This window comes from Calypte anna, chromosome 2 (assembly GCF_003957555.1).
Source record: "Calypte anna isolate BGI_N300 chromosome 2, bCalAnn1_v1.p, whole genome shotgun sequence".
NCBI lineage: Eukaryota > Metazoa > Chordata > Aves > Apodiformes > Trochilidae > Calypte > Calypte anna.
The window spans coordinates 99,677,426-99,821,604 of record NC_044245.1 but is presented as its reverse complement, the minus strand read 5'-3'; the positions used below and the strand labels follow the sequence as shown (position 1 = coordinate 99,821,604).

Below are 144,179 nucleotides of genomic sequence, written 5' to 3'. Positions count from 1 at the left end.
AACAACATCTCTCTCCTTTGACGAGCTAAAGGAGAGGCTTCCAATATCCCCATGAACTTTATTACTTTTACATCCCACTACAACTTCTTGCACTGATCACTTATCACACATTGGCTCCTCTCTAGCTGAGGCCTGGAAAGGGTGTCATTTGGTTTTGTTTAGTTCCACAAACCATCCATATGGATTAAGTCCAACAAAAGCTTACATTTGCCAGCTGGCAAAAAGCCATAAAACTTATTGTTTTACCACACTCCCAGTCTTTGGTGAACACTGTGTCAACACCAAGGGCATTGTGGCCTTGTCAGTTTTGCCAGCAGAGCTGATGATCTGCAGGGTGCCTGGCAGACAGTTGTCACCAAAGTGATGTGCTGGGTCTGACTGAGGATGTTAAAGGGAGGAGAAGCAGCAGACAGACAACAGTGCAGAGTCCTGCTCACTGTAAGTAAAGAGTTGAACTTTGGAAGAGGTGTAAAACTTATTCATAATGTACTTGACAGCTCCTGCTCTTTCTCTGTGTGTGTGTATGTGTGTGTGCAGCTGCTTTTCACACAGACAGTTTCCTACAGAGCTGTGTGTGGATGGTTTTCATTCAGGTCACTAACACAAAAAGTTTCACCAAAGTAACGTAACCTGTGTGATAATCCAGTTCAAGGAAATCAGGAGGAAAATCAGAAGGTTGTCTGAAACCTGCACATGCTTAACAAAACACTGAGCGCCAGCTAAATGCCCTGTGGTTGCTAACAGCTCATAAATTGAAGGCTCAGAGCCATGAAATTATCAAGATTCACAGTTATGTTTTACATAGCTGCTAAACCTCAAACTAATTTGTATTGAGTATCTCTCCTGATCAATCTAAAGCAGATGTTGGAAAGTAGAGGCTAAATCATGTAATTCTGGATGCCAAAAGTCTTATTTATGGCACACCATTGTTGTGTTTTGTTTTTTAATTCAGTGATAATTAAAGATGTGGTTTAGAACTGGCAAAAACACATTTGAATACCTAGTCTGTGTTTATCCCAATGTACAAAGGAGCATGCCTATTTGGAGGATTTCTGTCCCAATTTTGGAAAAAAAAACAAAAAATACCCAAAAACCCCACACTTAAAAGCAAATATAAAGTTTAACTGCAAATGTCTCATAATTTGGCATGTTGTAACTTATACTGTGACCTACTATGAGAGCATGCTTGTTTGTAGGGTTATGGGATGCAAACACAGACCTAGCCTTAAAAGGGATTTAATTAGGGGAGAAGAAGCCCAGCTCTGGGAAAGCATTTGTTCACTTGCTGCAGTCTGTCACTAGTCACAATGTTCCTTACATATATTCTGAGAGAATAACTTCCAAAATTTGGGTTGAATGAGTTAAAGAAAGTATTTCACTGGCCTTGCTGGCATTTGAAACTTAACATGCTTTTTCAAAGCAGCTACAGCCCAATTAAAAGAATAATTTCTTTGAGGTCCTAAGTACACTGTAATTTAAACAAAACTTGTAAATAGTACCTGCAAAAACACCATCAGACAACTCTCACATATTAATGTGATTAAGCCTTCACAGAACTTGGAAGAAAAAGATGGAAGCTAATTTCTATTATAAAGAGTATAAGAATACACAGAAAAATAAATTACTTTGTAAAGTTTCACGAAGCAATAAAGAGACTTCATTGTAACAGAAGGGCAAATGACTTCTGTTGCCAGAAACCTAATAAATTCCTTTTTAAAGTAATTCAAATTTTAAAAGTATTCATTAGCAATAATGAGTAAATTCCAGCCCCTTCTGTCAGGCTGTTTCACAAATCAGAAGTGTATTTGACAGGGAAAGGATTGTAATACTGACTCAAATAATTTGTTTGTGCTGAAATTTTTTGAGCCTGAAATAGAGGTCCTAAATTGTTGTCAAAGCTGATCTCCATGATTTGTTCTATTTCAGCATAAATGAAAATACACAAAGAAGGGAAAATCCAGTTGCCTTCAGTTTCTTTGCTGTGTGATACCCTTTAACAGTCTGATTAAAAACCTATGATGAGTTTCTTAAAGTTTTATAGAAAACTCACACAGAGAAGACATAACCCTCTCTTCTTACACCTCAGGCTTCCTCATGCCACAAGCTGCATTTAAATAAAAACAAAACTAAAACCAGCTTTCATGTCAATTGGAGTCTTGTCCTTTCACCTCATTTTTTTGGTCTTCTCATCTCAGCAGACTCAGTTTAACTCCTGTGCATCCCAGTTCTACTCCAGCATTCTGCTGTCAGGCAAAAAGTTTGTGTACAGGGAGCCCAAAGCTGCTTCCCAGGAAGACAGCAGTGTCTGAACCTTGTCACCACTGTCTTCATTCCTGTGCCCATTGCCCTCCAGGGTGCTCTCCTACTGTGCTCCAGGCAGCTATCCAGAGACCCTGGGATTTTACTGGGATTTTTCTGAGGGTGCCCATTCACCAGCATGTCATGTCAACAAATGTATTCAGCTTTCATCTTCAGCTCTGAAGCTGAACCACCATATTAACCTACATATTGTTATATTTGCATGACAAGGAAGAACTCTGCTAAAAAAAACAAATCGACGATGAAGCCAACAAAAAATGTGTGCAGAAAGCTGAGAAAGGATGAGAAAAACTGGAGGTGTGAAGACTACAGTGTGAACAATATGGCTCTGCTCCTGAATGGCTGCATCACAGGAATTGCTGAGAAACACAGGAGGAAGGGGGAAATTGCAAAGATTTTTAAAGCTCTGAGAAACAATTAAATGATCCCAGCACAGATACAGCAGGTTATACACACTATGAAATTTAAAAGACTTTTTTTTCCTGGATACTTGATTTTTTCAGCACATTCACATATCTTGATACTAAACTGCTACTTCAGACCCTTGCAAGTTGTATGCTCTATATAAATCAGCTCCCCAGTAGCTGTTCCCTTAAAAATACTTCTTACAGTGTTAATTACTTCATAAGGGTTTGGGGTTTTTTAAGCTTTGATGAAACTATTTATAAATTAAAGTTTCAGGACTGCACATTCACATAAGTCATTTGACTTTGTATGCTAAATCAGCACAGCAGGAAAAGAGGCTGTGATGTTAAGTATTAACAAGAGGGCTGCAGGTTGTTGGTTCTTCCTTCTATTCAGATAAGCTCATCTGTTGTTCAGAAATCACTCAGAGCCCACGCACTGACAAAAAAGCTTCCAAAATCCGTGTTCAAAACAAGTCCATCAGAATTCTGTAACAGTCCTCTGCATAACACAGCAAGTAGATGAAATCCTTTTAAAAACAGAGTTTCCCACAAACATATTGCTTCTAGTTTAACTGGAAATTATTCCAGCCCCATCTACTGAGTCATTCTAAATCTGCAACAGATCATCTGTTTAGAGAAAATACACAGGAAAATATACAACACTTGTCTTCTTCACCTGTGTAAACTAAGTTGTTCAGAGACATGTTTTCTCTCTATAGGCTTTTGCAATGTGAAAGGTCCCACTAGCAGTTGGGGTCCCAAAGCAATATAAGGGCTTTACTAAGTAGAAATAATTAATGAAAAAATGTGCAAAAGTTCTGAGCTTACTGAGCTAGAACTTTTTTCTGTTTCTCCATACCTACTGGGATGTCCACAGTAGGGTGACAGAAATTTTATAGGACGTGTATTACAGTATTGCAGTATTTTTTTCCTGTCATTTTCTAATCTTTCTAAGAACAGAATTTCCTTAAGTTTTCATTACTTTAGACTTTTTAACAGAGACCTGCCAGTGTGCAACACTGGACAAAATAAGCCTGCCTTTTCTAGAACTCACTGCAGACATTTCAGCCGGGACAAATTCTGGATTTATATTACAAATTTCACACATCCTGCCAGTGTACATTCATGGTCTCTTTATCTTTGAAGAATGCTTCAGAACACCAAAAGGGGCTGGAGCTACAGGTTAAGGGCAGACTAAAAATGCTGTGCATTCACTGGGGGAGCACTGTATGTTACATCTGGTCAACTCAACTGAAAGGGGCAGATCCTGTCCCCCAGTTAGGCTTTATGCTGATATCTCCAACACCACAAAGCTGCCATAAGGGCTTCACTGGTCACCTTAAGGCACCACTACAGAGCTCACCTTACAACCTTGGATGGGAGATAGTTCCTGCTCTCTTCCCTACTGTCTGAAGGTAGGGAGCATGATACCAGATACCCACCACCAAAGCCATTCCTGAAAGTCAGAATAGCTTTTGTGAGTGTCAAACCAGCTGCCAGAAACTGCACCTGTGTTGATGCAGTGGTGGTGACCCAGAACTGGAGAGTGACACAAAACAAAGGCAAAGGAGCAACTCTAATGAGACACCTTGCTGGACTGAGTCATAGGCACTGCAGAAGTTAATCAGATCGACTAACTTGGTTCTTTTGCTCTGAGTAGTTGGGCTGGTAAGACCCATCTGGCTGAATTAGAAGGGCCTAGATACCCCCATAGCACTAGGCCTAGATCTGGGTCATTCTTGTGTACTTGGTCAGTCCTGCATGCAACTACACCTGATCATGTGTGTTCAGGTGATAGAAGTCTGTAATCATCCCTTTCTCTACCAGGTTGTGTTTCCCCTACTTGGAATCTGCTATGAAAGCTTCAGCTCTTTATAGTGCAGAAAGTGTTTTGGGGACTCTCAACACAAGCTGTGGTTCTTGGCTCTTCTTAGTGCCCTTCCCATCCCTGAGAGATGTGAGTCTCTCCAGCAACAGAAATAAAACTTTCAGGAAGCACCACCTACAACTTTAAGCTGAAATAGGGTATCACAACCACAGGTTGCCCAGAAAGTAGATGGGAGTTTCAACATGTGACTGTCCAACAGATCTTCAGGGAAGGAAGCATAGCATGCCAGGCTGGAGAAATCCTTCTCTCATACCCAAATAATAACAAGTACCTGAAAACACTTTATAAAATTTCTAAGTGTAGAACTTTTCCCAAATACCAATCTGAATTTCCCCTGATTATTCCTGTCACCAGACAGTGAAGAGAAGCGAGCAGCACTTCCCTTCTTGGCTCCCCCTGATGAAACAGCTGTAAACAACAACTAGGTCATCACTTGGGCTCCTCTTTCCTATCAACAAACAGGATCCTCAGCCACTCATGCCCTCCACTCCTTTCACATTCTTTGCTGCTCTCCTTTGGACACACTCTAATATTTTTATATCCTTCCTATATCGTGGGCCCCAAAACTACACACAGTATTTGAGGTGTGGCTGCACCAGTGCTGAGGATAGAGGGGCAATCACTTCTTTTTTCCAGTTAGCCATAGGGGTGCCTAATGCACCCCAGCATACGTCTGGCCCTCTTGCCTGACAGGGCACATTGCTGACTCACAGGAGCCAAAAACCCCAGATCCCTTCCTGCAGAGAGCATTCCAGCCTCTTGTCTCCCAGTCTATATGCACAGCCAAGATTACACCATCCCAGGTGCAGAATTACGAGTTACAAATACTCCAGTTACAAGTAGTAACAAAAACACATGTCACTACTGAGCAAATAAGCAACCTACCTCCTTGATGCTGAGCATTCCTGCAAAGAAAATGCCAGGGAGCAAATTCTCCTTTGCTATTCAAGTTCTCCAGGATCGCAGTGCCATAGGGAAAGGAACCTTTAACTTTTTCTCCCACTCCCACACCTTTAATGACTTCCAGGTCTCTTCCATTTAATCCTCTCCAGCTGCTGGAGAGTTTTGCCTGCCTTACTGATTCAATCAAATCTGCCTGAAAATGGACAAAAGGTGGTGAATACCTGATTCACCTGGCACAGTTTTAGTGTTGTTCTCTGCTGTGTAGAGAGAGCATCCTCACATGGAGTCCTCCAAGTGTCATTAATTCTGCATCTGCTCAGTTTGCTCATAGTATCATCTGATTTTTTATTTTTGTACAATTTCTAACGTGTCTCATTATTACCTTGGCACCTGGGGACTGTGATTTGCAAGAAGGGTTCTGTTCCAGGCCAGGCCAAATTACATTATAGTTCCAAGGCATGTTTGGAAACTGCTAATAGTGGCTGGATATTTTTAGATGGGTTTTTTCTGTTCATCTCTTGGTTCAGAGCTTTTGTAATTAAGCTCTATTTTCAGAAAAATTTTTTTAAAAAAGTATTTTAAAACAGCAATAGTTTTCATTCACATTTTGCAGTATATTCTTACTGCTTATAAAAAGAAATTTCAATTAGGTTGCTTCCACTTACATTGTTCTAAAACTCTGGTTTAATTATTTTGGGCCTAAATTTGTACTTCTTTTCCATGGGGTGACAGTGTCTCTCAGAATGAGGACTGAATTCCCATCAAAACTCTTGATTCACAGGGGAATTATTTCACATATCCAGTAATACCTATTTCTGACACCTGAATATGAGCAATTCAGCAGTATCAGTCTTTTTGAGGGCTCTGCTCCTCCGTCTGTGCTATTTATTTGTGTGCTTTCCGATTTGCACTGCTTTAATCCACAAAGCCAAATTCAGTGACCCCCTCAACATCTGAAAATGTTTGGGGCCACTTGCTGAGCTCAGAGCAGCAGAGTGAGTAGAGTTGGGCCCCTTTAGTACCAGCAGCAGCAAGCAGAAAAAAACTATTTTCTTGGTATTATCCTACCCGAACCCAAACAGGTTATTGCCCTACGTGGAGCTAATTTTGTTTGAAACCCATGGTTTTAAAAAATGATAGGGGGAAAAAAGATAATCCGGGAAAAAAATGCACAGTAGATTTTCCAAGGCACCTGCCAAAAGTGTCACACATGAATACACACAGAGGAAAAAATAGTGCAGAAGGGATGATGCTCGATCCTCTCTCAAGCCATTTTTAGCAGCCTGCAAAGTGATGACATTCCCAAAGGAAGGGGGTGGACAGTATAGCATATATTAAGTGCACCAGCAAAATAGGGAATATATTAACACACGATGCAAAGCTGACTTGGCAAAGCCAAAAAAACAGGTCTCGTTTACTTTCCATTTCCCAAGTATCTCTGGTGCAAGCAGGGTTGTTCTGGTTTCAATTACTGCTTCAAGCTGACTGTAACACCAGAGCCACGTAGACAGGCACTTCACAAAGTGATACATAACAGAGGAGCCATCTGTGACCTGCAGTGCTATCATACATACCAGAGCAATCTCTTCACAAAATATTACCCCTAGAACATTTTTAAATCAACTTGATTTTCTGGCTGTCATAAATACCTGTTTTTGGCTGCTATATTTCTTTGGAGAATTGATGTGCAATGAAGCATGGCAGCTGATGAGAAATCTGACTTGCTTAATTGAGGGGTCAGGAGTGGCACATCAGAAAAGAGGACAAGTTTGGGGGTTTTTTTGGCTGCTCACTAATAGAAGCTTCTTCAGTGCTATGCAAACATTTATAAAGAGTAATATTGAAGCTGAAGTTGGTAAATTTACAGATAGGGAGTGAGAAACCTAGAATGGCAACTTTAATACAAAGTCCTCCACGTGGAAATGTGGGGCTTGGTTCTTGTCTCACTTGTTTTGCATAAATCAGGATTAATTTAAATTTTACAAGAATGAACTTGCCCTGTTATAAATTTGTGAGTTCAGACTGTGGTTCCCAATCTGAATAGGTGTAAAAGATCGAGGCACAAAAGAAACAACTATTATTATTATGTGTTTATAAACCTGTGAGTGCATTAGCTTGAGTACATTTGTATTGCAATAAAATATGAAATTCCATACAAGAGGAAGGATTTTTCTCTCAATTCTGTTCCATATCCCTGGTAACTCCAGTAGTCCCCTTTCTTTCCTCTTATGTATGAGAATGGTCCATATAGGACAAAAGCTTGTGTAGGTAACACTGAACCCAGATGCTGTCAAATCATTCTTATTTTAGGGATTTAGATTTTAGAGAAAATCCCCATCCCAGTTCTGGCTTCACCACCTAATTTGGCTTTCTAGCCGTGTGCCACACTGTTTCTTGTAAGATACATCTCTGGCAAGATAGGTGTTCTCTTTCTGCCTGTTTTCAGTTTTCAAAGAAGTGGGAGCAAGTGAGCCAGCAGCTTGCAGCCAGGTATACAACAAGCCTTGCTTCTTCATATTTCAAATATGAGACTCTACTGGTGCAGAAACTTTGCAGATGCTGCAGCTCCACATCTGTGGCTTTTACAGGCTGATTTCCTACTTGGTTCAGGAGAGGTTCTGTGAAATTTCAACTCTCTAGCAGGGCTTGGAAATTTTGCAATGAAATAGGATGAGTTTTTGTCCTGATGCTAGTTTTGCTAGTAAAAGGAAAGAAAAATGGAAAGTTTATTTATATGGCTGACATATCACAGATGGTTGTAAGCATTTCCCAGCTATATGCTCAACTTACTTTTTTCCAAAATTAGCAGTAATAATAACTCAGTAATCATAACTCAGTCTAGTGAGAATTACCTCGAGTACTGTAAGAATTGCCATCAAATAGCCTGGAGGGAAAAAGCTCAAGTGCTGGAAACTCAACACAAAGTGCCAGTCACAGCTATAACAGCCAGCTTCAAAGGGATTAAAACTGCTAAAAAGCTTATCTGGGCCACTAAAAAAAAAAAAAAAAGTCAAAAAAAGTAAAAAAAAAAATCTTGTTTTCTACCATGCCAATGCTAGCACAAGAAAAAAGGTCATTCTTTTTCCAGTTTTCTTTTTTCAGTCATACTCTATCATCTTAGAGATCAGAGAACCAAAAACTACAGAAACTGTTACTGGATTTACGCCAGAGCTTAATGTTGCTTCCTGGTTTTCAGTTCTTCCTTAATAATTTTTGTCATTTGATTTGTCTTTTGATTTCCACTGATGTTTTCAAAGAACTGAATGCAGAGAATGCAGGATATTTTACCACAGTGGTAATAAGCGATTAAAACCCCATCAGTGGGTAAGTATAGGCAGGGTTGCAAACTAATGCTCTGGTAAAAAAAGAATAGGTAGGTTTCTTTTCCTCATGAGCATTAGTTTGCATTCCTTAATTTAATCTAGTTCAAACTCATAATGGAGCTTCTTTCTCAGCTTGTGGCTCCTGTTTCTTTTGTGCACATCTGTCTTTCTCTCATTCTCCAGACACAGCTGTACATAATAATCTTGGCTTTGACTCAGCTTCCTAGCATGGATGTTTAAAATATAGGTTTATTTCCAGCGAATGCAAGGCTTCATCTGCTACAAATTTCAGTGCCAGAGTTCCACTCTGTGATACTGACAACAGATTCAAGGCCTGGAGTGGGGTCTCTGTAAAGACTTTTGTAGCCAGCAGGGTCTTGTTCAGTTCCTGCTTGTACCAGATGATGCTGTTCTCCTGCCTTGCCCATCCTCAGTTATTGAAAGGTCCCTTAGTGCAGCACTGGTACTCAGAACGATGGTGTGAGGGTAACACTGCTGTGTTAGAGCCCTCTGCGTCAGGCAGCACCGAGAGGAGGGAAGCTGGGGCACAAGATTGAGAGCAAGGAAAGCAGGAGCAGGGACTTTGCCACCAAGAGCGCAGCCCCAAGGCACTCAAGCAGAAAGAGCAGAGCAAGTTCAGTGACATTAACCCCAGTCAGGTGGGAGTGCCAGCTGGGAGGGAAGTCTGCAGTGACAGGGCAGGTTTACGGTAAAGCTGGGTAGCCAAGTGGGCAAGGAGAGGTGACAATCAGCAGGCCAGGCACAGATGTACCTACAGAACAGCTCAGTGTTGGGTCTGGGTGGCAGGGATTTTGGTAGTGAGAGAGAGGCACAGGGCTGGCTCCTGTGAGAAGCTGCTGGAAGCTCTCCCAGCTCCAAAATTGGACCTGCCTCTGGACAAGGCTGAGCCCATCAGTGACCCTGATAACACCTTCACATTCAACATCTTTAAGAGGGCAAGGAAACTGCAAAAAGACGTGTAGTGCAGAGGAGAGGAGGAAGGTGAGAGCAACACCTGAGCAGAAATACCAACATCAGTGTGGAAGGAGGAGATGGAGGTATTGGGGCAGAGGCTCCCCTGCAGCCCGTGGTGAGATGAGAGCAGTCCCCCTGCAGCCCATGGAGGATCAGATGTGAAGCTGCAGCCATGGATGACCCCACACCATGGGGAGCAGACTGGAGTGGTCTGTTCTGAAGGGACTGCATCTTGAGGGAAGGCCTCCTGTCAGAGGAGTTCCTGGAGGACTGTCTTCTGTGGGAGAGACCCTGTGTGCCAGCTGTAGGAGGCTGTAAGGAAGCCTCCTTCCGGAGGAGGAAGGAGAAGCAGAGACCGTGGGTGATAAACTGGCTGCAGCCTCTGTCCCTGTGACACTGGGAGGGAGGAGGTAGAGAAATCAAGAGTAAAGTAATTTGGGTCCAGGAAGAAGGAAAGGGAAAGGGGGGAGGGGAAAGTATTTTTAAGATCTGGTTTTGTTTCTTGTTGTCTTTCTCTGATTTGGTATGTAGCAAATTAAACTGACTTTTTCCACAAGTAGAGTCTGTTTTGCCTGTGACCACAGTTGGTGAGTGAACTCTTTCTGTCCTTGTCTCAGCTCATGAGATTTTCATTGTATTTTGTCCTCCCCATCCCACTGGAGAAAATGAGTGAATGAGCAGCTGCCTGGTGCTTTGTTGCTCCCAAGTCAAGGAAGGGAAGGCCCTTGACAAGGATCTTGACAAGACTTCCCACAGCTCTTTTCACAGCAGCCTGATCCCAGGATATATGGCTACACAACAGCAGGGCTGGTCTTCAACATACAGGCCACTAAATCCCTGGGGTGGCAAGATAAGAGGATGCAGAATGTCTCAGTGCAGTCAGGACCTTGACATTTATATCTTAATCCTTTTCTTTCAAAAGAGGCTCAAGATCACCTGGAATCCAAAAGTGGTACATGAATATCAAATTGGTAATGAAAGATGGGAGTGCTTAGGAGAGTCATCAAGTCAGTGATGAAATGAGTACCACCAAGTTCCTGGGAGAGAACAGTCCTTTAAATCCTCTGAGACTCCTCTGAGGAACTGATGCAGATTTTTAGCCAGTGTACATTATTTACAGTTCTCCCTTGAAAACTTAGTATAAAAAGGGATTCTTGGTCTCTGGACAATATCTCAGTCATTAGCAGAAATAATGAAAAAAATTGAATTCCTCTTTGAATTATTATAAACTAGTCAGTTTAGGAGTAATATAAGGTAGACAACCACTGTAAGAGTCATAGTAATAAAATTCTATATTTTTTTCATTTGGCAATGACTTAAATATAAGAAGCAAAGAATTTTCATCATCTGTTACCAAGAATCCACTCAATCAGTATGATTTTCTAAACAGAAGGCTCTCAGGCTGCACACAGAGAAAGGTGCAGACTATTATTCATACAAGTAAACTATTGATTGAATCAAGCAGTTCATTGTAAATAAGGTTAAATCTGTGCTTTTTGTCCATGAGACCAGGTCCTTGGATTACATATTTTGTATTAAGTTGCTACATTCTCCCCATTTTAGACTCAATTCTTTTTTAATGTGGTCAGCATGGCTTTTGAAGCCAGTGTGAAAAAGCACTTTAAAGCAAACTGTCCCTTTCTCAGAGGGAAGTTTCCTTGGAAGTCTAAATCATTATTTTTGTGATACTAACTTAATTCTCAACAGCTTAACTCTAAGGTAGAGTTCAGAGATGTCTGAGTCCAGAATGTATAAAGATAATCTGACTACTTGTGTGGAAGCAAATCTAATTAGAGCTCAGTACCTCTAAAAGGTTGAATTATGCATGGTGTTAGGATAGGTTGTGCTGACTGAAAATCAACACTGTCATTCCTGGTGGAAAGTAGTTATTACTCTATTTATGTTATATATTTGCCTCACTCTCACAGTGGGAAAGATTGCATTTGCTGCTTGTGAAACTGGATGGAAGGAATGCAGATGCAGGGTGTTCTATTTTTTCCAGCCAAGCTTGTGTCATTCTGCTTTAAATTCCAAAATAATGTCACAGCAAATTTTCTGCAACCAAGGGAGGGCTTCTTTATTGCTGCTGCAGCTGCCAGAAGTGCAAGCAATTGTAAATTTCCACACAAAGTTGGATCCAAAAAGGACAGTGCAAATTTTCCATAGCACCTGTGGGGTAAGTAGTCATATCCACTGACTGCAACAGATGAAAAGCTGCAACAACAAATGCTTTAACTATTGGCTCTGGTAAGAACAGCAATAAGCCAAGTTTGAGTGGTTTTGACAGTCTTATCTAGAAAGGATAAAAACACCAAGGAAAGAAGAGCTGTTTGGAAAGCACTTAAAAACACGCTGGGGAAGAAAGACTTAAACAATATAGAAGGAAAAAACACACATTTTTATCACACAAGAATTATAAACCAACAATACATTCAATCCAAGTATTCAGTTTCCTGGTGAAAGCCCATTTCCTGAGGTGCTTGAGGTAAAATTAGTGTGCTTAAGGTACACCACAGGCAATATCCCATGCTAGAAGATGAAAGGTCACCATAACTTTCCTGTCAAGCTTATTCATTGATTTTAAGGTGTTCCCTCCAATGAAGCTGGGTTTTAACATGGGAAAACTAGCTCAGTATTTTGTTGGTGGTGGTTGCTTTTTTGTTGTTGGTTTTGGTTTTGTTTTTTCTTTTGTTGGCTTAGATTATAGCCATAACCCTTTGATGAAATAAAGGAAGAAGAAACACACAACAGATCACATTTTGTGCTCTCTCTCAAGTGACCTAACCTGCTTTTAATTCTCTTTGTATTTCACCCTCCTGATAAATGACAAGACTAATCAGTCTCTAGATCATTTTTTAAAGGCATGGTATATTTTGATGGACATATTTCCATAGAAAGCATCTGGCTTTATTCCCAGATGGTCAAGCTAACAAATTAAAATTTCTTCAGTATTCCTTCATTTGATGCTTGATTTTCAACAGCTTTCATGTGGAGATCTTTTTTTAAATCCACAGGAGTAGGACACCACTTCTTTAGACTTTATTATCTTCTTTTCTCTCATTTGAAACAGTATAATGCAGTTACCAGATATGAGAAGTAGAAGGAGCTACCTTCACAGTTTCCAACCAACTATACATTTTCATAGAATATATGATTTAAATGTACTCAGACAATAGTAAAATAAACTCAGAAAACCACTATTTTCTGAGTAATAAAATATTGTACTATTGGTTTGATGCTCCTGCTGTCTGAGATTTTTTATTATTCACTAAAAACTGTGTCTGAGTCAGGAATAAATATCAAATTTAAAAGTTACCTTTAGTTAATTAAAGGTTATGCAAGACCACCTGTGGAACCTGAGCATATGTAATGCATGGAAATAAACTGTTCTCTGATTTCTGAAAGGGGTCCATCTAGCTCCAAGGAAAAAAGTATTTGACAGAGGAATTGTGTACATTTGACTTGTACTGCCTTTGTCCCAGTAGACAGAGGATTTCAAACTGCAGGAACGTGACTGACTATAAATAAATGTGACTGTTAGTAGAGACCAAGTTCTTCACACAGAATTGCTTTTAAAATGAAAAATTGATCTGAAGGCTGAGATGTAATGGTAAGCTAGCGTGTGATCACTTCTACACATGGAACAGACAAAACTGTATGTAGTGAAATATACCACGTTTTTGTGACACAAAAATTTTGTATCACAAAAGCACAACATAGCACCCAGAACAAGGAAGGTTATTTTCAGCTACCTAATTTTTTATGGATGCCTCCATGAAATTTGGTAGGAAGCATCCATTAAAAACTTATAAAATTATGAGGAGATTAGGTTCAATTCAAAACAAAAACTGAAACCAAAGATGTTCCCTTGTATAAATTCCTTCAAGGTCTCAGTGTGTATGGCATCAGAGTATGAGTAGCACACCTATCACATATCCTCCTTTTGAAGGGGGAGGTGTAGACTGGTATAAAAACTGATCATAGCCTGGTATCAGCATAGCAACCTCTAGAGTGAATCCCCATCCATCACCCTTCTCTCCAGGACTCAATAACTACCAATGACCTTTAACATTCCTGCTTCTCTTCTTTCATAGAATTGGCTGGGTTGGAAGGGACCTCAGAGATCATCGGGTCCAACCCTTGAACCGCTGTTGTGGTTGCTAGACTATGGCACTGAGTGCCACATCCAGTCTCTTTTTAAATATCTCCAGGGACAGAGACTCCACTACTTCCCTGGGCAGCCCATTCCAATGCCGGATCACTCTCTCGGTAAAGAAATTCTTTCTAATATCCAACCTAAACTTCCCCTGGCACAACTTAAGACCGTGCCCTCTTGTCTTGTTGAAGGTCGTCTGGGAAAAGAGACCAACCCCCCCCTGGCTCCCACCTCCTTTCAGGGAGTTGTAGGGAGCGATGAGGTCTCCCCTGAGCCGCCTCTTCTCCAGGCTGAACAGCCCCAGCTCCCTCAGCCTCTCCTCATAGGATCTGTGCTCGAGTCCCTTCACCAGCCTGGTTGCCCTCCTTTGGACCTGCTCCAGGACCTCGATATCCTTCCTAAACTGAGGGACCCAGAACTGGACAAGTTCTCACAAACTTGTCTCACAGTGAGACAAGTTTGACTATGAGGTACATTTAGGCTTTTTTTCAATGAAGCAAATTAAGATGTATGGATGAAACTGAGAGCAAGATTTCATCCATTATGCTCATCTTTTCACCTTTAGAGTGCCACAAGTATGTTTGTTTCTTGATGATAGCAGGTTCAAGTCAAGTCTAGGATGTTAATATTCTACTTCAGCTTCAAGGGGCTCAGAAAGCATTCAAGGTAACTCTGAGTCCAAGATTCCTGCTCAGATAGCTTCTAAACCAATTTTTTAATACAGCAGTGAAGGAAGCAAAAGGAGACAGAGAGGATCAGAAGGCAGCATCATTGAGTTCTGTGGCAGTCCTGTAAGATTTGTGCACCACAAGTCAAGGAGAATTATTTTGAAATTAATTAGGAAAATCAGTTGTGAGAGCCATTTGTTCAGCCCCTTGTCACAATTTTGTACCTACTTCTAAAAAAATCTCTTCTTGTTTTGTGAGCTTACATCCTAACTTTTCCTCTCAGATACATGCATTTTACCCCTGTGCTATTTGGTCATCTGTTACTGCATAGCAGAAGAAATAGGTGACAACTGTGTCTGAGATGACAACACCCAAGGGATTAGCTGGGTTAATCCATTACCTTGTGGGTTGATAGCTCAAGGGGAGGGAGCTCCTAGCCTTGCTTTAGACTGGCACTTCAGCTCTTGCCTCGCACATCAGTCTCAATCGTCCAGGCAAAGAGAAAAATCAGCTCTTATGTTCCCTGCATGCTGGCAGCCTGAGTTGTAATCTGCAGCCCAAGTGTAAAGATCCCATCTGATCACTTTTATTCAAGATGAAAACCTAAGGAATTTTTGCTTTAGAATCTTCTAGGCAAACTAAGCTAATACATAAGAGGACAGAATGCTTGTTCAACCAGTTTTGCTAATTCCTTAGCATTAGCAACAACATAAAATACATTTTCCACAGTAAAACCCTATGAGAAGAAAAGCAGTGAAGGGGTTGAAGCCAGGTGGGAGGCTGGATTCCTTTTTTTACCCCTAAACAAGGACAACACCTGCTCTTCTCCTCCTCTGTCAGGTTTCTCCTTCCCAATCCAGTCTCATCTTGTCATGATGGTTATTAAGCCTGCAGAACTCTGCACTGCAGCAGCGTGTTGCAGCTTCATTTGCTGGTCACTCAGGGCCCAGTTCTGTCCCTGCTTCAGTTTGAAGCAGCAGGCAGGCTGCTTTCTCTCTGGGCTGCAGGTGATAAATGAGTACGGCCACCTATTCTTCAGGGAACTCAGCCTTGTGTCCACATGTGTTCCCACTCTGCAGGAAGAATAAAACATCTGTGGAGTGATAAGATCTTGAATGTGTTTTAAAAAACACTGATGACTTTCTGGAAAAAAAAAAACACACAACAAAACACAAAACAAACAAAAAACACCAAAACCCCAAAACCAAATAAATATACATAAACATATTTTATTAATAGTTGTTGTAATCAACAGTGCTATGTAGGGGCTTCAAAATGTCAGACAGTCTAAGTAGTGACTGTAAACAACAGATTGATGTTCTACACTATCTACTCTTCAATAAATTCTGCGTTTACTCTGATTTACAAAGCAAATTAGGATTACTCTCCCTCTCTTTATTCAAGTGTCAGTTATTCATCCAAATATTCTGCAGATGGTTTAGCAGCCTTTACAAAGGATTCCTTGTTTACTGATACTACTCACAGTAATATGAAAACAAAAATTAAAAGGTTTAGTGGTCCTCTTCTCCAGGCCATCATGGTGAACTTCCTACATTTTCTAAGACATGCAATTGTGGAGTGTGACAGTGAGATAAAACTGTCCCAGTAGTTAAAACATTTCCCTGACCAGCCTGCAGTTCTTTACCATAACTCCCTCTCTGACCTTAGCAAAGCACACCAGGCCAGGACCCTGAGGTGTTCAGGCATCCCTCTGCAGGATGCTGGTGCTTCAGGAAGTTGCATGGTACTTAGCTCTGGAAGTCTGCAGTCTGAATGTGGGTATTTTCCTGCCTCTCCCTCCCCTGTACATATGTACATTTCAACTATTAAGAAATTTAGTCTGCCTACTTAGATCAGGCTGAGGGAAATGAAAGAGGGATGGTCCTCTGAGGTGTGTCTTGGAAGAAGAAAGGCAAAAACAAAGCCTCCACGAGCCAGGAGTTGCAAATGAGATTGAAAATAATAAATAAGATACAGAATGCAGAATCACTTTTAGTGAAGTTAAAGAAGATGGGGAAAGGTTTGGAGAAAAAACATGTCAATAATAGACATGAGAGAGATGAGATGAGATGAGATGAGATGAGATGAGATGAGATGAGATGAGATGAGATGAGATGAGATGAGATGAGTATACCAAGATTCTGCTGCAAAGAAGGAAAGACTAAACCCAAAAAACAGATAGATAAGTAAGAAAGCCCAAGTTCAGGTGAAAAACAAGGGTCAAAAACAGTGAGCTGCCTGTTTTTCACACATATATAAGAAAACTACTCTGTGAAAAGACCATACTAGTGTCCTAATGTATATACTGTCCATTATAAATTAATCCTACTATAAGCATTGTTCTTTTTTGCTTTCATTTGTCAAAGCTGATTTGGTCATTAAGTTGTTAATGAATCTGTGGACTTCCCTCAGTTTTACCCCCCCCCCAAAAAAATACTTGCTATTTTTAAAATTCCTGCTCTTCAAAGAAAACCAATACCTGCTGCTAACTCAAATGCCAGATGGTGCATTTGAATTTATTTAGGCATGACCCACTTCAAAGGAGGGAGTGTTGCCCATATAAGATGATACCTGTACCCTGTAGGTTTGCATGAGGGACCAAAGTTCAGCAGGATGATGCAGCTGAATGCAAAGTGATGCTAAGCTCAGCACTGGGCACTGCAGGTGAGATGGATTCGTCGCATTAGCAGCTCGCTTGGATGCATCAGGAATCTAAATGCCTTCAAACTGGCAGCTTTTTTCCACATTAAGAACTAATAGTTCTTGAGAATTAATAAACTGCAAAAGTACCTTTCTGGGCCACGTTGGAGAAGAGCACACAGCGAGAGCGGAAGAAAGAAGCTTGTGTTTCTTTTCACCCATATTTCCAGCTTCAGCCTTTCAGAGTGACATTTTGTGCTCCATTCTGCTCTCTGGCAGTATAAATCCATCTGCTGTGAGTGTCTAATAGGAAACTGTTGCTAATCTGCCTAAAAAAGACATGGCAGAGACTGCCTAAAGCTTCCAGGTGTCATTTCTTAGTTAGCCAAAAGACTGGTGAGTGAGGCAGTCTTCTCTTCCTAAGAAAATTAGGATCATAGAATCATAGAATTGGCTGGGTTGGAAGGGATCTCAGAGATCATCAAGTCCAACCCTTGAACCACTGCTGTTGCAGTTACTAGATAATGGCACTGAGTGCCACATCCAGTCTCTTTTTAAATATCTCCAGGGACGGAGAATCCACTACTTCCTGGGGCAGCCCATTCCAGTGAAGTATGGCATGAAGGATGAAGGATGGCATGTAGTGTTTTATCCACACACAGTGAATCAAAAACAGGAATCCATTCTGTGTCTCATAGGTAGTATGTGTGGAAAAATTACATTGCTGAACTGAGCTGAGGGAGAAGCTTGTGTTTATTTATTCACAGCAACAAAACACAAAGGATGAGTTATGATGTCCATAAGAGCATTCACATTTTTCAAGCAATGTCATTCTCTGGAGTCTGCTCAGTTCTAGTTCACTAAGATGACAGTGTCTTATTGCAGTTGTTTTTTACCTACAACACTTAAAAGATCTCCTGGGGAAACAGAGGATTAATATGTCACATTCAGATGAAAATAACTGATTACCAGGACATAAGCATCAGAGCTAAAATTCTCAACTTACAGAGTCTTCAAAGTCATTAATTACTTTGTTGTAATGACCTCATTTAGGATATCATGATATACAGGGTCTCCAGTCAGTATTTCCAAATCCTTTTTTGAGACCCTTAAACTTTGACTCAATGGCATTGAGTTTAATGTTTAATCATTCACCCCATGGAAAGAGAACTTGCTTTTGTTTGCTCTTACAACCTGACACCACATAATTTCACCATGTACTCTGTAGCTTTCATTTTGTGAGAAATAACGAACAGCCACTCTTTAATCATGTTCTTGTATCGCTCATGGTATTACAAAATTTGTCACATCCCCCTCTTCCCTCCTACAGTTTGTTTTCAAAGTTGAAGGGCTCTAGATTACTTACTTTTTTTTCTGTGGAAGTTGTTCCACTTTGCAGATCAATGTTGCCGTTTTTCTCAGCATCCTTCCCAGCTCAAGTACAATTCCTTCAAGGTAAATGGCAAGAATTTAATAAAATGTGAAATACATTTGTGAAAACAGAACATTAAACCTTACCTTTTTTTTTCCCATTTTTGACACAATATTAACCCTGAGAGATTTTCTGCCTTAGCTCATGACAGCTTTGCATCCTAATACCTTGGTAATCTTTTCATCCAAACACCAATACCTTGCTATTCTTTTAAATAAATGTATAGATTTAAAGATATAAATAATTAATTAACTCATTTCTAGAAAAAAGTTCCAAAGACATTTCCAAACAATTATTTTCACGCATTCATCAGTTCTTCCACTCTCACTCACTTCCCTTTCTCTTAAATCTCAGACCTTGTCCTTGATAGAAAAATACTATCTCCAGAGCAATAATTCAATGAAGTCTGCATACAGAAACTTCTTCTCTCATTAGCTTGAGTAATTCTTAGTTTTAAAGAAAGGATTGCAAGACATCCTTTCCACCAGAACCTAAAGGTGAATACCACTATTCTCTTATGGAAATGTACTGGAATAAAGTGTGGTGCCATCTTAACATGAATGTACTGAAATGCCCATTTGCTGCATTGACAAAAACCTGCCAAGTCCTAGCAATTAAATCCATCATAAAAAGAAAAAACCCCAAACATATACTAAAATCTCATTTGAAAATAAATTATCTGGTGACTTATTGATTGAGGAAGTAACAGATGCTTCCAGGCTACTTGTAAATATGTACAAATTATTTATTGCTACCCTCTAGTCCTTGTTCAGAGGAAAACATACACAGGAGTCTCTAAGTTTGAGAGCTCTCACAGAATTTCCTATACATTATTTTAAAATTCTCTTTACCCACATTGTGCAATGCTTTGCCTCCAACCAAAGCTCTTGCATCTCAGGCAATATCTTGAGAAACCTGTGTCAGAAGTGAGATATTTTCATGCGGAAGCCCTCTCATTTTTGTCCTCCAGGTGGGCAGATGAAAGCCTAGAGTTTGCACTTGTTATCTCATTCACTACACCAAGCAAAATAAATCAACTGGCTGCAAAGGGCTTGCTGAAGTTGAGGGAATTCAACACGACAAGTGAAGTAGGTCCATTAGTTTCCTTGAAAAGGGGAAGGACAATGCAGCAAGAGTCAGTTGTACTCTTTGAACAGAGCAGCCTTGTATTATGGCACTAAATGGAAAACTCAGAAACCAGGGAACAATTTTCCTGCTTGCAGGACTCTGTGACCATGCAAAAATCTCTTTCAAGCTCCACCTGTGAACACCTTGTTGCAGGAAACAGGTTAATGGAGTGGCAAGCTGAAAAAAGAGAAGGGCTCTTTTTCTTGGCTAAACCAACTTATATCCATCTGTGTCACTGTATCACTGCCATGCTTCATAGAAATATTCAAATGTTGGCAAGCAAGATCCACAGATTTAGAAGATCATTAACATCCTCCTGCCTTACTAGGACAATAAGAAGGTGAATGCACTGAAGACACAAGCTGCCCTGCTTGTAGTAGGACTTGCATAGGTATAAATAAGACCCAGGTCAATTTTTATAGAATAATATTCTACCATCTGACTGACTGAAATAAAAATATCATGTAGTCCCCAAGATCATCAGCTGCAGACTTATGTAACAGTAGAAAATGTTTTTCAAGGCAAACGTTAATTGCAGGCTATTATTAGCCATGAAAACATTCCTGAGTGTTATGAGTCATGGTTCTTGTCATCAAGCTAAATGCTGTGAAATGTATTTCCTGAAAGCAATAGGCTTAACTTTACTCAACAATGAGTAAAGCCAAAATTGAAGTGGTTGTATTAGTATGGTTAAATGCTGGCTCTCCAAGGCTTTGTTATGAAATTAAATGGGCAAATGTGGTAGGACCTAAGTGGTATTGCATGTATTTGGACTTCTGTAGTGGAGGGCTGATGCTGCCATAGCAACAAAATCTCTGGATTGTTTAATTTTGAAACCACTGCAGTTAAACTCCCTGTTGTGATAGAAAACAGCTGTATGGCTTGCCTACAGACAGTAATTTTTGTATCTACAGTTGTCTGCAGTGTGATCCATATTTATGTTATTAGGGGCTGTATTTCCGGAGGGTTTTACATGCCAACTGATGCTTCTGCAGTCCTTCCTCCCACCTCACCAAGAATTTTGTCAACAACTATCAGAAGCTAGAGCTCTGAGTACATTTCTGTATTTATATACATCAATACAAAAACTGTGACCAAAAGACCAAAATCAGATATTTCAAGAGTAATATTGTCTCGATGTTGCTACTATTTGATTGTAATCACTGGACTTACAAATAAACATATACACTTTTTTGCATCTTATCTTACATCCTTATATGTATACATTGCACTCTGAATCCCCAGCCAAGAGCAGTAACAGACCAAGGACAGTTTTGTCAGACACATACTTCTGATACTTCTTTGCTTCCTGGGCTTAGCAGAGGTCTGGTTTAGGAGGTTGCCTCTATGCTCAGAAATTGCAACACTTGAAATCTTCTAGATGAGATATGTTAAATTTCTGCCTTTTCCAGCATGAAATAGATTTTTGCAATATGATGCTTCAGATGCTCAATTTTTTAATTTTTTTTTTTTCACCCCTTAAAGCACTTGATTTTTTTTTTTCAAACACTGATCTTTTTCATATGCTCAATCTTTACAGCAATTGAAGTTATCAGTTTCAGGAACAAATACCATTATACCTACATGAAGAACAGATAGCAGTTTTGAATCAGTTTAATGTACTGGTTACAGCTCCTGTTCTACTTTTAATTTCTCAGCTGTCAAGTAACATCATCTTTTTCACTATCTACAGTCATTGCTACTCTAAACTTGACCCTTCCTGCTCTTGGGCCACTGTGTCACTCTGGTGGAGTAAAGACTATCTATCTAAAAATAGTTTATATTTTCATGTATTTTTAGGTCTTTTAGTGGGCAGTTATTGTGGTTGTTCTTCAGGTTAAAGAAAATCAGGTGTTCCAGTGTATTTTGCAGCCTCTCTGTAATTTGCTGTTGTTCACAGTCAGAAGTGGTGTATTAGGAAAGAGCTGCTGCCTATTAGCATATTTCTGATGAGAACCCATTAGTGAAAATGTATGGTCCATTAGCAAAATTTCCATTAGTGAAATTTCCATTAGTGAAATTAGTTGTGTAGCCAACATATCTATCTACTAAGTGCTGGATCAACATTCCTCTCTCTCCCTGTCTTGTAAATTGGCTCACAAGACATAGCAGAGCTTCCGACCACTGTTACCCAGGGAAATAAAATACAATTATTTGTAGGTATGGAGTCTCTGCTACAAAGCAGAAACTTGCCTTTGAAGGGAAATTATCCATGCAGCTTGTAGGAATAGAGTTCTACTGCTCTTAATGAGACAGACTTCTGTAGGCAGTTTATCTCAGGATTTGGAATGTGTCTTTTCAGTTTGGTGTATGTCTCTTCAAAAGCACTGGAAGTGAAAATGAAAACAAACTTAAAATCACATAGAGGTTCACAAGGGGACTAAAATTAACACACTCTCAGTGATACCACTAAACCAATAGAGATAATAAGCTTTCTCAGAGAAAACATCCTTGAATAAGCTCTCCAGCTCTGCTTTAGAGGTCCTTTCTCCTCCATTCTTAAAAAAAGAACATAAAAGAGAAAATCACTCTCATGTAAGCTGTTACATTTCATGATGCCCCACAGGAGATGGCTGGAGAGCGGGTGTTGCATCTACATGTGTTATCACAAGAATGCTGATTACAGGCATCTCAGAGGAAGAGTTACCCCCTAGTTCACCTTGCTGCTGATCTGTACTTCAGTTCTGAGACCTGGTTGCTGTTTGGGGAGCTCAGGGCATCCAGGCTGCTGCCTTTTCCCTGTCCAGAACCACAGGTTTCTTGACCTCAGAGCAACAGTGTGGAAAATAGATTGTGAAGCTCAACCCTCATTCAGGTTTTTAAAAATAAACACCTCTATATCTTGTGACTGGAAGGTAGCACAGGCTGTTCTATTGCTCTTAATAAACTTTCCATTGCCTCTAAAGATTAGTCAGCTTGGGAGCTTTTCATATATCATCATAATTACATTTTCCTTTGGTAAATTTACCTAAAATGTCTTTCCAGAGGAATAACTTGCAGCATAGCAAGGGAGATGAGAAATTGCTATTCACAAGCTACTGCCTTCCGAAGGTTAACTTATAAAAATGTCTGCTGACTTAAACAGTATTCTTCATTGCCATTTGGGGGATGAAGATTTGGTTAAATTAAGATTTCTTGCACACTCATGAGTATCCTCACATATATAGAAATAAGAGGAGCTGCTGGATTCTGAAAATAAATCACTTAGCTTTGCCTGAAGATTTTTAGGAAGCTCTACAGACTGTGAAGACAGAAAAGGAGATTAAAATACTTCTTTTTGTCTTAAGAAAAGTCAGTTTTCAGTGAGTAGCGGCATACAAAGCCAGTATTTTCATCAGAGGCATATACTGTAGTCAGGAAACAGTACTGAAGAAGTGTGTTGAATGCCAAATCTTGGTTGATAAACTCAGAGTATTTTGAAAAAATCAGGTATCCAATATCTACATAGAAAATTTGCCTGTCCATAACTCTTCTTCCTTGGAGTAAGCATGGCAAAGGATTGTGGTAGCAGAGAAAGAGAGTTTCATGAGCCTACCAAGCAAACGCAGTTGCTGGTGCTAAATATTCAGCCTCTGACATTATGCATCCATTTGCTTACCTACAGAACAGGAGGAGGAAAAACCAAGCTGAGAAAACCTGGCTCTGAGATTCTCACTCAGACATGTTTTATAATTTCTGACATTTTCATTTTCAAGACATAAAAACTACACAGAGAAGAACATTTATAAATAAGTGGTCTGAAGCCTTATTGATGCATTCAGATGTTTATGGGAGTCATTAACATGTCACAACAATAAAAAAAATGTCTGGGAGTTCTTTAGGTGATACAGGACTTTAAAATTATGGCAGTGTGTTCCTATTATTTAGTTGCCTTCAAAATTTTATTACGTGTAGCTTCATATCTGTAGGATTTTACATGCAAATTAATTCTTCCTCCAGTATGAACCAAAGCACTAACTGGTCCCCATTCTCAGGAAGTGGAGCTGCATATGCATACATCTGTGCTTACATGTGCAAATCCCAAACCTGTCCTTGTAGCTGAATGTTTTAATATCTGATATATGCATGAAACATGTCGTTACTAAGGGTAAAAATATAAGCATGTTTTGTATCAAATTATAGGCCTCAGTTTTCTGGAAAGATTTGAGCATATGAATTCATATAGATATGAATATGAATTCATATAGATATGAATAATGTATCAGCTGGCATGTTATCTCCTTTTGGGCTCATTCAAGTGGGAGAAGTTGGCTCCATATTTGGGAAACCACTTGTTATTTGAATGGTAAGACACTCAAATATCACAGGCTGGCCCAGAACTTTGTGGTGCCAATGCACTTCCTGACTCATCAAAGATATCCTGGATTGTTTCAGACAGCGTTTGTTGCAGTGATCTCCAGTTAGAGTGGAATTGTCCCATAAAATCCCAGACAGCCATTTTGTTGGCAAAGGAGCATAAAGAAGGTAATGCTCTTCTTGAAGAACTGCTGTAAATCACCTTTCTTGTCACAAGGTGGCAATAGGAAAAGAACATGCTTTGCAAATCAGCGTGTATTTGACATACATCACTCCCTTAAGCAGAAAAGTTTATGTACCAGCTTACACTTTGCCCAGAGTTCTTCGTGAGCATAAAATCTCTTGCAAGAGCTCTGCAGGGTCAGAGCAATGTGCATACATTTTTCTTTAAAGTTATGAAGTTTAGTCTAAACAGTCAGTGATATTCTTAGCTCTTTCCTAAGGCACTATTTTCCCAGAGCTTATTTTATAGTCACAATACTCACACAATATTCAGCTGTTCTGGATTGTAGAAGAAGTTATCTTATCCCATTGGCTATAGAATAAGCAAAAGGAGTTTAATGTCTCTGGCTAAATTTATCTGTGTGAATAGCCATTAATTTTCAGGTTTTTTCTAACATTTTTCATGAAATAAACCATTCAAGACAGTGCAAATTATTGTGACAAAGAAGGGAGCCATATGATAGGGTGAAGACCATCTGGTCTGTGCTCCATTTTATCTTGCATATTGTCATCACAGGGTGATTTTGTAAACACATTATCTTCCTACTCTCTAGCCTCTTTTTGTATTAAGTTCTGTAGCTTGGAAATACTCACACTGTCTACTGCAGTATGTGTTCCCACCTTTTATCTGGGTGTCCGAGATGCAGAGGAACTGTCCTGGTTTGGGCCAGGATAAAGGTGATTTTCTGTCTTGTACTTTTACTTTTAGCTAAGTCTCTTGTAAGTAGTTGCACTTGCTGAAATTAACAGCAAGTTTCTCAGACAGTGTCTGCTTCTAGGACTGATAACACTCGATGTTTATAGTTACAGACAGAGACTGGTGTGCAGAGCCAAGGACACTGTTCAGCTCTGAGGAAAACCTTTACCCTCCAGAAGGAAGGAAAAGGTCCCACCTGCAGCCCTCCTTTGGGGAGGAACGGACAAGATAGATGCCAGAATTGACCAAACAGAGTATTCCATCCCATATACGTCATACTCAGTATAAATTTGAGGGATCATGAGGGCCAAGCCAGATTTCCTGCTTCCAGCTCCCGGCTGCCTGCCCTTCCTGCCTTTCCTGCTTCCCTTCCTTTACCCGGCATCCTGGGAGGATTCCGTCCGTTCATCTGCCTGTGGTCCTGATCCGTGCCAGCCCATATCTGTGTGTTCCTGCCTCCAGCTCCCGACTGCTGCCGACTCCAGGAGTCCAGCCTGGACTTTCCCAGGGCTGCCCTGCAGCCTTGGTGGTGATGTGAGAGTTATTAGGGGGAGAGAGGGGAGAAACGTGGTTTCCATTTTCCTGTATATTTGTATATATTTAGTAATTTTTCCTATTTATCATTACTGTTCATTAAAGTTGTGTAGTTTAGTTTCCAACCCATAAGTCTCTCTCCCTTATTCTCTCTCCTTTCTTTATCAAGGAGGAGAGAGAGATTAATAGAGAACGTCTGTTATTCGGTTTAATTGCCGGGCCAGTGTTAAACTGTGACAGGAACAAACACTCCCACCCAGCTGAAAGGAGGCTCTGCTCAGAGCTCCCACCTGAGTAGCAAAGAGAAGGGTCATGGATGGATTGGGTGGAACAACAATGTCTCCCTCCAGACAGTGACAGTGCTTAGGAAGTTTAAGTGCCTTCTTCAGAACACCAGCATTATTCACAAGTTTTTGTTTTCACAAGGCTCATGTTTCAGTGATACATTCTTGAGAAAGGAAAGACCTAACCAGCACACCTCAGAAGTGTGATTCTTTTTGCCCTTAAGCATTGTGATCTAGAACATGGCACAGTTAAGTGCTTTCTTCCTAATATCTGACTTAGGTTCTCTCCAGTCTTTATCTTAGTAGCTATCTAATAAAAATTTAGATTTGTAAAAAAAACACCACATACTGCACCACAAAATTATCTATCGCATTTTCTTTGTTAAGAATATACAAACAGTAGCTCTGTCTGAGGACTTTATGCTACTGTGGTTAAAGTTGAAATACTTTATTAGCAGTAGTCTAAAATGAATGGATAGAAGGCTACAATGGTCCCAAAAGCAGAACACGCTGAAGAAAATCATAGATGAATGCAAACAGAATTTTTACATGGCATCAGCTGCCAGACACTCTATGTAAAGTGTTCTGCCTTAAAATAAATAGTCCTCTGCTGTTTCAGTAGGACATGTGAAAATTTATAGAAACTGGATTTTCTTCCCATAGTATATACAGCACACACTTATGAAAAATGCAACCATCCAATAATCACTTAAGTCAGCTTTACATACCCACTATATTTTTACTCTTTAGGAATTTACATAGGGCCTGCTCTTCCTCTACGGTTCTGAAATGCAAACGCTCACGTCTGGAGAACTTGTTACCCCTTCAGCACACGGTGCAATAGCTCCGATTGAAGTAACTCTTTCAGCTAAGGCGCCCGCTAAGATGCTGCCTGGTCTGCTCGGATGTGACACCAGAAGCCTGAGCAATGGGCACAAAATTCCACTGGGTGGCACCAAATAACAAGCCTGTGGAGGGCATTGCCATGAAACCTCTATCGGCAATGCAAGTAGCTGCGATCCACTAAAAGGTTACAGGATGCTGCCGGCACAGCTGCGCGTATTGCTGAGAATATTCTGAATTTTAGCTATCTGTTTTTTATCAAGTTGGCCTTTAAAATTCACAAGTGAAGCACTGTACTTCTTGTGTTGCAATGCAGAAGAATCACTGGATGGAGAGAGAAGCTGGGGCAAAACAAGGCATTGCCTGTAACAGAGATGAGCAGTTTGCACAGTGGCTATCCATCTCTTACATTAAATCCTGCCCTTTACTTCATCCTTTTGTTTCATGGTATCAAGTCAGACTAAATCGATCTTCCAAACCTTTCAAAAGAAGCTTTAATGTAGTTGTTGATTAAACCTTGTTTTAAACACAGTGTTCACTGTAAAGAAACAAAGAAAGGCAAGACTTGTAAGAAGAGGAAACATCCATTAGCAGGTAATAGTGAGGTTTTGTAAATACCAACCTTCCAAGCATATGCACACACTTCAGGATTTAAACCTAGCCTTTCAACAAACACTAACCTTAGGACTTTTGAACTTTCTCTCTTGTGTTGTTTGAAGTAAACTAAACATCTGAAAAAAATCCCCGCTGGACTCTTGCCTGCTAAAACATTGTATCAGCATAGGCCTCTGTTTTGCACTTGTATGATTAAAAAAAAATAATAATGTATGAACATGGAAATGGCCACAAGAGGTTACACTGAAGATCCACTCAGTCCAGTAGTGGCCAACAGCAGAGCACAGGGCATGTTGTGATAAGGCAAATACTGATGGCAAATTCTTACAGTTCCTAACAGTGTGAAGCAGTTGCCATCCCAGAGGTGATATTGTGCTCAACAGCCCTTGGTGGAGTTTTGTTGTTGTTTGGGTTTTGTGAGTGTGTGTTTTCTTGGTTTTGGTTTTTCTTAGTGGTATGGTTTGTTTACATTTTCTCAGCATTTGTATGGCTTGGTATTGATGGCTCTGGAAGGCAGCAAATTCCACATTTAGGTGGCATTGCTTGAAAAGGTATCTCATTTTGTTTGTTTTGAACCAAGTATGGTTGCAAGTATGTTGCTGCAGTATTACACACATGTGGACAGGTTTTACACTTTTAAATCATATAGGGGTTTTCCCTAAACAGACAGACTTGTGTATAGTATTTGCACTATATATAAAAAAGGAGGGGAAATTATTTTTTATCTCTTCTCTGAAGCTGAGTGATTACAGTAGCTTTAAGGCTCACCTATAAAAGCTAAGACCTTAGAACCAAACTGGCATGATTTTCTAGGCATAAAGAGGCTATGGAGATAAAGCTCGTTTATCTCAGGTCTTTCCAGACTGAGCGAGAAGTGTTATATTTTCAGTGACAGGTGGGAAGTACAGTGACACGAAACCCCAAGGTGACATTCTGTGCTGTGCTTGAATTATCTTATAAGATCTTCAGATGTTAAGATAGCTTTACACCTCCCCACTTCTGAGGGTGTCTGTGACTGAGGAGCTCTGCCTATAACTTAAGATGTTGAAATCTCTTTGGGGCACTCAGAGGGTCACAACACTGCTTTGTATCATCCCCTTCTGATAAAATCTTTTCTCTGACATGAACTACGTGTTGTGTATTTAAAAACAGCAAGAAATTCAGTCTCTTTAAACCAACTGTAGGTTAAGTCTATCAAGAAGGTCAGTGGTTCCTCCTTTCAACAATTTAGATCTTAGAGTATTACTTCCTCTAGGAGTCAAGCCAGGGAAATTATGGGGAAATCTCCTCTCTTACGAGGGCAGGAAAAATAATTCTTTCCTGGAAAACAGTATAAAATTTGCTGGTTAAAAAATTTCATACAGAAAATACAGTAAAAATCTCAAGAAGCTGGAAGCTTCCTACATTTATTCATAAGAGGCATTTCTCACAAACAAAAAATGGGCCTTGACATTTTCCATTCCTAAGGTCAGCCAGAAAGGTGGGTGCAAACATAGAGCTTAAAAGCTCTTCCTAATTTTGAATAAATATGTAAACAAAACTAACTGGACCAAATTCTTTCTAGCCAAATCTAAGTGAAGCCTGTTGAATTATGTCAACAGGAAAAAATTTGACCTATCTTGTTTGTAAAATGTTGCGCAAATATAACAAATAAATTGAGTAAACAGTTCCAGAAAGAGTGCATCATCATAAGTCAAGATATGTTCTAGGAGACACAAGGGTAGATAGTGAGCTGAAGACTTGCATCATGGAAAAAAGCTAAATAAGGATTCAAATCTGCTTTCACACATTTAGCCTTGCTGCTCTTATTTCTTTCTCTAGTTTATTTAAGAGACAAGAAAAATCTATTTACCAGTTGGACATGACCAAATTCACCTCTAGTGTAGTTTAGCACTAAGTGTGCTAAATTTAACTGTAAGTGTGTTCAGTGTTCAAGTGCTCACCTCCCACTAGGCCAGCTTTCTCAAAACCCCATCCAACCTGGCCTTGAACACTCCCAGGGAGGGGAAACCAAACCAAATTAAAACACAATGAAAACACCTAGTGTCCAATGCATGCATTAAAAACACTCCAGTATCTAGGATAGAGGAGACTTGGTTCATTGGATTCATAGACATCCTGTTCCTGTGATCAGCTTCCATGTAGTATTATTCCTCCCTGCAGGAGCTTCTTTTCATAAATCATAGAATGGCAGGGACTGGAACGGACTTCTGGACATCACTGAGGATGTCCCCATGCCAAAGCAGGATCACATTGGGCAGGTCACACAAAAATGCATCCAGGTGGGTTCTGAGAGTCTCTTGAGAAGCAGAATTCACAACCTCTCTGGGCAGCCTGTTCCAGCACTCTACCACCCTTACACTAAATAAGCTTTTCCTCATGTTGAGGTGGAACTTTCTGTGTGCCAGTTTGTGTCCACTGCCCCTTGTATCACAGGGCATCACTGAAAAGAGACTGGCCCCTTCTTCTTGACACCCACCTTGACAGATATTGGTAAACATAGATAAGATCCCCTCTCAGTCTTCTCCAGACTAAACAGGCCCTGCAAAGCTTGATAAAATGGTGTTTGTAGGAGAAATTGCTTTTTACCAACTGTTACAGCTAGGACCTGGGGATCAATGTAGTAGGAGGAGAGCTCTGAAAGGATGAACCCATCCATAATTCAAGCAGGCATCTATTTATGCTCAACTTTTTAGCAATCCACCTGTTAACAGTGGAAAATCAAGCATTAATTAAACATAAAGACCTAAATATGAAGTATTAAGCCTAACATACTGTGAGACTGCACTGTGGTTTCTGATGGCTACATCATTTGACAGTCCTTACCCTCCAAGGCTGTGGTTGCTGTTTGAGAGCTCTCTGGCAGGGGAAGACAGAACCAAAAGGGGCATATTCTTCCTTCCCCAAGTTCCAGTGTGTATCACCTGTGTTTACACACAGCTTACCCATGAATCAAGACCAGTCTGGTTCAAAGATTTACATCCTCTTTCCCCAGGCCAAAGACAGTCTCTTCTGGCTTGACAGATGGATTTTACACTCTTGTGTGTTCAAGTGCAGTCAGCGTAGCCTCTTCAGGTGGCTTCTGCCTCTTGGCAGACTGCATGCTGGCCATCTGATTCCTCCAACTTTTTGCAGACTGGATACAATATAAATATCTGCAATAATTATCTTACTCAACTATTTTTCTGCAGCTGTGCCAAGCAAAGAAGATATCACACAATACTTCACTTCCTACCATAAATCAGTCTTGTGGTATGTCTGGGCCCAGGGCAAACAGGATGCTTTATGTTTCTGCTTTAACTCAAAGCAGGCTTGTAGTATATCTGGGTACAATGCAAACAAAATATATTTCTCAGATAGGTCTTCTTGCTGCAAAGCTATCCCTGCTAATTCTTGCTTCCTGTCATTCTGGAGGCAAACCAGCTGATCCCACAGCTGAGCACAGTTCTTTTTTTGTCAAATCACCTTTTACTCAGCATGGATTTAGTCACTGACTCTCCTGAGAACAGCTTCCATTCCTCTAAATAAGCCACTAAAAGCCATCTTCTCACCATCAGGTAGAAGCAAAAAATAAATGTGTTTTTAAATTTTGGTGGATTTTAAGATGTGAATAGGTCACTCATGTGCTTAAATGTTAAGATTATGATTCTACACTTCTCTGACTTAAAATTTGGTAGCAGCAACAATTACTTGTTTAACGAGGGCTGGGTATAAATTTGAGATGGAATTTATAATCTCTTGTTCTTCAACTGTGAACCACAGCAGATGGTTTCAGTCTATGCAGATTAAAAGCAAAGTGACACATTTTGTATTTCCAGAAGAAATAGGAATAACTTAACATCAATTACAGTTAGATAGTGCAAAAGAGGAAAGACAGAAATCTAAGCATGGAACATCAACTGATTTGAGCAGATTTTGAGATTATAAATACTACATTTGGCAATTTACAATCATCCTCACTACAAACAGATGACAAACTGTGAGAGAGAAGAATGAATCTGCAGTAGGACTGGGATTTGGTTTTCCTTTCCTTTACACCACTCTTCCACTCAAACCTTTACAGTAATTTCCAATATAGCTCTTTTTCTGCAAGGGTTCATGTCAGAATTAGTTTTATCACTGGAACAGTTCCTCTGAGTAAAGCCCTCTTACATCCTATCCTTGCCTTCAGGAAGTTAAATCAAAGCATTAAACAGGAGAGGACAGGAATACTTATGGGACAGATGGAGAAGTTCAAGGAACTGACACAACATTACCCATCAATGTGACTGGTATCCGTGCCAGCAGTCTTAACTGTTGTCATGGGGTTTTCTAATATCAGAGCAAAGGAGAACTTTAACAAGGAACAAAAATGTTATTTTAGATACTTTGAATATACAGGAAATTTCCCCTCAGCGGGCAGCACAAAAAAAAAAGTGGGCAATGCAGACTGAAAAAAATGTAAGAGCTTTTCCACAGAGCTACTGTCTTGAAGGCACAAGACCTGCACATGGGCCTGTCCAAAAGCTTCCATGTGTTTGGTTTTGGTGCTTAGCTCACCATCCTGCAGTCCAGATGGCTGAACTGATGCCAAACATGATCTGGCAATTCCAAGCCAGTCAATCTCTTGTCACTCTGTATGAGGACAACATCCAGGATGGAGAGAGGGTTGCTCTGTACAGCAGAACCCACAGTGGAAACAGGTATTTCTGTTCATGAGGTAGTGTCAATGGAGATCTTTGCTTTCCTTCAGGGAGTGGCAGCAGTGCAGTGCAGATTGGACCACGGATTTTGTCAGGCAGGGCCCATGCTGCAAGATAGTACCTGTAGTGTTTGCTGTTCCCATAGTTCACATTGTCAGCAATTTCTGACACAGAAATAGCTGTTGTTCAACATGGGGATTGGACAGAAGAAATAAAAAGTGTTAGGAATGCATCTTTTTAAGGCTGAGAGGTCTTGAAAATGAAAATAAACCTATGGAGAATAAAGGAAAGTCAGAACTTTCCCTTACTTTCAAATTTTGAGAAACAGCACTTCCACCAACATTATGAATGGTTGTGAATGGGTAAAGATTGAAATCATGAGGACATTTACTCAGGAGAGAGCAAAAAAGGTGACAGTTCCTGAAATAAATAATAGATCTTGGTGCCAGCAAAGTACACGGGCAGAATCTGCAGTAAAGTGGTTTTTTTTTTTATAAAACCCAGAGAGCAATTGTAAACTGTTAAGCTGAAAGACGAAAATAGAAAGGATGATGAGGCAAGAAACAGGAAAGACAAGCAAGTTCACAAGCACCGTTTTAAGATGGTAGAAGTTCTGGATGCCTGGTTCTAATCATGCTGGGATATGTGAAGAGGATAGACAAAAGAAGGGTGAGGAGAACACTGAAGAGATTAAAGTGTGTGATGGGTGGGCAACGGGAACTGAAAGAGAGGATGATATTAAGTCTCCTTAGGAACATGGTAAGAAGAGGAAAACAAATGAGAAATCTGAAATATCAGTATCTACAGTGTCAGGAATAGTAAATTGTAGATGGGTAAGGGCATATATGTTTTGGGGTCTGGTACATGGCTTCTCTGTCGTCTGTTTCAGCATGGCACTCACAAATCTTTATGTCACCTTTGATGGTAAAACACTGGCCCAGACTATGGCACAGTCATGCTGTTGGTCCCCAGGCTTGGTTCTGGGTCCTGGAAAGGTGTGAGTGTGCAACAGACACAGCCACCAGAGGCTCTTAGGTTGTAAGCAAGACCTGTGCATTGGGACACCCCTGTCAACTTGGCCCTGATTTGTTTTACCACAGGTACCAAAGTGTGAAAACAGCTGGATCTTAACAATCCACAGAGGTATCAACTCAGGCTGTCTTTTCCCAACAGACTTAATTACTCTCAAACGTTTGGATGTAAGACAAATGTATTTCCTGTGATTGTAATTATTATCCACAGAGCTCTGAAGGTAGCTCTGACTAGGTCTGCATGTTTAGATTTACCTTAGGTAAAATGGATTCCTTCCCTCACTTTGCTGCAATGGAAAGGCTGACATGAGCTAATGATAGAGAGCTATGGTAACAGAAGCATTAAGTCCTGGGAAGACCATCCCAGGTGAACAGATCAAAGATTAAGAGAAAAATAGAAAACAGCCTCTGGTCATCGAGGATCATGTCTATGTAACAGGTAGGGTGAGGGTGGTAGAAGAAGAAAGAAAACAGAACATGCTGGCATATATATAACTGCTATAATAAACAGGAAAACAGACAAGAATTGCAGAAATTTTTTTGTGCCCCAAGATACCCGACAGAGTGATAAGCACTTGTTTTTAGACAAGATACTAACATACTGGAAAGTCAACACTTTAAAAGTCTTACTAGGAAAAGTAAAAATATCCCTATCAATTGCAACTGCATAATAATAACAACAGAATAACAGTAATTTGACCAGGAGTCAAAGTCATTCCTGGTAGAATTTTGCTGCCTCTAGCAAGGAATGAACATGTTGTCTCCTTTCATGTATATATTCATTATGTTGTGCTTTTTTTTTACTTTTTTTTTTAAACCTTAACCCCAAGAGGTTTAATGCATTTTAATTTCTTTTTTAAGTAGGTCACTGTTTTTCCTTTTCTTCACTGCCCTTCTTCTAAAGCAACCTCTAGGCTAAATCTTTATTTATTCTCTTTAGAACAGAACAAAAAAAAGCTCTGCAGAAATTTCAAATCTACTTTAGCATTTCTACTGTATTACAGTTCAACCTCTCCCACTCAATACCCACCAGGCTGTTCTCAAGTTCTTGCCTTTCCATCTGCTAGTCCTTCACAGGTTAAGGATTCGGGGAGGAAGGCGTTCCAGAAAGATGAAAGCTGCATATTGCAGAAAAGAGAAAATTTCTTCTTAAAGAGTATGACAAGACAACACAACTTGTTACTAAAGCTGTCACCATTCTGGTCATGCATGGTATTTATAAAAATACAGTAACATGCTGACTGTCAGGACCCTAAAACAAGCTAAAACTCCATTATGTCTTCCCTGCACTTATCTCCATCGAAAAGTACAGTTGCTTCTCCTTCCATCCCCACAGAATACCTTTGTAATGTAATAAGCCACGAAACATAACAAAAATAATTTACTCAGCATGACGTGCAGAGATACTGCAGCCAGGGAGTGACAAGAATTATGGTACATTCAGGTGATAAGTGTACAGGGGAGGTTCATCTCTGATTGTTTTCCTGAAAGGTGGAGGGAGTGCTTTGGTAAAGTTTTTGATTGATATGCTAGAGGCTGCAACACCACTGGGTGTGTTGGGTCAGCACCCTGAAATCCAACCTATGGATCAAGGGCCATGCCACAGGGACTGCTGTGTTACTTTGGAGTCTGTGAAAGCAAGAACAAGAACGTTCAGACTCCCACCTCTGCCAGCACAAGATATCTGTGAGGTTCACAGGCACTGTGGGAGGAAGACATAAATAATAAATGAGCTAAATAATGAAGACTACCTGTACCTAATTATAGTTCTAGCCACCCTTTTGAATAAAAGAAGTTCAAAGCTGCTTCTAAAAAACGCTGATCCCTTTTTTGAATGATGTTGGAACTTCATTTGTACAACGCAGACGATTAGCATGGGAAAGTCAGGCAGTGCCAATGGATGTCACACCAGCCTTTCATAGCCTTGCTGGGGAGAGAAATAGTGTCTGCTACAACAGTTTGTTTACACATCAAAACATTCTTAAGCTTCAATTAAAATTTACCCTGAATACAGAAGCAATTTAAGAAGTACAGTTAAACTGTGTAGACTATTTGAAAGCTGTTCTTTGTTATAGATTTGGTACTTAACCTGGTAGACTGACTTAGGAAAATAGCTCTTCAGGCTCTGTAGGGGTACTCAGGTGAGAGTCAGTTCCTGACTTTTAAGTGTCTAATGCTAAGTGTGTGAATGCCCTTATCTCCTCATCCCTTTCTATTAATAGTTTCATTGAGAAGAAGAATTTTTTCCTAGTGCCCTTCAATTCTGCACAACTGGGATTATGAACACCTAATGAAATTAATTTCTCTCAGGATGGGGGAAAAATATGGGCCATGAAACAGGATGCCAGGTTATAGGTTGGTGCACTTGTGTTCTTTTCCCTCTTGGTGATTTCTTGTCAGTACACACTTGCCTCACATTTTCCTATCTGCAAAATAAATATAATAATTCCTAATCACATTCCAAAAGATGCCTTCATGTTTGGTTAACAGTCTTAACTATATACCAACTATAATTATTTCATTCCCAGCACAAATACCTATTTGTCAGGGCACTTTTAGGTTATTGTTATATATATATATATATATATATATATATACATAATGAGAGTAGTAGAAATTAATGACAAGTTAAATTAAGATTATTTTTAAACTTTAAGTGCATTTCCACTTTCATACATAACACAAAATGTACTTTCAAAAAAAGATTAAACTGCTACAACTTATTGAAACAACTTCATTTGCAGAGAGTACAAATCTAATCAAGGGACTCATAAAATTGTACAATGCCTTTGTACAAATTTTAAACACCATTAAGGTGTTTTTCATTATCCCTTATTCAGCTAGTGGAAGAATGTTTCTTATTACTGTACAGGTTTCCTTGTTAGACCTCAGTAATGCTCAAACAACATGTAAGAACAAGTAAGTAATGTGTAGGCATGTTGAATGCAGTGCAGTGTGCCATGAAAAAGTACACTGTAAAGAAAAAATGTCAAGTTTAGCTAATCTATAATGCCATCTGTATACAGAACAGACTATATCATGAAGGGATGCCAACAAGTCATCTTTGAATTGAAGCACAGATTATTTTATATTTAAATATTTATCAGACTTCATGTTATAAGAGAAAATAACTGGCTAAACAATCCACTGATACTTTGTGGAGTTTATATTTCCACAGCTAATGCAAAGCTTGGTCTTATTCATGTAGTGGGTGTTGCCAAGATTACAAGCATTAGGTACACAAAAGTGCCTGAGCTGATTTTCCTTGTCTTTCTCCATCATTTACTGCTAGTGCTACCATTTACTTCATGCAAACTAGAGCAGAGATGCAAATTTATTGTGTTTAGTGACCAAGTCATGAAGGAAAAGTGAACATCAACAAAAGAGCTGAAAGCCCCTGTCTCACAAACCATTAGGCCATTCCTCAGTTGAGGAAAATGAGTTCAGTTCTCCCTCCTTTGGTGGAGCTCTCCCCCAGCACTGAAGATACGGGCAGCTGCCTGTGCCAGTGTCATGCTCCTTCTTTAGAAGCATCTTTCCAGATGCTGTAACACCAACTACACCTTCCAGGTTTCTCTGGAAAACTAAGGATTATTATCATCACAGCCAGCCTCCCCTTACAGCCATATTCCCTGGCGTTCACTTCCTTTTTTTTTTTTTTTTTTCCCCCAATTGTTATTCAGCACTGTGGCTAAGCATTTGGGGCAGGTTTTTCTTCCATGGTCCAAATTCCTTCTCATTTTCTTTCCAGTCTGTCCTTCAGCTATTTCTTTAATCAAAAATGTTCTTCAGAGGTGGTTCCATGTACAACCTCAAAATACATTTAATATCATCTTTTGTTGGAAGACTTCTTTTTATGATACTAATAACTATCCATGCTAACATTTACATATCTCAGGTCTGTTAAATGAACAGGCAGTTGATTGTCTGCTTTGTCTCTACTTTGCTTACAGAAATTACTCTTAAATCATACATCAGCTAATTGTGTTCTGTAGCACATATGAATTATTAATGAATTAAATCTAGTTTATCACAATGATAGTGATGTCTTTTCATCTGAGACTCTCCTAGGTATAAAAGTCAGAGTTTTTTGTGTGGTGTAGCCATGTGAAGATTGCAACTGTGAATGTTCTGCTTTCCAATGTTTTAGGTCTTAATTATTTAATATGATCTCCTCTTATCCCCTCTGTGTTTTCACACTTCCTAAAATAGATTATCATACTGCCTAAATATGAACATAATAATGTATAATGCTGAGATTTCTGAAAGATATTACTAGCCTTTTCTGTTTGGTTGGGTTTTTGTTCATTTTTTTGGGCAGAGGGGTTTTGTTTGTTTGTTTGTTTTTAATAGTGGACTGTAGAGCTGACTGAAGGTGGTCTAATACAAGCAGCCTTTGATACCATTTGGTAGTATTTAAGTTCTCTCCAGATGACCTGCTTTCAGAAGCATCTCTTCAAATGGCTTGCCAATATTCACAGTTCCTGCACTGCAAATTACAATTTATATTACTTAATATTAGAGCATGTATCAGAAGACAATTAAAAGTGAATATTTTCAAGTATGATTGGTTAATATTACTCGTAGTGCTATGTCTGGAAGTACTACTTCTGAATGTCAGGAAATATGCTGTGAATGCCTGTACATGAATAATGGATTGAAGATTAATGAAAGCTGATTTGTTTATTTTTGTACATAGACATAGAGAGCAATGTAACAGTGATTAAATATCCCCAGCATGCTTCCATTTAAAACAAAACCCTGAGAGCAATTTTTTGGCATAATGCATACTAATAAATCCAGTGACACAGTAAACAATTATTTAATTGCAAGAACAATTCTCTACCCTACATTTGCAGAAAACAATAGTATTCTCCATCTCTCCCTTACTAACTCATGCCATTCAGTTGTGAGGCTTCTCCCCAGCAGGTGTGAGGAGGTAGAAAGAGGTGGTCTGGTCATTCTGTCCTTGCACACCTGCCCTATTGGAGACAGAGACACAAATAAACCACCTGCTTTACTCAAAAGAGTAAACATGGGGAATCTTATTCTCCTTAATGCAGTTTTGCTCATTGATTTGCTCCTTTTCAACTGGAAAAGGATTTGTCTGAAATCACTGTGGTCCATAGGAGACCCACTTAGGTATCACTGGCTGTTGGAGCAGTTGTGTGCTCACACTTTGCAGTGCTGCCCCAGGCCCTGTGTGGGCAGGATTTCAGCACTCCAGTGTGTGCAGAAAACAGAAAGCACAACATAAGGGACAGATCTGCAGATCTCTGAAAGTCTTGTACTCCTGTTCAGGGCCACACTGTTTCAAATTTATTTCTTTAATATTGTCACCTGATATGTAGACTGAGTTTAAAATACAAATGCTTTCAAAAGCTTTTTTTTTCCCCCTTGGCCGGTAACATATTTATGAATTCAAATTAAAAAATGTGTATTCGATTTATTTATATAATTAATACATTACCATGAGTGTATCTTTTATATTCAGTATTCAAATGAATGTTTATGAATTTATCTGCACAGGAATACTCCCTGAATCTAATCGTACATGGCCTTAGCTATTCTTAGACTGTGTGCCTAGGGCAGACTCTCAACAGGATATAAAATTTGGCTTAGCAATGGAATCTGTAATCTGTGCTTGCATATCACTGCAACATTATACTTTCTTTACTTGAGGCACTCCTTTAAGTGTGAGAATTCATCTCAGGGTGTGGTATTGGAGTACAGCAATAAGACTTATAAGTGAATAAATAATTAGTGAAAGCAAATCAATGAAAGTATCAAATACTAGTAGCAGTATTAAAATTAAAAAATGCTGATATTAGCTCTCAGCATTGAGGAAATGAAGAATGAGGAGCAGGAAGACAACCACTACAGTAATCTCCAATAAACTCAAATGTAAAAGGCAATAATCTAATCAGAGAGCTAGTGCCACATTCTAGCTGACCTGTGCAAATGAAAAATATTCTATTAAAAGGACATTAATTACAGTAACGATTGCCAAATATATACATGCACACACAGACATATACTTGTAAGTATATATGCAGTTATTTGAAAGAGTAGTATCTCAAACTCTCCTAAATGTGCATTGCGTGGTGTTTTGGGTTTTGTCTAGAGCTACCTGTTGAGCTGTGCCACGGCTGTTGTCTCACCATACATACAGGTTTCCTTACAGGAGTACACAGGCACACCCAGGGTGGTTTTGTCTAACCTGGCTGTGTGTCCTGACAGAGTGCCCTGCTGGATCATTTTATCAGTACAAATCCATAACTTGGTCATTAATTATTTTTTTTTTTTTAAATCAATTTGCTCAAGGTTATCCTGCCTTTTTGAATGTCAATTTGCTCTAGGTTATCCTGCCTTTTTGCATGTTTGTATGAAGTTTAAAAAAGTTGTCCAGAGTATGTAAGCAGATGGTACATATGTTAACATTTTGGATTAAGTAAAACACTGTAAGAAAGGCTCAATTTTTGTTTTATCATGTATTTAACTCGGAGTACTTGATACTAGTGGTGTCAAATAGCAGATCACCACAATTTTTGCAGAAGTAAATACATGTGATAGATTTTCACCATGCATGAGTTAATAAAGCTGCATCACTGAGAGCCAAGGTAAATAGGCAGGGGGGGAGTGCAGGGGAGAGTCTTCCTCAGAGGGGAGGAAATGAAAGTTATCAGAAGTAGTTAACACTGATTCACCGAGGGGAAGTCATGGGTTGTGATTAGTAGCAGAGTCTACTCTGTAGAGGTCAGTAACAAGCGGGTCAGTGCTGGGTACAGTCTTAGCAATATATTCATCAGTGACCTGGATGAAGGGAAAGAGTATACCCTTAGCAAGCTTGCTGATGATAGAAAACTGGGAAGAGTGGCTGACTCACCAGAGGCCTGTGCTGCCATCCAGCGCGACTCGGACAGGCTGGAGAATTGGACAGAGAGAATCTGCGTGAGGTTCAACGAGGGCAAGCGTAGGGTACTACATCTAGGGAGGAACAACCCCATGCACCAGTACAGACTAGGGGCTGACCTGCTAGAAAGCAGCTCCAAGGAAAGAGACCTGGGAGTCCTGATGGACAACAGGATGACGATGAGCTCTCAATGTGCCCTTGTGGCACAAGCATGGCAAGTAAGTTGAGGAAGATCATCCTCCTCCCACTACTCTGCCCTGGTGAACCCCCATCTGGAGTACTTAGCACAGTTCTGGGCTCCCCAGTTCATGAAGGACAAGGAACTACTGAAGAGGGTCCAGCACAGAGCCACCAAGACATCTAAGGGACTGCAGCATCTGCCATGAGGAAAGGCTGACAGAGCTGCATCTTTTTTAGTCTGAAGAAGACTGAGGAGGAACCTCCATCAGCGCTTACAAATATCTACAGGGGGGGTGTAAGGAGGATGTGACCAGACTCTTTTCAGTGGTGTCCAGTGACAGAAGAGAGGGCAGTAGTCACAAACTTGAACTCAGGAGGTCCAACAAAAGTAACAGAGCACTGAAACACACTGCAGAGGTGGTGGAGTCTCCAGCTGGGGAAACCTTCCAAACCTACCAGGACACCATCCTGTGCAACCTGCTGTGGGTGAACCTGCTCACGGGGGTTGGACTCCAGAAGTTTCTTCCAACCTGTTACATTCTGTGATTCCATGACACTGTAAGAGATTTTAGAACATCAGCTGATGCTTTGCAAATCTGCTATGCTGAGCACTCATCAGTATAAAAGGCTCATCAGTTGTTATTTGACAAACAATAATTTCTTTTAGTGAAAAGATACACCTGCATTCCTCACCACAAAACCTGACCATGGTCTGCACAAGGAGGACCTGTGACATTTTTAACAACTGTTGCATCCAAGGAAGAGCCCATTACTTAGTATTTCCTTCAGCTTCGATATTTGTTGTATGGAATGCTTATCAAAGGCCAGGAAAACAAGCCTTGCATTTTCTGACCAAGGGAGGTCAAAACATAAGACAATCAGTTCAGACATTAAATACCCCAGTGAACAAAACTGGGTAGAAAGGAGGAAAACAGGAGCAAAACCACCTCAGCAGTTTCTCCAGTTTCCTGCTTCTTATTACACGTCCTTGCTTCCAAAGAGATTTGCTCTTTCACTTCGATGTGCGTCCCTGAATGTTCTCACACAGATCTCGCAGTTTTCTTACCTCGTTTCACACAAACATTCCACGACTGACAGGACCGGGAATTCCCCACCCGCAAGAAGGACAGCCTGGGTGGGTGACTTCACCTTCCGGAGCAGGCAGTCACCATACACCTGATAGCTGAGTCAAGTGAGCGGCCACCCACTCCTTCTGGGTCAGCGGACATCACAACGGAAAGCACCAACGACCACCCCACCAACGGCCACTAACGGTCACCAACAACCCCCACACCAACAACCCCCACACGCCCCAGTTCATCGGGCGCGCTCCCGCCGCGCGGGCACGGGTGGCGCATGCGCGGGGCGGGTCTCCTTGGCGCCGCGCGGAGGGCGAGCGCAGGCCTCAAGGAGAAGGTAGAGGGAGGGGAGGGAAGGGGGCTCGGGGGCCGCTGATTCTCTCGCCGTCGCCATGTTCCTGTGTGCTCCCCTGCGGGCTGCGGCCGCACACTCGGTAAGGGGGAGGCTGCTGCTGTGGCGGCGGCGACAACGACACGTCTGTCCCCGCCGGCCGGGGTAGGGTGCCTGCTCGGCTGGAGGAGGCCGCGGCAGAGAAAGGCCGGGATGAGGCGAGAGGCCGCGGTGGGGACAGGGGGTGGGAGGTGGATGCGGCCCCCGCAGTGGGCTGGCGGCGGGGGCCCCCGGCGGGGCAGGGCCTCAGGGAGGACAGGCCTGGTACAGCCGGTGGAAGGACGTCTCTGCCGGGTGTCACCATGGCCCTCGAGGCCTGCTGGAGTTACCTGAACGGCTCTAGAGCCTGCGTCGAGTGTAAAAGCCTCCAGCAGTAACTGCTTGGTGCTTCTCGTAGGTTATTGGTTATTTCCATTTCCCAAATGGAAAATTTCTAAAGTTGCCAGTGTGTGTAAGACTAACCATTGGAAGGAAGCCCCTTGGTTTGTTTTTCAATCCTGAGTCGACAAGTTGAAATCTTTTAGAGCAGTGCAAAAATAGGGTCTTACTTTGTTTCTTCTTAAAATCTGAAATTTACAGGTTTTATTTCTTGGAAACTAATGTTACAGTATCTTTGAAAAGAATAAAGGATTTTCTCTTGAAATTGTTATTTGTGTAGGAGACTGCATCTTGCCATTAGAAATCTGAAGCTTACAGTGTAGTGGTGGTCCCCTTAGCGTATGTTTTATATTTGCTTAGAACTCAGTAGGATTTATACCAAAGTATCCAGTCATCATGCATTTCTTTCAGTGCTGTCTGCAGACTTTCAGTTGTATTTGCATAGTCCACCTACACTTTTTTAGTATTTTTTCTGAATTTTACATGTTGACTGGTTTCAAGAGGGCACTCAAATTGGCGTGCCAGTGCAATTTATTGAGTGTACTTCATATTAGTTGGTAAGTACTGACATTGAAAGGGTGGCACTCTGGAACAATCAGCAGTCCACAGTTGTCCCAGAGTTCATTTTGGCCTCTGACACAGAAGGGCAGGAGATTAATTGCTCTCCTGGCTGCTGCTTTCAGATGAGCCAGAAGCAGAGAGCAAAACGAGGAGATGAGTGCATAGTACATAATATATACAATTTCATAGTAAATCCAGTACTTCCGGGAAAGACTGACCACATGACAGGGAAAGACTGCAGCCATCCAGGGAAACCACATGACTGAGCTGATCAGGTTCCTCTTAGAGCACAGCAGGGACTGTAGTTCTCTGATACTTAAGGTTGGATTTCACATGTGACCTCATGCCTCTGTTTTTACTATTTTGACACTGATCCACTTGAAAGCTCACAAATTTTATACATATACAGAAGTTAAATAGTTAAGAGGGGATTTGTTTTTAATATACTACTCTTCAAGAAGCCTCAAAAGTGGTATAGAGTGGTCTATACAAAAATAATACAAAATTGATAGAGAATTATTTTTAATTGCATGTTTGCATATGGCAGTATGATTTTTGTAATGTATAGTGATCTTGATCAGTTTTGGCATGATGGATCCTAACAGGGACTACAGAGAGTAGATGAACAAAACTTACAGGTCTCGTGTCCTGTTGATATTTCAGGCTCTTAAATTTGTTCTCTCAAGCCTAATCTCACTATTCAGTTAGTTAAAAACCGAAGCAGCATTTAAGTGCTTACCCAAGAAGAATTTTAATAATTATAGTTTCTGCAAACTTTTCAAAGGACGAGCTGTGAAATAACAAATTGGAAAATTCTTCGTTAGATATTTGATGAGAATTTGTATTCAAGGGAGTTAGAGCTGGGGCAGAGTGTTACGTGTTTGATGTTAAATCCTGTAACTTCGATATTGTCTAAAATGGTCAAGATGAATTGAGAGATGTGCCCTCCTAATAGTACAGAAGAGCACTTAATATTCATCTTTACGCTTAATTCTGATTATTAGTGATGACATAAGAATTAATGGCTTACAATTAGAGTGGAAATCAAGCTGGTTCTGAAAGCAGTCACTAGCAGTTAATGTAGATTATTAACTGTTAATATTATCTACTTCATTTTGTTTGTAGATAAGACAGATTCAGAACTTACATAGGGCAGCAGTCCGCAATGCCAGTGGAGGAGCCTTATTTGTGGTAAGTAGTTTTCTACCTTACTGTAAGGGGAATGTGTAAGAAGAGTTTGGCATAGACTTTTTAAAATCTGACAAAAAGATTTTGGTGGGCAATACTTGCTGTAGAAGCCTATTAGAATTTACAAAGTGGGGTTTTTTTTCAGTTTCTATTGAAGTGGCAATGGAGTTTCAAAAGGTTTCATTTTTGGTTTTGGCTTTGTATTTCTTACATAATGAAAGCTCTTTTTTATTACTAGTCATGGTGATTGTAGCATTTGTCTGACTGCAGATGAGACTTTTAACTTTACAGTTCTTGTTACTCATTTGGAGTTAGTTGAGTTTGTAATTGCAGCTCATGAAATGCTTTGCAGGCACACTTTCTGGATTTCTAAATTTAGCCACAGAATTACCCTTGGGTCCAGGTATAGCCCTGTCCACTAGCAGCTGAAAAGTGCAGGTCTTGTTTGTATTATGTCATATAGCATGTTGCATTCATAATTAAGGCAATTAGAATAACAGAATTGTTCAGGTTGGAAAAGACATTTCAGATCATCAATTGCAACCAATTAGGTATCATCATAGTGTTTTTAATTATTAATATCAATTCCAAAAAAAAGCCCTCATATTTACATGTGTAAAGCAGGCATGTCTGTCTACCACTAAAGAGAACCTGAAGCTTCTGAGAGAGGTATATTCTGTCCCATTTTGCTCCATTCAGAGCTTTATCTAGTCTGCAATTCAGCAGCTGAGCAGTGTGGTATTATTGTTCCAACATTTAGTAGAAATCAGCACTTCACTAGGGAATTGACTGCTTTGTTGAAAAGAAGTGCTCAGCAGTTCTGGACAGATTTTTTTGTTGTTGCCTTTCTGCCACTGAGTCTGCTGCTTTTCTCATAAGATGAAGTCAGTGGGATTACAGTACGTGCTTCATGTGCTGTTCCAGAAACCTGAGCAGTCATTGATGATTTATGGAGTGAGAGCTGGTATTCAAGGCATAAAGGAAACAGTATAGGCTGACAGCTTAGGAAACTTCAAGTGTAGCTTGAGATTGGTGAAGACAGGCAAAAGGTGTCTTTGGCACTCTTCATAGAAGTTGGTGTCTGGTGTAGAAGTTATATAGCTTTGTAAATTCTTCAGGCATTTTTCAAGACTTACGTAACTGCTTAAATTATTTGCTGGAAGGAGGAGCCTGAAAATAGAGACAGGGAAGTAGAAAAGAATTAGTGTGTATTAGTTAGCTACTTGTGAAATCTAGCTATTTTATTTAATAGCATCATTTATTCTTTTTATTTTCATTCCAAAGCACAATTTTTGCTATCAGAGCATAGGAAACTTGTTTGCATGAGAGTTTATTTTATGGGATTGGGCGTTTTCTGGGGTGGGGTTTTTTTTGTTGTTGTTTGTTTTTTTGTTAGGATTTTTAATGTTCTTATTAGAAACAACAGAAAGTTGGAAGAGACCTTGAAAGATCATCTAGTCCAACTCCCCTGCCAAAGCAGGATCACCTACAGCAGGTCACAGAGGAAGTCATCCGAGTGGGTTTTGAATGTCTTCAGGGATGGAGATTCCACAACCTCCCTGGGCAGCCTGTTCAAGTGCTCTGTCACCCTCACAGTGAAAAAATTCTTCCTAATATTTATACAGAACCACCTATGCTCCAGTTTATAACTGTTGCTCCTTGTTATATTATTAGTCACCCCTGAGAAAAGCTTGACTCCATCCTCCTGGCACTCGCCCCTGACATATTCATAAACATTGATGAGGTCACCCCTCATTCTCCTCTTCTCCAAGCTGAACAGACCCAGCTCCCTCAGCCTTTCCTCAGAAGGCAGATGTTCCACCCACTTAATCATCTTGGTCACTCTGCACCAGACTCTTTCAAGCAGTTCCCTGTCCTTCTTGAACTGAGGGCCCCAGAACTGGACACAATATTCCGGATGTGGCCTCACCAGGACAGAGCAGAGAGGGAGGAGAACCTCTCGACCTACTGGCCAAGCCCTTTCTAATGCACCCCAGGATGCCCTTGGCCTTCTTGACCAAAAGGGCACATTGTTGGATAGTGGTCATCCTTCCATCTACCAGCACCCCCAGGTCTTCCCAGTGCTGCTCTCCAAAAGAAGTAAAGTAAATAAGTAAAAGTAAATAGGAAATAAAAGGCTATGGGAAGTAAATAGTTGGATGTCTTTCTGTGTGCATGTAAATTTGCCCTGACTACAACTAAAGACCTTCAGAGCAAATCTCAGATGTTAAATACAGCAGATTTCTATGGGAACTTTTTTGCTGAGGTGAAGACATTTAAGTAATGCTAGCTGTTCATATACAATAAGAAAATAACTGCTTGTGGAGGAATAGTAGGCTTACCTGGGATTAACTTTAACCTGTTGTGGTCATCCTCTTGTTTAGTAGTATGTCGTTTTACACTCCAGTGTCTTGGTGTTGTTTTGCAAAATATGTTGGTGGTGCTTGTTGCAGTACCCATATAGGAAATATATATGTGAGGAAGGAAAATGCACACAGTATATTTGTTTTGAAAGAGCAGTGCACATGCTGGCAGGGAACCTAGTTGTCTTAAATATAGTATTAAAATGCAGTGCTGATTGCATGCCCTTGTATCCCAAACTTTTTTCATGCAGATTTTTTCTTCCATGTTATCAAAAGCATATAGAAGTAAGAAAAGTTCTACTGCAACTCCTTTTTTTCCTTAAACAGCCAAGAGGAGACTTTGTTTACCATTAAACTCAGCCTGGTGCCATCACAGGCAGCTAGATCACACTTCCAGAAAGAGTGAAAAGAGTATGGAGCAAGGTGCTTTTTAGTGATGCCCAGTGCCAGGAGCAGAGGGAATGGTCACAGGGAACATCAGGAAAGATGTCTACTGTGAGGGAGCCAAGCACTGGCACAGGTTGCCTAGAGAGCTTGTGGAGTCTCCTCACCCTGCAGATATTCCAAAGCAGCCATCTGGATGTGGTCCTGGGCAACCAGCTCTATGTGTCCCTGCTTGAAAAAGGGGGTTCAGCCCAGATGACCTCCAGAGGTCCCTGCCAACCTCAACCACACTGTGATTTAACATAGTATTCTTACTGTGACCTTAATTCTAATCTTGCTCTCCAGAATCTTAACAAAAAAACAACCAAACAACCAAAAACCTACAAAACAAAAATCCACCACGCACAAAAAAAAAGGCAGAATTGCATCCATATCATTCAGGAGCAAAGAAGCACATGTAAATATCAGATAAATGGTGCATCCTCATCAGCCAAATGGAAGACTAGGGAGCATGTGATTGATAAATTCCTAACAGCTCAGTAGAATTCTGTAAGCTCTCAGTGAAAACTATCCCAGCACAGAATTAGATGAAGCCTATACAGAAAAATGGAAAACAAAAAAAGGTGATGTGTTCTTATTTACTATTTCCCTGTGCTGTAGCTTTTACAACATACCTTGGAGCCTCACTGCACATAACCAACTGTGTGGCAAGCTGTAGCTACAGATAAAAAGTCTTATTTTCCTCTTCATATTAAGGGTATTCAAGGATATCGGTTTAGAGATGGTACACTGAAAAACAACAGCTGATCTAGACAAAGAGGGAGATTTTACTAAATCAAATAACTTATTTGCTAAAGAAATTGAGATCAAGTACAGTTGTACCTGTGTCAAATAGCTGTGGAAGCCAAAATAGCAGCTTGAAATAAAACTGGCATACACATTTGAGAAGGAAAAGTTGAGTTACGGAAATACTTATAATGACTCATGGATTTGATCTGTGCAGCTAAGACCTAGAACAGGTCTGTGAGGGAACAGGTCTGTTCCACAGTATTTCCAATCAGTTTTTCCTCCATCAGCCTCTTTTTGAGGACCTCCATTAAAATAGGTAGAAAGCTCTCACCAACACTAATTATGAATAGTCAAATCCTTTTATCTGGAAGGGCCAGTCTAAAACAGTGGCAATTGTATTCCTAAAAGCTTTTTTATGTTATCTTCTAGACCACACTATATGCCATAAATTAATCCTTATTAAAATATTAGTGTGTTCAAAGGGAAATAGTTATCTTTCTGTAATTCCTGTTCTGAGGGGAAAGTAATCCTTGGTGACAAAGTATATATTGACTGTAGTTTCATATTCGACTTGGAACTGTGACAAGGGTACATGCTCTCAAATTGTTGGTACTAGCACTGTCTACTCCAGGCTATGGATGGGACAAGCAACAGAAATCTCTCAGTAGACCAACAGATGTATCTGAAGATAAGTATTTGACCTGATATTTCTTTAAAAGAACTTAGACTCCTAGAGTAGCTATGGACCAAATACATTTTAAGTGCTGCACTGATGACAGTCTTGTGGTATATAAGTATTCTACAGTATTGAGATTTTTCATTAAATCCTTTGTTGCTTAATAAGAATGCAGTATAGAAAATATAAAATAATCTTTGATTACTTTAAAAAATGATGAAAGCATAAGTCAGCGAAGTGGGATTTTTTCTCCTAAATATACTTTTAAAACTTTTATTATTAGCTGGTTGTGGATTATGTTTAGCATCAAGCCTCAAGTATAACTTATGTTTTCCCTCAAACTCTCCTCCATTTAATTTGAAACTTTCTCAATTCGATAACTATAAAGTTTGAAATAAAATTTAGCAGTAAATACTTCAAGGATATGATACCATAATAACCTGCTTAGAGAACTGAAAATTCTGTGCCAAATGTTTTTCTGGTGGATAGGGATCTTTATTAGAACTAAGATTTTATTACAGGAAAGTGTCACTTCTTAAAAAGACTTCCAGACTTTCTAAAAATAGAATTAATTTCAATTTGAGGTTCTGTAGAGGACCACCTGAAAAATTATATAGAATATCTTATATTTGAAATAATAATTCAAAATTCTGCTTTCTCCATTCTGACAATTGAATACTCTTCTCAGAATTGTATCTGCAATTAAAGAGTTAAAGTATAAAAAAAAAAAGTTAAGAAGTATATGTTAAGTCTGTGTTTGAATTTGCAAACACTGTAGTTACATAGCAAGAGTAAGTTTTCATAGTTAATATCTCATAGGAAAAACTGAAAATGGGCATCTCTTTTAGTCCTTTGTTGGTTATTAATGTATTAATTCTGTATCACAGGATTCTTAATCTATCTGTGATTAATTTGAACATAATTGCCAAACTGTACTTAATGTACTGTGTTAATAAAATGTATTATTTTGATAACGCCATATTCCTCAAGAAATATTTTTTCTAATAGGAAATAACAGTAATAAACTATTAATTTGTGTTGCAATAATTATAGATACTTTTCATAACTTTCTCAGATATTTAATAATTTTTAATGAGTACTATGAAACTGAGTATTACGGAATTTGAAACTATGAATATATCAGTCTTATTCAAGCAACTGAACTGTAACTGTCTAATGAAAAGATACTTTACAACAGTAAATCTGTCCTGTATTATTTCCTGACAACCCCATTTTTATTTTCTTTTTCTTTTCCTGAAGCACAGAGATAGTCCTGAAAATAATCCAGATACTCCATTTGAGTTCACACCTGAAAACCTGAAGGTATGCAGACAAAAAAAAAATACGTAAATACAATTCAAGGCTTTGGTTTTGGATCAGTACTGATGCATTTTTTCATCTTTCCCTTTAAAAAGCGAATAGAAGCAATCATAAACAACTATCCAGGGGGACACAAGTCTGCAGCTGTCATGGCAGTACTAGATTTGGCCCAAAGACAGCACGGATGGTTGCCCATATCAGCTATGAACAAGGTATTTGGCTCTTAATTATCTTTCAAGAATGATTTTAATGTCTTCTTTAAATATATCACTAGAATATTAGCATTTATTTATCAAAGGCAGGGCACAGAATTGTAAGAATTCCTTATGATACTACATTTTAAAAAATAAAAGGGAAAATTAATGCAGATAACTTAAGGCTATGTTGTTTACATGATGTGACACCATTGCTAGAAACTAGAGAATTATCGTGAGTTTCCTAGAATTAACCCAAAAGTAGGAACAGAAACTTGGGGGGGTTTTTCTGCTAAATTTGAGAAAAATAAAAAGGGCAGTGGTGGCATTTTTCTCATCTCAAATTAGTGGCATTACACATTTCCAGGATTGTACTTAATCTCTATACTCCTAAAGACTTCTGCAAAGGAGCATTAGTGGTAGTGTGTGTTATTAGTGTTTTAGAATGCTTCACAGCACGTGCCTGGAAAACTCACCAAAGTAATTAAAGAGACTGTTTCAAAATAAGGAAGCAAGCAACTGCACTGTTCCAAAGTGATAGGCTGCATAATAATAATCAAATGCCAAGAAATAAAAAAATTAGTTTATATTCATATGAATAAACCTGTCATATTTTGTGTTACAATCTGACATGTTTTACAGTGAGAAGTTTTAAATTCCGTCAAGATGTGCTAAGCATTACAGAAAATACTGAAGGAGTTAAGTGCTCATTTAGGAAACTGCAAATTTTATCTGTGACTGTGTCTGCAGTATAGCAGAAAGCCTGAAGCTTCAAGGAAGAGTGAATGGGAAAAGTATTTTCATTTATTTAAGTTTCAGATTGATATTTTGTTTAAAATGATCTTAAGATTTTTAAGTGAACAAGTATTTTCTGTGGTTTGTTACTTGCCTGTTACAGAGACTGGAATATAAACTGGTTACATTTTGAAAACGGAGCCAGTACTTAACCTGAGCAGTTTGCCAGGGTTCCAAGTTAATGAGGTCAGGGATACTTCCCCCAGAGCCGGCTCCATGGAGACTGCACTTTACTCCCTGTTCCTTAGCTGTGATACCAATCTGCAGATGCAGCCGTGGGCTTTCTAAGGCCAGCCCTGGTGTGTCACAGAACCTGGGACAGCCCTGCTGCATCTGACTGAGGCGAGCATAGCACCAACCTGTGAGAATTCCTTACCTAAAGGCTTACGTGGATCAGTGTGGGCAGGCGTGTACAAGTTTGTGCATTTACACAGCAAGAGAGCAGAAGTGCAGCATGAGCTGGAGCTGACTATGAAAGCAGCTGGAGCCCAGCTCACTCTCTGCATCTGTGTGTGTGTGATGCTGGAGGGAATGGACTCGAACTCCTCACTGCGCTGACCTCCCATGGCTTAGTGCCCTTGTGACACAGAGCAGGGTGATACCAATCAGAGTAACCTGAGTGTCTTTTCTCAGCACTTGAATGCAGTTGTGCTCTGCTATCCATCCCCTCCTTCTTATTTATCCCTTACTGCAGATAGAGGACAGGTGACTTTACTTAAATGATTTGTTAAATGCCTTTACTGATGCCCTGTGAGGATTCACTGTAGTGTCTGTTTTGCCCTTGTTACAGGTTGCTGAAATTTTAGAAATGCCTCCCATGAGAGTGTATGAAGTAGCAACCTTCTATACAATGTATAACCGCAAACCTGTTGGGAAATACCACATTCAGGTCTGCACTACCACACCTTGCATGCTGCGGGACTCTGATAGCATTTTAGAAGCCATTAAGAAGAAACTTGGTATGACACAAATTTGTAATTACAATGAATACAGATAAGAATTCTTGTAATTTGTTTTAACCTTTTGTTTAATGATACTTAAGTATATTTTTTCATCTGGTGGGGACAGAGAAATAGTATTGGAAATCAAATCATTGGAGAATAGCCATTATAAACTTCAGAGTTCAGATTTGGCATTTATTCTTTGTTTTCAAAGATATCAGTACAATAAAGCAGAAAAGGCCATTGTCCACAGTACATGGACACAGTGGCTTTGAAGAGATTTTCCAAGGCAATTTGTCAGGAAATGCAGCATTCTAATATGACCCTTGGACTGAGAAAGTAAGCCATATTCCATATACAGGAGTGGACTCTGAATGCTGTGGCCCTTTTTCATATGCAAAATAAGATTTTTAAGGTGTATGAAAGTTGTGAGGGTTTGATTTTTTTTTTTTTTTCCTTAAGTTAGGTGATGGAATCATTGAATGGTTTGGGCTGGAGTGGGCCTTAAAAACCATCTGTTTCCAACCCCCTTGCCATGGGCAGGGTCACCTCCCACTAGACGAGGTTGCTCAAAGCCCCAAACTGGCCATAAACACTTCCAGGGAGGGGGCATCCGTAACTTCCGTGGACAAGCTGTGCCAGTGTCTCACCACCCTCACAGGAAATAGATTTTTCATAATATTTAACCTGTATCTACTCTTGTTTTAAGACCATTAACCCTCATCATATTGCTTTATGACCATGTGAAAAGTCCCTCCTTGGCTTAGGCCCCATTCAGGTACTGGAAGACTCCTATAAGGTCTCCCTGGAGCCTTCTCCAGGCTGAACCACCCCAACTCTCTGAGCTTGTTCTCAAAGGAGATGTGTTCCAACCCTCTGATGATCTTCATGGCCCATTTAGTCAGGTCCATATCTTTCTTATGCTGGGGCCTGCAGGGCTGGATTCAGTACCAATGGGGTTTCATAAGCATAGGGTAGAGGGTCATGCTCTGGTCATGCTTCTTTTAAAGCAGCCCAGGATACTTGGCTTTCTGGGCTGCAGGTGCACATTGCTGGCTCATATTGTTATTCATCAACCAACATCCTTCTTGTCAGGGCCGCTCTCAGTCCACTCATTGCCCCAGCCCAGGGGCAGGACCTTGCACTAGGCTGTGTTGAACTTCATGAGGTTTGCATAGGACTGTATTTGTAGCATGTCAGGGTCCCTCGGGATGGCAGATCTGATGTTAATATAAATTAGGAATTTTCTATGGAAAAAGTCAATCAAGAGTGTTGCATTATGAGAACTCATGGTGTTGTTTTTTCTTCCTTGTTGGGTGGTAATAGGGGGGGAAATCAGGGACTACCAGCTCTTCCTAAGAACCACTATGATAAGAGCTGCAGAACAGCTGCTTATTGTCTTGAATGCCAAAGGCATATTTAGATGACATTTGTCTTAGTTTTTTTTATTGCAAAATAGCTTAATTTTAAATGAAACACTTAGCTTGAGAAATCAAGGCATAAAGGATGATTCTGTAGCTCTTGTGGAGACACAGGCCTTACTTAGAATTTTATTAGTTCTCCACCACTTCTTATAACTTTAGAGGAAAACTGCTTTTCAGCATTCATTTTCCATGGAGTATTCTGTAAAGATCAGATGCTGAGATGCTAACCTGCCCTCTGGGGAAGGTCTGTATATCACTAGAAAAATAAGGTGCCATGGGAGCTAAGTATATATTGTTCAGGAAATAAGACTTTTTGTATAAGCCTGGAAGTTGTTTGAGTTTGTGGCTAAGTGTTAATGCTTGGATCTTGGTTAATTTGGGAATGTAAGACTCAATACTGTACATGTGTGTATGTGTATATATTTCATATCAGCACATGAAAGCTGTTTTCCCTATTTTTCCATTCCGTTGTCTTGTTTACTAAAAATGTTCCTGAGTAGAACTGTTCTGATTCTTCAAATTGTCTATTTTATAGTTATTTTTCAACAAATCATACCTGTAAGCTTGTAAATGAGGCATGAAAAATGAATATGAAAACTGACTTCATAGGTTATTGGACTTTTGTTTAATGGAAACATTTTGGACTCATAAGAGAATTTAACTGTACAGATGTTTTTAAGGCCAAAAATTCAAGTAATGATAAGATTATGGAGTACTCAGATTCATGCTTTATCTTGTTTAATATCCATTGATGAATGTAATATTCTTTATTGATTTAGGCATAAAAGTTGGGGAAACAACACCAGATAAACTCTTTACGCTGATAGAAGTGGAATGTTTAGGTGCTTGTGTAAATGCACCAATGGTACAAATAAATGACAATTACTATGTAAGTATGACATTCCCTTTTAAAATCTTCAACTTTGCTGGCTTACCTGTATTTTCACTTGTTTCAGATTCAGAAGGTTTGGTTAGTTACTTTACATTCCTATTGGCAGGGACAAGTTATAACCTACAGCATCTTGGCCTCGTCCCAGAACACTTCATCTGTATCAGAATATCCATTTATTTTTTCTTTCAGTTAACAGTCTAGATTCACACAAGTGGGGTCATACATTTTTGTGTAGACATGTGATGAGCTTTTAAAAGCACTTTAAAGCAGCCTGTTGGAAAGTCCATTGGACTGGTATAAGGCTATTTTTGAACTTTTAGTCTTCTGAATTACAGCTCACTTGGATGCCATCAGACCAAAGGAATTAACGTATTGACTGAGTCCAGCTTTAAAAGAAACCTTATTTTTAAAATAGTTTCTTTTGTTATCGCAGCCTGATTAGTGTTTGAACTGTTGTTCTCTTGAACCATACCCATAAGGTGTTTTTGCCACAGCAGACACCATTTGCAGTATGTGCAGTGGCATGAATATAGTGGGTAGGCAGCAATCCAGCTCACTGATATACCAAGGAAGCTGAAAACAACCCCATGTTATGGATGAGCTGAATCAGCATTGCTAAACATAATTTCTGCAACTGTATGCAAAACAAAAATTTCAGCATTAAAATGACTGTATGCTCTTTAGTTTTTCTAATTCTTTGAACCACTATGTGTGATAATGGACAGGATCAAAACTATGTATGCTAGAATCATACCTAAAAGAACTGTCTGGTGAATTTTAAATGGTACAGTTAACATAATTGCTGACTTTTTCTGTGTTGTCAATGATTTATTTTTTTTTTAACAGGAAGATTTGACACCCAAAGATATTGAAGAAATAATTGATGAGCTAAAGGCTGGCAAAGTTCCCAAACCTGGCCCAAGGTATGCTATATACGAATAATAATGGCCAACTATTCGAAGGCTGATCCTTTTAAGAAACTAAATTCCTCTTTCAGTGATTTGTGTTCACAACCTACAGCTAAAAAGCTGCAATTCATTTAGTGAACTTTTTACATACTGAAAGACAAAGGAGTTGGGAAAAACTGAGCAAAGAATTTTTCTGTTCTTGATGACTGACTAGAGAAGCATGAAATGTGAGAACAATCTATTCTGAATTGGTTTAGTAACCTAATAGGGGAATGATATCACCTGTTGGATTTGTTTGCCTAGATCATGTAAATAAAAAAATGGCTGTAGGCTGTTTGGTTTGTGTTTTGGGTTTTTTTGTTGGTTTGTGGGTTTTTTTGGTTTTGTTTTTTCCCTTAAAAAAAAACTCAGAAATCACAAACCTTTCAGAAGCTTGCAGTCTTCAAGTTTTTCACATCTATGGTTTTGCAGTGTTCTTTGTTAGCCTGCCTACAGCTATGTTTATATGAATGAATTAATTTAACTTGGGTGTATTACCTGTTCCTGCTGTTTCTATTATTTTTTTTCAATACAAGAACAATGAACTGAACACAGTTACAGTTTCTAAACATGGGAAAAATAGGACTGATGCTACCAGATACTGCCTTTGGTTTGGTATTTCTGGGATCACCATCAGTTTTGTCCTGCCAGCCTCTGAATAAATAAGAAAATCAGTGGTCTTACTTTGCATTTTAGTCACAAAACTCTTTGTCACTACTTAAATTTGGAACCTTTTACGAGTAGCATCACATTTCTGGAAGAGGAATAGGAAGAATGAAACAAAAAAATGGCTTCAGCTTTAAGTCAGATTTGCAACTGTCTTCTGTTGACTAATTAAACAGTATCTGAGGTTGCAGCAATACCAGAAATTAATAATTTATTTTTTTTTTTCCAGGAGTGGACGCTTTTCTTGTGAGCCAGCTGGTGGCCTTACTTCTCTCACTGAACCACCCAAAGGACCAGGTTTTGGAGTTCGAGCTGACCTGTAATGATTTTTGTTATAGGAGGAACTGTCTGAAAATAATAAAGTAACTTTAATCTCAGTAAAATTGTGCATTCTAATACTTTTTTTTAAAAGAAAGCATACGCAATTAGAGTATCTAACTTACTACAGTTTAAACTAATGTAAACCATAATTGTAATTCTGTGAATCACTGAAGGAGTCCACTTAAGACCACTGTGTTGAAAGTTGCACCTTTTGATCTGCCATTGAAAGGTTCTTTGAAGTGACAGAACTAAATTACAAGTCTGGCAAATGCACACAGAAGCAAACTACAAGGAGATGAGCTGACAAAACAGCACTGGCTGCTACTTTTCATTGCAGTTTAAAACCAGAAGAACAAACAGGAAGGCTGACCTTAACAGTTGTGTTTAAAAAAAAAAAAAGTTTTTTAAAATCTGGTAGATTCAGTAAGAAGTGGTTCTTTTTGAGCCTAATTCTACCAGAGAGTGATCAGAAAGAATGTAAAAATTATCAAGTTACAACCCAACACCCCTTTCCACCTCTCCAAGTAGCAGCAGTACTCTAATAAAAGAATGAACAGCAACAAGAAACCACTTCCTGTAAAAATTTATTCAGTACAGACAAGGTATGCAGTTTGGGGAAGACACAATACACCAGAACTCTTTAATACATGGCTATAATAGTAGTAATATATGAAACTAGTTATTTTGCTAACAGATCCTTTGACTTTACTGCTGTGCATCAGCTTTACAGAACTAATCTGTAAACAGGTGTTTCTCCCAGTATAAAAAAGTTTGGATATAATTTTTTTAATTGACTGCAAGTGGACACAATACAGACGCTTGCAAACTCTGAGAAATTCTTTAAATATGTACATATATATATTTAAACATAAATTAGGAAATAAGAACATTTGACATTTGTTATACAATTAATGTAATACATGGAGCTTAATAGTACCTTTTTTTTAATGCTGTATTATATTTAATTTTTTATATTCTGTTTAACAGTGCTTCCCTAAACTATTTTGCCCCTCCTGAGTCAAATTTTTTATCTACAGATCTCCCCGCAACATTATGATCTCACATAGTCTGTTCATGCCCCACCTTTATTTCAGTAGGCTCTCTGAAGTTCCTTGAAGTTCCAAATAGTTTTAACTGTTGGTATTTCTGAGAGCAGAATATACATTTATTATTTGTATGTAAAGCTTACTATCCCTTCTAAATTAAATCAGTGAATTGCATACAAATGGAAAAGTTTGATAAAGACAAGTAATGAGTGAAGCAGTCACCCAATTAGCATGAAAAGACCCAGTGTGTATGAGAAAACAGTACGTAGATTAAAACACTATCTGCAATTTAAAGTTGCTGAATGCTCTTCTGAAAAGTCACTCCAGTGTTTGTCATAACCACACACCTCATAGAAGGCCAGGCATCTGGCACCATGCAGCACTTCTCCAGAGACACAAAATGAGATAGACAGCGTATTATATTTTGATGCAAAGACTCATTTTAATAGACCAGTCTGTAACTGACCTGTTTGCTCTACTATAACACAGCTCTATGGGAGTCCCTACAGGATCACCTCATTCTAACCTAAAATTAAAGGCAACTATTTTTAAATAGTTGATTATAATTGCATTGAATGTAACTGAGGATTTTGCATGCATTATGGAACTATTATATTTCAATTGTTTATGGTTTTGTATTTTACTGTGAAACTGCACAACTGTGTTGAAGGGTAGCAGTTTTAGACGTGCAAAGTTTGAAGCTTTCAGATGCACAAAAAGAAAAGTTCTAAGATACCAGACTTATCCCATTCCTGCAGCTGGACAGTATCATTTGTTGCCCTGTAACTACTGTTGTATTGTCAGTACTTTTGTTGCCTATTCCATCTGTACATGAAAATCTTGATGTCTGCCTTGTGAGCAGAAAATGGAGCTCAGATGTTTCCTCTTAGTTTGGATATCAGTTAGTGATGTTCCACAGACAACTCTCAGTCACTCTGATGCAGCAGTCTGTCAATCACTTGGCTAGAAATGGATGATTTACATTATCCATATTAAGATACACCACTGTTTAAAATGAAATTGAACATGGTAGAGCAGCTACAGAACTGTGAAATATTTGAAGAGAAATAAGCAAATAAGCATCTCTCATCTTCCCTGTTTCATTCATCAATTATATAAGGCTTTATGATCCCACTTTCTACATCAAAAGAGTTTGGCAATCACTGTATAAAGAAATGATTCATGAAAAAAATAAAACTTATCTTGTGTTACTTCAGATGTTGTTGCAGTGTGACCATTTCAAACCCAGAAACTAGAAATACAGATTCTGCAATATTTAGTTTTAGTTGTTTACTGTATAGAAAATTAATTTCACAATGCTAATTTATGCAGGACTGTGAGGATTAACAAGGTGATTATTATAAAGGAATTCTAAAATGTTAAGAATTACTACATCCAAGTCCTCTTTTCTATTCTTGAATAGCTGCAGGTAACGAATATTAACAGGATATAATTCCCATTAATTTTAATCTTAGTAGCAAAGGTTTACTCATAGTAATTCTGGGCAGCTGGCACAAACTTTTCAAATATTTAAACAGTTGAGATTCTGGTTTAATGATCCCATTAAAATCCCATTAATTCCATTAATATTGAATAGAAAACGAAAGAATTGACATGCTGTATCTATCCTGCAAGTATAAAAGTGGGAAAATTAATAAAGAATGCTCTTTAACTGGGGAGGAAAAAGAAGACTACCTAGAGAAGATTTTAAGAAAAATAGACAATTGTGGGAAGGGAATACAGTTTAGGCCATGGAAGCAGAAGACACAAGAAGAATACACTAGAATGGGAGGTGTTTTTTTCCTTTGGTGCAGATGGAACAAAGCTTGAATAGGAAACTCCACTAGACACAACCATGCATTTGATGTTGGAAAGTGGAAACGACCTCTACACCACTAGAAGAATGTTACGTGGAGCTATGTGCTGTCATTAAACTGAAGCTATGAAATTCAGTTCCACGCATGCTGTATATTACCTGCAGTAAGGGGCTGACCTGCTGGTTGCCTGCCAGAGAATAATGCATGTACTTTTTTTGAAGATTTTCATTCACCAGACTGAATTCTCCAATGACACAGTTCATCCCAATGCCCTGTGTGTCTTCACCAACATCAGCTGACAAAGCTGGGAACACACAACGTTTCACTAGGGAGGGCAGACCAAAGGTAGCACTGTGCACTCCAACATCTGGCAGCTACAAAGGCATTTTGCAGCTGTGCTTTGTAAAAGGGAGTGGCTTCTGCAGACAAGGGGAAGAAACTAACGTAGGGGTAGCAATTGACAGATGCTTTTTAGGAGTACAAACAGTAGCTCTTAAAAAAGGCGTAAAGAACCATATAGTTTCTGACAGATAATTATCATCTCTTAACATCTGCTGCAGAAGGTATTGCTCATGAGATTTCCTTCTCCATCAGGCTGGTGAAGGGACTCAAGCACGGATCCTATGAGGAGAGGCTGAGGGAGCTGGGGCTGTTCAGCCTGGAGAAGAGAAGGCTCAGGGGAGACCTCATCGCTCTCTACAACTCCCTGAAAGGAGGGTGTAGCCAGGTGGGGGTTGGGCTCTTTTCCCAGATGACTTTCAACAAGACAAGAGGGCACGGTCTTAAGTTGTGCCAGGGGAAGTTTAGGTTAAATATTAGAAAGAATTTCTTTACGGAGAGGGTGATCAGGCATTGGAATGGGCTGCCCTGAGAAGTAGTGGATTCTCTGTCCCTGGAGATATTTAAAAACAGACTGGATGTGGCACTCAGTGCCATGGTCTGGGAACCGGAACAGTGGTTCAAGGGTTGACTCGATGATCTCTGAGGTCCCTTCCAACCCAGCCAATTCTATGATTCTATGATTATCTCAGCTGCTGGCTGTGAATACCTACCAGCACACACTGAAAACCTAGAACTGCATGCTGCTGATGCATAAGGATCAGAATGCAGTATTACACCACTGCACTACACCTGTAGCCTGTTAAATTATCATTATTGTCTCTATATAGTACTGTGAGAAAACAACTTGGAACGTGCTTCTTACTCTACTTATGATGAGAGTCTATGGTCTCTTCAGTTTGCTTGCCACCTCAAGTGATGGCCTCTCCAATCAACCTAACATGGAAGAACAAAATTCTTGTTACACCCTTTATTACGTGGTGATGGGTGCCACTGTACCTGCTCCTGGTCAGCTGACAGTAGTCGAGGTATGCTAAAAGAATGAAAATAAAAACGAGGGTACAGCTGATCTGTACCAGCATTTGTAAAGTAAGATTTTGAGAGCAAGTGAGAGAATGCTTAAGCAGTAAGCTGCTGTGCAGGATAGGAATATTTGACAATTGCAATGAAATGCTGTTCTCTACACGTGCTGGAATATGGTGGGCAGAGATCAGAATACTGGAGAAGACCACACAACTAGGTGGCCTTAACCAAAGTAATCTTGAAATTCTGAAAAATTCACGTTTCTGACTTGCATAGTAAATGCCAAGGAAATCTTGCCTCCTATACGGTTAACAGAAAAAAACTCATCCAAAACCAGACTGAGCACTGCAATCAGACTACATCAAATAGGCCTTTGTTTTGCAGCCTTCTCAAAATCCTACCCTCTTACAGCCACAATACTATCTCCAGCACCCTCCTGAAGCAATCTGTATTACTCAGGAACTCATAAGTACAAAACCACACATGCTATTTTAATAAGCAAAGGCAAAACCTTCCACAAGTGCAAACAGATGATGGGTGCTCCACGTTGCAACCACGACGAACCTCAGTCGTAGTAACCCCCTTCTGATGCATTTTAACAACATCACCTCATTAGTACAAGATACATTTCTAATTCGTAGGTTTTGCGGTGGGGATTGTTTTTTGCTTTGTTGATTTTTTTTAATAACTAGAAGCGGGCCCAACACCATACCCGTCTGCGGGGCCGAGGGCCATATGTCCCTCCCCGCAGAGGGTCCTGCTGCTCTTTACCCACATTCACTGCAGCGGCCGGGACGTGAAATGCCGGGCGGGCGCATACGACGACTCTGCCTCCGGCCACAGCTCAGTGCGGGTGGAACCGCTCGCTGACCAGGCCACCAGGCGCGGAGGGCTCCTCCTTCCACAGCCTCTCTCTCCAACACGGCTGCCCCGAACTGTCCCCCCCCGGGCTTTCCGCGCCACACGCACCTGCGTCAAGGGGCTTCTCCCAAAAGCCGCGGGCCCTCTAACTGCAGCCAGCGGGTATGCAGCGCTCCTCTCTGTGTATGTGCCCATGCCAGGCAGCGAGTAAGCCCCAACCGAGGTCAGCGGCCCCTCCTTCGCCCAACATCCCCGTACTCAGCCGCACCCGCCTCATTAGGATGCGCGGCCGCCACCGAGCTGCGCCCACTACGCATGCGCATTGCGCCGGTTGTTAAAACTCACTGCGCCATCGCCGCCGGATAAACCCCTCCCCGGGGAGGGGGCGGCAGCAGCAGCAGGAGCCACAAGTAGGGCAGGCGGAGCGGAGCGGGCGTCGCGGAGATTGCTGCATTTCGGTTCCAGCCTTTCGGGACCTGGAACGCTCTCGCCCCGTTCCTGTCCCGCCGCCAGGCGCGGCGCAGCCGGACCGCCGCCATTTCCAGAAAGTTCCAGTGGCCGCAGCCAAGAAGAGCGCGGCCGCCCCGGCACATGCGCAGTGCTAGCATTTCCCCCCCCCCCCGGCGCCACCCTCTTCCCCCTCTCACACACACGCACACACGCTCCCTTCCCCCCCGGCCCACTGCGAGCCCGTTATTCCTCCTCGACTGTGTGCGCGTAGGAATGGGGCGCTCCGCAACAGTAGCGAAGAGCCCGGGGTGGGGTGAGGGGTATCCCGCGTCCGCCTCCCTCAGGTCGTTAACGCTGACCTAAAACACGCCCCCCCCCCCCGGCGCCTTTTCCTCCCCAGCCGGGGTAACGTTAGCGGCAGCGCGTGCCCGCTGGCGTCCCGTGCCCTGTGTGACGGTCACGTGGGCGGAGCGCGACCAATGGGGGCTCCGCGGAGCTCAACTCCGGCAGCGACGTTGGGGCAGGCGGAGGGGAGGGGAGAGGAGGAGAAGAAGGGGGGTGAAGGTGGAGGGGAGCGGCAACGGCAGCGCAGCCCGGGAGGGAGGGAGGGAGAGAGACGGAGAGAGGCAGGGAGGGGTAGAGCGGGCGGGGGAGGGGTGTTTTCAAACCCGACAGCCACAGCGGCCGCAGCCGGGTCTGCGGCTGAACCCCTGGGCACTGCCGGTGGGGACGGGCGGCACCCGCTCCCCTGACGGATCCCCACGGTCGCGCCGCAACGGAGAGAGGAAGCAGTGGGAGAAGGAGAAGGACGTGTCCCGCCGTCGGCTCCCAGGAGAAGGTAAGGACCGGAGAGGACGTCCCTACCCCTTCCCGGTGCGCGGCGGGGACCCCCGATGCCACCCGCCGCCCGTGGTTCCCGCGTCCGCGGGGTGCCGCCCCCTTGTCTCTGAGCGGCGGGCGGCGGGGCGTCCGGGGAGCCTTCACCCGGTGTCCGCCTCAGGGGCTGTAACCGCTGCCTTGCCTTCCCGGGCAGCAGGTACCGCGCTTCCCTCGCCCAGCCTGGCGGGGCGGCGGGTCCGTCCCCGCGCTGCCCTCTGCGCGGTGGGCACGGCGGCGGCGGGGGGCAGCGGCTCTCCGCTGTCAGCCTGTCAGAGCCGCGGCGGGAGTCATGGCCGCCGCTGTCACCGTCTGGCGGCCGCGCCTCTCACCCGCCAAGCCCAGCCCCTGCCCCGCCGGCTGCCCGGCCGGGGGGCCCCGCATACGGACAGTGGGTGCCCGGCGGTCGGGGCGGCGGTTCCTGAGGGAGGCGGCGGCGGGGACTCTACGGGGGGCCGGGGCGCGGGTGCCGAGCGCGGCATGGCGGTGTACACAGAGACACACACACACACACCGCCCCGCCTCCGTTTCGGGAATTTTGGCAGCTGCCTGCAGCCTGGGGAGTTGCTCCGCCGATTTCGGCCGTGCCGTTCCGTCAGGGTAGCCCGCCCTCGTCCGAGTCGAGACCCGGGGCGAGCGGGTCAGGCGTTTCTGGCGTCTTCCGTTAAACGCTAAAGGGTGCTCGGTTCTTCTGCAGAATAATGCGCCGGTCTGGCGGGGCTGCCCGCCTGAGGCAGCCGCCGCTGAGGTGGAGCGCGGCACCTCGCCCGGTACAGGTGACACTCGGCAACAAAGGAAGGACAAGAATCGAGAGAATGTCAGGCTCAGTTGCACAGTTGTTCTTGCTTGTTCTAGCCTGACTCTCTCTAGGCATCATTGCTAATACTCAGTCTTTTTTATTATTATTATTATTTTTAAATTAGTGGTGGGGTAGCTAATAAAAATGAAGGCATTTATTTATTTATTTATTTTATTTAACTCCCAAATAAATGACTAGTTTAACATTGGCATTATCAGTTAGAGGTCTTGTGGAAATTGCCTGGATGCTGTTGCTGTGTTCTGTGCTTTTCTTCTATGGGCCATATGATGTAGAGGAAAATTTGAATTTTATACCTGTGAATTACAAGATAGTTTAAGGAAAAAACCCAGCGCTTTAGTCAAGACAAGTGAGTAAGTTGTGATGTTAATGGGAACTAAAAAAGCTATCAGACAGATGTTGAACAGTCCAAATATACTTATGTTCCAGGAAAGAAATTTTCAATCTTGGAACACTAGGAAAGGGTGAGATCATCATGTCTATAAGATGTCTATAAAAGATCATTGACTTAATAAAATAACTCAGTGTTACTGACATGTCATGATTTGGAGGTGGGGCACACTGCTCTCTAGTTTTGATGCAGCAAGGGCTTGAGTGTTTTTCAGTATGTGAGTTGATGGCAGCTCAAACGTTCTCACATCTAGGTTTATCTAGGGAAACGGTGAGCTACCCACAGGTGCTGTTCATCTGCAGAGAGCTAAGTATCCTGTGCTTTTTTCTTCCACTGTTACACCCAGCTGTAGTTCAGTGGGTAGGAGTCCCCAGAGTAATAGATCTTCAGAATGATGTGAGACTTCAGAACATTTAACCTGATTTTATTGTTTGAGGCTTGTGCAAATGTTTGCTATAATTTGCTTCATTCATTAGACTCTCAGCTAACCTTGCAGCTTGATCAGCTGGGGACCTTAATCTCAACCTGTTTGAGCTTGAGAAGCTTGAGAAGCTGTTGAAATAAAATTGTAGGGTTTGAGGTATAGCAGAATACTTCATTGGGAAGGTAATGGTATACCCACTAACTATCTGTGTCATTTTGTTCTTTTATTTCCCTCTTTCATACTTACACTTCCCTGTGTTTGTCTTTTTAGCTGAAGTGTCAAGGAGTGCTAATGTTTTTCCTTGCACCCAAATGACTAGGGTGGCATTCTTGTGGTGATGTAATTTTATTTTTTAATCCCTCTTGTGGTTTCTTTTTTTTCTGTTGTGATCACTGAGTCAGGGCAGTTGATTTGTGAGCCTTTGGTTCTTCTGCAAAGATGACAGCTCAGTCTTTCAGATACAAGGATTTCTGCCTTTCCTTTGCCATCTCTGTGTTTTTTTGCCATCTGGAGAAATATTCAAAATTATTTCTGAACTCTGAATACTACAGACAGCAAAGCTTAGGTCAGATGTTGTGTAAGAAAGCAAGCTCTGTGCAGCAAACCAAGTTCATTTACAGCTTCTTCTAGCAGGCTTGCACAATAGGCAACTTCTTTGAGGAAAGGGTCTTCTAATAAGCAGTCTGAACAAGTGCTTGTATGAAGCTTTAATGTTTATTTGGCGTTAGTTGCAGGGGGGACAACTACATTATCACTTAAACTGTAAATTGAATACCTGCATATATTAAATTGGAGGCCATCAATCATAATGTCAAACAGCAACTTCTTTGCACTGTTAGATGTCTATTTAAATTGCTGCAAACCACGTAACCCGTTGCAGTTTTACTTCAACTGGATGGAAAACTGGATACCCTTTTAGTGGAAATACAGATAACCTAGAAAAGCTGAGCTAGTTATTTGACATACAGAAATAGGAAAAAAAATTCTATTTGTTGAACTGATTTGCTATGTTTAGACAGGCTGATGAGGTTGTTGGAAGACTGTAATAGTTGGAAAAACTGGGAAAAAATATTGATCACAAAATATGTAATAGTTAACCTGCTACCACACTGTTAACATACACACTCAGAACAACTTAACTTTTGACAAAATTAATCTTATCTTACATAGAAGTTGGCTGGGCATGGGTGTTTGGTTTCTTCTTTTCCATGTTCTATTGCAGATGGAATGGGATAGAGGGTGATTGATCATTTAGTCTCCAGATTGGACTATATTTTTTTATCTAGATCATTAGTCTCTACTTAGATGATGGTGACAGATGGTAAGAAATAAATATTAGCACAAACTCTGTCTTGCATTTTATGTTATGATGCTGAATAGTTTTATTAATGGAATAACAGAAGTCAGAGCCCTGCTAACACCTTTAGTTTTTTCCTTACAGGTTGTTATTATTATTCCAGAACCTAGAGAAGAGGGAATGTTTGTCCCTAAGCTTATGGATCCATACTTTGTAGCTTACCAACTCAATTCAAGGCTTTTATCACCACCTTGCATAAAATGTAACTATTCACTGAAAAAGGGAGTCCAAGTCTTTGAGAGGATGCCTTTGCCTTGTTTTATTTTATCTCCCTGAGATCTGAGGAAGTGTCCTTATACCTGCTGTAACTGCTTTTAATCTTTATAAAGCAACAAATTAATAAACTCTTCCCATTTTCATGGCTGCTACTCAGAGCTCTCTAAGTAGTGACAGTGTTACAAGAGAACTGGTTTCACATTGGTTAATGTAAAGAAATGCCATTAGCAATGTTAGATATACCATTATGAGCTATATTAGAGGCAGGAGTAAAAATGCAAGCTGAGGAGGAAGATGACTTGAGATATTTCCCTGCCCTTGTCACGTGCATTCCACTTGCCTGTAGTCTAATAGAGATAGAGGGTATTGGAATGACTTTCTCTTAGGTCCTATGTCTTGCACTCGTGAGGCTGGAAAACAAGAGGTAGAAAGCACTTCCCCTATCCGTCTGATCTTCAGAATGGCTTAAGTACAACAGAAACACTTTGTATTTTCACAATATTGTTGTGGTAAAAATCTTAGAAAGTGCCATTGTTTGATGGTGGCAGAAGTGAGCTTAATATGTGAAGATTTTTCCTGTAGTTTCCTTTCTCTTTCAAAGCCCTTTGTATTAGTCCTACTTAATAGGTGTCTGACTTATCAAACGTTTTAAGCTCTTAATAAATTGATAGATTCCTTAGCCAGTTAATGCAAACGTTTCCTCTTCCTTATGTTTGCCTCAAGATTGTGTGTATCAAAGAATGCTAACTCAGAAAAATCAGCTTTCTGTGGTGCTCTACACTGTTCAGCAATCTATTATACTGGGTTCTTACTACTCATTTATGGATAAAGGGAACATAGAAAGTTCATTTACTGATGCTCTATTTCGGACAATGCTAATCCATTAATCTTCTGACTTCAAGAAGGGACAGGTACCTTGACAACTGTATAACCTTTTTTAATTGACTAAAAAAAATACTGTCCCTTATTTTGAAAATAATTGGTTCTCTCCTCTCCAGCCCCTTCGGTTCTTCAGGTGACATAGTAAAACATTAATGAGAGTTAATTGCAGTACTCACTGCAATTTACAGCTCTGAATAATTATACTTGTATATAAACATTATTTTGGTTATTCTCTTTCCTTTGTTTCCACTCCAGCTGTTCCCTCACTATCTCTTCTCCCCCAGAGAAAAAGTATTTATGCAAAGGAATTTGCGTATGATTTTGTTCTGTTACTTCAGTTGATACATCGTGATGCCCAAGAGGTGGCAATAAAGTCTGCTGAATATTTTGTATGTCTTCACAATTTAGCCAGACTAAAACCCTCCATTATCTAGCTAGGAACCTTTAAGTAGGCCTACTCAGGGTGAGAAGCTTGCTTTTTAATCCTTGCACCTGCTGTTTTAGGTCTTACACATGAATAATAACACTCAAGCCACGGTGTTTTACGTGTGGCAAATCCTGCTTCCTGCTGAAATTGTAGGACTACAAGTAGGTGTTGGTAGTTCATCTGCTTCTAGTCCATGAAGGGCCTTCGTGTATTTTTAAGTTATGTTCTCTCTGGCAGTGCTGTAGATATGTTATGGGTTTTCTTGTTTTTAGGTTGGCATAATAGCACTAAACCATGAAGATTCAAATAGAAATTACTGAAGTTCTGGTAATGATGTAAGAGTATTTTTGAAATCTCTTGTTTTACAGATCTTAAGACAGTTTCCAGGCATGATGCAGATTCCTGTGGGAGGGATTTAAACTTAATGGGTAATAGGCTTGCTTGTCTTAAGTGTAGCAAAGTACTGATATAAAAGCTTTTAAGTTTTAATTTGGTGAGCACTGTTCTAATGGCATATTCTCTTTTAGTTGACTAAGATTAGTTACATCTTTAAGGAATAACCAGTAGATCAAAACTGAAGCTTACAATTCCACTTCTCCATTTAGCTTAATGGGAGTATAATATTATGCCAAACGTCTCTGCAGGTGCTTCCTCTGAACCTGTAGCTCATCCTAAAAAAGACTCCAGAGGAAGCACCTGTGAACATACAAATTTTTAGACTTGTAAATTAAAAGGGAGGACTAATGGATTCTGCAGTAAGTGTCAGATTCCTGAGAGCAAGAGGTCTTCAGCAAGTATGACTCTCTTCATTCCAAGAATAGGTTTCCTCTTTAAAGACTTGAGAATCTCCTGTATTTTGAGAGATTTATCCTTTATTTATCTCCTTCTTTTTTGTCTAGAAAAAAGGGAGATCCCTTCATGCACTCTGGAAGCTTATATATGTGTGATTCTCCCAGTAAAGAGGTGAAGATTGTTTTTCCATGAAAATGTTTTTGACAGCTAGGTATGTCCCTCAGTAGAAATATGATGTTGTATTCTATGCAGCTGTCTTAATGGTATGATTTAACTTGGGTATATGACATCAGCACTCACAAGCTACACAGGGTCTTTCTAGCCACCTTTCTGTCTTCTTTGGAATAAATTCTGTCCTGATTACATAGCATAAGTTGGTGGAGCATATAGAAGACTAAAATCTTTTTGTAAACTTAATATATCAGCAGGATACACTGCCAGTAGACATGCTGTCACTGAGGTAAAGTACGTCTGCATTTCTCATTCATGGAAATGAGCAAAATCATAAAGTAGTTGAGATCAGGAGGCACCTCATCTAGTCCACACCCCTGCTCAGAGCCAGGGTCAGCTGAAGCAGGTTGCTTATAGCCAGGACCAGTTGACCCCAATAGTCTGAGTAAAATATTACAAAGTTCTAATTTTAGTTAGCCTGTTGGGGTTCCTTGCTGAACCTATTGCTGAAAGCTTAATAAATTGTTAAACTGACAATTTTTTTTTCTTTTCAATATGGAACAAAAACTTTCTTCAGCTGTTGTGGGTAGTGTTTTTCACGATTAATTTCAATTTTAATAGTAAAAGGATGCATTCTTCTTGTACTGCCTGTGTGTGGTAGTCTTGTAAAGCTGTAGGTACATTCTGTGTAGGTACATTCTACTGCACATATACTTAATGAAATTTTTTTTTAATTGACTAATTTGCATATGCAACTTCACTTTGTCTCATCTTACAAATGCAGTTTCTGATGTTTGTTTTTTTTAAGAAAGAAAAGACAGTTGCATGTTTGTCTTCTCTACATACAAATGTGTGCTATAACTATCTTGAAGAAAGTCTCTTCCAGTGCTTGCAGCTGAAATTAAGCTTGTGAGTGAGAAAATGAAAGTGAAAGGACCTTACTTTCTACTGCCGAAGAATATGAAAAGCATGGCTAGAGCATAAATATTAATTAAAGCATTTATTCAGAAATTACCACTTGACTATTGGCAATAGCTGAGAATATCTGAGAATAAAAATGATATTTTTATCTTGCAGAATCCATTTCAAGGAGAAGAACAATTACTTATTCAACCAATTTGTACCCTTTTCATTCTGTTTGTTTTTTTCCAGTGCTTCCTTGTTGAACAGCTAGCCACATGTAAAAACAATAATGCTAGTATCTTCTATCCATGAAAAGACAAAAGGTTAATCTGAGAGCAGAGAAATGCACTTGAGAATAATACTGACAAACATCCTTTAGATTCATGTTGAATTCTGGCACTGACTGCAGTGCATTACTGGCCCACATGGAGGAATGATGTAGAAACGGCATCTGAGGTTGAGAAGGAGTGTTGTGTCCTGTCACTGTAGCAGCCTTTCCTGTCCAGCTGAAATGGGAATCATTGTCTGACTTCTGGAAGGCAGGTTTGTCATCTTTTTTGGAAGAGGCAGAGATTTTTGTTTGTTTGTTGCTAATGACAGAAGATAACCCTATTCTTGAAGACTCCTTACATCTTGCACCTCCCAGTTTGGGGCAAGAGGTGTGCATCTATATTCAAAAGAAGAAGCTACAACACAAGCTTCTCAGAATCAGGGTGGATTTTCTTCTTTTAAATAGTGCCTAACTATTCTCTGATAAATAGGTCGTCTGGCTACATTATGCAATTTCAGCAAACATTCGGTTTTGGTAATTCAAGCTGTTTAGTTTAAAATTAGTTTTGTCATAAAATATGAATTTAATACTTTGAACACAGCACTCCTCTTGAGTATTACGAGGAAATTACATGTGAAAACAGAAACAGCAGTGGTAGAATGATATCCCCTTTTATAAGACAATACTGCTGCAGTGATGAAGTTTTTGCCATTCTTGAACAATCTGGTATACCATTATGGTATCGAATCTCCTGCTGTTTTATGCTTTTCTAGAAAAAAACAGTATTTTTCCAGTCTTCTTTGAAAATTATTAATTTGTTAAGACTATGGCGGTGTGAGTTCATTTGGAATGTATGTATCCAGCCCACATGCTTCATTAGTAAGCAAGTCCACAGATTTTAAAAAAACTCTGTGAAATAATGGATAGTTCTATAATCTTAAAATGGTAGGGCTTCTGTTCTGAATGTTTATCCTGGGAATAAATATTTGTATGATTGAAGTGTAAATCTGAGAGTATCTATTGTAGAGACAGCTCCTTGGCCCTGAATATTTCTTTTACTAAATAACTATTTCTGTTCAAAAATAAAAGTAAAGAAATAGAGCATTTGATCTTTTTGTTCCTTCAGATAGCTTCTTATTCAGTGCTTCCCCATTGCAGCTGTGTCTCTAATGAAATCTTGAGATCCCTGTGGCAAAGCACCATCTTCTCCACTCATCTGTGTTCAGGCTTTTTTTTTTTTTTTTTTTAAGTTAAGGAATATGTTCAGTGTCTCAGGAGGTGTTCAACAGCCAGCTGGGCAAGACTTCATCCTCCTTATTTTGTTTCATACCTTTTCTCAGCACCTTAAAAGGTGTTTGGATGCATTCTTGTGATGTCTTCTTTTGAATGAGGCCTGATGCAGATGGACTTAGTTTTGAGTCCTTAAGTCTAACTGATTCTTTCAAAGCTTCCCATCCTTTGAAAATGACACTTTTTGGATACTTGGGCTTTAATACTGGTATACTGCTGTGACATGTTTTGGTAGACTTAGAGCCTAGATCACTCATTTTCTTTATTTCTTCCATGTTCAGTTATTTATGTGGAAGAACGTTAAAGGTCATTTGTAGGTAGCTGGAATCATTTTGGGTATTTTTCCTCTGTCATTTTCTGAATAATTTTTAGCCTTTATATGCCAAGCAAGATTAGATTGACATAGCAGCTGCAGGATATTTTAACAAAAATCTTAGTTTTTATGTTTATTCAGTGCATTAGCAAAACATAAACAGGAGTTAATTCCATATGAGTTTAGAAGTGTGATACCAACAAACTGAAATAATCTGAAGAATAAAGTCTGTAATGTGTTATGACTTATTACAAGTGTTAGACATTTCCTTCTCTTTAAGAAGGTGGAAATCAAGGCAAGCTGAAATAGTAGGAATCATGGTATGAGTGACAAATAAGTTCTTTTTTCTCTGTAAGCAAGTGAAGCTACTTGCTTTAAGTGTTTCTGGTCAGTGGTTCTTCACAACTTCACCAAATTGTCAAATTTTACTCAGCAACAGCACCAAGTTTCTTCAATTGCTTTGAAATTTTACCTTTGCCAGTAGTAAGAATAACGTGGAAAATTGAAGTCCATGTTTTGTCTTGAGTCTGCAATGTTTAAGCAGGAACATTAAGGCATAAACTAGCTTAAAAGGAATGTTCAGCACATTAATATATTGCTTGATCCATGTCCAAGGAAGTATAAATAAAATCAGAGTTGTAACATACCCAAAAAAATCTTTTTTGGGTCTTCTTTTTCTTTTACTTTCAGAAGCACATCAGTGTCAGTGTGTTGGTTTCAGTCTGACAGGTGGATATTTGAGTTTTAGTTAAAGGTGTGTGAGGTAAAATATGTCCAGTACTACTCCAGCAGGAGTTTCAGTCCTTACTTGGCTGGAGTTTATAATAAATGTAGTTGCAAGAAAACATTACAGAAAGAAGTACAGGTATATTTCTAATGATGAGCTGTGACATGAAAGAGGAGCGAGCAATCTATTTCTCAGATACAGCTGTTACTGAAGCATGAGCTATCTGTAATTTGTAAAACAGTAATACCTCTAAAATCAAGTCAATCCACGTAAGAAATCTCAACGTCATATAGGGGTGTGGTATTTTCAATCAGTGAATAAGATTTTGTAAATTACATTTTGAGCCATAGTTTCTTCTTATTCCCCAGTGTGGTGCTTGTAGAACTTGGCTGTGGTTTATAGGTGCCTACAGTTAGTCAAGAATAGTAAGATTTTTATTTTCCATGGTTTCTTTTACCACTTTTTTCCTGCTCAAGTAGCAAACTCAACCTGATCTATGGAGGGTACTAAGACAGCTGAAAGCATCTGACTGAGTACATAGATGAGGGACTTAGGTGACCTCTAGATGTTCCTTAACCTCAATTATTCTTTGATTCTATGAGCAGTGAAGTTCTTGTGTTCTTTGGTAAGCATGTGTTAGGTAAAAAAGAAAAAAAAAAAGCCTTACAAAAACTCAATCAGAAACCTACAGATTCAGTTATGCTCTTTAATAGAGCATATTAGAAAGAGGCTGACTAATCTAAGTGCTGCTATTAGCATGGAAAATGAATTGAAAAGTGTTGTGAAATCTTTGGAACTTGACACTTGAAACCAAGCACAGGTAAACTCCGGTTCTTAAAATAGCATTTTGAAGACTTTCTGGCCAGGAGTCCAAGGTCCTGTATGGTCAAGTGCTACAAAACCCCCCTGCAAAGTCTCATTTGTTTTCTGTATAGGAAAGAGTTGTATGTCCTCATTTTTTTGCTCTTCTTAGTAGAAATTCCTAGACTATGACATACATTCTTTATTTTGGTAGGAAGTAGTGGTGAGTTCCAGCTGAAGTATTGGAAAATCTGTCTTGCTGTCTGGCTGGTTTTTAGGTACTTCATGCTATCCCTGTGTAGTATAGTCTGGCATGCAATGAGTAGATACAGAGTTTATTAAAAGCCATTCTGGAGATGGTGAGTGGTCAATGCCTGATCCTGTTCTGCCTTTATAAAATGAGGTTTAAATATGTTATTTTTCATATTAGGAATGCACAAGTCTTTCTTTAATATGTTTGGATCCACAATATCTAAACAGTTCAAACTAAAATGTAGAAATACCACCTGACAGGACAGTTAGTCTAATGATCTGTTCCATATATTAGCTAGGATCTGAGGATTCTCAAAAAAACACATATCCAGGCCATCTTGTGGCATTTAATTCTGAAAGATGTGTTTATGTTAGGCTAATGTTTTGGTTTCTTTGATTTTTAGGGTATCATCTAAAATCTGGTAATGAAAACTGCAGGGAAGGGATAAGGTTCTTTTCCTGAGGTTGTGCAAAGGTATAGCAAAGAAAGGAGTGTTGCATATTCTGGCCACAAGTCAACTCAAGTATTGTGCAAATTTTAAAGGAAAATTGTGATCAAGAATTCCTCACTTAGGGATCAAAAGTGTTTTGTCATATTTTATTGTCAAATGCTGTAAAATCTGCCAAATTCGTGATTCACATCCATGCTGGGTACTACATTTTTATTTAATATCACAAGACTGTTGCCTTAGGCACTGTTAATTTGAGACTCTCTTAGAGCTCAGTTTTTTCATCATACCTCTGACACTAGAATCTGCGTGGACTCAACTGTTGTGATTGTTTGTGAAAAGAGCTTGTGAATATTTTCCAAATAAAAATGGTCCTGTCAGTTTTCATCTGTAAAAGCCACTGCATGTATCATTCAGGCCCTGTTCTCTTCAATGTACTCAATTATTGTGCTACCTAAAGGCAGTAGTATTTAGTAATTTGTCTGCTGATGACAGCTAGAGAGCTGAATTTCAAGTACGATGGGACACCATGGAGTGCAGGGCAAAAATACTCTGGCAAATTGTTCTGGTTATTGTATTTGATGGTATTTTAGTGCATGCCACATACCAGAAGCTATGGTAAAAAATTTGCTCTTAAGTAGTATAACGTATGCAAATAACCTTTTACTTAGTTTTTTCTTATCCAGAATGTGTTTTCCTTTAAGGTTGTAAAGGCCAGCAGGCTTCTAACCTGCAGCAGGAGGCAGGCTTGTCAGTAGGGGTGTACTTCAGTGTATGTTTAGTCCATTATAGCTGCATTTGTCTAATACGAAGAATCAGCTTTTGGAAAAAAATGTATTATAGTATAGATAGCATACTTACTGAGCTTTGACTTCAACACCTTGGGAGTTAAGTTGCTTAGTAATCCTGCCTATCAGGCTGCTTTCTGAGGTGTTGGGTTCCACCTGCACCATTGCATGGTTGTTAAATATTTTGGAGGAAGGTGTCGGCTTGGTTTTTTGCTGGGTTTTTTTGTCTTTTTTTTTGTTTGTTTTCTGATTCATATAACTTTGTTTATATACAACTTTGCATCAGAAACCTAGGAATATTTTTTCTGAAATCAGGCCTTTTAATGCCTCTTTCATTGTCTGTGTTTCTACCTTCCCTTCCCTGAATGTGTTGACTCTTAGGTCATCAGATGTTACGTAAATTGTATTTCACGGTATGCCTTTATGTGAAATTAAAACTTTCATCTGGACAATGTTCTTTCATATACTTTGTTTTGGAATCTGAACCTTCTCTATTACTGCAAAGAAATAAAGTGGGATAGGAATGGGAGGTGTAACTAGCAATGTGAAGAAAAGGGACAAAATGAGTGGATGGAAAGAGGCTGAAAAGGATAAGGTGAGTGGAACCAACAGTACATTGTGTCTGGGTCTGAAGTTCCCCTTCAGGCACTTTCTTAAAGTGGATCTGACCCCTATCTTTTTTTTTTTTTTTTTTTTTTTACCTTTTCTCCCCATCTTCTTTGTGGCTTTTTTCAGTACCATAACTGTCCCCTGACAACACTGCTCAATACACTGCTCTGTGTATTTACTAGCTCTGAGTTGAAGTCCACGGACAAAAAAGCTGATGGAGCTCAGTCAGTTTGAACTACACACCATTTCCCTCCGTAATTTCAGGAGGGTATAGGATTCCCTAGTCCAGCTCTTCTTTTAGTGGCAAATAAAAATGTTACATGCCCCAGGCAACATCCCATCCTTTACCTTCATTTTGATATTCTTGAGACACCAGTGTTTAAGACTTCATTTCTGAAAGTATGTCTGCCCAAGAGAGCTGATGGAAAACTGGCCACAGTAGTAAGCTTGTCATTCTCCATTAAAACTAAAAGTTGATGCAATGCCTGTGCTTTTTTACAGGGCCACAGGAATGGCAAAGCTTAAGAATTTTTATTGTACTCCATGGTCTGAGGAAAAAAAATTGTTTATCGTGGAGTCTTCTGTGGTTTTCTTCCAAGCACAATCCCTTACCTGTCTTCTCAAGTTTCTCACTCTGCTGCTTGCTCGTCAGTATCATATTCTCTCATACAGCTAATCTGAAGCTCTAGTCCTCATTTGGCATACTTCTGTGTGGGAAATATCAGGTAAAAATATGGCTGTCCTTTCATACACATGGTGTTTAACTTTTGAAGTCAGAAGAGCCCATCTCTATACTACTGGACTTTCTTACTCTCCTACTGCATCTTTTACCTTTGCATACTCAGACCTGAATAGTCTCTTCAATCCTGTCTCCTCATTTTGTGCCTCTTAGCACCTCCCAGCTCCTAATAAATATATATAAAAATGTATATAAATATATAACTCAATCCTGTGTTCCATCTCAAGCCCTTTTGACTTCCTGGACACTGTAGATGAAAAGGTTGATGCTGATCTCATAACATTGCAGTCTGACCAAGAACTGTTACATTGCATAGCAGGTTTATGGTTGAGTAGCTATCTGTATAGAGGCTCTAACCTCTGTAAGAAGCAAAAAATTGACTGTTACATACCCTATTGTGTTTTGTGTGTCACTAGTAATTGCTAACCTCATTTCTGGAAAGAAATCACTTCTGTATGTTGTTGGCTGAAGGATGCCCCTAGTTGTGAATAAATATTTTAATTTGCAATTTCCTGACAACCCAAATAGTGCTAAAACTTAGTTCAATAATGCCTCTTTTGCTAATATCTTTTTTCTTAAACTCTGCTCCTTACGATATTTAAAAAGCCCAATTTTCTGCACATTTTAGTCCTTTGTACTATATCTGTTCCCTTTCTCCCAGTGCATTAACTTCAGCTGCCTCTGACACTCCCACCAGAAGATAGATAACATTTGGTGTGGCTAGGCAGGAGCTACCTACATACTTTTTAATTAGCCAGTGTGTACATATGGGTTGGCCAGCTGGCTTTCTCGGAACAGAATATGTAATGTTGGCTTTTGCCTGCCTTCCATTTCAGCTGTTCTTAGATGTCTCTCTTCCATACTCATCCATCTTTTTTTTTTCCCTTTTTTCTTTTCCTGTCCATAATAGACTCTTAACAGCTTTGAGATCTAGTTCATACCAGTCATTTCTAAATAACCTTGGAAGAGACGAAGTCTTGGAGGTGAGAGGGAGGAGATATTAAGAGAAAATTGACATCAGTGTCTTCGTTCAAATCATGAATACAACTTTAGAATGACTCTCTCCTTCTCTCTCCTTATCATTTAGTTTGCTCTGTGCAGTGGCTTCTGAGCTTCAGTTCCTCCTGTTTTAAGCCAAGGGATGTGTTCAGGAATGTGCTCTAACATTTTATGTGTGTTCAGTACACTGGACTGTGCTAGCACTAGTCCAAAGCAAAACTACCAAATGTGACTAGTACAAATTCTGAATTTTTGTTACCAGCTGTTTTGCCCAACAGTAGTTACTGTGAATGTATATTGTAGCTTTAGCTGTCATTTTCATAAGTTTAATTTTAGCAAAACATTCTGAAGCACTTCTGTCAAATATTTGTAGCAATTTTGTAGAGTTGCTTGACTGCTTCCACTTTCGGAGTAAATCCTGTAGGAAGAGAGGGATATTTATTGTTCTTTTGTTTGTAGTTCTTTTCTTCTGAAGATGGAATCAGATATGGGAAATGCAGAAGAACAAAGGAAGTTGAGAAGGTTGCCTTATGCTAGATCCTCAGCTTTTTCAATTCAAGTGTATTCTAGAGCTCAAGGGTAAATGCAGTGTCTTTGAAATTAGCCCATCTGTTACTAATATTCTTGCAGAAGTTCACTCTTGTGCCCTCTGTCTTGCTATAAAAAATCAGCTAATCTTCAAGATAACTGTACAACAGGGCTACCAAAGCAAACCTTCCCTAACCATTGTGTAACTTCTTGCTGTATGTCTTGTGGGGAAGAAGTGCAGGAGCAAGAGGGTACCAGAGAGGAAACAAGTGGTTCTGTGATCACCTGAACTGGTGATGCTTAATTTCTCATACAATTATGTCTTATGGCTGATTGACTTCAGTAACATGGAGGTCTCATGGGAAGCTTCCTCTGTGACTAGGGGAAAAGAAGGGAAGGTTTATAAGAAGAAGGTGGTTTATAAAGGCCACCTTATGTGGAGTTTTCTTACATGCAATACTGCATGAAGCTCATTTTAAAATTTTTCTTCTGGGAAATCAGTGTAAGATTATTATTAATATTAACTATTATCCTCCAGCCACTGCCTTTTCCCATGCGATTTGTGAGGGCTTAATTTGAAAACTCTCCTCTGCTGTCAAAGTTAAAGAAAATCCATCTACAGGCATGAAAATAGTCAGTGGATGATGTGTATGCATGAAACAAACTCGTGGGCCTCAGTTCTCAGGAGGCTGAAGGCAAGAACTTGTGTAAAGGGAGTGAGCAACAGTGACAACAGTGCTGTTGGAGTACTGCATGAATTACCTGGAGTTTTTCACTTAGGTGAGGGCCTGCCCTTTACTGGAGGGCAAGATGTAAACTTATATAAACTAATGCAGTAACTTCTTTGAATTAGAAAGTTATTAAATGCTTCATTTTCTGTTTCTAGTTATAGCTTAAATTCTAGTGGTTAGTGAGGGGTGTTCCATTTTTGAGGTGAGGTTTTTTAATATCTCATCCTGTAGAGCTGGAGAACTTGAAAGAGAAAATAGAATTTTTCAGTTCCTTTAGGTGAAAAAAGATTGAGACAGAAGTTTAACAGCATTTCAAGTAACAAGATATTGGTAACTGTTAATAAATGTGAAGGAAAGACTTCCAAATATAGAATCAGAATATCTGATTTTGTTACAAGCAGAAAAGTTTCCTTAGTAGGAAGCAGAATCTATGCTTTACTGAAAAGTATGAAATAGATTAGTTTGTTACTAAAAAAGAAGTTGTGTCTGTCAGATGGAAAGTGATAGCAATTGGTTGTTGTGACAGAGGAGAATAATTTGAATGGGGAGCATTTAACTTTTAATTTAGGCTTCCTGTGATATGAAATATGCCATCAGGACTGTCTGATAAGCCAGCAATTACATTATGAAACAGCCCTGAAGGAAACATGAAGCAGAGAGATCTAGGTTTTTCCTGGAAGAACCTTCTAATGTTCTGCATTTTGACTTTGAATGCAAATGTTTGTTGCCTGTGTTAAGAACATGAGCTGAAATGGCACTGAACTCCAGGCAAATGGAAATAAAGCTGGAACATCAGTAAAATCACTTCTGCACATCACAGTTTTATAGTAACATACACCAGGTGTTGGGTTGAATAGTTTGCTTACATTTCTGGACCACAGTGAGATCTCATGAAATAAAAAAATCTAACCATTTATGAAAAGTGCTTTTTTTAATTTTTTTTTTCCCATAAGTAGCAGCCTCATACATAAAACATTTCATGGAAGTGCTGCAGTAGTATGATTTGCTTCAATAATCTAGTATATGATACTCAGTTTTAATGATCTCCCAAAGTAGTCTTCTCTTCAAAACATAATTGGCTTGGGGTCAAGAATTGAATGAATTCACACATTATTTACCATGTAATGAAGAAAATTGAAACATCCTATGCTTTCTGGTTTTACTTATGTTTGTATATTATTTGTGCTAACTGTACTCTTTAAAAATACCTTAAATTTATTTTTAAAGTGTTTTTATCAACCACTTGCACCTGTATGATACCTATCGATTGAATTCTTTTAGTCTGCAATCCTTTAAAATAAACTTTCTGGTAAGGAAGACTTGAGAACGTCTGTGCCTTTTGTGGAGGAACTCTTGTTCAGTCATTATGGTTTGGTCCCTATTGATGAGGCAAATTAAAGGAATGGAGCCAAGCCTAAGCTAATAAATTTTGCTAAGCTCACAAAGCAGAGCCCCTTCTTGTCAATACCAAATGGTTATAGGGAATGACCTATCAAACCAGGAAAAAAAGCAAAGCAGGAAGGACAGTATTTTCAGTGAGTGGAGTGAAGTAGCAAGAAAAAAAAAAAAAAAAAAAAGAGAGAGAGGCAATGAAAGGTCATCATATGCAGAGAAATATTTTGATTAAAATAAAGATAATATTGACATGTTAATGTGTTTCAAGTTGTTTTAATCATAATGATGTACACAAGAGGTATTGTTGCAAATGAAACTTAAAGAGAGGGTGTGAGAAGCTTACTGAGCAAAAGCAAATTAATGACTGGTATCTTTTTAAAGCCATGAAAATAGTTATTTGGTGCTGTGGTAATACTTTGGCTATGGTGTAATCAACAATAGTCATTCTCAGTGAAGATACTAACTCGTTGCTTCTTTTAGGATTAAGAAATGTTTTTGTAAAATACAGGAAACTAACTCTAGAGTGTTCTCCATTGCGCCAGCAACCTTTTTTTGTTTATACAACTGTTACAAAAAGCAAATAAAAGGCAAATAACTATGTGCTTTGAAGTCCATTAAAAATACAAGTTTACTCTGTATCAGTAGGACTGCATAAATCCTATTGATACCACATAAATTAAAAGAATTAATTCTTCTTTTGTCTTGGGTAGAACAGGTGGAATTTCACAATATTGTACCATAGTAGAGACAGATTCAGATTATTTTATGTGAGAAAGTTTGTAATTAAGCTTTTCCAGTTTTTCATCTGCTTGTGGTTTAGGTGTTGGGTATTTTTAAATAAGAAAAATCAATTGTGGTGGAAAGGAAGGAAAAGAGCAGATATTAATGCAGCATTACAGAATTTTCTGACTTTAGGACGGAGCTTTTTGAACTTTCTGAACTTTCCTTCTCCTTGTTCTTTCCCTCCTATTCTGGAAGAATATGAAAGATGTTACTTTGCTGTATACAACAGTGTTAATCTTAGCCAAGTGTTCTGTAAGGGAATTTCCCATAATTCAGGTCTTGTGGGGGGTGGATGGGTGAGTGGGCTGTAGAAATTCTTTTGGTGAGTGGGTGGGGTGTAGAAATTGTTTTGTAATATGACAGGTTTTTGTGTCGGGTATAGTGTGCAAAACATTTTTCTCAAAGTCATCTGCTGAAGAGAAAATACCAGTTTCTGTTGCCAGTTACCTGTATCAAACCAAACCAGCGGCCCTGCTTCTCTAACAGCAACAAATTTGCTATGTGATTGATCCCAAAATATTAACTGTAAAGCAACAACAGAAATGTCACATCTGAAACAACATTTAGCTGAGATACAATATTGCTAAAAGATTCACAAAGAGTGTGATCAGATCAGTTCAGAAAGACCAATAAAACATCACCCCCTTCAAAGTGATAAGATAGTGAATGCAATTTTACTTTTCATGTGATCTCTCCCCTCAGGCCCTCACACAGGAGTGGCTCTTCATTCTGTAGAAAAGGCAAGTGAGGTGAATGAGTGAATTCAGCAAACAACTTTGTTGGGATTTGTGATTATGACACTATTCCTGCTGTAAGCCCTGTTTCAGTGTTAGATGTCTTGGTTTTCATCCTCAGCTGGAATTGTTCTCTGAGTTGGCTAAGCCACAAATCTCTTAATATACTTCAGGATTTATGAGGAGTGGTCTGTTAGTGGCCTAACAACACTTTTTTCTTTTAACAAGCCTGAGCAGAGTGAATGAGAATCTTCAGTGCACCTTTGGAGGCATAATGATTGTGTCCTATAAGCTTCTCCAAGTCAAATGAGAGCTCTTGGTACAAAATTAAGTTAGCTTTCTAATATTATCTGCCACACTTTCTTCTGTGGTCTTGTACATCCACAATGTAGTGAGCCGAGTTTTCACTTCTGATTCCCGTCTCATTTTAGCTCCTGTCTTGGCAGCTACCTGAACCATAGAATATGGAGAGAAGCATTTCTTCTTGATTATTTGTTATTCAGAACTGTTACTGTTTGCAGTCTTTTGTTACTAAAATCACTTACCATAGTATTTCATGGTTTGTGTAGTAACAATGTGGGTGTGCTGACAATGTGTTTTGGCCTGTTTGTATTAATTTTTTTCTTTGTAGTAAGAACTTTGTAGTTGTTCACAAGATGCTAAATAAATAATGCTAAAAAACACTGCCAGCAATACAGTTTAGTGCTGAAAGTGAAGAGCACCCTTCTGCCATGCTCCTGAGACAAGCTTTTAGGACAACCTGACTTGATGGTTAGACTCGATGATCTTAAAGGCCTTTTCCAACCTCTGTGATTCTGTGTATTAAAAATACTTTGCTTCTCTTGAAGTGAAAAAGTAGAATCAAAACTAACATGGAAGAACCAAAATTCCATTATGTGATTGTAATGATACTTACTTGATGTACTCCGGAATGAAACACCACAGAGCTCTTAGGGCTTTATATAGGTACCTATACCAAGAGCTTAGGTAATTTTCCATACAGTGCAAATTAAGGTCTTTAGTTCCAGCTCTAAGCTTTAGAAGATTTTTCTTCTAATGCATATCTCTTGCACCAACAAAGAGCATAGCAAATCACAAGATTAAACCATTTTTTGCATAATATTTTGGATGCAGTATTCCCATTTCTCAGTTTAGAAAGCTTCATTTCTCCTCATACCTGGTAGAAATGATTTTGTGCATCTTCCCAGTATTATGACCTATAAAATAGAGATATTGAACCAATAAGCCATCAAACACCTTAAAGTGTTAATTCTGCCAAAGGGGGAAGTTAGGGGCATGGGGGAGTTCATCAGCTGAGTTGGTGGTTTTCTGATGTTTCTGTCCCCAGTAGAAGCTATTCTAGATATTTTGAGTTTCCACCCCAAAGTTTGAGTGGCAGATAAGTGGGATTCCTGAAGTCAAATGTCATTATCAGTCATCTTTTTGGGGATACTACTTGGCTCTGCTACCATCTGTAGTAACATTTGTCCTAAAATTCCCCTGTACTGTGTATATTTACATAATATTCTTTGTTTCATTGTTTTTCAGACACACGATGAACCCACTGATACAATATACAGCTAGCTAAACAGCTGTAAAATGCCCAAATTTGGGTCTACAAAAACAGTTCAAGTTGAAAATTCTGACAGCAATAGCACCATGGTGGAAAAAACAACTGCAAGAAAGGTAACAAAATTACATTCATGTCCATTTAATTTCAGTGAAATGAATAAAGTGTGTTCTGTCATTACTTTTGTTACTGTAATAAATATAAATCTGTATTCTGATCTCTTGAGTAAAGAAAAAACCCTAATGCTTTACATGGCTTTAACTGTAAATTAAACCAGGGAACAGAATTTATGCCTTTTATTGTAACTTGCAACTTAATTCAAAAGGAAACTGGACATAGGTTTATTTGGTGTAAATTAGTGCACAGTCTCTGTAATTCTGCACGTTAGGTCTTTATACACTCGCAAGAAAAGTTATTCTTTTTATTTAATTTTACAGTGTCTCACTCTCTGTTACAAACACATGAAATACTTGTAAAGGCCTCTGACCAGAGTACAGTCCAGGAAACAGACATAAGTTTCTTACATTCCTTTGTAACACAGGAACTTGTTTCCTCTGTAAGGAGGACTTCAAAGCCAGGTGCTGCAGGAAGGTTAAGAAGAACTCCTGTACAAGGGAGTCAGTTTCAAAAACTGTACAATCCATTTTTTGAGTGTTGAAGAATGAAGAAATGCCTGCAACTCCAGCAATACTGAAGGGTGGTTTGTTGTTTATAAATGTGAAGCATCCCCTAATTTTCGAACTTGTGGAGTGAGGTTGCAATTAACCCAGTTCTCCATTTCATCTCCTTAGTACAATTGTACCACAAACAAATTTATCTGTAGCACTAGTGAATAACAAAAGATCAAATAATATTCTTTATTGTGAATTATGAGTTGTATATTGCCCTAAGGAGAGAGAATCCATTTATCTCCCAAATTATGTTTTAAACTGTGTTTTCTTGAAAAGGAGATTGTGTGTGGTCACACTGTTTTGTTGAAGTCTGTATTCTCTGTAAGACCACCTGATGAATGGATATAAGACAGTGACAGATGAAAAAATAGGAAAAGATGTGAATATTCCCCATATGTTTCAAGCTATTTCTCATCTGGAAACATTCATAGAAAACATTAGTTTTAGTTTCTTCCCAGTTTGTGTTATGGATTGCAGTGGAGGCAAAGGTAATATGATAAGAAGAGGAAGATAACAGAGTAGAATGGGAAAAGGAAATTGCCTTACTAGTAAAGGGATGAACCAATGTTGAGGTGAGGTTTTTTGTTGTTCTGGTTCTTGTCTGGGATACACTCAAGTTAGCTGAAGTGTCATTTAACACTGGGAATAATGGAGGGAAGCTCTAAGGCCTACAAAGTAGCGGGACCATGAGGGCTATTGCAATGAAACTTAGTGGTGTTCAGTACTGCTTTTTCATTTATACACTTGCAAATAAGCTACATTTTGTGAAGATTTTAGTTTACTTATTTAAAAATATTTTTTAGGTTTTTGAAGTCTTGCTGAACTTCACTATTTCTTAAAAATACTTGGCACAGGAAAATCTTGAGAACAGCTGCTCATGCTAGGAAAACTGTCTTAAGTAATTTTTTCCAGCTTTATTTGTGATTTTTAATTAAAATAATCTAGAGCACTGAGCTTAAAATGAATTTCTATTTTTTGTGCACTTGCATCAAAGAAAAAAATAGTGGGTTTGCTGGGATGTCTCACTTTTTTAGTTTTTCTTTCCTCTGTTTCTCTGATAAAGGTGTGGCTTGAATTACTTGGAATGCATTTGTTTATAGGTTTGCACATACAGAAATAGATTCTCATATTTTAAAATGCATATTACTTTCTTCTTTGGCATAAAAATTGCCTTGCAATCTGAGTTTAATAAACAAAAAAATCAATCAGTTACTTCTGAGACCTCTTTCCTTCCTCCACTCTCCCCCTCTGACTCTCCCTGTTGCTTGTTGCCATAGCAGAAAAATGGTGGTAGCTTCTATAGTGCCTGTTGACATTGCCACTGCCAAAGGAACTTCCTTAGCAGTGATCCTTCTGCCCATTTCAGTATTTAGTGGCTATTTTTTACCCTTTCTTCTCCATTAATCTCCTGCCTCTGTTTTCCATAAAATGTTCCCTTTCTGGGAATGGCTGCTGAGCCATGTGAACCACGTACACTTCAATCTCTGCAAAGTTAGTTAATCTTCTGGAGGAGGTATACGTAGTTTTCACCAGAAGATTCAGAATCATCATGGTTGGAAAAGACCTCTAAGATCATCGAGTCCAACCATTAACCCAGAAAAAACCCACCATACTCCCTAGTATGTCCTGAAGTGCCACATCTACATGGTTTTTGAATACCTCCAGGGATGGTGACTCTGCCACCTCCCTAGGCAGTCTGTTCCAGTGCCTGCCTACTCTTTCAGTAAATAAATTCTTACTAATATCTAGTATAAACATCCCCTGGCAGAATTTCAGGCCATTTCCATATGAAAATATTAATAATTTTTTCAGGCAACAGTGAGCTTGGTATCATTTATTTAACCACCAGGAAACACAACAGATTTTGATTTAATGTAGAAAGGCGTAAATGAACATTCTATTTTTAAGGGTTACATAAAACCCACTCATTGCCATATCAGTTTGGGTGAAGGTTTGTCCTTATCTGCCCCCTCTAACAAGGAGATTTGTCATTGGGACTTCACCAGTACAGGAATTAGAAGCATGGACAAATGTTCTAAGTTCAGATTCTACCTTGCCTGGTTTTTGAGATGAAGCCACCAGTGAAGGCAGAGTTACTTAGGATGTTAAAATCCAGGGGAAGATGGAAGTCTAATCAAGGACATAGCTATGTGAACACAATACTGGGCTGATTAGATTGATACTAAACAGTAAACTGATAAAGTGTGAGCACTGTAACATTCAGTCTTGTTTGTTATCCACCTTAGCACAACGTGTAATATAGTTTGGTTGCTTTTGTAATATTTGGAGAAAATGAAGTGCGTGGTTAAGATGTTAAATAGCCACGTAACAGTCACACAAACAATTTTTCCAATGTAGGAGCAAGTAATTGTCAACAATATTTAGCTGGCCCGGGAATAATCTGCAATCTTTTCCCCTCAATTAGAAAAAGCAGACAAAATATTGCTAAAGTGTAATAATTTTAATTCAGCCTAGAAAATTATTTACAATTCAACTGTCAATATGGTAAGAGTAAATTTGAGTTAGAGCAACATAAAATCATGAAGGCAAATCTGTATTAAACACAGATATAAAACTCTGAAGATTGACCAGACCAAATCAACAGTGATCGTTTTAAATGAAGTATCTTCAGGAAATAGGGGAAATTTCTGTAAAGCAAACAAGGATTTTTCTAGTATGGAAATATTTGGAACCATGAATTTTAAAATAGTCTTTGAAGCATTTTAACTTTTTGTGAAAAGGTTAAAGATTTATTAGCCTAATGCAATTGATGTAAAGAAGTAATGATGCTGCAGGTGAAAGGGATACTAAAGAAAAATTTTTGCTTTAGTGGCATTTTGATATGGAAGTGTCTTGATTAATCTGGAAAGTACTTGTTGTCCACACAGTCTTCTCTAGTATTATGCAACCAGTGAGAGTCAGCCACTCACTGTGCTATCAGATGCCTGTGTCTTAGTACCATCCAAAAACACTGAGTTCTTCACCATTAAGGTAATTGCAGTGGTCCTTAGCACAAAACATGCATTCTAACTGATTCTCACATAACTTTGGCTTTCTGTTGTTTGCTTGTTTTTTCTGTAGGAAAGTACAGTCAAACCACTTCTGAACTTTGTGATGTAAATTTGCTTTTACTTGCAAGATTGAAGCAGCTTTGTCTTTGAACTACTCATGGAGTTTAATCTCTACAGTTGTAGATGAACAGAAGATGTTAATTATTGCTGTTCCCTCATATGTTCAGAGATACACTGTATGCAGAGAAGGCCTAATATGAAATAATGTTCATACAAACCAGTGCGCCTTACCAGTGAAGATTAATATTAAAGAACACTGCTCTCTAAAGAGTTCCCTATTCTTTTTTAATGACCTAAGTATGTGATATAAGGCTCTTCCAATGGTTAATATATTAAGATAAATGAAAAAGCACTTGCAGAATTTGTTTTTCCTTTCATAGGAGATGAAATGTTTACCTCTTACTGGTTGTGCACACTTAGCTGTTGCCAGAGGAATACATTAAGTTACTGTTATGAGACTTAATCTTTCATGTTTTTCTAGTGGAAGTTAATGCTTATTATGCTTTTCTACCAACCAGTAAGTAGCTATGTGAAGCAGCTAAATGAATTATCTATGTGTTCAGATCTTCTAAAAGCTTAGAAAAATCATTAGGAATAACATTCCTGTTAATTAGCTGAGTTTGGATCATACATGCTTTAGAGTATGTGTTTTTTTAATTTCAGTTACCTTGGGAGCATAAAATAAATTCAAAAATTGTAAGAGTGTGTATAGCAGATAGACCATTTGGTGTTTTCATGAGATCTTTTATAAAGATAAGACCATAATGAAAATTTATCTGAATTGATGCTTTTGAACTTACGTGACCAAAAGTCAGGAAATAAATGATAGATATGTAGTCCAAAGGAGATAAGCTTATGGGGCGTGTAGGAATTAACTCTCTTCTTAAAAGAGTCCATCAGCAGTGCCCAAAGACATTTTAATACCATGCAGAACATGTTTCAGGATGTAATTATCTTTGATGGACAGAAAAAGAATGCATATTCTCCCAGGGTTTAGCACATCTGCTAGATTACATGGCACTCTGTTGTCTCCTTTGGTGTGTTGTCACTGATTGTAGTGGTATCAGACAATAGAGCTGGAATGGGATATCAAGAGATTGTCCAGACAGCTGTTTGTGAGCCTTCTGAGATGGTTTCTGTTGAACAGATTAAAAACGTCTTCCTCATTACAGCTCACTAATATGGTTGTGTTGACAGAGAAAATTCTTCCTTGTTACTACATCCTCCAGTGAGGCATGCATTAAGTGGTGAGATGTGCAGATCCAGTTCATCCATTTGCCCCAGAATAGAATAAGCTATACTCTCTTCTTGACAGATGTTTGCCAGACCTTTTCTTTAAAGCCTTGACTGAGAGGAATTCCAGTCTCTTAGGGCAGTTTATTCTGGTAATTATGCTGAGTGGCATAGAGTTAAATACTTAGTAGAAGGATAAATAACCTTTGCTTGTCTCCCATTTCAATCAAAAGCCACTAAGTGTTCTCTGAGTGTGATGGACATAGAAAGTATGGAATGTCTGTCTCTTTGCAGCAATAGTTTATGTATCTGAACATTATCATGTCTTGTTTTTCATTTGATTAGCAGTTTTCACTTTTGCCTTCCTTTACGTTAAGTTGAATCCAAGAGGCTGTTAGGAGTTTTATGGCTTTTAATATGGGGTCTTGTGATTGTAAATAATTTTTATCGGTTTGTAGAACCTTGGTTTTATCCTGGCTTTTCTCATTTTGTTTTGTGTTTAGACTGTTTCTCAAAATTACTGGTCATTTTACTTTCCCTTTACCAGTGCTCTGCTGGTTGTGGTGATATCTGCTTACCTAATTGCACCTCTGTTTCAGCACTGACACTGAAATTAAATAGCATTGACTTTGTATATCCAACACTGTTCATTGCATCTTTGGGTTGGAAAGGTCACTGTTGATGGTGGCTAAATGTTTATTTCCAGGATCGGTAAGGAAAAAAATACTCTCAATTGTCAGAGCCTGTCGCCTGTTCTTTCACTTTCAATGTATCTTTATTCACCTGAAAGTATGCATTGAACTCTCTTAGTAGATGACCACAAAATTAATAATCAGTGGCTATAAAAAGAGTGCATCATAATATTTAACATAATGCATATATACAGTTCAAGAAGAAGCCTAAGGCTGTTATGTTATTTGAGCTGCTTCTGTCTTTCTAAGCAATTACCAATGTATTTTACTGTTTAATATAAAGAAGTGATTCTTTTTAAGGATTCCCATCTGCAAAAAGTTTGCCTTCACAGAACAAGTTGAAATGAATATTTCCTGCTTATGAATTTTGAATTCTTTTCAATTGAACTTTGCTATTCCATGGTACCTAACAGAAGATAACAGCCTAAGTAAAGAAATTAAATTTTAATTCTGCTTTATCATATTGTGGGATATTTACACACATACATATGAGAAGTATTTGGGTTGTTTGCTACAAGGGATAAGAAAAAGGAAGTAGGAAGCACGTATGTGTAATGGGTTTCATGGTGTTTGAATCTGCTGTTGTCACCTTCCAGATGTGTTTGCAAATCATCAGTTGCAACTCATTCTTAGGGGGTTTGAGGTTTTCTTGTTATAGTATCTAAGAAAAAGCCAGGGGGGATATTGTTTCTTCTGGAGTTTAGGAGGAGGGTTGGTTTTCGTGAGTGGATTTTTTTTTAATGAGCATTGGTTTGTTTTGGGTTTTGGTTTTTGGGTGATGTTGGTTTTTGGTTTGGGTTTTTTTTCATGTTTCCAAACTCATAATGAGGATAGGTTTTCTCTAGGGGCATCAACTTTTTACTTCAGGAAATCTGACTTAGCCTGATTCATTCTTTGTTAGTTCCTTGGTGCAAACATGAGTCATCTGAAGGCTGTAGAGTTTGCAGGCTCTTTTTGTAATCACTTCTGATTTTAGGTTGTTGCCAAAAGGGTAGACAGAAGGTTCCAGTATTTGTTTTTAAAATAAAGGAAAGGTAATCTAGAGAATAGTACTTTTACTTTGAGTTGTTTTCTAATTTTCTCCTTATCATAGTAAATCTTTCAACTTGCTTCAAAAGTACAAAGGAGCAGCCTTTTGTATTTCAGTGATTGGCAAGTAAGTGTATATGCCTCTTCTGCCTTTGAAAAATTAATCTGTTAATGGTTTAATGCAGTCATTTGTTAAGAATGACTTAAAGCTGTGGATTATGAGTTTCTGCAGCATATGGTGAACATTATGCCTCTATATTGCATCTTGATTGGTAGGCCAAAATATTGGGGGTTGTAGGCAGTTCTCAAGCAGTCTCCCTCACTAACCTGCTATCTTACATACTTTGACCCTCTATATTATCAAAATAATCAAACATAATATTGTACCCATCCAGGTTTTTCTCTGAACTATGTTTTATAAACCAAAAATTCCAGGTTAATGCAATGGAAAATTCCAAATAGCTTGCACTTAATTTTCTAAATTCAATACCATTTTCAAAAGATTCTTTATAGATTTCATTAGTTCTTAGTAAATTTTAGAAAACGAAATACTGTTCTTGTTGAAATAGAGAGTTCTATATTGACGGATTATGGGATGGGGGTGAATGCAGGGGAGGGTTGTTACAGAGTGGGTTGTTTTGTTTTGGGTTTTTTTGTTATTACTGTTTTACTATCCACAGTCTGACTTGCAGCGTGGGGCTTTTAACGTGATTATTGTGTTATAGTCAGGGAGGGAAACTGGGATGGTCATTAAGACTTCTTGTCTGGTTTGCGTTGTTCCTATGCTTATTAGTCAAGCTTCTAATAGTTAACAGCAGTTCTACAGTCATGTATCTGGAAGTAGAAAAAACCAACGAAGCTACTAATTTTAAAAGAAAGAAATGCCATTGGTAGTTTTTAGTAAGGTTACTTTAAAAGTTTTTTAATAAATTACTTGGCACACATACTACTTACATGCACATACATTCTTGCATAGCAGTCTTTTCAGTCTGTATACATTATAAGACTATTCTGCTTTATGCAAAAGTTACTTAGTATACTTTTTATTTATAATAGAGCAAGGACAAGATTGCATCCTACAGCAAAACTCCAAAAGTGGATAGGAGTGATGTGGGAAAGGAGATGAAAGAAAAGTCTTCCATGAAACGTAAACTTCCTTTTACTATTAGTCCTTCCAGAAACGAAGATCGCAATTCAGACGCAGGTAGAACCTTTTTATTTCCTTAACTAATTATTTGTTGGTAAAATACTTACTAATTTAATTGATTGTATATTATGTTCTTTATATTGATTATTTTTCCCTGTAAAAAAGGATACTAAGTATAAATGTTGCTTGCTTGCTTCAGATTGTTGCGTCTCAGTCTGATACTTTCATCCTATCATTAGCAAGAGCTAGCATGCCAGCAGTATTATCTACATTTTCCATGTAGAAAACCTCATTCTTTTGCTTCTCTTTTAGTAATAAATTTTTCTTTTCATTGTCATCTTTTGAGATCCATTTGCAAAGTCAAGTAAACTGATTAAAAGACATAAAAGTAATTTGATCTGAGATACAGCTGTCAGCCTTTCATAGTTTTGGGGGGAGTGAGAGTAAGAAGGATTCATAGAAGTACTGCCCTCCATATAAGAGAGAAAGTTGCTAAGGTTATGGAAGTAGCTGAAGTAGCTTGAAAGAAAAGCTCACTCTCCATGGTTAAGCTCCTGTTTTCTGGATACCTTTTCTGTACAGGCTGGTTGTTCTTTATAACTTAAGAATATTCTCTTTAAAACTGATTTCAAGACTTCAAAATACCATTTTTAACATGGTTCTTTTCAAATCAAGATGGGAGGGATCTGGATGTAGTCCAGCAGTCATCTCTGAGCCTAGGTAATTGGTTATCTCTGTCGTAGCTCAGTAATAGTTCTGCTGGTAGCAAGGCAGTATCTGTGCCCTCTGGAAGGCTACCAGATGGCATGTTCTCCAAATGTCTCAGAGGCTCAGTACTGCAGTTTCTTATGCAGTACACATTGTAGCTTTGAATGTTTTCATAAACAGGTAATCCCCTTAATAGGCTTAGTTTTAAATGCAAGATAGAAATATATACCTCCATTAGTGTTTAATTCTTTTCTAGGATTGCTTTAGTGCAGAAGATTTGGCTCCTGGATATTACATCCCTATTTTCATTACTGTTAAAGAGACTGTAGAATGAAAACCAAATTTGCAATAGTCACCGCAAAACAATACTGCTGGTTTTATATTTCTGTTTTCAGTGGGTTTACAAAACTCTAGAGTCTCAGACGATTCATGATACCACTTGATTCTGAAAAGACCATGTATAAATTAGAAGTATGCTTCCAGCATCTGCTTTATTAATTTAGTGCTTGGTATTAACTGTTTTTCATAATGGAAATAAATATATTTAGAGGTAATACTTAGCACTTATCTAATGTTTTCTGTGTTGCAAATCTTTTGTCATTTCCCCACTCCCATCAACTTTAAATAATTCATTGTCAGTATCTTGTAAGGTAATGTAATTTTTTGTGTTTTCCTTGCTATAGCATTTGTTGTCACAGTTGCCACAAACAAGATGGATTACACTAAGCACACAGATGTGCACCAAAAGACAGCATACACACTACAGAATCTTTTTTTACAAGTTGTGGCAGGGAGATAAAATGAACAGTTCAAGTAGGGGCAAGAAATACTTGAAACAGTAGAAGGCACATAGCTTTCAACTACAGTGTAGCAAACAACATAGCTTGTCCATTTCATTACTGCTGAGGTAAGTAAGTAGTTAAGAGCAAATCCCCTGTTTCATAGATGAGGATGAACCTGGTAGCTAAGTTTCCACAAACATTAGAGGCAGGAGCACTCCTAGTATATAAAAACAGTTCTTACAATGATGTTTCTGTACCTAACCAATTAGATTAGATCAATGGGAATTAACCACTTACATTGGTGTCAAGTTTGGCACTTAATGTGTGTTAGGTCTAACATCAATGATCATTAAATGCAGTGCTGCTTCTGACGCAAACTTGGCATTAGACATTGAAAAGGTTTGTCATCACTGGACTAAACTGTTACCTCTGAAAGAAGTCTCTCCCTGCTATGTACAAAGAATGGCTAATGTTATTTAAGAAGAAAAAGTACTTTTTTGGAAGTGACAGTGTAACCAGAGACAGAGGGAAAAGGAGAGGAGGTGATAAAAAGCTTCTTATCAGCTAGTAGTGCTGGCATTTAAAAAGAAAATACATATTTTCTTTTTTTTTCTTTTTTAAATCCCAGTTTTCTTCCAACACTTTGTGAAAATCTGAAGTGGTATTCTAGGGAAAATGATCAAAACTTGTGTATACAGTTCTTAACTAGAAAGACGCTGTATAATTATGAAGTACTGCTTTGTTCCTCCTGCTGCCCATTGCAGTTCCATGCTGTATTTTATCTTTCCCTGTAGTTTTATTTTTAACAGCTCTCCAGTATGCTTTTTCTTGTTTGTTTTTTTTTAATCAGAGTTAAAAATAGCAAAATGTTCTTACTGCTTTGCTGAATAGTCTCTCTGTAACAGATGATAAGACCGTTGAATATGATTCTTACCTGTTTTTAAAGATTTTTATTGTCTTCTAAAATGTGTCTTGAGTGAACAAAAATCAAGAAATGCTTATGATTATTTGGTTTCTTTCTGTTTAGGTAGGTAAGTCAATCAAAGAATGGGAATACCTAACTATTAGAGTTCTAAATCATTAGAGCTATATCGGTTCTTTCTCCAGAGTATTCACTTATGGACTTAGATTTTCTTTTTTATTCGTTTTTGTAAAAATGGACCCCTGTGATTCCTTCTCTTGCTCCTTTTTGTGCTGAGGTTCTCTTGATTCAGGTATTCTGTAGAAACTATTAGTGATAATGCATACGGGCAGCCAAACGGAATGTTAAACTTAATTTAGAAATAATTTTTTTAAATTTGATTCCTAGAAAACTGTCAGGGATCTAGATAAGGGGATCAAGTTCACCCTCAGTAAATCTGCAGATGACACCAAGTTGGATGGGAGTATTGATATGCCTAAGGGTAGGAAGGCTCTACAGCAAGACCTGTATGGGATGGATCTATGGGCCAGGGTCAGCTGTGTGTGGTTCAGTGAAGCCAAGTATCAGGTTCTGTACTTTGGTCACAACCCAAGGCAATGCTACAGGTTTGGGGATGAGCAGCTGGAAAGCTGCGTGGCAGAGAAGGACCTGGGGGTGCTGGTTGACAGCTGGCTGAACCTGAGCCAGCAGTGTGGCCAGGAAGGCCAACAGCATCCTGCTCTGCATCAGGAATAGTGTGGCCAGCAGGACCAGGAAAGTGATCGTGCCCCTGTGCTCAGCACTGGTGAGGCTGCACCTTGAGTACTGTGTCCAGTTTGGGGCCTCTCACTACAAGGAGGACATGGAGGTGCTGCTGGAGTGTGTCCAAAGAAGAGCAGTGAAGCTGGGTCTGGAGCATAAGTCTTAGGAGGAGCAGCTGAAGGAACTGGAATTGTTTAGTTTGGAGAAGAGGAGGCTGAGGGGGAGACCTTATCACTCTCTACAGATACCTGAAAGGAGGTTGTAGTGACAGGGGTATTGGTCTCTTCTCCCACATAACTGTTGATAGGACAAGAGGAAATGGACACAAGTTGCACCAGCAGAAGTTCAGACTGGATATTAGTAAAAAAAAATTCTTTACTGAAAGGATGACTGGATATTGGAACAGGCTGCTCCACCTGTCTCTGGAGGTGTTCAATAAACATCCCTGGACATAGCACTTGAGGGCATGGTTTAGTTGGCTGGTGCTGTTGGGTTGACACTTGGACTTGGTGATTTTAGAGGTCTTTTCCAACCTTAATGGTTCTGTGAATCCTCCTTGACAGTAGTGGTTAGAAAAAAAAAAAAATTTAACTCAAAAAATTTATTTCCACACCACCAAAGTTGTGACTAAGGTTTCTTGAGCCATCTTATAGATTCACTGCATTTATATTCAAGCAGTAATATTAAGGTCTTAGAATAAAAAGGTAGACGTTATAGATCTAGTGTAATGTAAGCTATTTGAGAGATACAAAATAATGAATTTTATGAGAAATTTTAAAAACAGAAAAAGAACAGTTGCCTGGAAAGATCGTTTGAGAAAATGAATGGTCTTCAGTGCACATAGATGTGTAACAGATCTCTAGAAAATATAATTAAACCAGGTAGGGAGAGCTGCAGAAAAAATTTTGTACCAAAGGAAAGCTGATCCCTTGAGAGTTGCTGCTTATTTGATGTTAAGATGATTAAATGTTACAATTACAAGTGATTTAGTCAAAGTCACTTGACCACAAAGCAGTAGTTTTCTATCATATTTTAATATTTTGATTTGTGAGACATTTATACAGAAAAATGAAAGAAGTTTTGAAAAGGATTTAAGGCATAGACTGAAGTTACCAAATTGCACAAATTAAATTCTAGTTTTGAAATTTGTTAGCTATTAGAAAGCTGTCTGATTTCAGACACTTAACCAGTCTGAAGATCTATGGGTATCTGTAGGTACTGAATAGCTTTCGAAATTATCTGTTTATTCGAATGTGTAATTTTAGCTAGAGGTTTAAAGCTTGGAGATGCAAGATTAAACAACTTTCATAAACATTGCTAAAAGGAAAGAAGGTACATATATAAAATAGCTGTATGGTTTTGAAGGGTATGAATTTTGGAGAAGAAATTGCTCTAAGACAAAGTAAAAGGATTGGTTTGAGAAAAGCAACCTTTTATCTAGTTACCTAACATATAACTATTAAGAAGTCTTTTCCTAATTTTTAACATGGAGTCTTGAAAGAAGTAGAACAGAGCACAGGCTTAGATCTGTACTCAAGACTGAAAGTTGACTAGCTGATCTTACAGAATTTAAGTGCCTGATGTGAAACAGGATTGTTCCCTCTTATACAACAAGTTTTAACTCAGTAGCTTACCATCCTGAAATGATTAGAACAGGTAAGCAAAACTAACGAAAATGCAGTAAATTAGAGTAGTAATTAGTAAATTAGTAAAACCATTTCTGGTTTTCATCACCTGCCACCAATTGCCAGTTTACATTCCTGAAGAAGTTGGTTTTATTTCTGAAAAAATATTCCAATAAAACAGCTGTTTGAGTATTTAACTGTTAATATTTCCAGAGAAGGAAGGTCCAGAGAAAAAGAAAATGAAGAAGGATGCTGGAAATAAGAAATCAACCCCAGTTAGCATTCTTTTTGGGTATCCTCTGTCAGAGCGCAAACAGATGGCACTTCTCATGCAGATGACAGCAAGAGACAACAGTCCAGGTGATCTTACAAAGTTAACAGTTTTCTTCCTTCTGCCTGTTTAATTCTGTTTCAATGAGAATATTCTGAGCCCTGATGTTTTTGATTCTTATTGATTTATTAAAATTTTTCATAATTCTGTTAAAACTCTATTTTGCATTGATGACTGATTTCATGAAAAATTCTTGACCTTCTGTATTTACGTGCCATTTTGATAGCTGTAAAACCTGAAAACCTCTCTCTTCCTTTGATTATTTTTGCCTCTGGAGCACTGCTCCATATGCATTATTTAAAAATGAAAAGGGTATGGTTTTTTTTTTAATTAACTTTAACTACTGTCTTACTGTCCAGTTTGGAGCAGGATTTTAACTTGGGAGGAAACTGGATCATTTCCTTAGGATTTAATGGGAGAGGGGAGGCACCTTGTTTTTAATTCAGAACTTCAAACTATCCTTGCTCCAGTTGTGTTTTTAAAAACTTTATGCAGATGTATATGTTCTATGGATGTAATGTTTTTTTAGAATTGGCATTTAAAAATCAATATCTGTGTTTCCTTAATAAACTACAAAGCCAACCCAAAAAACCATCTGTGTTGGTACAGCTGAGGAAGTTCAAGGAGTATTATACCCAGACAGTAATTCTTAAACTGGCATTCCATTATGTAAAAATACACTGGAATTGTACTGCAGGAAGGGGGAACTAGCTATTAATCTGCATGGTCATGCTTTGCCTTTTTTCAGTGGAATTTATACCAGAGTAAATGAACCTTGTAGTCTGGATATACTTCATCTGTCCTTGAAACCTACTTTAAAAATACTGAAATCTTGCAAAGCAGCCTTTTTAGCAATGCAGATAGGCATTGTGTTGATACACATGGAGTGTCAAAGACATCCTTTATTTAAATACAGTTATTCACTGATTATCTTCATCTTTGAATGCAAGTGATAAAATGAGGTAAAGTAAAAATAGTGTCAAGGAACTTCCAGTGACCATTTAAAACCTTATTTTGTAGATGCCACCTTAAATCATTCTTTACAAACAACACCAGCTCAAAAGAAAACTCCAACCTCTTCTTCAAGACAAAAAGACAAAGTTAACAAGAGAAATGAACGAGGAGAAACTCCTCTCCATATGGCAGCAATTCGAGGGGATGTTAAGCAGGTTAAGGAGCTGATTCGTTTAGGTGCCAATGTGAATGTAAAAGACTTTGCAGGTAAGTTGATATGTGTTCTCTTAACTGTGCAAATTATTGCTGGCAGAGGTGCAATTTCAGTTCATGCTATGTGCAAATGAAAAAATAAAACTTAGAAATTCTCAAATAATGTTTTTTTATTTCTGATGTGGTAGCACTGGGGCAGTACAGTGCATAATATAGTATATAATATCTACCTATATATTGTAATATATATATGTACCTATCTATATATATAGAGATATTTTTTTTATATATATATATATATTAGTATATTAATACCTGGAGGTTTCAGCTGTGGCCAAGGCCTCTGCATACTAGGTATATACAAAAATACGTGTGCAAGCTTGCTGAACTTTGTAGAATTGCACTAGGCAAAGTCAATAATTGACAATGAGGTGTAGGCTATGTTGGAAGATGCAGATTTCAATAACAGTGAAGATGGTAGCACTGTAATGTACATTATCTCCTTACTGGGACAGTTAATATGTACCAAAGCAGATGAGTGGTGTACAGCTTGCGCTTGTTATCTAGTCCTGCAAGGTAATGGCAGTTTTGAGATGTCAGTATTTGCTGTGATTCCAGCACTGATTGATGAACTTTAGGGTAAATTGTAACTTGTACCATAGTTTTAATATCCTTTATTTGGCATATTTCTCTGTGGACTGTTTGTAAGACCTCTGAAGTAATTTTTTGTAACCTGCTGACATACTTCTGTTTATTTTGCTTTCAGTACTCTCATGGTAGTTATATTTCTACATGTTTTAGTAAAAAATCTCCAACAGAGTAAATACGAGATCCCCCAAGTTATGCTTTCACAGAATATAAAACCTGCAGTTTTGAGTTCAGTAATTGCCAGTTGTTGGTTGGTCAGACACCAAATTTAATGCATTTACATACTGAGATAAGCCAAAGTACTTGCTGGTTTTGCCTCAGCCGGTGTAAAACTACATAATACTTAGGAATTGCAATATTGAGAAGAGGTTTAGGGCAAGAGAAGGACTTTGGGATAATGAAGATGCATGAAAAAGAGTGAAAGGAAGACTAAATTGGGATAGAGGGCTGAGTGAGGTGCTGAGGTTGTTGTGGGGTTGGTGTCTAAGAGGAATCTATAAAAAGACAGGATTCAGTAGATGTTTCTTTCTTAAATGCAATGACAACCCTAGAAAATAATACAAGTAACAAGTGCACATTATATAAGCAACATAGCTAAGTGCTCCTAATACTCTGCCTCTAAACACTGTCTCCAAACACTGCCTTTTTTTAACCTGTGGTGGAAGCGACTCATGGGAAAGTGACAAAGTAAATATAAAAAAGGGTTTGTTCAGAAAGACTCCAGTGTGAAGGGTAATGATGAAGAAAAGGTGACAAAATTTTTGGGGAGCTGCTAGCATCCCTGTGGAATAAAGATAATACTCAAAAATCTCAGTAGTATAATTAAGTAGCAGCAAAAGCAGTTTCAAGTTTTCTAGAAGCATTGCATAATAGAAGCAAAAATGTAATGAGGGGCTGAATGAGAATTTTATCTACAGCAAAACCTGCCAAAGATGCTCCATTTATGGGTCTGAGTGGTTACAGCAAGAATTATATTCTCAGTGGGAACAGGTGAGGTGAGCTGAGGTAGCAAGCCCATGTGGGAGAAATTAAGAACTACCTGGTTAGTTGTCAACTCAAACTTGCCATCAAGAGAAAATATTAATGAGAGGGACTAAAATCTTGATTTTTATATAGGAAACACATCAGTAATGTGGTCAGAAACTGCAGATGTAGAGAGTTACAGTATTAGAGAGATTCTACAGAGGTAAAGGGAGAAGGGGCACACCAGTGTTCTAATGGAGCGAGAGGCTCAGCCTGTCGACTGGTCCCAAAGGTCAGGGGTGTCCCTGTGTTGGTGTCTTCCCCAACATTCGTCTCCCCTGTAACTATTTTTATGTTGTTTCACCTGACAGGTGGAGCTTGAGTGACTTTAGTCAAGCATAACTTTATTGTGATTGGTGCAAGGTTCTCTCACTTCACCTTTAAAGTTATAGGCTACAAAAAGTTCAGTGTGCATCCTCAGTGAGGGGTGGTCGCACCTTGGAGGGGGGTAGCTTGAGGGATGAAGGTGTGGTTTTTATATTAAAATGAGATTATAATGAGCAAAAGTACACTTGAAGAACAGCATTTGTCAAAGGGTGGCAGGTTGTTGGACCAGGGTATCAAAAGTGCAGTTAATTTGTATTGTTGCCACAGAGCATGGCCGTGGTGTCCCCACTCTGCTCCACCCTCCCTAGAATTTATCTTGGTAGCACACTGAGTACCCCTGGTAGGGTCATATCCAGGGTAGTCATGGTACACTGGCCACATTTCACTGGCTCCAAATGCTGTATCTTTACTTAAAAAGCACAAATGCAGTCTGGGTCATTTCTAGCAATTCCAGCAGTTATTCCAGAAGAGAGTAGCTGACTTTGTGTTTGCTGCTCAAAACTGGCATGTGCAGGAGTAAAAGTAAGGAAGAAGTAGAACCTTGTGAGACTTTCAGGGAGGTTAAGAGAAGGGATAAGAAGATCTTGACGACAAGAACATTTTAGAAAAGACAGGGAGGCTCAAGGAAAGACAGACCCATAGAAATCACAGGGAAAATAGAAACACTTGAGGAAGAGATGTGGTGGGTTAACCTTAGCTGGATGCCAGATGCCAACCCAGCTGCTGTCTTTATCTCCTCTTCTCAACATGGCAGGGGTAGAAAATCAGATGGCCCTCATGGCTGTTCAATAAAAAAAGGAAAAGCTGCATGTGCAAGCAAAGGAATAAAAATTCATTTGCTACTTCCTATTGGCAGCCAAATGTCCAGCTGCTTCCCAGAAGCTGGGCCCCAGCAGGTGTAATGGTTGCTTTGGAAGACAAATGCCATAACTATGAACATCCCTCCTTGCTTCTACTTTCTCTGAGCTTTTACTGCTGACCATGATGTCATACAGTATAGAATATACCTCTGGTCAGTTTGGGTCAGCCGTCCTGGCTGTGTCCCCTCCCAGCCTCTTAGGAGGAGGAAAGGAGAAAGCCTCAGCACTGTAGAAGCACTGTTCATCAGTAGCCAAAACACTGGTGAGTTATGAACACTGCTTTAGCCCCAGATGGAGTTTGCAAGCACTGTATGGGCTGCTATGAATGAAGTTAACTCCATAACTTCATCCCAGCCTGACCCAGTACAGCTAATTAAGTAATTTTAAAGGCAAGATGAAAGGATGGGAATAGCTGAGAGTTGGATCTAGGAGTCAGTTGGGAGTAAGTTGTTAAGAGACTTCATTCAGAACTCCGGAGGAAGTGGTTGGCATCAAGTGAGATACTTTTCCATTGGTAATCAAAACTGAAAAGCAGAGATGGCAGAGCATCAAAATCCTGTGCAGAGGAAGAAGTCAAGAAGAGTGGGAGGATTTGAGTAGTGAGTCACGAGTGGAGAAAAGTAAGAATTTAGGATGAAGTGAAGTTTAGACAAGTAGAGTTTTTTAGCTAAGAATTTGGCAGAACTAAAGGACTAGAAAATGAATTAGTAATGGAGGAAGTAACCCTGCTCATGGGATATCTGCCAGAGAGATGCTGCAGTGTGAGAAAAGAGTAAAGGAAACAGATGTTGGGAGCAAGCCAGGACAAGAGTTGGCAGGCCAGGCATTGTGTAGGATAGGGACACAAAGCAGTAAAACATGGAAAGGAACGAATTGCGGAGAGAATTAAGGGGAATGAAGACAGGGATGAGAGTGCTGAGAGCAGAGAAGTGTCATCATTGTGGGTGAGTGAGAAATCAAAAGGAAATGGAAAGAAGGAGCTGGTAGCTGGGCCATGCTGGAAGTGAGGCACCCAAGTGATGACTGGAGAGTAAATTTAGTATACGAAGATCCAGAAGAGGTATTTTGCAGTAGAATACACTGGAAGCTTTTTCCTTTTCCTTTTTTTAGCTTTGATTTAAAAGAGTGGCAGGTGAGAAGTTGAGTCATAGATGAAGGTAAAAAAATTACCTTACTGAGGAATTAGGTTAGAGTTTTTTATATACCTCCTCTTTATGGATGTACAAGCCCACTATTGATTAGATGTTCAAGTGAGTAAACACTTTCAGAGTTGCACTGGTTATGTTGCAAACAAGACCTGAATGCCTTCCTAGAACTGGGCTTTGAGAAGGTAGCAGCAGCAGGCTTGAAGTGGAGGGCAGCTATGAAGTGATTGAGTCCATCATCAGCAAATTCGCAGATGACACCAAGCTGGGAGGAAGTGTGGACCAACTGGAAGGCAGGAGGGCTCTGCAGAGGGACCTGGACAGACTGGAGAGTTGGGCTGATTCCAACGGGATGAGGTTCAACACGGCCAAGTGCCGGGCCCTGCACTTTGGCCACAACAACCCCATGGGGAGCTCCAGGCTGGGGACAGAGTGGCTGAGAGCAGCCAGGCAGAAAGGGACCTGGGAGTCTGGATTGACAGGAAGCTGAACATGAGCCAGCAGTGTGCCCAGGTGGCCAAGAAGGCCAATGGCATCCTGGCCTGTATCAAAAACAGCGTCACCAGCAGGTCCAGGGAGGTGATTCTTCCCCTGTACTCAGCGCTGGTTAGGCCACACCTCGAGTACTGTGTCCAGTTCTGGGCCCCTCAGTTTAAGAAGGATGTAGAGGTCCTGGAACAGGTCCAAAGGAGGGCAACCAGGCTGGTGAAGGGACTCGAGCACAGGCCCTATGAGGAGAGGCTGAGAGAGCTGGGGCTGTTCAGCCTGAAGAAGAGGAGGCTCAGGGGAGACCTCATTGCTGTCTACAACTACCTGAAAGGAGGCTGTAACGAGGTGGGAACTGGACTCTTTTCACAGATGACCTTCAACAAGACAAGAGGACACAGTCTTAAGTTGTGCCAGGGGAGGTTTAGGTTAGATATTAGAAAGAATTTCTTCACGGAGAGGGTGATTAGGCTATGGAATGGACTGCCCGGTGAGGTGGTAGATTCTCCGTCCCTGGAAACATTTAAAAAAAGACTGGATGTGGCACTCAGTGCCATGGTCTAGCAACTGCTCCGGTGGGTCAAGGGTTGGACTAGATGATCTCTGAGGTCCCTTCCAACCCGGCTAATTCTATGATTCTATGAAAGGCATCAAGTCAGGGAGACGAAGTTAAGGGGAGGAATATAGTATGTGTGGGTTGGTTGTCACCTTCAGCTGAGGTTCTGCTACAGAAAACAAACACTGAACTTCAGATTATCAGTGTGGAAATCATAATTACGAATAATGACCAATATTCTAGGAAATATCAGAAATTTTCTGCCAGTATTTATTTACAGGTAGTTATCTACACTAATAGCTGTTGAATGTTATTAGTGATTCCTGATACCTGTTAAGTGGCTATGAGGAAGCACAGGTGATGATAATTTGCCATACTTGTTCTTTCCAAGAATATGATTTTCAAACTTGTTTCCATATAAAATAATGTTATTTATAAATAAACACCTAACACTGTGTTAAAATGCTCACTAGTCAAAGATTTTCTAACATGTTTATTGCTGGGGATTTTATGGCAGATTCTGTCTTTCACTATTTGGCTTGTTAGTTCTGTGCTCAGTATAATCACAATACAATTTGAAATTTCCCATGTGGTTTTAAGCTGATAAAGCATGTGTTGTTCATCACATGGATGGTATTACCTGCCTGCCAACTACTGTGTGTATTTTGAAACATTTTAAGGCAATGGAAATCTATAGCATACAAGGAAAAAAACCAACAAACAAAAAAACCCACAAAGCAAAAAAAACCCAACCAAGCTTAGATCTTTGACCTTTCAGTCTGACACTTACTATTCCACCATAGGTTGGACACCACTGCATGAAGCTTGTAATGTTGGTTACTACGATGTTGCTAAAGTCCTTATAGCAGCAGGAGCCGACGTGAACACACAGGGCTTGGATGATGATACACCACTTCATGATTCTGCTAGTAGTGGGCACAGAAATGTAAGTGTTTTGGGAGAGTGGGAGGGGAGTAAATAAGTGGTTTGAAATGCTCAGTCTTTAGAATAAATCCTAACTGTCCTGGTTGCTGTTATATGGTTTTATAACTATGCTTCTGCTGGTTTGGGGGCATCCTAAAGGTGTTTTGGTTTGCTTTGTTTCATCTTGGTTTCTGTCCTATGTCAATTTCCAGATATCAGTACCTATTTTCTTAAATATTTAAATTTACACTTCTGTTTTATTAATAAACTTTTTTTTGAGACATCTACTGTGTAGAGTTCTCAAAAGAAAAATCTCTCCAAACAGTATACTGTGGATTTGAAGATTTTATATTAAAATATTTAAAGATATAGATCCTGCATTTAATTTATTTGCTTATGCACTTGGAAATAGAGCAGTATTGTGTATATATACTCTTAATATATATTTTAAAAATTACCAGTATTGACTTAGCAGAGAAGATGAATGGATCACTGTAGTTATTTTGCATTTATTTCTGATTTTGTTCTTGTTTTCTGCAAACTAAATGCAGAAATATCTCTGCTTGCCCCTTGTATCTCTTTTATTTCATTACTGTGAGTATGATTTGCTGTATAAAGTGAAAAAATGAAAAATAGTCAAATGTACATTCCAAAAAAGATACTCAGTTTGAAAAGATCTTCTGGAAAGGCTAGAGAAGTGAATTAGGCTAATCTAATTATAACATTTTATTAACAGTTTAGAAATTGGTTTTATGAGTATCTAACCAAAAGTGAGTCTTTAGATTGAACTTATAATAATAATTGTAGTAGAATTTTGGTGAACAAGACCTGTTTGTCTGGTCTCAGTATGGGTATCTGTGACCATCTCACTGACCTGTATTGGAAAATTTCTGAAGTTTTGTGTTAACATATCACTGCTCAATATCCCCATTCTTAGTATACTGGGTATTGTGCTGAAAATGCAGTGGCCTTGGTATCGTTGTGACTTTAACAATTTGTTGCCCTTTATGCTAGAGAAATTGATCGTTTTGCTTTACTATATTCAGTTGGGGATGGGAGTAGCTTGTTGCTCCAGTAAGATACTTGGATCTCTGTCAGGGCTTTTCTAGAATGCTGTGGAAACCAATAGTACTGCTATTTTCATCTTTCTTAGTGAAGTGTTATAAAATTTGGAGGAAGGAGGTGAATTGACAGAGGAGTAGAGAGCTTGGTAGGTGAGGAGCCAGATGTATTGTGTGAGAAAAGGCTAGAAGAGCAAGGAAAAAGCACCTGTTGATTTTTCTTTATGATGGTGTTATGTCTGTAACAGAGAACAGGTTTCTTTTGTTTAACCTCCGATTGCATATACCTGCACTTTGCATCCTAGTTGCTGAAGTCTTGCTTTGCAGTCTTATTTTCATAGTTAGTTTAGGATTGTGTATCATGTTTATCCACATTTTGTGTGCAGTGGAAGATTTTTATGCTGATCAAGTAACATGTTGTGGAGAACTTAAAAGTTCATTTGTTTAATGTTGCAGATTGTGAAGCTGTTACTTCGACATGGTGGAAATCCTTTTCAAGCCAATAAGCATGGGGAGAGACCTGTTGATGTTGCTGAAACTGAAGAGTTGGAAATGCTGTTGAAAAGGGAGGTGCCCATCTCTGATGATGAGGACAGTTGCTCAGGTAAAGTTACATTTAGTTGCATACTTTGAGTGCATCAGTTCACCTGACCTGAGGTTAGGTTGTTTTAATCTTTTGCACAATGTTAGCTATGAAGAGTTGCTTTAGGTAGCAATTGCTATTGCTAAGGTTGTTTTTCACTTCTAGTTTTAGAGATAGTTTTCAAACCTTTTGTTTGAATTATCTGAAAAGTTTATTCTGACTTACTGCTGAGACAGCAATGTACGCTTGCAGCAAAGGTAGCCCAGTGGTATCCTGGGCTGCAGTAGGAGTATTGCCACTAGGTTGAGGGAGGTGATCTTTCCCCTCCACCAAGTGCTGGTGAGCCACAGCTGGAGTGCTAGGTCCAGTTCTGGGCTCTTCAGAACAAGAGAGGAACAAACATACTGGAGAGAATCCAGTGGAAGGCCAGGTATATGATAAAGGGTCTGGAGCATCTGTCCCATGAGGAAAGGCTGAGAGCTGGGACTGCTCAGCCTGGAGAAGTGAAGGCTTCGGGCTATCTTACCAATGTGTACAAATATCTGAAGGGAGGGTACAAACAGGATAAAGTCAGTCTCTTTCCATTGGTGTCCAGTGACAGGACCAGAGACAGTGGGCACAAACTGAAACACAGTAGGTTCTTTCTGAACAGCAGGAAATGTTTTTTTCACTGTGTGATAACTGAGCACTGGCACAGGTTGCCGAGGGAGGCTGTGGATTCTCCATCCTTGGAGGTACTCCAAAGCCATCTGGACACAGTCCTGGGCAGCTGGCTCTGCATGAGCAGGGTGTTTGGACAAGATAATACCAGGGGTCACTGCCAACCATAAGCATTCTGTGATTCTGTGAAAATTACATGAGAGAAAGCATGGTGTCACATGTTGTTAAAGTCCGTTTATTTTCCCCTGACAATTAATTAAAAAAACAAAACAAAAATCACACAATTTCCTAAAATTTAAATTTAGGAATAGTTTACAGGTTTGCATTTTGGACTTGGCAGTCCCAGACACCCAGTACAACATACTTGTTTCATGCTATGCACTTGTACAGCAGAGACCAGTTGCAGTCAATTATAGCATAGTCTACTTTAAGCTGACCATATCAGGTGCATGAAGATTCATGAGAGAATTTCCTTACACCAGTAGCTCTTTGTCTTCTAAGAACAAAAGATAATTTGCCATTGAAACATGACTAAATAGTTCACATGGAGTAACATAGTTTAGTTGTGAGAGAGCTTGGGAGTTGATGAATTCTGCATTGAGGAGCTATGCATAATAGATGAAGTTTACAAAATGTAAAGTGCTTGTCTTTTATTAGATTGGGATAGAAATGGTAATTGTTATTTTTACATACCTGAGTGACAGCTGTGGGTAGCACTCTGTTTTAATGACCTTTTGTTTTCTCTTAAAAAGCTTAATTCTAGTGAGGTCTGGTTTGAGTTCTGGTTATTTTGTTGGGCTTTTTTGTGTGTGTGTGTGTGTGTTTTTGGGGTTTTTTTTTTCCTTTATATAGCAGTATTATTGATAAACTGAACTATGTTGTCCTGAGCTAATGTGTAAAGAGTGTCCCATGAGTATTTAATTTGTTTTTTTGTTCTCTTACTCTAGAGTGTGAAGAACCTCAATCTGTAAATCCTTCCAGTGTAGAGGGGAATGTTGATTCAGAAGCAGAAAAGGACTCTGTAGCCAATGATAGCAAACAAATGGTCCCTAGTAAGACACCGATTCCACCTGCTCTTGATGAGTATGAGTTTAAAGATGATGATGAGAATGAAATTAAAAAAATGATTGATGACAGACATATTCTTAGAAAAGACCTAAGGAAAGAGGATGAGACTGAAGTTGAAAAGAACAGTTTATTTGTGAAACAAGAAAAAGTTGTCTTTCCAAAACCATTTAAAAGCAAAAAGCAGAAACCATCTAGGGTTCTGTATTCAAGTTCTGAAAGCTCTGATGAAGAAATACTTCAGGACAAGAAGACAGTCTGTACTTGCCCTGTTTCAGAGACACCAAATTCTGATGTAAGAGTGAAGAAAGAATATATGGTTACAAACGAACACAAGCAAAAAGGCAAAGTTAAAAGGAAAGTAAAAAATCAGAGTAAAAATAAAGAGAATCAAGAACTAAAGCAAGAGAAGGAAAATGCTAGAGTAACAAATATAGCTACTTCTGGGTTAGATTGTTTAGATAAAACTAGAGAGGAAGAAACTTTTAAGAAGTCTTTCACCCCAAAAGAAGATGCTTCTTTACATCTATTTCATATCACTGCTGGCAAATCTCCAAAGCATTCCTGTGGATTAAGTGAAAAGCAGTCAACACCACTAAAGCAAGAAAACACCAAAACTTGCTTATCACCAGGGGGTTCTGAAATAACATTGCAATCTGAATTGGTTCGGTATGATCACAACACTGATTCTGAATATCTAGTGGAATGTTCTAGTGGCAAATCTTGTAAGCACAAAGAAAAAAGCAAGCACCATCAGAAAGATTTTCACTTAGAATTTGGAGAAAAATCTAGTCCTAAAATTAAAGAGGAAGATAATAGCTCAGTGTTTGAGAATTCAGAATATACTCTGAGAAAGATTGACAAGGAAGGTAAAACACTTAAAAAGCATAAATTAAAGCACAAAGAAAAAGAAAAGGACAGGCACAGAAAGGAACAGGATGGAGAAAAGGAAAAACATAAACATAAAGATAATGTTAAAGAGGTTCAAAGAAGTATTGAGTTTGACAGAGAATTTTGGAAAGAGAACTTTTTCAAAAGTGATGAAAATGAAGATATGTTAATAAATGCAGAGCATGAATCTCTTTCTTCAGACAGAAAATCAAAGCTAGAAAAAGCTTCAGCAAAAGAAGACAAGTTAGTTAAGGAGAGACAGTTCCAGAAAGAAAGAAATGCTAAAGAGGAGAGAGAGAAAGAGAAGAACAAAAAGGAAAATGAGAAGTTTCTCAAGGATGAGAAAACAAAAGATACTAAAGAAGAAAAAGAAACTATGCTTGCAGATAAAGAAACAGAAGTGTTCTCCTCTGGTGTAAAAGATGAGACAGCCAGCACACGTTTGATAGAAAAAGAAACAGACAATGAAAAGCAGGAAAAGAATTTAAAGGAAAATAAAGAAAGGGCTGAAAAGCGAACATCAGCCAAAGAAAAAGATGTTGAAAAGATAGAAAGGAAAAATGGAGAAAAAGATAGAAAAGTAAAACATGAATACAAGACAGAGAAAGAAAAAGCAGAAGTAAATGAAAATGCAGAGAAAGTAAAGGAGAAGTCAAATTTCCAGCAAGCAGAAAGATGTCATAAGGAAAATGATAAAATCAAAAGCACAGGTAGTCTTAAAAAATACGATGACAAAGAAAGAAATAAAGAAAAAACTGATAAGAAGCATGATAAAGAAAAGGCTGATAAAGACAGACATTGGTCTGAAAGCAAAGAGAAGCACAATACTGAAAGAAAAGTTAAACAGTCTGAAAGAGAATTTGAATTTCCTAAATCAGAAAAAAATAGAACTAAGGACAAAGAAAAAGAACTTGAAAAAAAAGACAAATCCAAAGACAAGGAGATCTCAACGGCAGCAAACTCCAAACACATGCAAGAGGAAAGGAGATGCAGTATTGCAGAAAGTAATAAAACAGTGCATGACAAACTGTCATCTTCGAAAGAAAAGCCAAAAGATGATTTTTTGAAAACTCCAGATGGCAGAGAGAAGGATAAAAAAGATAAAGATATAGACAGATACAAAGAGAGAGACAAGCATAAAGATAAGCTACATCAGAGCAGTGTACTTAAACTGAAACTCGAACATGAGAAGCTTAAACCTAAACCAGCTCCAGCACCAAAGGATGCTCGGCCTAAAGAAAAAAGATTAGTCAATGATGATTTAATGCAAACTAGTTTTGAAAGAATGCTTAGCCTTAAAGATCTGGAAATAGAGCAGTGGCATAGAAAACATAAAGAAAAAATAAAACAGAAAGAGAAGGAACGTTTAAGAAACCGCACTTGTTTAGAACTTAGCAAGATGAAAGAAAAACCAAAACACTCATTACCTGAAGTAAAAAGCAAAGAACTGATTCGTTCAAAAAGCTCAGAGTTGCCAGATGTTTGCACAAAGGAAAAACAGCAGAGAGATGCTACAAGCAATAGATCACAATCAGTAGATACAAGAAGTGTCAATGTTACAAAGCCTACCTTGGTTTTAGATAATTTAAATAGATCCCCCAAATCAGAAAGTGAAAAGACGGGTCTGAGCTCTAGATCAGTGTCCATGATTTCCATTGCAAGCCCTGAGGATTCTTGCCATAGCACAGTAACTACTCGGCCTGTAGCTGAATGTGACTCCAGTGTTATGCTAGAAGGTTCTGATTCCCAAATGTCTCTTTCACAATCGCTGCTTTTGGGAAGTGCCAAATCACCAGCCCTCCTTGAAAAAGAGACGGATGGTCTTGCCGAGTTGCCAGATCGCATTAAGCCCCCTTTTGCAAACAGGCTTCCACCAGCATACATCAGATCAGCATCTGTTGAAGATGTTAAACTGGTTTTCAACGAGTGTAGACCCGTTGTAGAGGTTCGAAGGTGCAGCATGCCTGCTGCTGTTTCTGAACACTGCAAACTGCCTCGAGCATCAGAAGAAAATAATCAGAATCCTCTGCTGTTGGTTCAGACTTATGCAAGCACTTCTCCTAAACCAGAGCGACCATGTAGTGTGCTTGAGAGAGATTTCCAAAGCAATATGTCTGGTTTGCAGTCAAATTTTGCATCATCTTTGACTGGAGCTGCTAGCAATAAGCAGGCTACAATAGGTACAAGTACTGCTAAACATACTGCACAGATGAGCCCTCCAGAAGACTGTTCTATACATTTAGAGCCATGTAGTCAGAGTGGTCTGATGCAACAAACCAAACCAAGGGATGTGCCTTTTGACAGACTTAATTCATTAAACAGTGAGTTTAACAGCTCAGGTTATGGTGTGTCAGAACAAGATACTAACAGTGTTATAGCTATGCATAGTTCTGAAAACAGCACATTAAAGGAGCAACAAGAATCTGAATTTTTGCCACAGCATGATGAAATTAAAGGAAGTTCCAGTTCTCAAGAATCTGCATCCATTTTGCCTTCACAATCACTGCCTTCTTTACCTACCCAGCCACACTCAGATGTATCTGAACACGTTTCTGTACTAGGCATTAGCAGTCAAGATTCATCATTTGTACAACAAAATCTAGTTCAAACTACAACTTCTATTTTGGATACAGATGCCACTAGTACCAGAGAGCTGGAAAATGCTTTTTTCCCTTCAAACATTAAGAAGGCTGATGCACCCACTGCTGTATGTTCTGAGCACTCTGCAAAAGAGATTTCACAGAGCTCTGAAAGGGTGAATGATTTACCTGTGGTACCGTTAGAAAAATATATTCCTGAAAGTGATAGCAGTATACAACTAAATATAAATTTGTGCACGTCCAATAAACTTGTTTGTAAGAGTGCTCAGAGTGAAGTAGATAGTAGTACAGCAGATGTTTTAGACATTAAGAGTGAAAAAGCCCAACAAGAAAAGTTGGTTTCAGTGCATGTTGTTGAAAGTAAAGCCAACACTGACCACTGTGAACTAAGTTCAGGGATGTCAAAGGGAGTTATGAATGAATCAGCTAATAAAAAACCCTGCACTGCAAACAGAGAAAATGTGTTGACAGATGATCCACCACAGTACTCATCTTTAGCTAATTTGGAGAATAGTTCACAACACATTGCACAGGAAGAAGTGCATAAATACAGTCAGATAGTTAAACTAGAAGAAGAAATTGCTGAGGATCAGAAGGTGGAACAGCAAGAAGCACCTCAAAGAATTACCAGGAACAGAGCAAATATGCTTGCCAGCCAGGGTAAGCAGAATCCTGTTGGCTGCACACAGTCAGCAGAAAAAGAGTCTGAATCATCAGCATCCATGAAAGTAAGGATTAGATTAACTGAGGAGGATGATGCTCAGATACATCATCCACGTAAAAGAAAGGTGTCGCGCGTGCCTCAGCCTGTGCAAGTGAACCCTTCTTTACTGCAAGCAAAGGAGAAAACCCAGCAGTCATTGGCAGCTATTGTTGATGCTTTGAAACTTGAAGAGATTCAGCCATACAGTTCTGAGAGAGCAAACCCATATTTTGAATACTTGCACATCAGGAAAAAAATAGAAGAGAAGCGTAAATTACTGTGCAGTGTTATTCCTCAGGCACCTCAATATTATGATGAGTATGTGACCTTCAATGGCTCATACCTTCTGGATGGCAATCCCTTGAGCAAGATATGCATTCCAACTGTAAGTAACATGTTCTTTAAATATACAGTACAGTAAAAGGCATGTTTGGTTTTATTTTTGTAACCTTCATATCCTTCCTAACTTGCTTCTGAATACTTGTGCTGGCAATAGTAAAGCTGACATATGTCAAGTTAATATTGCCCAGTAATGCCATATTTAAAAGCTGTATTCAGTGGAAATACAAATAGTAGTGGTTTCACAGTCATAACAAGATAAACCATCACGGAAGATACCTGTAAAAGGCACACAGACAAATACTGTGTTTCAAAGCATTTACTACTGTGAAGCCTACCCCTTCAAAAGCTAAGTCAGTTGTTGAAAGTTTGTTGGCAATAATTTGATTAAAACTAATTATTCAAAGCTTTTTCCTTTGGGGGGGGGGGTCTGGATGTGCAGTGCTTGAAATTATGAAGTCCATCACCCGATGTTTTCAGTAGGAGAATGCCTGCCAGTTTTCTCAGTTTCACCTTAAATACTCTCAAGAGCAGCAGATGTAATATTCTGTGTTCCAGCTTTTGTACTCCATCAAGTTAAAGCGTTTTAAATTTTATTGAATAATGTGAAGTTATTTTTCTTTTCACTGTAGAACAGCTTCTAGTTCAGGGATGCCTGTTCAGTTCTAAGCTCCCCACAGTTCAGACAAAGGCATATTCCTGATGACAGCTGTGAGGGAGGGCCGTGCAATGCAAAATATTACTGCCTTCAATGCAGTTAATGCTACTCGTTGCTGTGGAGGTGCTTCTCAAGGTGTCTCACAATAATACTGTCACTGCTGGTCTCTGTTTTGAAGTCAGCATAATCATAGTGGTACTTGAATTGTGCTTTCAGATTCTGTGCTGAATGTTCTACATGCAGGGGACAGGGGAGACCCAAAATATTGTGCATTGTGGGTTTTCTGAAGTACTGCTTGCTCCTGAGGAGTAAGGATGTTTTGGGGTTTTCTACCTATTACCTGATCCACTTAAACTGTGCTGGTCCTGAGATAAAACATACTAGCTTAAATCTGTTGGAATGGTTTAAGTTAACATCTGTACCAGGGCTGAGACCACATATTTAATTTCCTGAAGCTTGGTAATGTCAGAATTCAGTAGTTATTAGATAATTATCATACAATATTAGATTGTATGATCATTACTTAAGATGTGTGAAGTTAGAAGTCTGAGTCCATTAGGAAGAATGGGGAGAGTATCTTAATCCTTGAATGGCAAAAATACCTACTAAATTGAGCTGTCTGTATATATGAAATCTCATGCACAAGCCAAGCATACAGTCTTCAGCCTCTGTATTTCTGAATAGACTAGTTATTTTGTCAACTCATTTAAGATAATTTTTATTAACTCTTTTAAGATAACCTGCTCCTACTTGAGAGGTTGCTTTGGCTTTTTCCAGTATAGTTAAAGAGTCTTGAGCGATGAACACAAATTTAATGTATAAAAGTTAATTTAAAAGTAGGTTTGCTTAATGCTAGAGGTAATCATAATCCCCGTATAAGCTTTCCTCTCATTTTTCCACCATGCCCATTATGTATGCCCAAGAGAATTAATACATGTGTTAAGTGAATTCTTTGGTGACCACAGTTCTGTGAAATTAGTAGATGTAATGACCCTTAGTCTGTAAGTGAACTAGAATGTACGTGTACGAGGCTGTCAGCCTTGCCCAATATGCGTATCTTTTTCAGTAGCTGTTGCAGATTCTATAATGTTTCTTTATCACCAGATGCAGAAAGATTTTTTTTTTAATAATAGCAGCTGCTAGTCAAGTACACACTGTTTCCAGGCTACAATTTAGTGCTTTGGCATCACACTTCAGTGCTTAATTTGGGATAGGCAGAAAATGTAGGAGTATGGCATATATTTTTCCTTGGCCCGTTTTATACCAAGGCAGTAGAATTAATTTCCCTGTCATAAATGGCAGTCTGTGTAGGCACTGTAATAAAGGGAGGATTATTGACTTGGCATTAAAGCTTTGCATGGTACTTCCTGACTCTCTTGCTGTTGGTAAGAGGGACTCTGCAGATCATGAAAATAAATCTAAGAAGTGGGATAGTGCAGATTCTTGGGTAATTTCATTTCAGAAAATATCAGAGATTAATGCCATGCTTACCATTCTTATGGGTTTTAATTACTTGTTGAATAGAAAAACCTATTAAAAAGTTGATGTAAAAATGTGAATATGTACTTGAAGGATTGTATTTATTGATTTTCGTCTCATTTAGATTTCTGGGTTGCTTCCCTACATACACATGTTTTGGTGGTACTGATGTTTTAAACTTACTGGTTTTGTGTATGCTGTCATGATACTGTTAGTATTCTACAGTTGTAGAAAGAATGGGTAGGGCTTTTTATTCCAGACTGGTTCGAGCAACAGGGACAAAAAAAAAAATGCTCAGAGGCTGAAGTAAATGATTGGAAAATCAGTGTTTATTTACATTAGGGGTAAAGTAAGAAAGCAGACTGAGTTTAATCTAAAGAAGGAGATCCTGTAAGCATTTTAGTTTTGTTTGTCTGAAAAATTATCTATAGTGCAGCTAAATGCATTATCTAATTACTGTCCTTTGTGTAAATATGCAGTTTTGATGAAATTTCTCATGGCTCTTCATAGAAAATAAGATAACCATTAAAAAAACATTAGCAGTTCAGATTTAACTTCTCTGAAGCTTACTTGTACATACAACTTAATAATTTTAGGTTTTCACCATTAAAAATCACAATTACAAGATTCCCATTACAAATAGCATAGAAAGGAGTACTGCAAAACCAGAGATCCCTTCATGCTCAGAAACGAGTGCGTGTTTGGGTATCATACACATTTCACATGTCCAACAATGTGAAAATAGGGGCTACATTTAGTCCCCTACTATTGTGGGATATTAATAACATGTATGTGTTGTTCCCCATACAGTGGGTAATTTAGTATGCAACTGTAAAACGACCTTTCTGTTGGAACTGGGTTCTTAATTTTTCATTTGTTGTTTGTTTGATAATTCTCTGTTAACTTGATTTTTTGTCTTACTAACTTACATAGGCTATGGGAAGTAGATACTCTTTCTTAAATTATTCCTGTATTTTATGTAACACTGTGTGAAAGTCTATGTAAAGACAATATATTTATCTCTGACACTCTGAGGCTCAGAATAGTTTGTGTAACATACTGTTCTCTGCATTGTAATTTTAAGATGCACTATACTTTATCTGATGAACTTCAAACATCCTGTAGGTGGGAACCAGGAGATGGTGTGTTCAAGTTTGATTTCCACAGCCGTGTTTACATACTGTAATTTATGACCCATGTCACCTAAGGCTATAAGGATTGTCACGGATGAATTGTGGCTTCCCTCTCACCAATGCAAATACAAAACGTAAGATAGGAGACATTGGGTCAGTTCAAATCATAAGGAAATAAATCTGAATCTTGTGAGTAAATTTAAATTGTGCTTGGCTGTGTTGCCTATCAGATTGCTAGATCAGTAAGTTCTGCAGAGTTCAGTCATCTTTATCTGTACTGCCTCCAGAGAAGAGATACCAAGATTATTCATTTCCAGCTTTGGATGGCTATCTGGCAGATATGCTTTGAGTAGGAGGGATCCTGTCCTGCCTCTTTGACATTGAATCTTAAGTGATAAAAGCTTATTTCAGCAGTGTTACCAGAAGCTTGCTTCGTAAATATATATACTATACATAGTAATATATAGCATTAGAAATACTATAGCAGTAGATCAGGCCAGTTGATTTGGGTGGTATGGGTGAGAGGAGACTGATAGGTAGGAAATGTTGTGTATGCATTAATACGAGTTAAAGTGGTGCTCTTTTTTTTTTTTGTAATATGAGCAAATGAGGATTGAACATTTATAGTAAAGAGTTGGTGTTCTTGTAGCTGTTATGAAGGATGCAAAGATGGTAGGGAGAGATGGTTTGGAGATGGTAAGGTATCTTGAACCTCAGCTGTTACTGAACTAACCTGTTCATATGGCTGCCTTCCATTGAAGAGAGAGAAAGAAAGAAAGAGGTGAAAGGCTGATGGGTTCTCTGGCTAATACTCCTGAGTTCCCAGAAAGGCTCATGGTTTTCTGGGTTGTTGCAGGGTGGGATCAGAGAACACTTGGGAAGGCAGAGCCCCTTTGTTTCCCTTTCTTCTGGATGGAATCTGGGCCCTTAAGAAACTAGTTACGAAATGATTTTGCTTACACAGGAAACTGCAGTCGCCTTTTCCTTGCAGTATTGAGTTTCATGTTCTGTCCTTGCAAGTCCAATATATGATTTCATATTTTTCCAACACACTTCTTGTAGTCTCTTTACTAACCCTCTCTTTGCCTAAAAGATTGAGAGAGGCTCCCCAGGCTCTTGTTACCTTGAAACCTTCAGTTTCCTTTGGCACCAGGTTTCCTTCTTTTGTCCAACCCAAATGCTAGTTCACAGGTAGAGGTTTCCAGCAGGTCCATTTGTAGGCCTTAAGGATCTGAATCTCGCTCTTCCCAAGGAAAAAAAAATAATTTCATAAATTACTGTAAGGAAAATCAGTCTTGTATTTAGCTTTAATTTCTGGAAGACAGGATGGGGCTGACAGTTCAGGTGTTCATAAATGTGTACAGAGGCAGTAGTGAGCAGTGTGCTCAGGTGGCCAAGAAGGCCACCTTGTACCAGCGTGTGGCCAGCAGGAGCAGGGAAGTGATCCTGCCCCTGTGCTCAGCACTGGTGCGGTCACACCTCAAATACCCGGCTCAGTTTTGGGCCCCTCACCACAAGAGTGACATGGAGGTGCTGGAGCGAGCCCAGAGGACAGTGAAGCTTGTTGAAGGGTCTGGAGCACAAGTCATGAACCGCTGAGGGAGCTGGGGCTGTTCAGCCTGGGGAAGAGGAGGCTCAGGGGAGACCTCATCACTCTCTACAAAGGAGGGGGCAGCTAGGGGGGGGGGGGTTCTGTGTCTCCTGACAAGTAGGAAGCGATAGAGCATGAGGAGATAGCCTCAAGGTGTGCCAGGGAAGGTTTAGATTGGATACTAGAAAAAATGTCTTCACCTGAAGGGTTGCCCAGGGAAGTTGTGGAGTCACCGTGCCTGGAGGTGTTCAAAGATGTGTGGAGGAGTTGCTTAGGGACACGGTTTAGTGGTGGACTTGGCACTGATAGGTAAATGCTTGGATTCAATCATCTGAAAAGTCTTTTCCAACCAAAAGAATCGTGTGGTCTCTGGGGTTATGACTGCCTACAGTTACCTCACCGGAGGGGGGACTCCGGGGGCACTGAGGGGGTTCCGCCATGTCTGTAAGGCCCCATCTTACCGCGCTGGTTCCCCCCGCCGGGCGCGGCGCTAGGGCGCCCCCTGCCGCTCGGGAGGGGTACGGGGCGGGTGTGGCCGCAGGGGGGGTGTGAGGGGGGGGTGGGTTCCCCTGACACCTTCAGGTAAAAGTCCGCACAAGTGCTCTGTGGAGGTAATTACTGATTCCTGTTATTTCCGACGGTGTTGACTCGTGTTTCTGTTGCCAAATGAAACCGTCTGTAAGTTTATAGGAATGACATTTTATAAAACCATTTGAAATTGATCAGATTATATGGGTGCGCGCCAGCTCTGAAATGCGTATTTCTGGTTTACTTCGCTGCACAAACTCCCAGAATATTGGCAGACAGCTTGTTTATCTTGCTTCTTATGCTGTTGGCTTCTCTCTTAACAATAGCACTGAGTAGTCAGAGATCTTTTGGAGATTTGTAAAACTAATGAAATAAAAGCATCTTGTCTTGTCTCATTGAAAGACTCAAAGAGCACCATTGCACTGTGCCCTGAATGCAAAGTTTCCAGGCAAAATTAGACTGCAGGATATCTCAGGATTAACTTAAACATGCTGAAATCCTGTATGACTGAGACAGATTATTCAGATTGTTTGTGGTTTGGGTTGTTTTGTTGTGTGAGTTTAATATTGATGGCTTATAAAAAAATGGCATATGCCATAAATGTACCCACTGGTTTGGGAGTCAAACCATTTTCATCAAAAAAAATTAAGTGTATCAGAGTAGTTTGAAACATGAGGTTGTTGAGTGTCATTTTATACCAAAGAATAACTTAAGGAATGCACTGCATTTAGTTGTATGTTCTTTAATTACAAATGCATTGACTAACCCAGATGGGGAAAACAATTGTCCTTACCTAATTTTCCAAGATAGTAATTGAATACATTTTATTAGATAAATCACTTGTTTACCGGAGTGTTTGGGTACAAGTCGTGTGTCCGTATTTTCATAATGGATCTGCTATTTCTTGACAGTTGCAGGATCCATATTATTGAATAATTTACTTATGTCTGTGAATTTGTGTTAGGCAGAAGGTAGAGTATAATACCCATAGGTATGTATTTCAGCTGTGGTTTCTAAATATCAGTGATAGTAAATAGTATTTAGTTTTCATAAGTCTTTTCAAAGCTGTATCAATGATCTTACATAAATCAGTTGTTAATAACCATGCTGAACAGACAGACAGAACTTGCACAGAGAGAAGTGAACTTTGGATAGAGCCTTAAAACTCCAAGGTGTTTATTAGGTATTTCTCAAGAAACATTCAATTTCTGTAGTGGCCATTAGGGCTCCAGGTTCCTTTTCAGTGTTTTTCATACCTTTTCAGTGTTTTTTATAGATAACTCAGGACAGTAATACTGGTTGTTTATTATTGACTAAAATTGCAAAATGTCTAGAGTATAGCAAATCAATAACAGACACTCAAGTCTATTTGACTGATTGTTTGTCTGTTAGTTTATTAGAGCCATGAGCTCTTAAAAAAAGCCAAACTGTATTGGAAACAACTTTCCAAGCCATTGCCTGTGGCTTTAGTGTACTTTTTGTGCTTGCCTGTGTTCTGCATGACTGTAAGGTTAGGAATATGATCACTTATCTTTTGTGCCATATAAAATGCCAGTGACACTGTATAGATCCATCAAATTACTTTTTTTTTTTAACAGTATTTTTTTCTTTCTTTACTATTCTATTTTCCTAGGCAGTTTTTAACTTCTCAAAATGAATAGCTGTGCTTTGAAGAGTATTTAAAATTGAAAACAAGTTGTACTTTTACTGTCTTCTAAGATAAAGTCCTTTTAAAGAACAGCTATGGCAGTGACTTGTTAAAAGCATGAAGTAGTTTGAAATGCCATTTCAGTTAGATTTATTACCATAAAAGGGTCCTTAAAACCTTTCATTGCAAATGGATTGAAGTCACATAATTAATGGAATGTACAAAATTCTCATATTTTCCCAAGGAAATACTTTTTTTTTCTTTTTTTTCTCTCTCTCTCTTTTTTTTTTTAATAAATGCTCAGATCAGGCAGGAAATGTTAAACATTTGTTAAGTACATATTCACTATAGTGTTTGTGAAACTTTTTCCACAGATTACACCACCTCCCTCACTCTCAGACCCACTTAAGGAACTATTTAAACAACAGGAGGTTGTAAGAATGAAACTACGTTTACAGCACAGTATTGAAAGGGTAAGACCAAAGTATTTATTTCCCAACTAAGCTTTAGGGTTTTTTCTTTTTTTACTGATAAGATTATTTTTGCTTAATTTAACAATGCTTTGTAAGTAGTCCACCCTCTATTCAAATTTGTAAATTGGAGAAACCTGTATATGCAATGAAACAGTTTCAACAACAGTTAGCAGAGTACTTGTCAGTTAGATAACAGCTTTTCCCTGTTAATTGCTCTAAGATGTGGCCCAGATTTTTCCCAGGGGCACTGGAGAGTGGGGAGAAATCTGCAGACTCTAGTTTTGAAAGCTAATGGTGATTTGAACTTAAGAACTGAAGTGACCGTGTTGAAAGAACTGAAGCAAGATAAATGCTTTAGTGGTAGAAGACATGAGTGGCTTTAAGACTGAAACATGATTTACAATATTCTGCTTGCAAAAGCTTTTTAAAATTATGTCAGAACTACACCTGCTAGTCTTCACTTCTCAATTTCTCACAGAAATTGAGCAAATGGTTTAAGAATATTCTTTATACATTATTCCTGGTTTAAGAATATTCCTTATTTTTAGGTTGCCCAAACCTTTTTCCTTCTCCTTAGATGACTTGTGAGTATTGTGAGCCAGATTGCTTGGTGGACCCAGGCAGGAGCCCCTTTTCTCACCTAGAATGTATCAAAAGGATTCCACATCTGGCACATTAGGAACTAATGTGGTGGGGTTTTTGATTCATGGAATTTGTTGTAGCTTAACAAACCAGGTGAGGGGAAGGTACTTGAATTAGGAATTTCAGTGCAGAGCTAGGTATAAAATAACATGCACACAGAAGGTTACCACAGGTCAAATTCTGACTGAAGAGAAATGAGTTGTGACCAAACAAAGGGAAGATTTTTTTTTTCCAGTTTTCCAAGCTTTTTAGAATCCATCTTCTTTTCTTCTGACAAAAACTACAGTCATTATGTTGCAGTAAAAACACATATTCTTTTATGTGCTGTAAAATTCTTAATGTTTTTAGTTGGTTAGCTCAAATAAACTGTTTTTCACATCTAATTCACATTACACAACTCTTAAGTCAAGTTTGGTCAGATGAGCTTTATTAGTTCAGGAAGGAGTCTCTGTCCAGCTATGGATTTATGGAGTTTGTGTATGTTGTGTAAAGAAAAAAAAAAAAAAACAGCAACTTAAGTTACCCTGCAAATTATATTACTTCTTCACTTTGCTTGGCCATTGTGCCTAGCATGACAAGCGTGTGACAAAAATCTTTACTAAGTCAAGACTCACAAACCTATATGCCAGCCCTTACTCTCTTCACACCTTTCATCTTTCACCTTCTTCATTAACTGGAACTTGTCTCGGTAGCACTAAGTGGAAAATCTGGGCACAGCATCCATCCAAAAGGAGACGGGGGGGAGGGAGGAAGACAGGGGGGAGAAGGTGTTTTCAGTTCTGATATTTAGGTAACACTCTCTGCATCCTTACATTGAAATTTTGCATTTGATTAGATGTAGAAACACCCATCCATCCACCAGCCTATTTCTCATCCTATTCAAAAGTGTAAGCCCTAAAAAGAAATGTTTAAATGATCATAGAATCATCTGGGTTGGAAAGGACCTCTGAGATCATCAAGTCCAACTCTTGATCCACTACCGCCGTAGTTACCAGACCCTGGCACTGAATGCCACATCCAGCCTCCTCTTAAATTTGGAACTGTTTAAATGAATGCACATTTTTATGACTCAAACTGAAATGCATCATTTACCAAATGTGTTTTTATATGTTGATACCTTACTCGATTAGGAAAAGCTCATTGTTTCTAATGAGCAAGAAGTTCTACGTGTTCATTATCGAGCGGCGAGGACGCTGGCAAATCAAACACTACCATTCAGTGCCTGCACTGTTCTGCTGGATGCCGAGGTTTATAATGTGCCTCTTGATGCTCAGGTAAAGAAATATCTTTCACAATTTCAGCTACAAAGGTCTTTCTAGCCTGACTCAAGTGTTTGAAGAGAATTCTGTTCCCATGCTGAAATTATCATTGATATGTGTGGAATTAAGATTTTTCACGTTATAGATTGTTACTTTGATTAGGCCCCATCAAGAAGATACGGGTACTGGTGTGCTGGTTTTCTGTTTTGTATCATGTCTGGTTTTCTTTGACTTCCAGAAATGATGAGAATAAAACGGCAACATTACTGTACTGCTTTTTATTAAATCATTCATAAACAGAATGTACTTTGGCAGTTTTGCAAACACAGCTTAAACAACAAAAAATAATGAGAATGTAAGATCACTTTTGTCACTAATCCAGACAGTCAGTGTGCAGTAGTGTGTGAAATTAGGAGACTGTTTCATGAAATTTGGAAGTTTTGTGCAGATAAGGCAGTCGTTAGAACTGTTCCCTAAAAACATGGCCAGCAATGAAAAGTTGAGCACTACCAGAGGAAATTGTATTTTTTCAAAATCACCACAAGCTCCATATTATTTACCTGTGACGTTATTTGCATCGTCAATGTTGGCATCTAGTTCCTGATTAAAACATAAAATAAGCAGTTTACTTTATAATCTGCATGCCTGAACTCCTGTTCAGAGGTTTGCTGCAGTTCTGTCTCTAAAAGAATATCATTTCACGACATCAATATTTTGTGAACAGGTCTGCTAACTACCAAAAGTGAAACTTCACTCAGCACCTGTTGTAGTGACTGTGAGGAGCACATAATGCAAGCAAGAAATTCAATGTTATAGCTGTAAGAAAAGTATTGATGCCTTGTACGCTGGGCATTTTAAAATGAAACACCTGCATTTCCAACATATGTGAAAATCTCCTTCAGTCCTGGAAGCCCTGATAGAATTATTAGAGTTTCTAGTGTTTTCTCAGTCTGTTACTACATTTTTCCCTATCTTTAAAGAACTAGAGCTAGGTACAACTAAGTGATTCAGCAGAAAGTAGCAGTTCTATGGAGACTGCATCATTCTCCCATTTTAGGCTTTATACTGACATTTTTTAATCATAGTTTCCTTAGTAAATCTACTGATAGGGCAGAAATGAGATTTTTCTCTTCTGTGAACAGTCCAAATACCATCATTGTTAGTTCTGAAGTTCAGAATGCCCTTTGCTTTTTTTGTGCCCAAATTCAGAGGCTCTGAGCTTTTCAGAAATACGAGATACATCTGAGTTATGCATATAACTGCATTTTTATAGGTAACATTTTACAGTAGATTTAAAAATAAGCTGTTTCTCTATTTGAATTCTGTGACAGGAAAGGAATCTTGACTGGGGGAGAAGTTGTTGCAGTGCCCCCTGCTCAAGTATTGCAGCTTTTTTAACCATCTGTATAGTAATGACAGTAGTAGTAAAATGCCTCTCCTTCCCTCTCACTACCCCAACAGCTTCATGTTTCAGTCTGTGGTAATTTTTCTTAAAAAATTACAAGACTGCACACACTGTTCAGCAAAGTCTTAAGTACAATGTTTGTTGTAATTTTAATGTTTTAAATTACCAACTTGATGCTTTGATTTAAATTTGCTTCATGGGAAGAATGTAGACACTTAAGCCACCATTCTCTTGTAATGCATTCTGCCACTTTCCTGGTACCCTGCTAGCAATTAATTAATTTTGTTCTACAATAAAGAAATATTTCTCATGATTTTTTTCTTGCATTTAAGCAAAATGCCTGCGAAAGATTTTTAAGCAAAGATCTGGTTTATTTTGCAGGAAAATGCCCACCTGAGAACTGTTTTTATGGGATGTCTGGGTCTTTGGAGGCTTGCCTTTACAGCTGCACGTGTTGGGCAGACCTTGGGAACTGTTCTTTGCAGTCAAACCAAAGATGGGGGAGGAAAAAGGACTGAGTTTCTGGTGAACAGACTCAGCTGGTCACAGCTCACCCAAATGGCTGCAGCTCAGGGTTAGAAGATCAGAGTTGTTGAGAGTTCTTTCTAGAATTCACCTGTTCAGCTGTGCTTGATATCCAAAATCTGACCTGTTTTCTAGAGATTTCAGTCTTTGCAGGATTTTTCATGTTCTTGCCAGTTGTTACAGTATACAAAATCCTACAGTGTGTTTTTGGGTTTTTTTTTCTGAAAAAGCTAGAGCAGCTTGTTCTGTTTAGTGTTTATTGGGTTATATTGTTTAAATATTAAATTGGAAAAGTCTGGCTCTAGGACTGTCTATAGAGTATTTAGTTTCACATGGGCATATGTGACAGTCCAGATTCTTATTTAAAAGTTTTTATTTTTTAATAAATAATTATTTTGTTGAGCTGGACATTAAATCTGTTCCTTTATTTTAATCTCCTTTTGGGGATTTTGATGGTAAAAATATCTTTTTATTATTGCTTTTGAATTCTTGTGTAGCCAGTTAAGTCAAGCTGCTTAAGTTTTTCTTTATTAATGTTTTTGCTTTTCCCAAGAGAATATTCATTTAATTTGTTACTGAAGTTTAAAGAGAACAAAGAGAGAGCAATTTTGTGGAAGGATCTGTCTTGTACTGATTAAGACTAAGGCATAAATCTTTAAGCCTCCTACTCTAAATTTCAAAAATAGAGTACAGTAAATAGCTTGAGGGAATCTAAAAAATAACTATTTTTAGTGAGCAGCTGGCTCACAGTGAAAGTGGTGGTCAACATAAATGCTCATATATACCCTGATACTTTGACTCAGAGTTTACGTTTCCATCAGAAGCATTGTTTATGAAGGCCCCACAGGGTCAGTTTTATGTTTTCAAGTATGTTTAAAAAGGAATCATCAAATAATTTGATAGAGTTTGAATTTATTTTTTTTTTGCAGGCTGATGACAGCAAAACATCAGTGAGGGATCGATTCAATGCACGACAGTTTATGTCATGGTTACAGGATGTTGATGACAAGTTTGACAAATTAAAGGTACACTTCTTTGTCTTACTCCTTAAAAAAAAACCCAAACCTCTGATGTGACCACAAATATTTTATGCAATATCATAGGCTATTGTAGAAGTGTTAAAGGCAACAGAAAGGAGAGTCTAGCAGTATAAAAGTATAACCTTTGTTGCTATATAGTTTAATGGATATTATGGTTAATATTATATGGTATACTGGATAATATACTTAATCTGCAAATTTCTAAATGCGTAGTGGGGAAATTAGTTACTACCACCAGAGAGGCTTCTAGGTATTTTTTCTATTCTCAAAATTGTGACACTTTTTCAAATACAGAAATAACTTTTTTTTTTCCATTTTAAAACAGACCTGCCTTTTGATGAGGCAGCAGCATGAAGCAGCGGCTTTAAATGCGGTACAGAGATTGGAGTGGCAGCTTAAACTACAAGAACTCGATCCTGCTACATACAAATCTATCAGCATTTATGAAATTCAGGAGTTTTATGTTCCTCTTGTTGATGTTAATGATGACTTTGAATTGACACCAATATGACAAGTAGCATCTTCTGGGTCACCCTTCCCCTCGGACAACAAGGCTGAGGCACAGTGATACACAAAGGTATTTTTCTTTCAAGACACAGAGCACTTAATTCTGTGAAATATTAAGTTTCTCAGTAACTCAGAGAAGTATGACACAGGCTCTTGTTCAAGCACAGAAGATGGATGCTAATTTTAAAGTCAGTTTCCCAGTCAGTGCCACTATCTGTATTTTAACCTTGCCTGTAGCTTTACAGCTTCCTGCTGAAAAAGATGACGAAATGTGGCAAGTTAACAGCGCTGGAAGCTGTTAATAACTAAAACAGCCACCAGAAAAAAAAAAACCCAGTTATACTTAAAATCTGCTATAAAGCTTTGTATTATGAAACTTCAGTAACAGTTGAACTCCCACAGAAAAATGATAAAAAAGCCTGTGGAAGAAAATATAAGACTTGGAGGAAAATAGTCTATTGATCTTATTATATTTTGTAAATTACTGTATAGATTTCTTTTTGGAAAAAGATGTAATATTGTCTCCATTTTTAAAATAATTTATTTTATACATATTGTGCAAATGTAAATAATCTTGTAATTAATGTTCAAACCTGTATAAAAATAGATATTTTAAATGTAAGTTTTTGTCTAATGTTTTATTGGACCAAAGTTGTAGTTTTTATTAAGTGTAGTGTGTTTCTGGTTGGCGGGTCTCTTTTGTATGGAATGTGTTTGATTTAGCTGCTTGTTCCATCACCATAACTGTAAAAGAATTGAAACTGAACTGTATTGCATGCTTCACAGAAACCTTATCTCCTTTACTTCAATAACGGATACCTAAACAATTGTAATATATACAAAATCATATTTCATATTAGTCTGCTGTTGTAATGCCATACCTATGACTTATTATACTGAAAATATTTTTGTGTAAAACAAAACCTTTTGCTCTAATATGGTGGTCTCGTAATAGAGCCTATTTTTTTGCAACAAAATGCCTTTGAATGAAAATTCTTAAATTGTATATTGTCTATTTTAATATTAATCTATGGAAGGATATGTAAATAGTTGTAAATATAATGTTTAATAAATTTTATTGGTCATGTTATTAGTTGGAATTTCTTCATACTGTAACACTCACTATATTGAATCTTAGCATTCCTGAAATACGTAAGGTGGATCAATGAGAAAGGAAAAAGAATTCCTGTGTTGCAAAACTTAAGGCTTTACTCCTAGTACTGTTGATTGAGTAGACAGTTAATTATTTATTAGTAGGAGGTTAGAGATATTCATGAAAAAGATTTGTTACCCTCCAGTCCATAAATTATTCAGGAATGCTTGGGATCTGATGTCTGTGGAATTACTTAAGAAAGAAATGGGGCTTAGGCAGGAGGCCTGGTTACCTGGAAAAGAGATTTAAAGTACTTGGTTTGAACTGATTTTTAATTACTTAGGTGAACTACTACCAAGTTCTTACTACTTACACTGGTGTGAATGTCCAGGGTAATGGGATGGAGAGGAAACTCTCACTGAACAAGAGACTGACTGCATGGACAGGAAGCTCCTTCTCATGTGTGCATCAGGTTCCAATCAAGAATAAAGTAATAGTAGCTCAAGCATAGTAAAACCAACTAATATGCGAGTTCCTGCCATATAGCTTTTTTTCTCCCACTTAATTTGTTACGTACCTGTGGAAGAAGTTGTTCCTGTTTTTATATATATAGGAATATCTTCCTGGCATAACTCTGAAGGTGTACTGGGAGAAATGCAAATATGTTTTTCCAAAAGTAGCTGTAAATGTTTAAAATATTAGAAAAAGTAATATCTGTTTTAAAAGGCAAGGAAAAAATGAACAATGTTGTTATTAACTAGTAAGGGGGTATGAGTTTACTTCCATCGAATATGCTTAACTTGCTTATCTGAAAGTGGAACAACCTAATGTAGACTTTTTGAAGCACAGGATGTAAGTATTTAAGAGTATTTTGTAAAGAACAGAAAAGATCAACTGGGCTGCAGGAGAGTTGGCTGTGGTAGTCAAGGAGCAGGTGACAAAAATACTTGGGCTGGAGGGGACAACCGTGCTCACACATAGCATGACCGTGGTGCTGTTGTACCTCGGTGTGTACTGAACAGGAGGGTGTGTGGAGTCTACCGGAGCAACAGCTGTGACAGGAACGAGGGAGCAGGGACAGCGTTGGGGACGCGGTAGCTCTGCTACCTGGTAGCTGAACAGTCCTGCGGACCTCGTGGGGCTGGGAGGATGGTGGGGGTTGAAGTGTGTTCCCCGTAAAACAAAATTTATCCGCCGGAAGTATCGGCAGAAACATTTTGGTGATAGTTTAAAAATATATTGGCAGTATCCTAGCTTGTAAGGAGATCTGAAGACAGATGTTAGTGAGCCTGTGTTTTCTTTACAAAGTGAGGTGATTTTCTGTGATCAGGCTCTGCAAAACAGACTGGTTCTCAATTTGCAACTACTTCACAAAAACTTAGTTGCTTAAAGAAGAGGGACTGCCCCAATGTTTCAATCCCTAAAAGAATGATTTGGCTTCTATAATTTGAATTCGGAGTCTGTTTCACTCGAGTTTTTTATTTTTTTAAGTTGTGGGACGATCCCTAGTGTTTTGCTTAAAGAAACCCTGCTGTGGATTTCCTTCAGCAACCTAGTGCGAGCTGGGAGGGTACACAAGGAGGGGTGATAGTGCAGCATCGGACACACACACACGCCCGGTCAGGTTTGGGAAGACTGAGAGCTGCTTTGGCTTTCTGGGTTCCTTGCCAGGTTCCTCCTGGATTTTTCTTCTAGGGACCAAACTTACTATATTGGTCCCTTGGCGCTGGGCACGTAGGAGCATCAATCCCCCTCAAAGCCGTGCTGTTGAGATCCTGAGCAAGGCTGTCCGAAGGCACGGGGTCCCCTCCTCATCGCCACTTGCTCCTGCCCACTTCCCATGCCACCTGCTTGGCCGGCCCCTCGACCGCCGTCTCCGTCTCAGGACAGAGCTTCGTCCGACAGCCTCCGGCGGCAGAGCCTTCCGCTCTGCACTCCCGATTCCCCCCGGTGCCTTTCCCTCCCAACGCCCTGCCCGCACTCCTCCGGTGTAGGGCTACTTACCCAGGCGCCCTTCCCGTCCCTTCCTCCCTTCCCTGTTCCCCTGGGCTGACCTCGCTCCCCACACACCTCTGCCCTTTTTCCTGCTCACACTCGGCTTGGAGTGGGGACGTTCCCGCGGAGGAAGCACCCTTCCGCCACCTCCTCTCACCCCTCTCCACAGACAGGGCCCTTCTGAGGCGATGCAGCCTCCTCCGCCTGGCCCCTCCGCGCCTGTCCCGCTCGGCACTTTCGAGCAGGAAGCTACCGTGTACCCACCTCCCCTGCCTCCCCCCATCCGCCGGGACTGAGGGTCCCGGGGGTTCGCTGCTGCTGCTGCCGTCGGCGGCGGCGGCGGGGGGAGGGTCCTGGCGCCTGACGGTGCCCCGAGGCGGGGCGATGCGAGGCCGCGCCGCCGCCTCCGCGCTGCCTGCGGCCGAGGGGGGAGCAGCGGGCCGAGGCGTGCGGTTGCTGCTGCCGCTGCCGCCGCCTCCGGAGCAGCGAGAGCCGCCGGCGGAGCGGGGGGTGCCCGGCCCGCGGCGCCGTCCGGTGAGCTCAGCCGCCGGAGGAACGAGGGGAGAAGCGCGGAGGGAGAGGTGCGGGCAGGGGTGTCGACGGGATGGAGCCGGTGGCGGGGAAGGCGGCGACTGCTTCTTTGTGGCAGGAAAGTTTCGGTGCGGCTCGGCGCAGCCGCCCGCTGCCTGCCGGAGGAGGAGGAGGAGAAGGCCGCCCCCCCACCCACCCCGGGACCGCTCCCCGTGCGGGGCCCCGCCTGCCCCGGGCTGTCTCGGCAGGGGGGGTGCGCTCCCTGTCACCGGCCTCCCGGGCCCCTGGCAGTGCCATCTTTGGGGCCCGGGCCTCCCGGGAGGCGGCGAGGGGGCCCCGGCGGAGAGGGGCAGCCGAGCGCGGGTTGATCGGCCGGCGGGATTTTTTTTTTTTGGGGGGGTGTCTTCTCCTCCCCGGGTGCGAGCCGGCGGGTGAGGGCCAGCGATGCTGAGAGGGGACGTGGGGGGAGTCGCGGTGCCGGCGGGGCGGGCTGGGGTCGGGGGAGATGCCGGGTGAAAGGTCTCGGGAAACGGCGGTCGGTGGAACGGCACGGGGGGGATTCCGGGACAGGGGTAGGTGGGCGGTCAGCCTCGGGGCGTCGGCGCACCCGAGCAGGGTGCTCGTGGAAATGGCATCGCTCCGGCTACGTTTCTCCGGGACTTTTTGCACAACAATCCGAACACGGCCGGAGCCGATGTCGGCACGATGCGGTGTTAGAGCACGGCGGGATCGCCCGTCCAGCATCGTGCTGGCCTTGGCCTCGGCGCCGGAATACAGCGCCCGGCGGGTTTGGACCGTCTCTATAGTTGTAGAAAAACTTTTTATTTGTTCTGGGTGGGAGGGAGAATAAGCGGCGACCCCTTCCTGAGGGGAAAGATCCCGTGTTCTCCATGCGTGCCCTCAGGTTTTCCGAGGAGAAGGGGGAGGTCTCTTCCAATCTTGTCTGGGTACAGATGGTGGAGCGCCCAACGCAGCGAGATTCAGAAACATTTAATAACTATTGTGAGAAAGGCTGATCTGACACAGGCTTGAAATGTCCAGATCGTGCCTTATTTACATGTTGGCTTGGTTTTCTACTATCTTTTTTGTGTTCGGATATTGCTGATTGAGGGTGGGCTTTTTTTTTTTTTAAGTTCATAAAGCAGAAAAGAAAGAAAGAAACTCAGTGCCCCATTAGCATTTTTTCCCTCTTAGGAGAACAATACAGGCTCACTGTAAACTTGCCCAAACATGGGCTGCCTTTTATTATATATTGGTGCAGTGCCTAGTGCAGTAGGGTCCTTTTTCGACTGGGTTCACAGGCTAAGCACAAGTAAGAATTCACTGGCACATGGCTAATCATGCTGCTATATTTGGAACAAATACCACCTGCTGAAAAGCTGAGTTTTTACAAAGGGAGAAAGGTGGAATGCTTTGAACAAACCCAGTTTCCTCTCTCTGTTTGAAGTAGCAGATGTGTGTCTCTGGCTGACTTCAGTCACTTGCCTGGCTCTTGAAAGTTCCCTCCTTCAAAGACTCCAGTAGTTTGTTGGTCTGGGTTTTTTTTTCCTAAGTGTTGGTGTCTGTATTTAAAAAAAAAAAAAAAAAAAGATATAAACTTCATGACTGAATTGAAAGCCTGTGTGACATCTACCTGTCAGTATGAAAACAACTGTCTCTTTACATGAAAGATGACAGGGCAACTTATCTTATTGGTTGTGAAAGATTGCAGTGTAGCTTTGGTCCTAGGCACCCGTGTGTACTTTTAGCCTGGGGAGATACTACACAAATCCTACCTGTCGGCTTTATGCATTTACATACTTGGGTCTTCACTGGTGGGTTTTCTCTTCTGAGGCATTTCTGTTGTTGGCGTTGCTTATAGGGTATCATTCTTGATATCACAAACTTGAGATTGTTCACCTTAGGTTTATGGCTGTGTTAATGCAAAGGTGCTGTAGCAGAAAGCTTCAAATAAAGTTATCTGTGAGAGGAGAGTTTTGGGTTTTTTTACTTTTCTTTTTTTCCCTCCAAAATATTAACCTTTATTGAAGGCGTTACATGGGAGAAGGGAAGTAGGATTTACCTTGTGTCCCAAAAGCCTTTTCAGTTGTTGGTTTTTATTTCAGTGCTGGTTGCAGTACTTGTGAAAATTGCTCACCTGCAGGAAACATGAGGTCGCAGTACGTCACGGTGCCCACAGTCATCCTCCTTCTTTTCCTGCTGTGGATCCAGTCATCAACAGGCTGCAACAAGGCTCTCTGTGCTAGTGATGTCAGCAAATGCCTGATACAGGTATGAGTTGTGTTTACTTTATATACTTTTAAGAAACAGTTCTGAAAAGATCCAGTGATACAATTAAGCGGTATCTGATGTTAAATGGCGTATTTTTAAAGAAGTTAGGTTGTTCCTCTGCACATATAAATGGAGGTTAACAGTCATTTTATAGATAATACTAACTGCATGTGTAGAGGGACATGTTTCTTTTTTAATGGAAATACTTTTGATGGGTTACTGTTAGAAGCCACTACCAGTCATGCTGTTAGTTTTCAGTCTTTTAATTAATGATATTATGAATAAGCAGCAATTTGAAACGGACATTTTATTAGGAAGATTTCTGTGGAGTTTTAAAGATATCTGCAATACCAGAAGTTCAAGTGTGTTTACAGTGTTCACATATTTGCCTGAGATGTTCCCCTTACCAATTTGCAATCTGTCCACTTTCTTAAAAGTGCCAGCCCTGGCAGTGGGTCAGTAGTTGGTGCTTGATGTTTTCCATAAAATCTGCCAAAATGATGCCTAAAACCTCACACGAGAGAATTAACCTAAGCAGGAACCTACCTTATCTTAGAGTCCTGAAGTGTGTTTGGAAAAGCTTTTTGATCAGGAGGGACCTGTGTCTACTAAATGGTAGTGAGCAAGCCCTAAAAACATGTGGGTCTACCTAAAACCAGAAAAAAAACAACCCACCAAACCAAATACTTACCAGCTGAACTGGTAACAATCAATGTTAAGCTCAAATACAGACACTGCTTTTGACTCACTGTCTGTCTGCAGTGAAAGAAACAGCCTGAGATCAGGTTGCTCTTCTTATAGCAGGAGCTAAGAAGTGCAGTGTGCAAGCATAACAGAAGTTCCTTTTCTAGTAAAATTGCAAGCAGTTCTGGTAACTACCTAGTAGTTACCTTTTCTCTGTACTGAGAAAAGGAGCCTTCATGTGGTCAGTTGCATCTTCTTTAAAAGAAGCTGTTTCCTACTGCCTCTTTCTTTGTAGGCTGGAAATGCAATTAGCAGAGAGCTCAAATATCATATGCCAGTAATATGCTAGTGTGCTTACTGTAAATGTATAATCAAAGTCTGAAAAGTGATTCAAAAGCATTTCCATTTAGTTGTGTTCTGTATAAAATTTGTCTGGTTTACAAATAAAAATACTTGCTAACTTCACAAATTCTGAGGAATGAAGAATGACTGCAGGCTGAACTGTCTTGTCTTCTTTCTGGATGCTGTACTGACATTGCTTTAAAAAAAAAAGTTTAAAAGAAAAAGAGATTCTTGCTGCTTCTAGTCCCACCATGTTCTGCGGAGTTGTTAAATATGGAGGCAAGAGAGAGGCTTTTGACTTTTACCTTTTCACAATACAATACAGTGTTTTTGCTCATATGTTGGGCATTGTGCACCATGACAAACACACGAAAGTTCCTTATGTTGCATTTATTCATATCACCTCTAAGCTTGAAACCTATAAAAAGTAAGATGCCAGCAGAGGCATTTAAGTAGCAAGTGCAGTTGTACAGGGGAAAGCTGTTGGGCCAGATGAAGGGGAAAAACAAGGAAGATAAAAGTCTCCTTTTCCTGGGCCACTGATGGAGTTCACCATCCCTGAAAGCACAAACGTTTCTTTCTCAAGGATTCACAAGGGTCAGGCTTGAGACGCCTGCAATTTAAACTTTATTTTTATGAGCTATTCTGAACAGAGTACAGCTCAGGAGAAGTGGAGCTAATGCTACTGGAATCCTTCCTCAGCTGGGAATAAAATAGCAAAGATTCAGTACTGTGTGGAGGTGGCTCACACAACTGTGCTTTACTTGGATTATGTTGGCAGCTCTGTAGCCGCAGAGCCCTGCACATGTGGAGAGACCCTTGTAACTGCTTTATGGGTTGTGTGTTCTTCCTTACTTGTCATGTGGAATCCCTTTTTACTTCATTTCCTTGAAATCAAAATCATGTGCAATTCTCTGAGACCCTGCAGTAACCCAGGTCATGTGCATTGTGTACAGTTACGGGGAGATGCTGCTGTTATTTCACCATCTGGCTGCTCTCTTCCTGCACACAGGCCTGACATACCAGTCAGTATTCATTCTTTACAGAAGAACAGATCAGGTCAGACTAGTCTGATTGTGGATATGAAGACTCCTAAAGCATTGACTTAAAGCAGCTGTCATCTTTCTTGACTTTTTTTGTTTGTTTGTTTGGGGTTTTTTTCTTTATTTTTGTTATTTTTTACATAATCAGCTAGTGCTGTTGTTGCACAAACACTGCACTGGTATGTGAAGTGAATGTTATTTATTGTGTAGGCAATTGGGTAAGTACGCAAGTAGATTATATTAGTGTATATGTATATATTATATATATATATTAGTACATATTATATTTTTCCCACCTTTAAACTCTTCTGGAGAAATCTGAACTTAAAGGTAAAATCCTGTGTTGAGTGAGTTTTCTTGATTATTGCATGACATTTTTCCCTAACCTACTTCTGTAACTGTTCCAGTTCATCAAAATCTGTGGCTTGAAACCAAGATAATGTCACTCAGAGGCAACAGAGGGAACAAACATAATGTGAATGTTTGTCCTCTGCATCTTCATGCAGAAAGTGAGGCTGCCTGTCTTAAAAACATAATGAGACAAAAGACCTGCTCTCTCAAAAAGCATACAGCTAACATAAATATTTCTGTCAGCAGGGCTAGAAGTCAGTACTGTTCATTCCTTAGGAGCTGCTCTGCTTAAGGGTGGTCCCTATGTAAATATTTATTTTGTTAGATCCAGAATAGAGCATGAGATCAACAACTTGAGTGCATTCAGCTTTCCTTTTACATCTTGAGGCTCCAGCTTCATTGGTGCTCTCGTAGGCTACTTCTTGTTTTTCTGTAAGCAAAGAGCTGTAAGAAAATAGCTCAAGTCACCTCTCTGCAGAAGCTCAGCCTTTTCAAAAAAACCTTTGGGACCTCCTGTAGTTGTTGAAGGAACTGTAGGTAAGACTTGGGAGGGTAGGTAGAGTGGGACCACAAAAATTAGTTCCCTTGAAGGCTTTGGGCATAGCTCCTTCCCATGTCTCTGGGGCTGGAGCACTGAATTCAGTAACTACAGCTTGCTGTTGAGGTAGGTCACCCAGCAGTGAGGGTTTTGCAGTATTCATTGTAGTACATCTGTTGTTAGCTGGGACACAGGGGTTGTTTTGATGTTTCCATGTGTGGGGAAGATGAGAAGGCCAGTTACACTCTCTTGGAGGAGTGGAGGCTTGCATTGTATCCTTGAGGAAATCCTTGAAGGCAGAAACCTCTGGGATGGGATGTTCCTACAATTGTTGGTAGCAAGCAGCTTTGAGGTGAGTCCTGGGATGGCTCATGGGGTGCAGAGCTGCCTGCAGTAGTCAGGCTGGGGCAGCACCTCTGTCTTGTGCTGGAAGCTGAGCTTTGCTGTCTCATCAGCAGCATCTCATTAAACTGCTGCTGTATGCAGGAAGCAAACGGTGCTAGAGTTCAGGCATGGATTTGGGGAATTTCTAAAGAGGGGTTGTCTGGTGGAGAATACAGAGTTTCCTCTCCCAAACACTTCTTGCCTTCAGTCACCTGGGCTGGTGCAATATCACCCCGATTAAAATCTCTTTTCGGCTTTGTGTTTACCTCCTTGTTGATCCTGTGTACAAACTTGTCAGCCTGAAAGGATTTCCAAGACTTTTTATTCCTCTGGTATGAAATAAACACCACTCCTTAACTGTAGGGCTTAGGCATCAAAAAATTACTTTTAGTGTGTGTGTTAACAAAACCTTCTGGCTGGTTTGCGGATTCCAGGAGATTTTCTGTTATTAAACTCTTCTAGGAAAAAAAATATCTTTTTCTTTCACTCCCCTTTCCAGTTTGCAAAGATGTTGCCTGTGCCTTCAAGTCCCGTTTCTCACTGCACTGAGAAAATAGTCTCTATCATTTCAAGAAAGCTTTGAAAAAATGCAGTTGTTAAATACCTTGTAAAAAACTTTATTTGCTCTCTGGAGCAGAAGTGTCTTTATTGTACGAACATGCCTGCTTCCTATTTAATGCTGTATTTTTAGACTGAGAGGCTTATTTCTTGCCTGACAAAATACATTTTCTGATGCACCTTCAGTAGTTGAGCTTGGGAAGCTGCCAGGTTGACTTATGAGTAATATTTTCTTCCACTGACGCCTCACCACCCCCAGCTATCAACAAGGAACGTTTCTCATTCTGCCTCGCTTCACCCACGTCCCATGTAAGCATTCTTTTTAAAAGATGTATCCTGTACAAGTATCCAGTGTGGGTGAGTCAGGAAGAGGGACTCAAGAGTGGCTAAGGAAACCATGTTATGTGCAAACACATATATGGAAAAACATACAGTTATTATTGCCCTGAAGAGGCAGTTGAACTGTGAGAAGGAGCGAGCTGAAGAACTGTGCAGGGGACTAAATTGGGTTGCTCTTTCTTCCTTCCTCCCCCCTTGAAGTAAAAAAAAAAAAAAAATTATAAAAAAAGTGAAAAATTAAAATAGTAGATAAAACAATTACACTGCTCATAAGCCCCTCCTATAAAAAATAAGTTGTTAAAATACTGGTAGGTGTAGTGGGGCTGTCCCAGGCTAGTGCTTACACATATCAAAGCTAAGCAGAATTTATTGTATTGTGTTGCAAATGTATAATTTAAGGCTACATTTAATTCAGTGACAATACAATTCTCTTAGATTCACACAGTGGAACCTATAAAACTGAAACAAATTTATTGAACTTTCTGGCTTTGATTCACACATTACATTTAATAGTTTATGGGGAGTCACCTCCTCCCACATACTGGCTTGTTGATGTTGCAATATCTTTAGTAAGTATGAAGTTGTTTGCCCAGTTTTACTGTTGAAGCACAGATATATAGGATGTGTTTAATGCTAATATACACTAATACTATTTTCTATCTAAGGTAACAGTACTTTACTCATAGTTGGTTTTTAAGTGGTTTTATTCAGAGTTTTTATTCTCAAGGCTGACACAGTCTGTTTATCAAACAGTAAGATAAATATTTTAGAAGTGCGTCGTTCATTCACATAAGTCATCTTTCTAAGTTTGTGGTGTCTCCTCTTCTGGAAAAAATTGTATATTTTATTATGAGCCTGTTTTTCATCTTTCAATTGGAAACAGTGTAGTAATAGGTGACATTAATAAACTTTGAGGAAGAAAAAGTATAAAATCTTGGTAGTTTTCCACTCTGTAAATAAAAATTTAAGACTTACTGAGACTGCAGAGTGCAGCAATGCACGTGGAGGAGGAGTTCACTCTTGACCAGTCAGCAGAGCAAACAGTTTGCACTGAACTGTGCAAGTGACTGCATTTCTCAGCATTATGTAGAACATACAGTAGTTTGTGAGTTTGGTTTCTTTGCTGGCTTCAAGAAGATTTGTGATCTGGATTGAAGGGAATGCAAAAATAACAGCTCAATTAATGTATAGTGCATTTCTACATGCAGGTGATGTTTGAGTATGCCGGTAAGGAGTGGTGTCCCTGATCCAGCTGTGGTTACCTAAGGGTGATGGAGCCTTGAGTAGTGACTCCAGGTTAGGGGAATTTCACACCAAACTTCCTGCCCTACCCTCCTGTCCACATGCATCTTCTGACCACACTGCGGTGTGTCCCTCCCGTGCCTCTGGAGAATGGAATCAAAGGGTGGGGATGGGTATCATTTTCTCCCCAGCCTGATGCATAGCAGAGATTTGCCAATGGCTCTTCCAGTAAAGCTGGGAGTGGGAAAGATCCCGTGGTCAGTGTTTCCAGTAACAGGATTTTTGTTTTCTCACCACTTGTGCGTAATGTGATAGTTAGACAGACATCATCAAAACCAAATTCTTAGACAGGACAACCAAATGTGACTTCTTGGCTTTCCACATTTTGCCCCATGGTGTAATCCAAGCCTGTATGTTATTGCCATGTAGCCACAGTCTTTTGGCCAAGCTGGAATTACTCGTATGGATTTGAGCTACAGGGAAAGGAGATTGCCTGGTTTTTAGATTTTCTTCATTCATATTGGCTGTTTCCATGCTTTGAGGCCCACAAGTGTATGTCTCTCACAGGACTTCTCACAGGACCTTTGGCTTTAGGTAATATGAAGAGAAGGGTTTGCCTTCCTTCTTTCATACCTTTTTCTTCTTTTTAACTTAATATTGTTTAAAGAAAAATGCATGCACATACCATTTCACTTTTTAGAGGATTCAGAAGTTTTGGAAGTATTCCAAGGTGCTAATTTGGGGGAGGGGAGGGGAAAGGTAAAGGCTCATTTTCTTAATAGCAAAAATTTATCAGCTGAACCTAGGGGCAGGGAATAATTTGGTCACTAATACTGCAAATGGAGAGCATTGTGTAGCAAGTATTCAGTGGTGCACAAAATCCTGTGGTCAGATGACTTAACTGAATAAGTCTCTTTTAGAATCCATGAATAGGTGTGCTGGTAGATGTTGTGTATTTTCTTGAGCATGCACATTCCTTTTTTAGCTAAATTATAGCATACACACACTATTTGTGTATAAAGAAACACCCTTATTTGAACTTCCTGCTGTGATGGGAAAGACATTCAAAGACCTTGCATATTCAGACATACACAGAAGTGCACACACCTTTCCCACTAATTTCTTTCTTTTTTCTTTCTTCTTTTTTTTCCCATTAATTTCTTTTTCAAATGCTTCTTGACCAGAATGGTATACAGAATTTCACCCTTAAGAAAAAAGCAAAAAAAAACCAACAAAAACAAACTTGCAGAAGATCTTTTTGCAAACTAAGACCAGTTCTTTGGCTGGACCTATTATGCCATTTATTCACTGTGTTAATGTACTAAGCTTTTTTTTAATGCCGTAATTTCAGTTGTGCCTTGAGGAAGAGCTGCTCTGCCATGTGAGCATTTTACATCTGGGATTTCTGCAGTGTAATGAGTTTCTGCTCTTTTCAGGAGCTGTGTCAGTGCCGCCCTGGGGAAGGGAACTGCTCCTGCTGTAAGGAGTGCATGCTCTGCCTGGGCACACTCTGGGATGAGTGCTGTGACTGTGTTGGTAAGTTTGCATTTCTCTGGGATTTTCTTTGTTTTTGTTTTTTTTAAGTTGCCTCCTCCTACCACACGCTGAGCTGATGGTATTATTATAGAGGGGAAACATCAGGGCACAATCTGTGCTCTAAACATCTTAGGGCTCATTGTGTGGGTACTGAATAAATTGCTGTGGGAAACAAACATTTGAAGGCTGTATCTGCTGTGTGGAGTGGGAAGTGGTGGTAGTCCAGAGTTGGCTTGGTTAGTGTCATCATAACTGACTATTAATTTTGACTCTAAGACGTAAACCCCTTTTTTAATTGTCATCCTGAGGTAACCATGCAGCACCTGCTTCACAGGGTTAGATGCTTAGATGCTGCATGAAGGTTTCTAGCTGTAAAGTGGATTAATAGATACTGCACAGAGACAATTTTGGGGTTTGAATTCCCTTGTGAATCCTTGGGACTAGTAGTAAGTGTGTATGGCCCAGCATTTTCCTCGTTCTTTTTTTTTTTTTTTTTTTTTTTCCCACAAAGAGCTCTTTGTGAGAGGTAAGAAAGAGGCATACAAGCTCTTACTGTAGGATTAGATGACAGTCTTAACAAGAACAACATTACTACTAAAAAGTATTAGTTTCCAGATCTCTGCAAGTGAATGGTCCCCCTGCTTAAGGAGGATATATTCTAATTCTGTCTCTTTTCTTAAATGTATTGAAAGCTTCATTCTTTGGTGCTGGAAATCTCCTGCTGCTGATTTGAAATCCACCTGGCTTCCATGAAAGGGATGTGTTTTGAGTGTTGTACCTGTGCTCAGCTTCTCTGGCTGGCTGGGTGATTAGATTCAAAATGCTCCTTTTCAGTGTGGTCCATTGCTTCTCCTGTTCCACTGTGACATGAATATGCTTTCTGACATCCTGCTTTTTGCTTGGTTCTGGCTAGCTTACCTTTGCTTTACTGCCTTTCATTAAGCAGTGGAGAGACAGGATACTGAATGGGTGTGATTCTTCCCAATGGCATAAAGTATTTTCAGCTCTCCTGCACCTGTGCAGGATACACATTTAGAAATAGGCTTTAGGGTTTGATCTGTGCTTTTTTTCCCTACTTGATCTGAAATATTTTAGTGCTCTCCTTGAGAAGTGAAATACGTATGCTCTTTGTTCCCTCTTTCCCTTTCAAATTTTTTTGGAAATCTAATGATAAATTGCCCTCTTGTCACATTCAGTCACAGTGGTGAGGAATAGGATAATGGGTTATTGACCTAGTTCAGAAGCATTGTCTGCTATAGCAAGCAAGGCATAGTGTCCTAATCTCCCCTAGGAAAACAAAGAACCTGCCACTTGGTTTTGTGGGAGAAAAAACCCAAGTCCACACACGGTTTTTTTCTGAATCTGTAGATTATTCACTGTTCTGCTGCTATTTCCCTTGGTGCTCACAACATTTTTGGATCAGTTTCTCAGTACTGAGCAAGCTAAAACATCTCCTGGTGGTTCAGAGATGGATCAGACCTTGCTGGTTTTATGGTATGGTCCTGTTCAGAAGTAGTTCTTCACTTCAGTGTAGAGTAATCTTGCTCTAGTCTTACTCAAATGAGCAAGCAAGAGCACATACCATGCCCAGCTTCCTGCAGACAGTTCTTTGCTGGTACTTTAACTGATATTTAAGTCTCTTTTAAGAATGATCAAGTCTAATGTAAAAGCAGATAGGTTGTCATGTTTTTCAGGTCACTTCTGCTCTGAGGCTAGGAGTAAGCTCCTCCTCTCCAGCATTAAGTTTACCTCTGGTTAGTTAATGCCCTGTGTTTTGTGTGGATGTTCTCTCACTTCCTTGATAGGCCAAAGACACTTAGAGAACAGAGAACAACAGGTTCCTTGTTACTCTGCTTCTCTAAGCTTTGTGGTTTAAGCTCTTCTAGACTCTCATATGAAGGCTTTTCCACTTCCATTCTTTCAATATCCCATTTCTCCATCTTCTCATCCATTCTGAAGCAGCAATGTGTATTTTTGTTCTGCACCAGTTGCTAATAAGTTAAGCTTTTTAATTTTTGTTTGAGCAAAAGCTACTGTATTACAATTATTACTATATATACTATGGGTATAATTTATAATTAAAATACTATAAAAATAGTAAGAGGGAAAGATCTTTGTGGAATGAGTGGTTACCCATTGAACTGTGAGCAACTATTTCTTCTTATTTTCATATTGGATTGATATGCACACAACCTGTACACATTCTGCAATAATATGATAAACAATCATGATACTTTTTTTTCCTATATGGTCTTTTTACTAGGGCAATTTATTTTGTGAATGCAACCTGGCAGAGGGCCTCTAAAAGGTATTACTGGTTACCATTTCACAGCATGAAATGGCATCAACTCTGTACAATGACATCATCTCTGTACAAAACTCTTAACCTTGTTTGGTAGGTTCCTAATTAAAATTTAGGTGGGTGTCATTTATTACATCTGTAGGGTGAATATTCAAAGTGCTTACTAAAAAGTGATAATGCAAGGATGGATATTTTTTTTTTTTTAAGCAGTAAGTCTAGGAGCATCTGTGAAGAACAGACGAAGCTGAGAGGACTGGGAAAATAATTGTTTGCAGTAGGAAGTTTGCAGAAGTGGACTTAATTTCTAGTGTGGCCTGATGTTGTTTGGAGGAGTGGCTTTTTTTTTTTTCTCCCCAATATTTGGCTTACTTTTTTATAGAAGCAGACTGTCTAATGTTATTGGTATTATTAAAAGCTGGTGATGCTAACTTCTTGCTTAAGATTTGTCAGATCATGCGCTAATCATCATGGGTGAACTTCACTCTCTTTTGTTCCATACAGATATCCATCTACTTAAAATAAAATACTGCAGTTTTTTATAAGGCTCTAGTTACACATCTTCTAAAGCAGAAACCCTGATATATCTGCAGGCCAGGAGATGCTTTTCTAGTTGTGTGTGGCTGGTACACTTTGAATGTTTATATCCCATACCATTTTGATTCAAGAGTCTTTAAGTCTTGGTGTTCTTTGCGTCTGTAGCTGTCAAACTGTGTCTGTGAAAGTACCCAAAATTATATCCAGATGTACATGAGGAAAATGGATTTGTCTGTCTCTTGGCAGGTGACTTCTAATAGTTTTTTTATGTCTTCTGAGTTTAAATGCCTATGCAAGTACTTCTCATTTTGATCTTGGTCATCTCAATATTTGGTTTAGATCAAGGTACCCTTCAATTTCATTGCTGGTAATAAATGTTGGTGTATAAATGGCTAACAAAAAATCAGCACTTTCATTGCACATCACAAAAGCATTTTGTTGGAAGTGGCAAAGAGGATTACCAAGTTTCAAAAAAGATACAACAAGACATTGAAAAACAAGGAAGAGGTAGCCTGGAAATAAGCATTTTGCTTGTGGTGACCCCTCCAACTAAGTAACAAATGACATTGGTCTCAGCTGACTCTAAGTGGGTAAAGTAATTCAGGGTCCTGCTCTCTCCTGATACTGATCTTGGAAGCTCTGGCAAACAACTAGTAAGATCTAATGCCCTACTGCAGTGGATGAGATCAAATACTTGAGTTGTGGGCAAAAGTTTCATGTACCTCAAGACTCATCAAGATACTTATCTTCCTTCAGCTGTAAATTTTTGTTCCAGTTGGATGCTAGTATCAATTATACTGTCCTTTGTCTCCTCTCCCAGGGGAAACAAATCTTTTGTTGGACTCTTCACGTTCTAAACTGTAGTAATAGCATAAAAAGGGAAGGGAAGTGCCGTGCAGATGAGGTTTTTCTTTTCAATTGGATCTCAAAAGTCACAGGTGTGTTTTCTATGGAAGTCTGCAGGGATCTGAAACCTGCCATTATGGAAAGCTGTATTTGATGGCACTTCTGCTGAGCAAAGAGTGGGAAATATATATATATACATATATGTGTGTGTGTACATATATATATACACACATAAAAAACTGAGGGCTCTGTTGTGTTTAGAAAAGCAAAAAACAAAACAAAACAAACAAACAAAAAAACCCCAACAACCAAAAACCAAAAAGAGCAATTTTCATCTACTAAAGATTTTTGCCTGTTTCAAGAGGAAGAGTTTGGGGAATTTGCTGTACCTCACTGTTCCATTCCTTTGCAGGTATGTGCAATCCTCGCAATTACAGCGACACACCTCCAACATCTAAGAGCACTGTTGAGGAGCTGCATGAACCAATCCCTTCCCTTTTCCGGGCACTGACAGAAGGGGATACTCAGCTGAACTGGAACATCGTTTCCTTCCCTGTGGCAGAAGAACTGTCCCACCACGAGAACCTTGTTTCCTTTTTAGAAACGGTGAACCAGCCACAGCATCAGAATGTCTCTGTTCCAAGCAACAATGTCCACACGCCTTACTCTAGTGACAAAGGTAATCAGTGTAGTGTCTAAATTCCTACTGTTTCCTCTGGTCTCTTCCAGGAGCCTCCTCAATGCATCTTTCGTACTTGTCTGTGCTTGCTTCTTCTTTTCCTGTAAAAATGTGAAACATTCAGTCTAATTTTGAAGTCGATGAAGGAGTAAAGCAAAAGTGTTAAGGAACCTTGAAGACAGTATTAAAGTCTGTTGACCTCAGGAGACACTGAACCACAAGTTTGACATCTCTGTAATTCCTTCTGTGGCATGAGGCAGTTTGTTCACATTTCATGTGCACTGGCACAGCATGTTCCTTTGACTTTGAAGCAGCTACCTGTACCTTAGGAGTCAGGACTGACTAAAAACCAAATCCAAATCATGTGCTAGTGCAGAGGTAGGCAACTACATGGCTTCAGAGGTATGAGAAAGCCAAATGCCCTAAAACACTGTGTCTGGAGTAGATGTTTATTTCTTTCATCTGAGTTGACATAACTTGAACTCCTTAGCAGGTTGTTTTGTTCCTGTTAATCCAGGATTAGTAGAAAACATGAATAAGATTATCAAGATCACTCTCTATGTTGAGGACAGAATATGCAACAGGCAGTCTTAGAAAAAGTATTTGGAGGCAAGGGTTAAACTTATGGATGCATTCCTCTTATTTTACTTCAAGTTTTTTATATTCTCACCATCAGTTTAGAGGACAGACTTCAAAATATTGTTTTCTAGGGGGGGAGATGGAAAGAGAAGTTAGAGGTAGTGACAACAGTGGCATGATACTTGCTGCTTCATGATTTCCATATTAAACCTGAAATAATTTTCCCTGCAAATCATTACATCAGACTTAAAAGAATCCCATAAACAGGTCATAGTGCAGTTGCTGCTTAACAGGGAAAAAAGAACATCTGATTTGTTATTAGTGTAATTAATGATTTACTTCCTTCCCAACACACTCTTTAAGTATTTGTAATCACATATGTTGCTGTTGTGATGGCTCTTTTATCTTATCAATGAAAGATACTCTAATTGATGGACTGTACTATACCATACCATACCATACCATACCATACCATACCATACCATAGTGAACCTTTGACCTAGTTATGTTTCTGAGTAGGACTGCTGTTGACTAATGGGACCATGATGGCAACTTTTCTAATTTCCTTTGGTTAAGGCATGTTAGAAAAATAAATTAATTCCAGAACTGGGAAGCCAGATGGTCCGAAAGCATCTCATTCATATGTCTTTGACGTTATTAAAAAGCTTGCTCGGCATTATAAGAGTGATGCTGAGAGCCATTTTAAATGGCAGGCCACAAAAAGCCCTGTATGTAAGCACTACAGTATTTAAAGATGTAAATTATACTTGGGGGGAAAAAAAAATATGCTTAGAACAAGCTTGAATGTATCCCAGTGTACTTTGGTACTGCAGTCCAGATGGCAGTCCCTGACAGTCCTTTACTACCCTACCAACAGGACAGGCTAATGATAGTTTTGGATTAAACTTGGAATTTGAATTGCATCTCAAGGGTGTGGAGGAGTTTTTAGTTTAACAACACAGACAAATACATAACACTCCAATTTTTCTGTAGTCAGAAGTTTCCTTCATTTCATTTACTAAGAACATATTAGAGATTAGGTTGAGAGAGCTTTCACTGGAATTATGACAGTCCAAAAACAACAGTTATATTTGGAAGTAGTTACCAAATTCCACTGGTTTTCAGACTTTGGTAGACAGAACAGAAATAAATGTCAGAGCTGTTCTTGCAATCATTTGGTGCACCTTCTCTAGCTTAGTCATTAGTGAAGAACTGTAAAAAGTAGAAGGTGGCTTGTAGCATCCTATACTTCAGTATCTAAATATGTAAGCCTGTTAAGGAGTCTCTCTTTTGGCCACTATGTAGATAACTTTATAATGCTCTGCTTTTTTAGAAGTTGCATTAAATTTGTGTATAAAAACAGGAATGATATGAGCATTGAAAACAGAAGAAGATGGAAAAAAAACTTGTCTACTGGCCCCATTCAGTTGATGTTCACTGTGGTGGAAGCAAAGACAACTGGGGAATTGTACCTATTGTGTCAGCCACGGAGTGGCATTATTTTAACTACTTTCTTGTTAAGTTAGTTCACTGGGGAAGCAGCAATGAGGAGGTGGAGGGGTAGTAGTAGGTCAAGGGTTAAAGAATCTTGTGAGGATGGGCACGGAGAGAATCATCAAGTCATAGAATGCCAGGTTAGAAGGGACCTCGAGGATCATCTAGTCCAATCTTCTAGGTAAAAATGTAGTCTAAATGAAGTGGCCCAGCACCCTGTCAAGCTGAATCGTAAAACCATCCAGTGTAGGGGAATCCACCACTTCCCTCAGGAGATAATTCTAATGTCTTATTGTTCTCATGGTGAAAAATATTCTGGACTCCAATTGGAAGCAGAAGCCTAGGAAGTTACTAGAGTCTGATAGCTTCTGCCCATGCAAAGTTAAATCACACTGTGGTTTAACAAGCTAGCATGTGTTACAAGAACCACTGCAAGAGAGGGTGGGTCTGTATGTGTGTATGTGTGTGTGCTCAGTTGCAGTAAATACAAGCTTAGCCTGCAGTAGAAGAAACTGAACACCATCTCTTTACCTTTTCCTTCTCCTCAAACATGCTGCTAGACTTAAGGACAGATCTTGTAAGTGAGCCTTCACGTGACTTACCAAGCAGTCATCTCCAAGGCCATGACATTCAGGGATTTGAAAGAATATTCCTTTGAGCTGGAACACAGATGCTTTATATTTTCTTTACAGTGCTGTGACTCCTACATTTTGTGGTTTCTCCTTGGCTCCTTGCATGCTTCTCTCCAACATGGTGTGCTGGCAGCAGCCTGTTGCATTGCCTGAAAAGGGAGAGGGACTAATGGTAGATTTTGGTAAGGCAGCAGCAGTCTTTTCCTGTCCTCTGGAAAAAAAATCTCCAAACTGAGAAGGGCTCTGCCTACAGATACCCGTTATCATGTAACACAGTTCTGATTTTACTGTTGGCCCGTGTTCATGCAGGGATCACCAATGAGCTGCTCTGGATTGCCAGACTTGCTCAGTGCAGTTCTGGGTGAGTGCCAGGAAAAGCAGCACCACGCCAGCCCCAAGCTCTGGTGAGCTTTGTGCCTGAGCAGCGTGAAGCCAGCATCCCCAGGGGGGCAGCTGTAGATCCGGGAGGAGGTGGGGTGTGGTGGGATATAAAGCATTCCTTTGTCACCCCAGGCTGCTGGAAGCCAGACCTTGAACTTCCCTGTTATTATCTTAATGAGTGTCATCCCTTTCCTCCTGGGAACATTTCAGCTGCACACAAAGTATGTGTGCACTGCCCATCCTGCCGTAGTTCTTTCTATCAGTAGTTCCTGGCATTTGAGCCCCTGCTTCAGAGAGGATTGCAATGATTTAGGAAGCTGAACATGAGCCAGCAGTGTGCCCAGGTGGCCAAGAAGGCCAATGGCATCCTGGCCTGTATCAGGAACAGTGTGGCCAGGAGGTCCAGGGAAGTGATTCTGCCCCTGTACTCAGCACTGGTGAGGCCACACCTCGAGTACTGTGTCCAGTTCTGGGCCCCTCAGTTTAAGAAGGATATCGAGGTCCTGGAGCAGGTCCAAAGGAGGGCAACCAAGCTGGTGAAGGGACTCGAGCACAGACCCTATCAGGAGAGGCTGAGAGAGCTGGGGCTGTTCAGCCTGGAGAAGAGGAGGCTCAGGGGAGACCTCATCACTCTCTACAACTCCCTGAAAGGAGGGTGTAGTCAGGGGGGAGTTGGTCTCTTTTCCCAGGCAACTCTCAGCAAGACAAGAGGGCATGGTCTTAAATTGTGTCGGGGGAGGTTTAGGTTGGATATTAGAAAGAATTTCTTTACGGAGAGGGTGATCAGACATTGGAATGGGCTGCCCAGGGAAGCAGTGGATTCTCCATCCCTGGAGATATTTAAAAAGAGACTGGATGTGGCACTCAGTGCCATGGTCTGGTAACTGCAGCAGTAGTGGATCAAGGACTTGATGATCTCTGAGGTCCCTTCCAACCCAGCCAATTCTATGATTCTATGATTAATTATCTAGAGCAAGCCGTATGCTTTATTCTTTCTGCTTTGCTTTTAGCTGATACCCTCGGAGCTTTGAACTACAAATTCAGATGTTGAAGTAAGCTTAATTGTTTCAGGTGATGACAGGATATTGGCGACAGAGGGAGGGAAAGAAGATAATCTTTTGGCAAGGGATGAAACAAAATCTGTGTTGTAGTTAAGGGTTTCTGACTTAGGCTGGTTGGTGACACAGGGCATGGTGTTTGCTCTGCACTTCCACTCCCCTTCTGTGCCAGGCAAGTAGAAGAGAACTAGAAATCCAGTAAAGTGGCATCTACATCTGCAGGAAGATTTTAATTATTTTTTTAATGTTTCTTTTATATAAATTCTGATTGGCATCAAATGTTGTGGCTGGTAGATGGACACTTACCTTTTTAAAGTACTTTTAAAGCTACTGATAAACAGACCGGCGGACAACTGAACTTATGTAGCACCTTTAGCTTCAAAGGTGGCATACAAGGAATTGTCATTAACTGAGAATTAACTTTCTCTTCAGTTACAAGAACTAAATTGTTTTATTTTCTCCAAGTTGCCAAGTTCAGATCTGACTTGCAATTAACTTACTTCCAGACAGTATCATAGAAAAGTCTGACAGAAACAGGAGTCCATCTTTCTGGTGATTTTGACTTTAGTCTTGATAGTTGCTTCTCCTACAAAACCTTTGTGGAGTATGGATTGGGGAATTGAGGAGAGGTGAAAAAGTCATGTTTGGTAAAAAAGAGAATGCTGCTTCATAC

The 144,179-nt window shown here is 39.6% G+C and overlaps 3 protein-coding genes across 10 annotated transcripts in view; all 3 read left to right on the top strand.

Annotated features, from left to right (window-relative positions):
* Positions 1 to 41,392: 41,392 nt before the first annotated feature.
* On the top strand, positions 41,393 to 55,844 carry NDUFV2 (NADH:ubiquinone oxidoreductase core subunit V2). 2 transcript variants are annotated; one of them, XM_030444208.1, is made up of 8 exons: positions 41,393 to 41,552; positions 43,671 to 43,736; positions 49,206 to 49,268; positions 49,361 to 49,477; positions 51,045 to 51,213; positions 53,399 to 53,508; positions 54,358 to 54,434; positions 55,354 to 55,842. In XM_030444208.1, exons 1-8 carry the CDS (start codon positions 41,493 to 41,495, stop codon positions 55,445 to 55,447), a joined length of 756 nt encoding a protein of 251 aa, XP_030300068.1. In that variant the 5' UTR covers positions 41,393 to 41,492; the 3' UTR covers positions 55,448 to 55,842. The 2 variants fall into 2 exon arrangements, with proteins under 2 accessions (XP_030300068.1, XP_030300069.1); XM_030444209.1 differs by having other exon boundaries at positions 41,488 to 41,649; positions 55,354 to 55,844.
* A 5,754-nt stretch (positions 55,845 to 61,598) lies between these two features.
* Positions 61,599 to 123,184, top strand: ANKRD12 (ankyrin repeat domain 12). Of its 4 annotated transcripts, none has more exons than XM_030444182.1 (12): positions 61,599 to 61,819; positions 81,195 to 81,332; positions 88,969 to 89,116; positions 94,051 to 94,197; positions 95,189 to 95,389; positions 101,184 to 101,326; positions 102,822 to 102,969; positions 104,556 to 109,252; positions 116,618 to 116,716; positions 118,489 to 118,632; positions 121,477 to 121,572; positions 121,913 to 123,184. In XM_030444182.1, exons 2-12 carry the CDS (start codon positions 81,246 to 81,248, stop codon positions 122,096 to 122,098), a joined length of 6,096 nt encoding a protein of 2,031 aa, XP_030300042.1. In that variant the 5' UTR covers positions 61,599 to 61,819; positions 81,195 to 81,245; the 3' UTR covers positions 122,099 to 123,184. The 4 variants fall into 4 exon arrangements, with proteins under 4 accessions (XP_030300042.1, XP_030300044.1, XP_030300045.1 ...); XM_030444184.1 differs by lacking the exon at positions 121,913 to 123,184 and adding an exon at positions 120,404 to 120,596 and having other exon boundaries at positions 121,477 to 121,557; XM_030444183.1 differs by lacking the exons at positions 61,599 to 61,819; positions 81,195 to 81,332 and adding an exon at positions 86,863 to 86,902.
* A 2,428-nt stretch (positions 123,185 to 125,612) lies between these two features.
* TWSG1 (twisted gastrulation BMP signaling modulator 1) overlaps positions 125,613 to 144,179 on the top strand; it is a 25,606-nt gene continuing 7,039 nt past the window's right edge. The window contains exons 1-4 of one of the 4 annotated variants that reach the window (XM_030446360.1): positions 125,613 to 125,716; positions 127,819 to 127,984; positions 134,902 to 135,001; positions 139,096 to 139,362. In XM_030446360.1, coding sequence (XP_030302220.1) covers positions 127,862 to 127,984; positions 134,902 to 135,001; positions 139,096 to 139,362 — 490 coding nt within the window. In that variant the 5' untranslated portion in view covers positions 125,613 to 125,716; positions 127,819 to 127,861. Of the gene's footprint in view, positions 125,764 to 126,034; positions 126,145 to 127,818; positions 127,985 to 134,901; positions 135,002 to 139,095; positions 139,363 to 144,179 lie in introns of those variants that run through there. The other 3 variants (XM_030446361.1, XM_030446363.1, XM_030446362.1) reach the window with 3 other exon arrangements.

Bases quoted from the DNA above. Each gene is read 5' to 3' on its own strand.
- NDUFV2 (XM_030444208.1), top strand. From the start codon at position 41,493: ATGCGCGGGGCGGGTCTCCTTGGCGCCGCGCGGAGGGCGAGCGCAGGC. The intron at 43,737-49,205 runs GTAAGTAGTTTT...CTTTTCCTGAAG, and splicing joins GTGGAGGAGCCTTATTTGTG to CACAGAGATAGTCCTGAAAA. The intron at 49,269-49,360 runs GTATGCAGACAA...CCCTTTAAAAAG, and splicing joins TCACACCTGAAAACCTGAAG to CGAATAGAAGCAATCATAAA.
- ANKRD12 (XM_030444182.1), top strand. From the start codon at position 81,246: ATGCCCAAATTTGGGTCTACAAAAACAGTTCAAGTTGAAAATTCTGAC. The intron at 81,333-88,968 runs GTAACAAAATTA...TATTTATAATAG, and splicing joins AAAAAACAACTGCAAGAAAG to AGCAAGGACAAGATTGCATC. The intron at 118,633-121,476 runs GTAAAGAAATAT...TTTTTTTTGCAG, and splicing joins ATGTGCCTCTTGATGCTCAG to GCTGATGACAGCAAAACATC.